Here is a 144,179-nt window from a genome sequence, read left to right on the forward strand (position 1 = left end):
AGATCTTCCAATTAGCCAAGATGGGCAAGGGTCGAGCGGCGTGGTGGTAGAACGGACAGATCCAAGCACCCTGTCCACATCCTCGGGTCTCAACAGTTGAAACTCATCCATTAAAGTTTGACCTAAGTACGGCACACTGGACACATCTTCCGATTTTGCAGTAACAGTGGAGTCCAGCCCACTGCGAATCTGAGCGATTTTTTCCTCAAAATGAATAGCAAACTCATCACAGCGAGCTGATGAGCAGTCCGGGACCTCCACCGGGTTTCCCGGTTGAAGAAGATCCCGGACCACCCGAAACAGCTCTGCTGGACGACATTCTGAGGAAGCAATACGGCTGGAGAAATATTGCCGTTTCGCCAGCCGTATTGCCACGAAATAGGCCCGATAATGGGCTCTAAGTCGTGTTCGATCGGATTCCCAGCGGGACTTCCTCCACCTGCGCTCTAGCCGTCTCCCCTCTTGCTTCATCGCCCGCAGTTCAGAAGTATACCAGGGAGCTGTCTGGGCTCGGCGAGCAGGGAGAGGGCGCTTAGGCGCAATCGTGTCAACCGCCCGGGTCATCTCCCTATTCCATAGGGTGACCTGAGCTTCGACAGGAGCGCCGACCATATCAGACGGATACTCCCCCAGAGCATTCAGGAAACCATCCGGATCCATTAGTCTCCGGGGGCGGATCATCTTAATCGATCCCCCACCCTTGCAGAGGGAAGAAGAAGCTAATAGACTGAATTTGACCAGGAAGTGGTCTGACCATGACAATGGGGTCACGACCAGCCCCTCCACATCCAAACCACCACCTTCCAGTCCCGTTGTGAAAACCAGGTCCAAGGTGTGGCCGTTCTCATGTGTCGGGCCGATGACACATTGAGACAGCCCCATGGTTGTCATGGCGGCCATGAAGTCCTGAGCTGCCCCAGTCAAGGCAGCCTCAGCATGGATGTTGAGGTCCCCCAGCACCAGCAGCCTGGGAGTCCTCAACACCAGGTCTGAGACTGCCTCCGTCAGCTCAGGTAGGGAGACTGCTGGTACGCAGCAGGGTGGGCGGTACACCAACAGAATCCCTAATCTGTCTCGTGAGCCCAACACACAATACAGGCCCTCAAGACCTCCTCTCAAAGGGATAGGAAGCCTGGTCAAGGAGATAGAACTCCTATAGACTATAGCAACTCCCCCTCCTCGACCCTCTGAGCGACACTGGTGCTGGACTGAGTACCCAGGAGGACACAGCTGGGAGAGGGGGACACCACCTTCCTCTCCCACCCAGGTCTCAGTAATGCACGCCAGGTCAGCCCCCTCATCCAGAATTACATCATGGATGAGGGCAGCTTTGTTTTGTACTGACCTGGCGTTCATCAACAGCACCGTGTGGCTCGAGGGTTTGCTGATATGGTCGCCTGATACCATCTGGTTGGAGGTAGGACTAGAAGAGGGGATAGATGTAAGATATCTAACCTCTCTTCTCCTACGCGGGCATGTTCTACCCCCACCGCCATTCCTTCCCCTACCCAGCACCACCTCAATGGCTGCCCCCTCCAACGCCCTCCCCCCTTCCTGTTCCATCAGGTCCACTGTGGGTCTCTATGCAACTCAATGATAGTTAAAAACAAACAAAACAAACCCACACACCCTTCTAATGCCCCTTCTCCCCTCCCAGCCAGATGGCTGGTGTTGCAGAAGGGGTGGGGTGGCCCAAAGCAGCAGCAGGGTCCTGGTCCTGAAGGGCAGGGGAGTGCAGGCCAGAAATACTCCCAGGCACTGTCTCTCACCCAGTGCCTGGGGACGGCAGATGTTACCAGCAACTCCCCCAACGACAGGAACGTTGCTCTCAGAGGGCCCTGGCACCGGCTTCTTGCTTTTATAGCTTCCCTCCCCTCCCAGCCAGGTGGCTGGTGTTGAGGAAGGGGTGGGGTTGCCCAAAGCAGCAGCAGCAGCAGCAGCAGCAGGGTCCTGGTCCTGAAGGGTAGGGGAGTGCAGGCCAGAAATACTCCCAGGCACTGTCTCTCACCCAGTGCCTGGGGACGGCAGATGTTACCAGCGACTCCCCCAACGACAGGAACGTTGCTCTCAGAGGGCCCTGGCACCGGCTTCTTGCTTTTACAGCTTCCCTCCCCTCCCAGCCAGGTGGCTGGTGTTGAGGAAGGGGTGGGGTTGCCCAAAGCAGCAGCAGCAGCAGCAGCAGGGTCCTGGTCCTGAAGGGCAGGGGAGTGCAGGCCAGAAATACTCCCAGGCACTGTCTCTCACCCAGTGCCTGGGGACGGCAGATGTTACCAGCGACTCCCCCAACGACAGGAACGTTGCTCTCAGAGGGCCCTGGCACCGGCTTCTTGCTTTTACAGCTTCCCTCCCCTCCCAGCCAGGTGGCTGGTGTTGAGGAAGGGGTGGGGTTGCCCAAAGCAGCAGCAGCAGCAGCAGCAGCAGGGTCCCGGTCCTGAAGGGCAGGGGAGTGCAGGCCAGAAATACTCCCAGGCACTGTCTCTCACCCAGTGCCTGGGGACGGCAGATGTTACCAGCGACTCCCCCAACGACAGGAACGTTGCTCTCAGAGGGCCCTGGCACCGGCTTCTTGCTTTTATAGCATGTATTTCCTTTTGAAATCTGTTCTCCTGTCACAAATTTAATGAATTTTCAAAATGAAAAGTAAGAAAAGGGCTTCAATATGTTCAGTGAGTGAGGTATCTGGCCGCAGAGCCAGAGGCTGTGAGTTAAATTCCCCACTGTGCCTCCTAGGAGTACAGCCAGCCAGCCTTTGTAGCCTTGGGCAAGCTGAACAGTGCCAAAATGCCCCCAGAAGAAGGGAATGGTAAACCAATTCTGAATACTCTCTGCACCTAGAAAACCAGAAAAGGATTGCCATAAGCCAGAATTGACTTGATGGCATATAAATAAAAACAACAATAAATTATGTTAAGCAAAGCAAAGGAAAGGCAATTTTTAGTCAGGTATTTTGCCGTAGCACATGCTGAATTATTCTGCAACATGTCTCTGAACCTAGTGGGAATTACAGAAGCTTGGAAACTTAGAATACAAAACATGAACTGTATAATAAACAAAAAGACATGGCATCTTTAAAGCTAACCAGTTTATCTCAGTGTGACCCTTTCATGGATTATAATCCATTTAGCCGGACACAGATGGCACGAGGTGCCACATCTAGTTTCATAAAAGATTTGTTTGCAAAAGCTTAAATCAACGCTGATCTGCTTCGGCAGAGGGCTGGACTTGATGGCCTTTGAAGGCCCCTTCTAACTTAGTTATTCTATGATTCTATTTAGAAATCTTTTGCTGGGCTCTTTCCTAACTTGTTCTGGTAGGAAGAAATGAAAACCCATAAACACGTCCATGATAATAATAATGATTTTATTCTGGAAAAAAGCACCATCTTATTTTTATATGAAGTATGAAATCCAATGCTGCTACGGAAAACTGATATTGCAACCTGAACGATACAAATAGCGTCATTTCAGACAGTATTTCAGTTAAAGCAGATTTTTGTGCTACTTACAGCAAGGACAAAGAGAACAAGTCAAGAAAGTCATGATGTACAACAGACATTAGTTGAAAATGAATAGATAACTTTTATACCCTGTGGGTCCACAGACCTTCTACAAAGGAACATCTCCAATGATTGACAGAAAGATGACAGCATTACAAGCTGTCACCTATTTTTATTGACATGTATCATTCAAGCTGCAAACACTACCAGGCTTTTTGATATGAATGACTATTCTGACATCAATATTTCATAAAGACATTTTAGAAAAGAATCCACACTACACAAATACCATGATTTGAGTTTTGAATTTTTTTTTACCTACTCCTTGAAAACATGTTGCAAGTCTCAGTCTTGCTTTTGTTGCAACGACTAGAGACAAGCTAGAGCCTATTCTCTTGCAATGAACAGAAACCTATCTTTCCACGTCACAAATGCAAATTAGGGTGTCTATATGCAACATACCACAATTCATTTCCTGCAAACAAGTATATGCAGGGTCCACTACCTCTGCAGAAAGCATGCTACCAGAAACCAGACAGCACTGCCCCTTGCTTTCAGAGCTTATTCTTGGTACAACTTTCCTTCATTATATTATGTTTAATCATATAGTATGACCACATAATTTCCAAAGGACACAACAGCATACTTCAATTAACATATTTTTTTCACACAGCAAACAAAGTAGTTAAAACAATGTACTTCATTGCCTTGTTCAGGTCCCAGACACAGCTCCACTATCACTTCATTATCTGAAAACCAGCTAGCTACTCATTTACAGAAATATCATGCAGTGCTATCATGTATCTCTTGGATTGGAAACACCATAAACGAAACATGGATTTTGTAGTTGTGCCTCAGTATTTTACATAGAATACCATGTTTTGCAGAGACAAAGAAAATCTGATCTGCTTTGGCCTTGAGATCCATGCAGCAATCAGAACAGTCACTGTTGCTATGTCAAGCATCACAATGTGAACAGGCCTGCAGCATTTATTGCCGTAAGGTGTGAACTAAGGATGTGCATTGAAGGGATTCAATATTTTCAAACTTTTGCTTCCAGCATTAGAAGAGCTGATGCCTTTGGAACATTCTGAGCACGACCTTCTCTCTATGCAAAACAGCCGAGTGTGTGATTAAATATTCAAGTAATGAACTCAACAGGGTTAGAGATACATTTGCTGTGCAAAATTAAGATGATAGTATTCAGCGCAATGCAAGAGCCACACTCTTGAATGTTCTGCTTAAGCATTTCTTCATCTGGCAGACGCACAGGTCATTATCAGAAGGCGGCTTCTGAAATTAATTGGCTTACTCTTAAGATCCAGAATCTGGGCTGAATATATTTACCACCAAGCCTGCCAGATAACTTTCCATAACTTAGTGCTGTCAGATTAGTTTATGCAAGTGGACCTGTTAAGCATTAGTGCATAGCTTCTATCTTTAGGGTGGATATAAGATGTGCAATAAACTTTTTAAAGCCCATAGGTATGGAAGCTGTAAAGATGTGCAGAGAATAAAAGAGCTCTTTCCTAACCTGGGGACTATATATGTTGTTTGCAAAGTACAGTATTATGCTAGCAAGCCATTAAATAAGAATGGCTTTACCTGAACTGTTAAAAGGTAAAGGTTTTCCTTGACATTTAGTCCAGTCGTGTCCAACTCTAGGGGGCAGTGCTCATCCTCGTTTCCAAGCCACAGAGGCAGCATTTGTCCGAAGACAATTTCAGTGATCATGTGGCCAGCGGGAATAGACACGGAACACTGTTACCTTCCCACCGTGGTGGTACCTATTTATCTACTTGCATTTGCACACTTTCGAACTGCTAGGTTGGCAGGAGCTGGGACAAGCAATGGGAGCTCACTCCGTTGCGTGGATTTGATCTTACGACTGCTGGTCTTCCGACCTTGCAGCACAGAGGCTTCTGTGGTTTAGTGAAGGCCATTTTCTCTGAGGACTCTAGGGGACAGCAGTAAGATGTCAGAAAACAGGCTACTAGAGTTCTAGGGTAAGATCTACTGTTCCTGCAATGATGTCTTGATGCCTAGAGGATTTACAGGAATATAACATGTCTGGGGCAATGCTAGCAATCCTTGTGTGAAGAGTTCTTAAGCAATATGTAATCTCTCTCTCTCTACCATCTTTGTTTTGCTTTAGACTTCTTAATGGAAAGAAATTCAAGCTCAATATTATCACTTCGTTGTCGTTTAGTCGTGTCCGACTCTTCGTGACCCCACTTAAATATTGCTTACTCAGATTATCTGTTACACACTGGGGGGGGGCTACTGCAAAAGGACACAGTCTTTCAGATATTATTACTGTTATTGTCTGTTGTTCTCTTCTACTGTCACAAATGTAGTATTAGATCCTCTTGAAAATGATGGTTATTTTCCTTCAGCAACTGCTAGTTCAAGGTTCTTGTTGGCAAGTTTTTACAGCACTGGCCATATATAGTTTAAACTGAATGATAAGCCAATCACAAAAAAATACCTTTAAAGGGGAAAAATAGCACCAGGATGAAAGCAGTATCTGCTTTGACTTCCTGTGTTTCTTGGGAATAATGAACAGCCAGTAAAGACACACTCATGTCATAGAATTAGGCTTACAGTGTCCCGGTCTTTGACCAAGTGAAAGGAAAAGGTTCCTGGACTAAGCAGACAGATAGCTACATTCTGCTAGGAAGGAAGGAAAGAAAGAAACCATGTGTTAATTTTATCGTCTACTAGTTATTCCATCATTTTCCAATTTCACATAAGTTAGTGTAAATAATAATACAGGGGAACAGCTACCAGACACAGTTACTCTTCCCCTATTATGATTACTAACAGATGCAGCTACATAGGGACAGACCTGCACACTGCTGCGTACTAATTACATGCCGATTAAACACACAACCATACTGAAAGATTCTTGTGCACATCTTCTGCATATGGATTAGCAACTCTGGTCCTAGACCAACAGTGAGCAAAGCACTACCCTCGAGATATTTCTGGACCACAACTCCTATCAGCCCTTGCCTGAATAGCCAATGGTGAAGAATGCTGGGAACTGGAGTTCAATATCTGGAGGGCCAAACTTTGGCCACTCCTGCCCTAGACAGGAGTTTTTTCCCCTCACTTATTAATATTGTTAGAAACAAACTGCTTGAGAAAGCAAACTTTTCTCTTTCTTTCTTTTTAATGTGTGAGGTCACAGTGAATTCTTCAGGAGCAGAACTGTTAAACTGCTCTTGTGGTTGTCATGCAAGATTCCTGATGGCACCAGAGTACTTGGACTTTGGCAGGTCAACACTGTAATTCAAGAGAAAACAGAAGACTTGTAATACTAGTATTTTAATCCTTTGTCTGAAATGCAGAGAAAAAGAACTTCTTGAACTGCTTAGCAATTGGTAGCCTACTGTATTTAAATGACTAAATAACCAGCCATCAGCTGAAGCAAACATTTCAGATGTTAAACTTTGGACCCGTGATTCTAGTTCAAGTATTGCTTTTGAGTACAACAAGATGAAACTGATTATTTCTAGTTATTTCATAACTTACTAACATACATTTTAAAATGCCACCATCCCTTAACATTATTGTAGCCTCTATTACAACATACCATGTTTGTTAGTGTATAAGATGCCCCCATGTATAAGACACCCCCACCACTTTTCTAACCCAAAATTAAGAAATCTAAGGAGGGCTTAGCAAGTGGAGAGGGAAAGCAGGGATCAAAGTGCTGAAAGCAGGGATCAAAGCACTTAGCATGTGAAGGGGGAAAGAGGGATCAAAGTGCTGCGCAATCACTTTGATCCCTACTTTGCACCTCCAATTTCTGCCAAGAAAGTGGAGGCAAGAAAGTAGAGGGGAAAGCAGGGATCAAAGCGCTGAAAGAACTTTGATCCCTGCCATTCCCTTCCACTTTCTTGCCTCCAATTTCTTGCCAAGAAAGTGGAGGGGGAAAGCAGGTATCAAAACAATCATGCAGCACTTTGATCTCTCTTTCTCCCTCCACTCGCTAAGCAGTCTTCGAAAGTGAAGGGGGAAAAGCAGGGATCAAAGCACCACATGATCGCTTTGATCCATGTTTTCCCTTTTCTTGCTAAGCTCCAAGAAAGGGGAAGAAAGGGGAAAACAGGGATCAAAGCGATCGTGCAGCGCTTTGATCCCTTTCCCCCTTCCTTACTTCCATGTATAAGACAACCCTCAATTTTTAGTCTAAAGATTTTAGACAAAACTATCATCTTATATACATAAAAATACAGTAACATGCATCTTACAAGCTCAAAGACACCATCACACAGTATGGACTTGTCACTTAGGACATTCAGGAATTTCAGTTTCCTTGTAATCATGACAAATATCATTCAAGTCGGTGTATTCTTTCTCTGTTGTTACAACAGCTGGAAATCACTAACAACCAAAGGAGTATTCTTTTACAGAGTAAAATATTCCTAATGGTATTTGTCATAAAATTCTTGTGAAGAATTTTAAAACAGTTGCATCTAACATGATTTTTGACCCTTAAAAGATACATGAGAGAAGGAAAGTCTACATTTGTTTTGGCACATTACATCATCTAGAGCAATTTAAAAATGAAACAGGAGTTTGTGTCTTTGTGACTACGGTTGTCATTTTGCTGTTCCGATTCTCTTGAAGATTTCACAAAGTTAGATGCGGCTTTTATTCTGCCTTTGCTCCTCTACTTAGATTCAGCACATGTATCATCCTCTGAAGGCACAGAGGGGACGCTATCATGGGACATGGTGTCAATGCTCTGCACTTCTGACTGAAGGTGGACAGAGACCTCAACAGCTATTTCTTTGCCGTGGTCATTCACAGAGCCATCATCCGAATCTCCAGCTGGCGAATTGCTGCGCTTGATTTCTGGGTTTAAGGGATAGAGCCCTGCTTGAGTACCTATGGCCTGGCTTGCTTTCACACCATCTCCCACTTCATCAGGGTCATCCATGTGGACTGCTTCAAATATCTCTTCCATAAAGGCCCTGCAGTTAAGGATTAGCGGTGGAAGAGGAATACTTCTGGCAAGCTCTTCAATGTATCGAGCAAATTCCATGGTCTTAAACTGGGTGACCTTGGCCAGCTCTAGTGTTTTAGCGGAAGTAATGATGGGAATGCGTTTGGCAATTTCAAAGGCCTTCTGCAATTTCTCAGCCCCTTCTGTTCTGAAGAACTCATTTATGGCCTTCTCTGTCTTGCGGAGATGGCTGCTCATCATGCACAGGCGGGTTATATTTAAGATCATAATGATTGTAAAGGCAACCAGGCAGACAATCATGTAGTAAATGCCCATGTCCCCAGACGTGGAGACAACCCTGAGAGTAACTGAGTAATAAAAGGTGCCATTTCCATTCATAGCTACACATGTGTATCGCCCCCGGTCATCAAAGGTTACATGAGTGATATTCAGAGCACTCTCAGAAGTCAACCATCTTCCATCTAAAGAACAGAATACAAAAGAGACTTCAATGTCACTGTTTCAGATTTTACTATGCCTTTACTACACAACCAGTGGGCATAAGAGATAAAGGCTGTTTTTCTGGTAGCTCCTTCTTTATTGGCCTCCTTAGCAGGTTGTAAAGGACCTTTAAAGAGCTTTTTATTCCAATAAGTTTTTAACTGTTACTGATGAACTACAGTTTTAAAGCTTGTATCTTGTATCTGCCAGACTGGACTGGGAAATTTTAAATGTTGCTGTCTTTAATTTAATGTAATTCATTTGTTTATCATAAATTACTCTTGGGGGAATATTTACCTGGAATATCTGCTAGCTCAATGTAAATAATTCATTTTCTTGTATTAAACCTAAATCTGAGCTTGCTGAAGCAAACACGGGCTCATGGAAAAATTCATGCAACCAGCACATGAGATTTAAGTATCAAGTGTCCTTAAAAGTATGTCAATGAACACGAACAGTCTACTGCAACAGGATTATGCAAAACTGATTAGACTGCCACTTTTTTAAACAGCAGCATGTGTTACTACAGCTTCTTGCACTAATGAATGGATAAATAGGATTCCCCACTGAGATACAATGCTCAGGATGAAATCACAATTCGTATACTAATTTAAAATATTGTGTATACTACATTTTGATGGGGATATTTTTGAACAGAGGGATAGCATATCTACTTTTCTAACTGTGGCTCTGATAAAGCACAATACAAATATAGCACCAGTCCTCACTATCCAGTGGGCCAGCTATGTTGTAGTGGTAGTCAAACATGTCTCTCTTACCTGCTCCCTCTTGTGCCAGCCGATGCCCTTTTGAGTTGTACCAAAGGATGGAGTCATGTTGGCTGATGTTCAGCTTACATTCAAGGAAAGCACAGTTGCCCTCCTTCACAATGACATCTTGAGGTACTGCTGATTTTGTCAAGGTTTGTAAGACAGGTATAAGTGACTTTTTCAGAGGCAGGGTCCTTGACCCAGATGCAATTGTCAAGTTGGAGGCCACATCTTCAAGAGCCCAAATGCTCGTATTGAAAAACAGAATCAACAGGTAGCAACAGAGCTTCATGGAAGCTTAGAACAAAGTGATTTTCTCATTCAATTTCAGATGATGTGAACTGTTGAAAAGGAAACCAATTGCATTACGCTGGCCACCACCAAAGAAGGTCTTCATAGAATCATCAAAAAGAGGACTTGAAAGACTTTTTAAATCAAACGAATGGAAAAAACTGAAACAGGAAAAAAAATCAATATTATTAAAAATACAAAAATTATGGTTTTCAAACTAAAACACCAGATTTCAGGATGAAATGGCATAAAACGGTATTTCTCTGGACTTGGAACAAACTTAAACAAACAGCTATCAGAGCCAGTGTAATGTTGTAAAGGGGAAATAAAATACAAATACTTTGTGTTTCTTGCACTGCACAAAGTGGAAGATTTGCTGACTCTCTCTTCCTTCTGCAGCCACATCTCACATTGAGGTTCCTCTAGCTCTTTCATGACCTGTCCAGGGGGTAGTGGGGGAAATAGGAATTGACAAAAATCAGTCCCCTCCCTTCAGTGACCCTACCCTGCAAGTATAGGAATGTTGCACAGGAACCCTGGACCTAAGTCACAGTGCTGGAAGGAAAAACAGCAGCACAAATCATTTCTTTCCTGACTTCTCTAACACAAATGAACCTATGAATTTGTCTCTATGTGCTTATGTTTTTTGCAACAGGTCCAAGCCATGCCAGATTTAACTAAGGACAGATGAGGATTGGTAGCTTTGTGGGTAGTGTAGATAAGGCTATGCTGAAAGCAGTAACTTGGGAACAAGGAAACCTGCCCAGGGGGAGAGGTCTTCTAAGTGAAATTATTAAAACAAGTGTTTGTTCACTACTGGGTTATAATTTTAAAAGGCAGACTAATTAAGCATTTGAAACAAGTGAAAAAAATTAAAAAGAATTATCTCAGAGGGGGGGGGATATCTGTTCCTGTGGTTCTTCCCCTTAGCACAACAATACACCCACAACAATACACACTAATCACCCATCTACAGAAAAAGACAAAAGCTTATCTCACAGCCATAAATACTGGCACTCCCAAGCCAACTACACCAGAGCACAGGTTGCTGTGCTCTGAAGATGCCGGCCACAGAGACTGGCAAAACATCAGGAAGAACAACCTTCAGAACATGGCCAAAGAGCCCGAAAAACCCAGAACAACCATTAGATCCCGGCTGTGAAAGCCTTCGCAAATATTTTGGATTTGTTTGTTTTTTTATTTTTTTATTTTTTGCAGTTCCAGTGTGGGACTTGCTGTGTTTATTTTCAATTTTTTTTTTGTTTTTTTTCCCCTTCGGCCAGAACGGATTAATCGGTTTTCAATGCATTCCTATGGGAAATGGAGCTTCTACTTATGAATATTTCAACTAATGAACATCTTCTGGGACGGATGAAGTTCGTAAGTAGATGTTATACTGTATTCAAATATACACCCAATTTATTTGCACGTATAAAACTGCACTTCCAAACATTTTCAGCCACAATGTGACAGACTAAGCTCTTAATGCATTTATATCTTTCTGCAGTTTGGTTCCTTCTGACCCAATCCCATTTCTGCATTTCCCTCAGCAGCTCTGAATATGAAATACTGCTCTTCATGTTGCTATTATACAAAAAGTTTCATCTACAAAGCCTCTTAAAACTCCTTGTCACATTCCCGCCTGTCCCTTGGTTGTTTCCCCAATCCTAGGGCACAAACTATGTGTCATTTCGCTGCCACAAGTTGATAACATCAACATTCTTTATTATTAATCACCAAGGTCCAGGAAATGTGTCATTTTAAAACCAAGCAGAAATTGTTTATTGTTACAAGAAATGAAAGTTCTGTGTTATTAACCTTCAACTAAACAAGTTTCCTTTCTATTCTCTGCCGTATTCCCAAACTCTCTCTCAGTTCCAAACTTCAAATCTAAAACTCCCCATCTCCAATCCCTAGTCTAACTCTCTCCTCCCCCTGCAGAGACTCTTATATCTCGTGACTCCGCCTCTCCAGCACTCTCATTGGTCCATGCAGATAGCACATTAATATTCATGACCTGGGCGGATGCCACACTCCTAATGAACTATTTCTTTCCTGAAATGCATATGAGCCAACTACATTAAAATACTTTTATTTCAAAGCAAACAAACAAACAAACAAACAAACAAAAACAAAAAACCTTCCTACTATGATTTAAATAAATAACCTTTCAATAATAGTCATATTTCCAACCATTTTTTACCTTTCTGGATCCTGCACTTTTTCTAAAGCATCTTGAACTTTAAAAACAGAATGGCAGATACAAAACAAACAATTTTTATAAATATCTTGGAAACACAATTGAAATCAATACGACTTGTAAGATTATACTAGAAGTTTCCTATGGTAAATAAAATATATGTATACCCACTAACATTGTAGCATTTCCCCAAGAATGTTACATAAGAGCCTTTAAACATTATGGTCCTAATTATGAGTGAAAAGCTTGTCCTAAGAACATAAAAAGAGCCATACTGGTATTGCTAGGGAAGTACATTTGCCCTTAGTCTGGCATACTGATTTTCCATCCAATGGGAACAAAAGTTGAAACATTCTTTTGTTGCTGTCATGTTTTGTTAAAAGCAAAGAACACAAGAAACCACACACTCTTTTTTCTGTCATGTTAGCTAGAATAGCTTGAGATTTGGCAGCTTGTCTGCCATGGCTTCATTGTGTCCTATACAGTAGTTTTGTTCTGCCGGTATACCAACCAAACAGGGTGGATAAAAATCAACAATATTTAAAAATCAAATTGGTTTAAATCATGATTTATATCACAAATTAAATGTAAAAAAAATCAAGTTTTTATTTTTAAATCATCAAAAAATCTAATTTTTTATATTTAAATCATGGTTTACGTAATGAATTAAATCAGTTCAATTTTAAAAATCAATCTGATGTGATTTAAATCAATTTGAAATCCACCTTGCAACTAGCAACTTCACTTCCAACTATATTTAAAATTTTACATATTGTCTGAAATCTTGTAGTGCAGTTACATGAAAGGCATAAATTTTCACATTTCAAGTTAAGAAATCTCCGTGAGCATTATTCGTTACAGAACTTAGCATGCAAGCTCATGTCCACAGAGATGTCTTAATTTGCAGCAAAGTGCATCTAAAAGTTACGTCTTTTGATTAACTGAACAACAGGATTTCAGCCATTGTTTTTCTTCATTTCTCTCGCCTATCAGCTATAAAACTACTTATTAAACCATCTCTCTCATAAATCCAATTCTCTGTACTTTCTCTCCTGTAGCATTTTATAATATTTACCTTACCCTCTGGATACTGACCAAGCCTCTTTTTTTTGCCTTTTCCTCACATAAACCCTTAAACATATTTTCTCTCACTCTGCCATCTATATGATGCCATCTTCTCTTATTTTAGGCCAAAGTGTATAAACATTTACTGTAACTCAGGGTGGATTAGATTTAAATCAAGTGAATTTAAATCACTAGCAGGGTGGATAAAATCAATATTTAAAAAATATTTTTTAAATCCCATTTTTAAAAATTAAAATCAGATTTTTAAAATTTACATCATTTTTAAAAAAGCATTATTTTTGGTCCACCCTGCTAGTGATTTAAATCATTTTGATTTAAATCAAATCCACCCTGCTAGTAAGATTTCTTTTCTGCATCACTCACAAAGCCCTTCTACTTCTCTTGCCTCATTTTTATCAAGATTATGACTCTGTAGTCAGGTATCAGTCAAACTTAATTTACATGCTGCACCTATTTTAGCTGCTTTTAAAAATGATAATAGTAATACCGCTCATTAAAATGCAATACCTGTTTAGATGGGAGAATCTTGTAACTCTTTTCTTATGAAATTAATTCATGCAACTTTATTTATTGCATTTCTAGGAGGTCACAAACATCTAACTGCTCCTCACAACTGGAAAACATCTGGGTTTGCTGTCTTTCAAAAACCTGGGATTATTACAGACAACAATTGTATATTCTCTGAAGAATATATTATATCATACATCTTGCCATCAAAGCTTTTTATGCTTGATCTATAAAACCGTTTATTCGTGGCGCAGTGGTTAAAACGCTGTACTGCAGCTAAAAACCGTGCTCACGACCTGGGGTTCAAATCCCAGGTAGCCGGCTCAAGGTTGACTCAGCCTTCCATCCTTCCGAGGTCGGTAAAATGAGTACCCAGCTTGCTGGGGGGGCAATGTGTAGCCTGTATAATTAAAAATTGTAAACCGCCCGGAGAGTGCTTGTAGCGCTATGGGGCGGTATATAAGTCCAATAAATAAATAAATAAATAAATAAATAAATAAATAAATAAATAAATAAATAAATAAATAAATAAATAAATAATTTTTTATAGAAAAATTGCAAACATCTACTATTGAGCTTTTGGGAGGAAAGAATTAGGGTTATTATATTAGTTTCACAACAACTATTTAAAACAGCAACCCACAAAACACAAGGAGGATACAATTACATCATGTCCTATATTCACAAATAGAGATCAGCATGAAATTAATCACGAACCAAAAAATCCAGTGAACTGGGTTGGTTCATGGTTTGTTTCATGACCCAATTCTTGGATTCCGTTTTGCTGAAGCAAAACAAAACACTGAACTTTTTTCTCTTCGCCATTTCACTTGATTTGGGATGGCTGTCCCCTTCCCACTGGCCCTGTTGCCTCTGCCTACCAGCTTTTGCCACCTCCGCCGGGACAGGTGCTATCCTCAGAGGCAGCAGGCCTGGCTTCCCTGCCAGGAGCTGGCTGTTCTCTCTGAACATGTGCCTGTAGCGGCAGCAGAGACGGCAGGAGCAGGTGCCCCACCCTGGGCACAAACAGGAAAAAGGAACTCTAAACCAGTTCACTTTTGGGGGGTTCATGCCCATCTCCACCACAAACCACCAGTTTTCTGGCTCATCAGTATCTCTATTCACAAACACTAAAGTCATGGACATCACACAGTAACTGCTATGACTGACACCGACTCAACACATTTAATTTTCACCATACAATGCATCTTGCATATGATCATGCACACAATCTGGAGTGCATGTATGCAGAAGCAGAACATGTCCTGCTCATAGTGCTCTTAATGCTTATTAACATCATTGTATGCAATATTATGCAATTTTATGCAGTGCAAAATCATCACAACTATCAGAGTAAAAGAGCACTTACACAAGATTTCACAGTCTCATCAATGTTTTTGTAAACAATATTACTGCATAAGGAGATTAGGAAGCAAAATCCAAGCATAGAGCATATGAGTGTCTGGTCTTGAGATAGCAGAAGGTAAGTATTTTCTATATTAATTGAATGGTGACATTTGATTGAATGTTGTTTTTCGACTGTAAATACTTTCACTTCTTTATCTCCAGCAGACACAAATTTCAAGAGCTTGTGTTTAACTCAAATACAGGAAACTTGCTTGACACAAATTTCCTGCCACTGAAGAAATCTGCTCCTAATGTGCCAATGAACAGCAAAATAGCTGTTTGCATGGGAGGAGACTGTATGTATATGGAAATATACAAACCAGGATACAAACCATATATCCTGCTAACTGCCATATCTTTAATCATTTCAAATATTTATTTTTACTATGCATCATATTCTGAAAATACAGAATATTGTCTACCCCTTTGAGCTCCCAATTCTGTGAATAATATGCATGCCTTAGTTCACTGCACAGCACTGAATGAGAAGGGGGCAAACACATTATTTAAAAATGGGAAACAGGGAACATATGTTCTTGGGATTTAATTTTTCAGAAGGTATAATATCAGGTTTCCAAACTACTTTGTAAACTTAGGACAGATTCTTGGGAGGCACTCCCAAAAGTCTTGACAGTAGGATCACACCCAATTTGTTCTCCTTATCTTTGTTCATACAGTATTTTAACTTGTCAAAACATTTTAGATATAAATAAAGAGAACCAGGATGCTGATCAGTTGATGTCACAGTAAGCCTATCGTTGTGATGCTCAAGGTAATCTTCCTTGGAAATTCCTTTCTTTCACGAAACTAGGAAGTCGTCATTCTACAACCTGAACTATCATCCTCCACTGCTATTTTTATTTCAAAAATGCCTCTGACCACCACATGGTGAGGGAATCAAAATTTGTGGACTCTTAGTACAATGCAAGCTTCTCTGCATTGTGGCTCATGCTTTGGTAACTGAAAGTCAAGCATAACACGATGCCCGTTTCAAGCATCAGAAAGAGAATCATTGGCGTAATATTAAATTGACCTGACATCAAAACGAAAAAAGCTTTATCAAACAGGGTTGCATGTGCAGCACCACTGTCTCTTTGTGGCACCAGGCATTTAAAATAAGATTCAGAATACCTTAAAACACGTGGTATATTTAACAGATTTAAACTGAAGAGATTTCATTGGTTTGATAAATCATACAAGTTCCACAAACAAAGGTCTACATACTGTACTTACTTGTTTTATTTGTTTTATCTGAATGGTGGACCAAAAAATGGAGGATCAAAAGGATTCCCAAAACAATTTATGACTGGCACTCAAAATGTGCTGTTAAACATGCATGCACATAATTTTTTCAGTTGCATACAGCACAAATAAATTAAATGTGCAATGATTATAGCTGCTAATTTTAATTTTTTTTCAAGAACTGACCTTACTCTTCAAGACAGAAACACATGTATGTGAAAAACACTTAGTTGCATGCCCCTACACCATGGCTGAAGTTTTGTTTAAAACAAGTGTTTAATATTCTCCTAATTTTGTATTCCTTCCACATGCACCAGGAAAAACATGAAGCCAGGAGAGGAAAAAGATAGAATGTCATTTGCATATTGTTTTGCTTTTCTCAAGAAACTCCAAAAGATGAGCATATAAAGGACTATTTACGGCAGATGGCGATTGCTGCCAATGCTAGACCTGTCCAAGCAGGCATGTTAATATTACAACTTGGGAAAAAGAAAAGGGGCAAGCTTTACGGGTGTCTGGCCCAAAGCTCTCTCATTCCTAATAAGGAGTAAATTCATTCCAAAGACTCCAAGAGAAGAAATTTGAGGGTAGTGCTTCTTCATCTTTTCTAGGTAAAGGGCCCCTTTGAAAATCCGAGTAATTCTATGGACCCCTTCCTAAGAGTGGAACAATATCTTAATAACATTATTTTACCTTTTTGAAAGATTTTTCAAAGACTATACTTCAAGTACTAGAAAAGGAAGGAGTCAAAATGTTTTCAAAACAAGAAATTCTAGTCATTCCACCCTGAACGAGCAGGTTTTAACCTCAGCCACGGGCAGATGCGACCAAGCTCTGCTCCAACCCAACGAAATATCAGAACCTCTTCCTTATCTTGCAAAACATGTCGATTTAGAAGAGAAAACAAACATGTCAGGCAAAACCCAAAGTTGGGTAGGTGGGTAGATAAATTATAGATAGACAGAAAGACAGACAAAAACGCTGTGGCACCTTAAAGACTTTGCTGCCCCCCTACCCTCCCGGCCGCGCTGAGGCGCACAAGCAACGAGCCCACGGGCCCCCTTCCACATCCCACGGTCCAGTAAATCCCGCCACCTTGCTTGTGGGACCTCTAAGGTCACTCTCGGCTGAGCGAAAAAACAGGCCCTTCTTCCACAACCGATCGTCTTGCAGGAAACAGCTTCAACGAGTACCCGTGACGTCAAAATCGTGCGCCGTGACTTCACTCTCCCCTTTCAAAAGGTCAAACCGCTGATGATTAATCGTGACTCCATTATGCCCACAACACAACGGAGATCTTCCTTCTTGGGTCCCCAACACAGAAAGGAGGAGATCCACACCTGCTATTTTTTTTTTCCTGGCATAAACCACCACTTCAGCCGGCCCTCTGTTTCTTTACTGCGCAGGCGCAATTCTCAAATGGAGGCGGGGAAACGAGGCGATGACGCAAGTTCCGCTACCTGCAGGATTCTTCGGTGTGGAAGCCGTTCTTTCCCCTCGTCTCTACGGTGTGGAGGAACGATCGCCGAATGCTTTCTCTGCGCGCATGTTGACGCCTTGCTGAGACGTGGCCGTGACTCCCCTTGGCGGAAAGCAGAAGAAGGAGGCTCGGCCGGAGCCTGCCCTGTAGGTAAGGAGAAGTCGGCCCCTGGCTCTCTCAGTCTCTCCTCCCCCCTTCCCGGTGTTTGCATGGTCTACGATTCAGGCCTTTCCCCCCCAATCCCATCAGAGCTCTGGCAGAACCGATCCTGGGCGCCTCTTGTTCCCAGGAAAGAGAGCTTCACGGCGGCCCACTTGCAGCCAGAGCTGTTTTGGCCTGCAGCCTCTATTCAACCGAGCCAGTGGGGGCACGCCCGTCGGGGCAAGTGGGACGGCTTATCCGAGGTAGAAAGCTCTCTCTCTCTCTCTCTCTGTGTGTGTGTGTGTGTGTGTGTGTGTGTGTGTGTGTGTGTGTGTGTGTGTGTGTGTGTGTGTGTGTGTGTGTGTGTGTGTGTGTGTGTGTGTGTGTGTGTGTGTGTGTGTGTGTGTGTGTGTGTGTGTGTGTAAAAGTTGCAACTAGAGTTGTATAGTCGTTTAGTCCTGTCCAGCTCTTCGTGACCCCATGGACCAGAGCACGCCAGGCCCTCCTGTCTTCCACTGCCTCCCGGGAGTCTAGTCAAATTCATGTTGGTTGCTTCGATGACACTGTCCAACCATCTCATCCTCTGTCGTCCCCTTCTCCTCTTGCTTTCACATTTTCCCAACATCAGGGTCTTTTCCAAGGAGTCTTTTCTTCTCATGAGATGGCCAAAGTACTGGAGCCTCAGCTTCAGGATCTGTCCTTCCAGTGAGCACTCAGGGTTGATTTCCTACAAAATGGATAGGTTTGTTCTCCTTGCAGTCCAGGGGACTCTCAAGAGTCTCTTCCACCACCACAACTAGAGTAGACCCACTTGAATCAATGGAACATATGGAAGAGTTGACTCAGTACATACATCCCCATTGATTCATTAGGACTACTCTTCTGCAATTTACTGTGCTAAGCAGGAATCCAGGTGCCTGCCACTCCAGTGTTCTGAATTAAGATTGTTGCCTGCCTTCTTTCTCATACTCACGGCTTGTACTTCTGAATAAACTATACTAGTGTTCATATATAGTCCTTATTGCAAGCATCTTTAAAATTCATATATGAATATAGTTTTCCAAAGCAGCTAACTTCCCCTACCCCACAATTCCATTTGTTTTTTGCACTTGTCTTCTGTATATTCTCTGAGCAGAGACTTTGTCTTTCCAGCTTAGTTCATTCTAATAAAAGTGGGTTTTTTTTTACTCCATTCTATTGTTCACCCAGAAAGGTTCTGAAAGTATCTCACAGCAAATATTGGCTATAAGACATGCAGAAGGAGAAGGAGTTGAGAGGAAGAAGAAAAATATCAAACAGGAGCACTAGATCTTGATATAAAGTTCAGCAGGTTATACAGCTGGATTTAATCATAAAAAAGAGTTGCTCCCCCTCTGTCTCCCTTAGATCACTGGTTCTTAACCTTGGGTTACTCAGGGGTTTTGGACTGCAACTCCCAGAAGCCTTCACCACCAACTGTGCTGGCTGGGGTTTCTGGGAGTTGCAGTTCAAAAACATCCGAGTAACAAAGGTTAAGAACCACTGCCTTAGATGACCAGTAGTTGGAGGGAGAAAGGTTTTCAGCTGCATCTCCATCCAGGTTTATACTTCTCTATTTGACAGTGTCAAAGCAGTGTAGAGGAGAAGAGAAGACTCCTTGGGAAAGACCTTGATGTTGGGAAGGTGTGAAGGTAAGAGGAGAAGGGGATGACAGAGGATGAGATGGTTGGACTGTCATCGAAGCAACCAACATGAATCTGACACAACTCCGGGAGGCAGTGGAAGATAGGAGGGCCTTGCATGCGCTGGTCCATGGGGTCATGAAGAGTCAGACACGACTAAACGACGATTTGACAGTGTGTTCTCTTCGGTGGATAGCACCCACTGATGTCATTTTATAATGTGTAACACTAATGGTTGGCTGAAAGGTCAATATGATAATGTATATCACACCAGATGTGTGTAAGAAGAATTGAAATTTGACAAATCGGATACTTGAATCATAGAATCATAGAAAAGTGAAGTTGGAAGGGGCCTACAAGGCCATCAAGTCCAACCCCCTGCTCAGTGCAGGAATACAATCAAAGTATATCTGCCAGGTGATTAGCTAAGTTTTTCTTGAATGCCTCCAGTGTTGGGACACTCACCAACTCCCCATTGTTGTGTGCCCTGCACTCTGGGATGATCAAGAACAGATCTTGCTCCTCCTCTGTATGACAGCCTTTCAAATATTTGCAATTTGTCACGCCACGTATAACTAATTATATTTTTAGCTGTATTTATCTTTCAAACATTTTGTAGGCAGCCTTGAGTCCTCTTAATAGAGAGAAATGGGGGATATAAATTAAAGGAACGAATAGGATTTCTGGAAGGAAAGATGAACCAAGCTGAAGGATACTTGAGGGGCATCCATTTAATTTGGCATCCTTAGCATGGTTTGGTGGTTAGAGTGTTCAGACCTGGACTTGGGAGGTCTAGATCATAGGTCGAGAAACAGGGGCAAATTACCCCAAATTGGGTAAAAGTGAAAATCCTGGGGGTAATGAGCAGAGTGATTAAAGTGGTAGGGAAAGCCCCCCCCCTTCTGCGTTGGCTGTCTCTAGCACGCATGTCATTGCTAGCACCACTCTGGCAGCCACTAATGATGATTAAATCCTGTGCGAGCTAGCAAAAATTTAATGCAACTTGCTAGGCACGTTGGACACCTTACTACTCCCTATACCACACCAGCAAAAAATAGTGCACATCTTTATCAAATTTGGTGCATCCTGCTAGTTCGGTACATCCTGTGTAGATTCCATAATAGTTTTAATTCGAATAATGTATGATTTCCTTCCTTTCGAATCAAGGGGGTAATGTCAGCGTAAAAAAGTTCCCTGACCCCTGGTCTAGATTCAGATCCCATCTGAATTGTAAAACTCATTGGATGACTTTGAGCCTGTCATCCTCTCTCTGCCTGTCCTGCCTCACAGGGCTATTATGGGGATGAAATGAGAAATACAAAAATGATGTCGGCTGCCCTGAATTCTGATGAGTATGATAGGATAGAGATGTAAGTAATGACTTACTCTAAACTAATCTCTATATGCAAAGGATGCTGTGAGGTCAAAAATGTACAAAAGATTGTGTGAATAATATTAGCATATCAAAATAGCAGCTACTTATGATTCCTTTTTCCTACTTAAAAATATATTTGCCCTGAAACAGAAACTTATTTCTGGATCAGCTTAGAAAAGTGCTGTGATACAGTATATCAAAGTTATTTGAGACTTCCATTCTCTTTGAGATGCAAGGTTTTTCTGGATTAAAATTGTGGGACACCTCATTCTTACACCAAAGACGACGTAAACATAGTGTCTTGGTCAGTTCTTAGAATAACTGACATTGCATTCTTTGCAATGTCAGTACATCCCAGTTAACATTGCTTATCAGTGTCTTGCCGTCCACTTTGCTTTGATGATGGTTGGGTGGTGCTGAGGATCCTGGCATTCTGCAGTGCTTATGTGTAATTGATGTGGGAGAAAGGACTTATTAGGCTTCTTTGGTGTGATTTTGTCACTGCTCTCAGACTGAGTAGGAAAAGAAGAATGAAACATGCAGAGGGTCTCAATTTCTTCAAGACTGTAGGCTAATAAATGTATTATTTAAACATTTATTTATTTATTTATTTATCTATTTATCTATTTATCTATCTATCTATCTATTTATTTATTTAATCTAGACTGAAGTCTACTCTGGGTGGCTAACTACAATACATAAAAGTAAAAGCAATTTAAAATAAAAACAACAGTATTAATATCATTCAAGGCGGCAAAAAATAGATTAGGTAACAGGAGGGAAGGCCTGCCTAAAGTGCCAGGTCTTAAGTTTGCTCTTAAAAACACCCAGCGCGGGATCCTGGCAGATTTCTAAGGGTAGACTGTTCCAGAGGTGAGAGGCCACCGCTGAGAAGGCCGGGTTTCTTGTTCTTTCTGTCCGGCCCTCCCTTCTTTCTATTAGGCCCCTCAGCTACCCCTCCTGGCTAGAACAAGTGATTTGGGTAGATCTAGGTGGGAAGAGGCGTTGCACTAGATACTTATGCTCTTAAAATTAAATATACTTATACAGTACTCTTAAAAATACTTATACTCTTTTTCTTCTCTTGTTCAAGACTGCTAAGAAAAAGAATGAAAATAAAGTCAGAATGAACCACAATAAATAACAAGATTAAAATAAAGTAAAGCCCATGGAAAACAGCAAGGAGGAAGTGGATAGGTCAATTCCCAGTACATGGGACCCTCGACTTACAGACGGCTCGACTTACAGACTTTTCGAGTTACAGACTTCTCTGGCTGCAAAATTTAGATTCGACTTGCAGCCAGAGAACCGACTTGCAGACCAGAAAAAAAAACAAAATGGAATAAAAATAGAATAAAAACCACTGGTTATGGGATTAATCGGTTTTCAGTGCATTGTAGGTCAATGGAGATTCGACTTACAGACTTTTCGACTTGCAGCCACCATTCCAATACGGATTAATTCCTTAAGTAGAGGGTCCACTGTATATTCTCTGTAAGGATGTCCAGAGTTTGGATATGGCAAAAGATAAGGCGTTGTCCCAACCAACCGTAGACTAGGAACTGACAAGAACACTTCTGTAAATGATCCAAATAATTGACAGTGGTCCAATAATGTTGTAACTTGGGCATATGTCACCATGGACGCACCAGAAATGGGTGTTCCTGGTGCAGCAGCCTAAAGTGGGCACACACATTTGTGCCACTGCTGTACATGTATGCCCAGTGTCAGATTTGAATGCAGAAGATGCATACAAGATGGCTTTACTTTTCATGATATTTTTCAGCTTTCACCACATAGACTTTAGGAATTTTAGCTATATGGATGATGTAATCGGTGGTATTGAGTACTTCTCTGTAATGGAAAGATAGACTAAAATGGTAATAAATAAAAATAAAATATTGTGTAAGTTTTCTTTGAGGTTGTTTGTTATTGTGATTAAAAACACATCTGCTGCAACTGCATAATTTATGGTGGAATGTTATTCCTTATTGTTTTTAAGCTGGGTTTAGAAGTATCGTTAAATTATTAATATTAGAATATATGCAGAATATTGTAAAGGTTATATTAAAATTGCTTTTAATGTTTTAATTTACTGGCTGATATCCTGTTCCCATAAGTTATGAGGATGATGACATCAGCATGGATGATTTCTTTCAGAAAAAAAGCATTTTAAGTTTCTCTCCTTGAAGGTCCTGAGGTTTCTGTGGAATCTCTTTCATTGTATAGGCCAAGGGATGGGGGGGGGATATTTAATTAGCAAAAAATAGCCTCCACAAGTACAACAGTGGCCGGTTTTGGTTGTTAAAGACTTTCCTCTCCTGTCCTATGACCCCAAACAGCTTCTGGACAGTGAAATTGATTCCACAAGGAGCCACAGGACCTTCAGGGAACAACAATTAAACATGTTTTCTTTCCAAAAATTTTCCACATTTCCTGCTGATATAACTTCTACAACAGGATTTCAATCATTGTGGGTTTTTTCATATTTTTTAATTGTTTGTGAGACATTTTGGATCCTTATAATAAGAGAAAGGAAGCATAGATCTAAAATAAATTATAGAATCATAGAATAACTGGGTTGGAAAGGGCCTATAAAAGCCATTGAATCCAACACCCTGCTCAATGCAGGAATCCAAATCAAAGCAGATCAGACAGATGGTTGTTCATTTTTTTTCTTGAATGCCTCCGACATTTCTATATAAATAAATAAAATTATTGATACACTTTTTCTTCATCTAATTGTTTTACAGTCAGTTTCAAACCACTCTAATTATTAACATGTGTATACAGTGGACCCTCTACTTACTGAATTAATCCATATTGGAACGGTGGCTGCAGGTCGAAAAGTCTGTAGGTCGAGTCTCCATTGACCTACAATGGATTGAAAACCCATTAATCCCCTAACCGGCCGTTTCTGTTCCATTTTTGTTCCATTTTTGTTTTTTTCTGGTCTGTAGGTCGATTCTCCGGCTGCAAGTCGAACCTAAATTTTGCAGCCAGAGAAGTCTGTAACTTGAAAAGTCTGTAAGTCGAGGGTCCACTGTACACTAAATGTAAGCTATATGTCTGTTATCTGCCCCCTCCCTGACATGCTAGTTGGATGTGGACATGAGTCTGTCTTGATACTGTAATTAAAATAATGTGTAGGTTCTAAAATGCCTAATGTTTAAGCCTCCAAGTGCATTTACAACAAATACATTTACAATTTACAGCAAACCCCATTTTGCTTGAAAGCGTAGGCTGCCGTACTTCGCAGAAATAAGAGTGAAAGGTATTGATCTCAGAGGTTTGCTTTTGAGTTGAATGTCTTGCACCAAGGGCCATAACATATAGCATTGTTGTTCAGATGGTTTAAGTGATCCAGTGCAAGTTACAGGCTATAGAATCTGAAAATGATTGCTAAGGGTGATGATGGGAGTTTTCAGCAAAAAAAAAAAAAAAGAGTAAACTGTAAATTTTCTACTGCAAATAAACAGAGTTCTGATTTAGTATAGGTGTTTGTTTAGCTGGGTGGCCATTTGTGGTAAGTGGATTGGCTAGCTGTGCATGGTGGGTCCAAAGGGCCCGGCTTCCTATGGTGGAGAGGAATACAAACAGTCCATCTCTAGTGGAGGCAGATTTGAAAAAAAATGCATTTATTTATTTATTTATTCAGGACATTTATAATCTGCCCTATATCCTAAGAGCATAGAGTGAAGTACAACAATAAAAACACTAAAATAATTCAGTATTTTAAAACTATTTAAAACACATTTAAAACATTAGAAACTACATACAGATGAAAAACAATGAAGAAGCTTCTTCAGCCTGTTAAAGCCATGATCCTTTATCCTTTAAGGCAGGACATAGATGTCAAGTTCAAAGGCAATGTTATATGAAAACTAGTTTTATTGCACCATTTGTTCTTATTTTAAAACATGTCAGGTCAAAAGCTTTACATTATTTATATTTTAAAAACACTATCATATCCATGTTTACTCACAATTGCCCATTTAAATTGTGCTGATTGATTGATTTTACAAAAAAAAGTGTTTCTAAGAGTAAAAAAGGCTATGGAAAAATACGTAATTAGTGGAAAAGGGCCAATTTGGGGGGGGGGGGACCCTCTGATTTAACTGTGAGTAGCATAAAGAGATGCCCATAGAGGGCCTTCCTTTCTTTTAGTCTAGTTTTTTTTTGAACAAAACTAAAGATGTTAACGAGAAGTATTGGCAGAGAAGGAGAGGCAGAGTTTACAGTTCATTTCCCTGTGCAGAGTACTCACTGCAGCAACTGTACTGCAAAATTTTTATTGGCAGTATAATATAGTCTGTGCATGGTTACTGTAGTGGTTACTGAGGTGAAAAAGGACTGCTGATACTTGCAAATAAAGGTGTGCAAATTCAGAGAAGGTCAACAAGGATGATCAGGGGACTGGAAACTAAGCCCAGTGAGGAGAGACTGAAAGAGCTGGGCACCTTTAGCCTTGAGAAAAGAGGACTGAGGAGAAATATGGGAGCACTCTTTAAATACTTGAAAGGAGGAGGGCAGGATCTGTGCGTCTAGAGTGCAGGATCCCTGGCTGTGGAGCTGGAGGTTGAAAGTTCAATTCCCCACTCTGCCTCCTTGACATGGGCTGGACTTAATGATCCATAGGGTCCCTTCCAGCTCTGCAGTTCTAAGATGATGGTACATCAGGGCATAATAATGTTTCAAGTTACAGGAAGATGACTTTTGGTTGAATATCAGGAAAAACCTCCCAGTTTTATCTCCATGTAAGTGGAGCAGTAGCAGTTTCCTAATATTCAAAGGCTCACTGAAAAAAATTCTACCTTTGGTCCAGTTGTTTCCAGAAAAACCTCATTGTTCTGACCTAATTCATAAGACATTTGTGCATCGTGTGAAATTTTCCTAAATTGTAACAAAAATCATTTATACACTTAGGGTATGGTGTGGTCATGTCCCAAAAGGAGAACGAACCTTTGAGAGAAGATTCTTGTGAGCCTGTTGAAAATGATGAGAAGGCAGAGAAGGCTGAGCCTACTGAGCCTGATGGTGTGGAAGCCGAGCCTGTGTCTATGACACGGAAAAGACCTGAAGCTAAATCTTCTGAGAATGCTTCTTCACCAGAGCCCCCGAGCCCCCGAGAAAAGGTATCTGCGTCAAACATTCTATTGGTGGGTTTTCGCTTCCTGTATAATGTTGATTTTCTTTATATTCTATGATCATTACAAGTCTAGGAAGATGAGAAACCAACTTTGAATTTGGTGATATGGAACTATAAGAAGCAAATACTTATTTTAGGGGTGTTCTGTGTATGACGTTGTAGATGGCACCACTAATAGAATGCTGGTCATTCTTATAGAAAAGTGTTTAATGGCTAATTGATACATTTAATTTTCCCCCACAATTTGTCATGCTTTTGACTTTTCTACATGCAAATGAGATACAAGTGGTGAAGAGCAGGGTTGCAAGGTTTGATCGTTTCTGTCATGCAAGAAAACCGAGAAAGCTAGCCTTAGTGGAATTGTAAGTCTGTAAGGGTTATTATAAATGGTTTACTTTGAGGCATTTGAACTCATTGAAAAGAACAGTGGGGTCTCGACTTACGAACTTAATCCGTATTGGAAGGTGGTTCTTAGGTCAAAAAGTTCGTAGGTCGAATCTGCATTTCCCATAGAAATGCATTGAAAACCATTTAATCCATATCTGCTCTTTTCCGTCCATAGAAACTAATGGGAAGCTGCTATTTTGCCTTCTGCCACTAGAGGGGGATATTTTTTCTTTTTTCCCCCTTAGGTTCAGGAAACGAGGAGGAAGGCAGGGAACAGTTTGCAAAGCACTTTAGAAATCTCTTTTTTTGAATGAAGCCAATTTTAAATCATGTTTTAAAGCATGTTGTGCTGATTTTTTCAGCACAAAGACACACAGGCAGGCTTTTTAGGTGCTGAGGAAGCCTCCCCAAGCCTCTTCAGAGCCAGCCAGTCAGCTGATAGGCGGGGAGAGGAGGGTGCAGGAGGGGGGGGAAGCACAAAATGGCTGCCAGGCTCCCTTCTGGGTGTCGTCTCTTAGCTTTTTCCTGCTGTTTGGGGGCTACCAAGGCCTGGTAAGTGACTTTCTTTTATTTATTTTTAAGTTTCTGACCCTTTTTTCCCCTCCAGAAGCCTCTAAGGGGAGGGAGGGGGCACTTTTTTTCCTGTTCGTAACTCGAGGGACGTTCGTATGTCGAGTCCTTATTTCCCCTATAGAGCGGGTTCATAAGTTGAATTGTTCGTAAGTAGGGTCGTTCGTAAGTCGAGACCCCACTATACTGCAAAGGCTGGTGTTTGTTCCTTCCTTTGATGTTTGACTACATGTGTTTGTACATGAAATATTAGTCTTGTCTTCCAGAGAAAAACCATAACAACGATTGTACGGTTTTGTTTGCCACCAGTTCTGTACATTTTTAAAAATTATTTTATTAGATTTATACCCCGCCCATCTAGACAGATAGTCTGGACGGCATAACAAAATTTAAAAACAATAAAACCAATAACATGTAAAAATCCAAGATGTAAAAATATAGATAATAAAATACAGCAGGAGGGAAAGCCTGCCTAAATAGCCATGTCTAAAGACACCCAGAGAGGGAGCCAAGCAGATCTCTAAGGGCAAGTTGTTCCAGAGTCGAGGCCACTGCCGAGAAGGCCCGGTTCCTCGTTCTTTCCTTCTGGGCCTCCCTTGGCGTTAGGCCGCTCAATCGCCCCGCCTGGCTAGGATGAGTGTCTCTGGTAGATGTAGAAAACGTTTTATCCAACCTAGAACCTTGACATACAACAGGTTATTGCTTTATCGTTTATATTTCTAACATTTCCCAAGTAAACAGGGTATTATTTAATTTTTTTAACTTGTATTCAGCATTTGCATCCAAACATTTAAGGCAGCAACCATCAAGCATACATAATGTGGCAGTATGAACAGGAATACAGTACTGTATTTCTAATCCTCCTAGAATGTTTTGTGATAATCTAGATTAAGACTGCCATAAAAAATTCTTGGAGGATTAAAAACACAGTATTTCTGTTTTCTTTATAGTTTTTCCTGGCTAGGAGTCAGTTTCAGTAAATAAGGGCATTGAATTTCAAAGTTACAGTCATGAGATTGGTCACCTACTTTTCTTTTCCACTTAAAGGACACTACTTTCTCAGATGGATCACGAACAGGATGGGAATACTGGGGGAACTGGGGAAAATCCTTGCTTTCCACTGCTTCGGCTACAGTGGCTACAGTAGGTAAGGCTTATGAAAATGTGAGGATGTACTCTGGATCTTGAAATTAAAATCAAATGGTCTTGACTCAGGATTGCTTCTTCTCTGTTTTTTATTTTTTTTTTAGCTAACCATAGTAAATACAAAGTGTTTTGTTGAAAATACAGAAGAAAAATAAGCAGAGATAGTGTCACTATCAGAGATAGTGTCACATGTAGAGTGTATACGAATTCTTACCAAATCTTTCTCTCAAAATGTATGGGACAAAAGAGGTTATCACAAGAATTTTAATTTAAGCTTATAGCTCGATCAAATCGTGCCTTGTAGGGTGTTGTTGTTTTTTTCCAAGTGCAGCATACTGACCAGAACAGTTCTATCTTATTGACTGACCTTTGCTTCTTTGGTGAACTAATTTCTTTTCTCCTTAGGAATAAACTAATATTCTCTGTTTTATCTAGGTTATGGAATCTCAAACGTCATTGAAAAGGCAGAGACATCCCTTGGGATCCCTAGCCCTACTGAATTTTCTTCTGAGGCCAAAGATTCTGCAGAAGGTCAGATCTTATTAAACCTATTTTATTAACAATAAAATCTGCTGGAAGGTTGCCACCTGTGTTACTATGGATGATGGTGCTATTACGTATTTCTCACTTGTGGAATCCTGTCACACACTGCTAGAGAAACGAGCCATCTCACTGACATTGCTTAATTTGTGAGCTGTAAGGCCCTCCAAAATGTTGCTGCTGCCCTCTTCTCCTGCCAGGCTCTCCCAAGAAGAATGACAACTCCAAGCTAATTCATCAAAGAGGCTCAGACATTGTTGTAAACTTGTACAGGATCCTGTGGTATAGTTGCCTCAGAAAGGTTTCTCCTTATGCTCAGTCTCTGCTGTGTGTGCCATTACTGATTCTAACCCAGGGAAAAATGCATGTCTTGTATCGTAAGATTGTATGCGCTCCTACTGGCTGGTAGCCAGATCATGTTCCCCAAGGGGCTTTGGGCTTGTTTGGGAATAGCACCTCCCAAATGGTGCACACTCTTGCAAAAGTAGAGTCCTAAACCACATATTTTGAACCATGTGACCCCCAGATTCTGTTTTTGTTTGGACAACTGCAGTTTGTAATTCTTAAACCCCATTATCTTTTTTTAAAAGAAAATCAAAATTCTGAAGAAAGCAGCAATGACAAAGGAGAGACTGAAAATTCTTCACCTGTTAGTGGTGCATTTGGAATGTTTTCTACCATCTCTGCTGCTGTTCAGACCACAGTGAGTGAGATTAAAACGGGAATATAGTAATACTGTCTTAGCTTATTATCTGGTAGCCTTTATTCTGTTGTTTCTTCATGCTGAAGTTGCTTCACAACTGGTCATTAAGTGTTTAATCATTTACATAGTGCCGTGTATTATTTATGACAATTAATAAGTAATCTGTTGTTTATTGGTAAGAAGTCTGGAGCCTGTTTATGTTAGGAAAAATATCAAATCAAAGGATCTGAATAGTAATAGACATTTTAGCCTTCAGATACAAGATATGGTAAAGGTATTACGGTACTTACTAAAGAAGGATTTCCCGTTACATTTTAAATACTTCAATGCCAATGTGATTTCTTTAATCTCTGTTTGATGTTTAAATATGTTTAGTTGTCAAAGAGCTAAAGGAAAACACATAAGCAGTAGCAAAAGATGTGCCATTTGATACTTTGTGGAATGTGCTAACAATTCATTAGATACTAATGTTCAGGCGGTAGGACTGGCCAAAATTTTATATCATTTTCAGAATAAAAACCCTAATGAAGTCCACTTCAACTCATATACTGTATAATCAAACCCTTAAAAAATTCAACATGTAAGCTGCTAAAATAAAAAATAAGATATAAATAGACAAAGATTAGCTAAAAGCACATTACACTTTAATTAGCCAAATACATGCTAGAATAAATAAAAATGTATAGATTGTCCCACTGCCAAGGGAGGCTAAGCTCTTTCTTGTATTCTTCACCTATCTCTTACCTCCTGCTCATAGTGATAAACAAAATCTATCCTGAACTTTGAGTATTTGCTTCCCAGAACTTTCAGTAAGTCACTGTGTTTCATGATAAGCTTATGCTTCCTTTAAGTTTAATTTTGATTTTTTGTTTTTATAGGGGAAAACAGTTATTAGTGGAAGTTTAGATGCATTAGAATTCATTGGCAAGAAGACCATGGATGTGATTGCAGAAGGTGACCCTGGGTTTAAGAGAACAAAAGGTTTAATGAACCGAAATTCCACACTTTCTCAGGTACTGGCTTCATATAAACTCCAATACAACAACAAATGCTTTCCCCCCTCATTTCCCCCAGTTAAAAATGTTTAAACCATGCAACTGTGCAGAATGGAGCATCAAATATTCATGTCTTGACCTTTTCCTTTTTTTAATTCATTTTTTTTCTTTCAACAGTTTTAATGCTTCAGTTTTTCTGTTTGTAGATCTTGCGAGAAGCAAAGGAGAGAGAAGAACAGCAGACATTAACCGAGGTTTCCATGGCTACAGAGAAGAAAGCCCATTATGGGCTACTCTTTGATGAGTTTCAGGGTCTTTCTCATCTGGAAGCCTTAGAGATGCTTTCCAGGGAGAGTGAATCAAAGGTAACGGCCTTCAGCAATTTACTTTTTTCTTTTTTACAGCTGTAGAGGAATAAGGATCAGTATCTGTATAAAATTTGAGAGATTGCAAGCACCAATAAATGTAAAAGCAGAGGAAATGGTCTTCTGCTCTCCCCTGTTCTTCCTTTCCTCTTTGTCTAGTGTACTATCAAATAAAAGCTTTCTCGATCTTTGTTGCCCTGACTTGTTCCTCAACTTGGCAATCGAGAGTAAGAAAAAAAAAATCAGTGGAATTGTGAGATATGATGGGTTTGATCCTTCTGTTTCCTTGTGGAGTGGAGACTGTATGCAAACGCTATGCACCCCTTCTCAAAAAGAAAATTCCTTTTGCTAGGCAGTCTGTCATAAGTGCTATTGCCTCAAATTTAACATCAAGTATAAAGCTAGAGGTTGCTTCTGTGGCTTTCTTCCCTTCATTTAGGTGAAGTCAGTTACGAGCACACTCTCTGGAGAGGAGCTAGATATGTTAAAGGCAGAATTGGAACAACTCAAAGAAGCATTTTCCTTAGCTGAATTTTGTGATGATGAAGAGGAAGAAAAAAAAGGTAATTTTGAAAATCCCGTTGTTCAAAAGTACAAAAGGCAGACCTTGAAAAAAACTGAATGGCAAACTAATCTCTTTGTTGATATATGTGCTGTACTGACACATAAAAGGAAGAAAAATGATAATAAGAGCAGGCCTAGTGAGTTGTGTTAGTTGTGCACCTAGCCTTCTGTGTCTGACAGTTGCCAATTCTCTGGAATCTTTGGAAGAATAATTGATTGGCAGAGTCAGGAACTGAGTGATATCTGCACGTGTAATTTTTCTAGGTGAATGCCCTTGCCAAGATTATGAATGCTCATTGACCTCTTGATTAATCATGAGTACTGTTCATTGCTTTTACATTTGTGTCCTCCCGCTTCCTCCAGTAAGTTCTTGATTGAGCACACCGAATTATCTTATTTTTTCCTTCAGAACAAACAACCCTGCAAGGTAGGTTAGGATTCAGTGAGTAGTTAGTTCAAAGTGAATCACTGAACAAAGTGACTCAGTGGACATTTGAGTCCAGTCCTCTCTGCTCCACACCTAAATATGTGCCCATTGTGTGATTTTAGTGCCATCGGGGTTGTATTTGGTGTATGAATTCCTCTAGTTGGATATTGCTTGAGACTCTGGACATAAGTATTCTTGAGTCTGTGATTGTATGCTTAAATGAATAATATTGCAAACTGAGGACACTGCGTTAGAAACTAAGAGGCAAAGGGGACATTTGGACCTCCAGGTGTTGTTCCAGTGAGCACTCAGAGTTGATTTCCTTTAGAATTGATAGGTTTGTTCTCCTTGCAGTCCAGGGGACTCTCAAGAGCCTCCTCCAGCACCACAATTCAAAAGCATCAATTCTTCGGCGGTCTGCTTTCTTTATGGTCCAGCTCTCACTTCCATACATCACTACAGGGAAAACCATAGCTTTGACTATGCGGACCTTTGTCGGCAAAGTGATCTCTGCTTTTTAGGATGCTGTCTTGGTTTCTCATCACTTTCCTCCCAAGAAGCAGGCGTCTTTTAATTTCGTGGCTGCTGTCTCCAGCTGCAGTGATCATGGAGCCCAAGAAAGTAAAATCTGTCACTGCCTCCATATCTTCCCCTTCTATTTCCCAGGAGGTGATGGGACCAGTGGCCATGAGCTTCGTTTTTTTTTATGTTCAGCTTCAGACTGTTTTTTGCACTCTCCTCTTTCACCCTCATTACAAGGTTCCTTAATCCCCCCTCACTTTCTGCCATCAGAGTGGTATCATCTGCATATCGGAGGTCGTTGATATTTCTTCCGGCAATCTTAATTCCGGTTTGGGATTCCTCCAGTCCAGCCTTCTGCATGATGTATTCTGCATATAAGTTGAATAAGCAGGGGACAACTTACAGCCTTGTCGTGCTCCTTTCCCAATTTTGAACCAATCAGTTGTTCCATATCCTGTCCCACATATAGGTTTCTCAGGAGATAGATAAGGTGGTGAGGCACTCCCATTTCTTTAAGGACTTGCCATAGTTTGTTGTGGTCCACACAGTCAAAGGCTTTTGCATAGTCAATGAAGCAGAAGTAGATGTTTTTCTGGAATTCTCTGGCTTTCTCTATAATCCAGCGCATGTTTGCAATTTGGTCTCTAGTTCCTCTGCCCCTTCGGAATCCAGCTTGTACTTCTGGGAGTTCACGGTCCACATACTGCTGAAGCCTACCTTGTAGGATTTTGAGCATAACCTTGCTAGCTTGTGAAATGAGTGCAATTGTACGGTAGTTGGAGCATTCTTTGGCACTGCCTTTCTTTGGGATTGGGATGTAGACTGATCTTTTCCAGTCCTCTGGCCACTGTTGAGTTTTCCAAACTTGCTGGCATATTGAATGTAGCACCTTAACAGCATCATATTTTAAGATTTTAAATAGTTCTACTGGAATACCATCACCTCCACTGGCCTTGTTGTTAGCCAAGCTTTCTAAGGCCCACTTGACTTCACTCTCCAGGATGTCTGACTTACCATTCATACTTTGTGTTCTTTTGCTTTCAGAAGAGGGAGACTTCACAAAAGAAATATCTGACATTTTTTCTCAACTACGTGTCTCTACAAAGCCAGCCAAACTGACCCAAGTGAGTGAGCTTTTTGTCCTTTCTTGGCTTGTTAGTGTTTTCTTTGGAATTGTTGCAACATGGAGGGTAGCATTTCCTAAGCTTTATTCCTCATTAACAGGAACTGGAAGTATTAAGGGGAACTTCGAAAGTTCAAATGTCTGGTACAGTACTGCGAATCTTCTGCTCTTAACAAGATAAACCCCTCAGGTGGTTTCTGTACTTGAATTAGTACACTTTCAAAAGGCCATGAGGGACGTGGTGGTGCTGCGGGCTAAACCACAGAAGCCTGTGCTGCAGGGTCAGAAGACCAGCAGTCGTAAGATCGAATCCACGCGACGGAGTGAGCTGTCACTTGTCCCAGCTCCCGCCAACCTAGTGGTTCGAAAGCATGCAAATGCAAGTAGATAAATAGGGACCACCTCGGTGGGAAGGTAACAGCGTTCCGTGTCTAAGTCGCACTGGCCATGTGACCACGGAAGATTGTCTTCGGACAAAACGCTGGCTCTACGGCTTGGAAAAGGGGATGAGCACTGTCCCCTAGAGTCGAACACGACTGGACAAAAATTGTCAAGGGGAACCTTTACCTTTACCTTACCAAAAGGCCATGGCCTTTTGTTTCCTGAATTTCATTTTTGACATATTGGCTTATTTCTTAGATTTCATGTGGTAAAAGTTTAAAGAGCTGTGAGCTTGAGTAGGCAGATTGAGTTCGTTCTTCAGTGAAATGTGATTACTTTTGCTTTGGATCAACCGTGTTCTCTTTTTCTCTTGCAGTAATTTGCAGAGCCAGTGAGTGGCACTGCATTCCAAAATCAGATTTAAGTTCTTGCTCATCATGAGCCACCTTCTATTTTAATACATTTGGTATTCAGTATGGAGGAGAAATACTTGTTTTAAAAGATGTACTTATAGAATCTTAATCGACCACGTGATTCTAAGAATTCAGATAACCCTTTTTCGAAACTTGTGTCTTCACACGTTTGTTTCTGTATTTATTTTTAAATTATATAAGTGGCCCTAGGATATGCCTCATTAAAGCAAAATAGTTACTAAAAATGAAAGATCAGGAATTTACATTTAGAACTAAATAACATATTCACAACAGTCTCAGACTAAAAACTCAACCACTGATCAGCTGACATCTGGCCAATTAATATAAGTTATTTTCTAACATTTAATTCTCTGTTTTTGATGTTCAGTTTGTGAGTGCTGAGAAGAAAGCACCACCCATTTGTAAGGGATATATGACTGAGCTTGTAGAAGTATGGAAAAACTGTGAGGGGGAAAATCCTAAGGACAGGGGGAGATGCCGCAAAGTGGTACAGTGAGGACTGAACAAGGTGTGGGTTTCAGTAGTAAAGGGGAAATGAAATGGCAGAATCACTGCAACATATTGTTAAAGTCCCATGGGCAAGCTAGTTCCTGACACTTGCTGGAGCATGTTCAAGAAATGGAATCTTGGATGGGGTCATACAGGTAAAAGCAGGCTTCATTCTTGATGACTGAAATCATTGAAGTAATGAGAAGGCTGGTGCCTAAAAAGCACACCTTTATTTCCTCAAGTACTGTAGTTGAATAGTGGGTATTTATTCATGTGAGGAAAAGGGACACTTTTGTTGGAGGGACACATTTACCATTTTCTCTTTCCTTATGAGTGTTTTTTTCCCCTTCTGGAAATAGTCTTAGTGCTTCTCAAAGATTTCCATTCTAGCTTCACTCAGATCTCTAGGGAAGAGAATTACTTTTGCAAAAATATGAGCTTCTTAGTGGTTCATTGAGAAGCTCAGTAGGCCTCTAACTTCTCATTGTCATCTTAAAGGAATGGAAACCATGATTGTTCACTTCACATGTGTGGATGCATTCCATCTGCAGCTTGAATAGAATCATGCTTCCTCTCATTTCATGTAACATGCTGATGTGCCTCTATTTCCTTTTGGACAGGCAAGGAACTCTGCTTGTGACTTGGTTAAAAATCTCAATGTGCAGACTGTACAACCAGGAAGGCAAAAGGAAGGAGACCAGCAGCTGAGTTCAGGGGATTATGAACCAGAGGATAAAAAATCAGTAGAGGTAATAATTTCAACCTGAAGAATATTGCTATGAAATCTAGCAATAGATGGACAGATTATGTTTTCTGTGCATGGCACGTTTGGGTATGGTTGGATGGGAAACTGATATAAAGGTGATCCTCCTCCTCCTCCTCTTCCCATGATGATGATGATGATGATGAAACACCAGGCACCATCAAAATTATAAAAACATTGACTGATATAACAGAAACAAGTTTTAACTAAAAATCTAAGTATCTGTTAAATATCGGCGCATTATGTATGCTCTTCCTGATATTGCCATTTTTTGTAGCTCTGATGATGTGATTTCTGATTCAGTTCTGCAACTGCTTATAGTACTGTGTGAAATTTCTTGATATTGTTCCCAAAGCCCAAGTGACTATGGGGACCACTGAAGTGTGTTTCTTCCAGAGGCGAGATGTTTCGATTGTTAGGTCTCTGTACTCTGTACCTCTGGAATTGCAATGTCAGTGATCCAGACATTTCTTTGTTCTATGACTACTATGTCTGTGTGTTATGACTGTGTATTATGTTTAAGGTGTCTATCCACTTGGATGTGGAAATCCCACAAGATCTTGGCTTCCTCGTTTTCTGAAACCTTCTCTACTTGATCTTCCCATGGTTTTCTGATACTGTTTCCAACCTTTGCAGGATATTCACGCATTTGCTATCAGAAGTCTGGCTGAATTGACAGCTTATTCCATTGAAGTGTTCCATAAAACTGCTGCATTGATTCTTCATGGTCAGAAAGAAGATGTGTTGGCCATAGACCGAGCCAAAGCCCTTTCACAGTAAGACTGATGACTCTTGTCCACATGGTCGTGTAGGGTTCAAATTACAGCATGCTGTGTATTGCCTTTGGTAGGATCTGTTCATGGTTCTCATAATAACACGATTTTAGACCAAACTGTAGTTGGTGCTTAGACCAGGATGTTTTTTTTTCACTGCCCACATCCCAATCAAATGTACTGACATATGCCATATTGTTGAACGAAAGACTGGGCTGCAGTGGACACAGGCTACTTAATACATCTGTAGAGTTTGTCATTGAAAATCATGTCACTGCACCCCACCCCTTGTGCTGATTTTTGAGTTGCATAAACCCAGCACTACTAGCTTTCTGATCCAAATTATTCATCCTCAACAAGATTTTCAAATCCTACTCCCTCCCCTCCAGGGGCGGGGGGGATTTCAAATATATAGCTGAAACCATACAAAGGTAAAAGTTGTTTACATGGGAGGAATTTTTGAAGCAGAGAGAGGGGGGGGCTTGGGAATAGAATAAGAACCCATTTCCATTTTTCAGATCCAAAGTGCCCTTTTCAAAGTGAAACAAAAAGTATTTTCCTGCTATGAAAAGGCCATCAGGGTAGTTTTATCTGTAACAGTCTAATTTGGCCCCGAGTTTGCAGGTAGTGATGGAGAAGTCTAATAGATGAGTCAATACCATGCAAATTCAAGCTGTGACCTTTGAAGTGAATGGGCCTCCTTGACCCTATTTCAGAAGCCATCTGGAAGCAGTCAGTAAAGATCTCTGGGAAAGCAGAACTGTCTCATCTCAGGCAGCAGGATGGAAAGTGGAGAGAGAGAGAGAGAGAGAGAGAGAGAGAGAGAGGAGAAAGGGGCTGAAAGAGAGGAAAGTGGTGGTCCCAAATACTTTTGCTTACGCCCTGTTCACTTCACCTGCTTGTGTCTTGCCTGCTGTCCATGTGCAACCTCGTGCTGCGACAAGCATAAACTTCTGAGGCTTCCGGTATTCCTGCAATTGAAATCATACCCATATGGCCATAGTAATTAGGCCTTCTTGTGATTCCACAGGATCTCAAAGCTGCTTAAAGGGTATCTTTTATGTTTGAGAATAAGGGCTTTAATTTTTCTCCCCACTCAAAAGAGTAATTGGTGGCACATACAGATTTGCCTCCTGAGGAGATAAGAGGTCGGATCTTGGGGATAGTGTATACAAGTTATTTCTGTTCTTTCAGTCATGTGTTGTGAATTTTCTGGGTTGTAAAATCTCAGATGACTGGCATACACTATTTTTACAGAAAGAAACTGGCTAAAATCCAATTACATACACTGGCATAAGTGCAATGGTGTAAATTCCAGTGGTGATTAACTGATAGTTAAGAGTTGTTGCTTCTGTTCCTCTTCATGCTTCAGTTTACCTGACTTGGCACATGATGAGGAATGCAAACACTGATTCTTGAAATAGTAACAGTTCTCTGCTATGATTTACACTGCTGCTCTGATGCCAACGTATGTAAGTAATAAGATTTTGGACATTATACCTAAGCAAAGTTATGGATTGGATAGATCACCTGGTTTATAGCTTGGTAATAATCTGATAAACATAATACTGACAACTTGGTTCTTGTGGGTAGTTCCTATTCTATTTATATGGAAATCCCCTTTTGTTTGTTTATGAATATTTATTGAAAAGTAATACCGTATTTGCCGGTGTATAAGGCGACTGGGTGTATAAGACGGCGCCCCAACATTCCCACTCAGAATGTAGAGTTTGTTATATACTTGCTGTATAAGACTACGCCCCCTTCCGCATGCGTGATTCTGCTTTGGCTGCATCATGGGGAGAGTTCCTTTTGCCCCTTTTGGTTCCTTTTTGGAGGCAGCAGCCATTTTGGAGAGGCGGCAGCCATTTTGGAGAGGCGGCAGCCATGTGGTCGCATCTCAAAATAGCTGCTGTCTCTCTGCTGTTCCGACAGTCAGCTGTTCGGCGCTAGAGTCAGGCTGTTCCCAGGCTAGGAGCTGGGCTCTACTGGGTCTTACTACCAGGTAAGTGACTTCGCTGGGAGATAGGGAGGGTTTGCTAGACATGCACCCGGTGTACAAGACAACCCCCCCCACTTGGAGGCATGTTTTTCAGGGCCAAAAAGTAGTCTTGTACGCCAGCAAATACGGTATATGGAATAAAGTTAAATAAGTTTTATTTACTTGCATGGGTGGCTATTGTTCTTTTGTAGGATGACCATGATGCTGTGTAAAGAACTGTCATCTCTTTCTAAAGACTTTGCTACCTGCTTAACAGCTGCTGGGGTAAGATGTCAAAGTTGAAAGACTTAATAAGAATGATGTAACTACAGTGAACTGCAGGATCTGAAAAAGTGGCCTTCCTTTTATACTGTTTAGAACAGGGGTTTAAAACTTAATTTACCTGGGGGCCGCTAGAGACAGAGTCTGGGTGAGGCTGGGCCGCATCAGATTTTCCGCCAAGCGGAGCAAGAGCCCGAGGAAACCGCCCAGGAGTTTCCTTAGCCGACAGACAGGTGGGCTGGCTGGCAGGCTGCAGTTCTGGATGGAGGGTGCAAGAGGTGCTGTCTTGGGAGAGAGCCGGTGAGCGAGGCAAGGCTTTTTTTTACTCTTGACAGCAGAGGATGTGTGGGCGCTTTGGGGGGCAGGCAAGGCGAGGGCCACAAACTATCATCTGGGGGCCCGCAAATGGCCCCCGGGCCGCATGTTTGAGACCCCTGGTTTAGAATATTGCTGAGTGTGTTTTGTTTTGGTAAAGGAGGAAAACCTATTATCCCTTGTTACTACAGCAGTCTCTCTTCATTTTTTTAAAAAGATGGATGGACGGAAAATCCTCCTTTTGTGAAGTGATGTTTGGCAATGTCAGAAGAATGTGTTCACTATCTTTTTGTATTTCATACTGCCTACTGAAATAGGAGTACTTTTGGTCCTATGTGCTGTATCTGAAGGCTGCAACATTGTTGTTATGTGCCATTGAGTTGCCCCAGCTCATGGCGACTCCATAAATGAGTGCTGTCCAGTTGTCTTCAACTGCCCTGCTCAGCTCTTGCAAACTCAAGCCTATGGCTTCCTTTAGGGAGCCAGTCCATTTTGTGTTTTGTCTTACTCTTTCCTGCTGTCTTCTACCTTTCCCAGCATTATAGTTTTTTTTTCTGAGAATTCTCCCTTCTCATAATATACCTGAGGTAGCACAGCCTCAATTTCAAAATTTTTGCATCCAGGGATAATTTATGCTTGAAATGATCTATTTTTAAATAAGTTTTTCCTGTCAGCTTTTTAACTGCCCAGCTTTCACACCCCATACATGGTGATCGGAAATACAAGAGCATGGATGATCTTGGTCTCCACTGAAACCGCCTTATATTTTATGATCTTTTCCAATTCTTTCACTACTGCCCTTCCAAGTATTAGTCTTCTTCTGATTTCTTGGCTGAAGTCTCCATTTGGATTGATGGTTGAACCAAGGTATACAAAATCTCTGACTTCTTTCAATTTCTTCATTGCCAGTGTTGAAGTTGTGTAGTTCTTCTGTAGTTGTGATTTAATGTTCAACTAGAGTCCTGCTTTCGCACTTTCTTCTTTCACTTCCATCAAAAGTAATTTTAAGTTGTTGCTGCTTTCTGCTGGTAAGATGGTGGCATCTGCATATCTTAAATTATTGATGCTTCTTCCACCAGTTTTCACTCCTCTTTCACTGGAGTCTAGGCTGGCTTTCCATATGATAAGTTCTGCATACAGATTGAAAAAATACGGAGATAAAATGCACCTTTGTCTAACACTTTTGCCTATAGGAAACCACTCTGTCTCTCCATATTCTGTCATAACAATAGCTTCTTGTTCACAGTAGAGATTGCACATCTGGACAATCAAGTGCTGAGGCACACATTTCTTTCAGAACAACCCATAGTTTCTCAGTTCTACACAGTCAAAGGTTTTACTGTAGTCTTTAAAGCATAGACTGATCTTCTGAAATTCTTTGGTACTGTCCAGTAGCCAGCAGATATTTGCAACCTAAAGCGCCTCTTCCTTTCAGAATTAAGCTTGAACATCAGGCATTTTTCAATTCGTATAAGGTAAAAATCTTTGATGCAACACATTGAACCTCACTTTGCTTGCATGGGATATTAAAGTAATGGTCCTATAGTTACCACATTCCTACACATCTCTTTTCTTAGGGATTAGAATGTATTTTGAGCATTTCCAGGCTACTGTTGCAAAAATGCTGATCTTGGAAACAGGATTGCAGGGGGTCAAGAAGGACTTTTATATTCTCTTCTCCAACAGTTTCAAAAGCCAGGAAACAACATTTCGCCCTCTGTAGCTCCAGCTAGCTAGTTGAATTGCAGGGAAGGTGGGCCAAGTCCTGTTGACATTTGTGGGCCACACAAGGAATGATTGAGTGCTGCATGTGGTGGTGGAGAAACAGTGTGTGTGCTCCTGTGGAATTGCTGCCCCTCCTCCATTTTCCTTCCTTCCTCTGAAGCTTGTGGTGACTGAATGTTATGGATCTCCTGTTTTCAGGAACAATTTTTCCTCTAGTTAGCCCTCTTAATAAATGTGGTTTATGCTGACACACTCTCTTTCTCTAACAGCTCAGCTGGGGGACTGTGATCCTGCTGTGTATGTAGCATGCTCTTTATAGGCAGTGCTTCTTCAGAACTGCATGCTCAGACCGTATCAGATGAATTATGATTTAAAAATGAATGGGATAAATTCTGATATAAATCAGTGGAACTGTCCTGAATTACTTTTAAGACTAAAAGTCAAATTTTATTCAGTCTTCTTTCTTTTTTTGTTATCAGCTTTTAAATGCAACCTAAAATATATGACTTTTTCAGGTGGAAGAGAAGGCAGATGTCCTTAACCCTTTAATCACTGGAGTATTTTTGGAGGTAAGTTGTAATACACTTGCAAGTGTAGATTTTTACTGAATATGGTTCTGTCTGAAATGACCAACTGATTATTTATTATGAGTGAAAGGAGAAATACAAGTTGAAGGATTCGGTATGGCTGTTATACTGAGCCTCTGGTTCATGTTACACAACTGATAGCATGTTTCTAGACCCTCATTCCTCAGTGAGTCATTTGATGTGATGCCCTTACAAAGTAGATTAGGTGTAGAGTGGAGGAAGTAATTAAAAAAAATCTGGAGATAACATAACAGGTTGTCCTATAAAACTTTAACTTGGATTAAAAAATAAATCTGTGACTTCCACATCATCCTTAGTCTCTAGATTCTGTTGTAACTTTGATAGACTTCATGAATAAGGTATAAAGTATATACATGGTTTGTCAAAAAGAAATATGGATAGGTGTGGCTTTCAATCAGTGTGCATACAGTAGGCCCATGTTCCCTACGCACCTATTGCTACATAAGCTCCCACTAACCTGTTCAGGTGTTCAGTTTGGGGAGAGATGTTGAGACGGTGTGAAATCTATCTGATGCCAACCCCTGGGGTTACTTAAGTATTCTGCATTCAAAGGGAAGCTCTCACATGACTGTCCTCTTTGTCCTTGTTTATAGGCTTCAAACAGCACTTCTTATATCCAAGATGCATTCCAACTGCTGCTGCCAGTTCTACAGATCTCACATATCCAGACTCAGACAGAACTAACACAGCAATAAATGACTTCAACAGTACCACAGTCTTCCTAAATGATATTCTCTGGTTCCACGAAACAATAGGAGCATGTTAAAGAGATACAAACTTTGATTTGTAGCTTTTCATTGACTGGTAATGTTGCTCAATGGCCATGAATTAACTGCCCGAGTTTGTGAAGAGGGGAAAAAATCTAGATAACACAGCAAGTTTAAAATATGGGGTGGCTTTTTCACTGTGCCAAATAACATTCTGTCTATTGTTGCTGCATACGCTGCAGTATGAAAATATGCTACTATATTCTTTCACAGGAAGATAAATGAATAAAGGACTGAGAGGGCTGTATGACTGTAATGATGGCATCAGACCGTAGATGAATAATTGGAGTTAGTAACTGTAGTAAGGGGTACTATATAAACTCTGAATGGTTGCCTCAGGTTAAATATGAATTGGTTTAGGATGATGTTACTGCAAAAAGAAGATATTTAGCAGTCTCAGGACAATAATTTTTCTGTCATGTTAATTTCTCAATGACCTGAGGATTCAAAAGAAGAAACTCAAGAAGACTTTTAGAGTTGCCATCCTGCGCATAGTTATATGGGAATAAGCTTTGTTAAACACAGTATGACCTCCCAAGTAAACATGCATAAAGTTATGCTTCTGCCTGTTTAAACATTTGGTTAAAAGCCTGGTTGACCTCCTATTGTCCTAATGTTGTCTTTCTCTGTTAATGAAAACATGGAGATAAATGAGGAATTCTAAAATCTCTTTTGGATGATACTATATCCAAGATGAAAGGAATCCTGTGGGCACACTTTTGTGGATAGAGCAGAAGCTCAAACCTGAGCTGTCTGACACATTTTCAGTGTTCTAGCTGTCAGGAATAAATAAACAGTAGCTCAGAGAGAATTGCCTCAATTTAAAGATTTAATTCAGGACTATTTTGGTTATAGAAAGGTAAGATAGGAAGAGTTGATGCAGTGTTTTATCCATGTTAGCCTTGCTCCAAGTGTTTGAAAATTCCTGCTGAGAAGAGAATGATACAGAACTGGACTCCCTGATGCAGACTTGCTTCTTCAAGCAACTTTTAGAACACTATTATTTGTCCTCTTTGATAGAATTGTTACTTTGCACTTTTAATAATTTTTGTACCACTGTGAATGGGCTGTGTTCCCCTGCCCCTTGTGCATGTTATCCTTCAAAACGAGTTCCAGTCTCTGTGATTCCATTTCCTTTCTGCTTTTTTTCCAGGTAGAGTAAGGCTGGGGAACAAGTGGCACTCCAGATGTTGTTGGACTCCAATTCCCATCAGCCTCAGTTAGCCCTAACCAAAGATCAGGTGGAATGCGAGTAGTAGTTCATCAGCATCTGGAGAGCTGTAAGTTCTCTCCCTGAACTGAGGTGTGAAATAGTGCTTGAACAGTAGGGACAAAAGAGTTGGGATAGAGATGAATTCCATGTTTCTTGTCATTTTAAAACAATGACTGAACTCGCTGTTCAGGTGTGTTGTAATACTTCAGCTATTACAAACTTTTTAAAACCTTCATACTCTACTTTTTAAAAAAGTATATACCTGCTAAATTTGTTCAATAGCATACTCTTATTAAGAAAATGTTGTCAGATTAACACACTTAAGAGTGACAACAGACATGTTCAGTTTTGTATATCAGGGCAAAAATCTTTTCTTTGGCTTTAGATATATGATCTATTATTTTACATAGGTTCTTTTTCTAGTGAGGAATCTATTTTGCATATGTGTGATATTTTTGAAATGTGCACTATATTACAGAATTTCAGCAATGTAATAAAGAAAAACATTCTCTTTAACAAATAAGCTGTCTATTCTCTGTCTATAGGCTGAAATGCAGCTATTCCAGACCCTATTACTAAAGGATGCATTAATCTTCTCAAGCATTGCTCTAAAACAGAATTCCTTTTGTCTTTGAGCTGTCTAGCTACTAAGCCTTCCTACGAGATTTGTGGTTTGATGCCCACTGGGAAAGCCAAGGGCACTGCCTGCCATCTCAGTAACGGGGCTGCAGCTTTAGAATGGTTCTATAGCCTGGTACAAACAGATAATACCGTTCTGTATTGGCCAAGACTTCTGTAGTACAAAGACTTAAGGAGAAGGAACTGGGTAAAATGGATTAGATACGCTCCTGCTCCTCAGTGTAGCAATTAGCAGATGTGGCAGGGGCTTTGGAAAAATAACAGAAACTAGGAGACAGGTAAATGTGCTGCATTGCCTTTGTAAGTTTATAACTTTATACAGTGGTGTCTCGCTTAACGATTTTAATTGGTTCTGGAAAAAACATCGCTATGGGAAAACATCGCTAAGCGAAACGCGTTTTCCCATAGAGATGCATTGAAAACCGGATAATCCGTTCCAATGGGAACGGATTGCCATCCTTAAGCAAAAATCGCCATAGGAAACATCGCTAAGCAAAACGCGGTTCCCCCATTGGAATGCATTGAAACCTTTTCAGTGCATTTCAATGGGGGAGAAAAAAAATCACCAAAAATTCAAAAAGAGTCAGAACAAAGCCAAATTTGGTTAACAAAGGGTTTATTAAGTGCACTAATGATTTCAAGCACTCTAAACCCTTTTTAAACAATTTAACACCTTTTAAAAATAGTGAAAACGGAGCTGTCAAAAACATCGCTAAGCGAAACAGGGGAACCTAAACTGTCATTGCTAAGCGAAGCAAGGTCCGGAACATCGCTATGCGAAATTTCCCCATTGGAAACATTGCTAAACGGAACGCAAGATCACTCCTAAAACCTCATCGCTAAGCGAATACATCGTTAAACGAGGCAATCGCTAAGCGAGGCACCACTGTAGTTGGTTTATAAAGTCCACAACAAGGTTCCTGTGTGAATTTTAAAACAAAAACTTCTCAAAAATTTTGCAGATTTCTTCATAAATGTCATAGAATGTGAGATTGAGAGAAAGCTGAATGGAAGCAGAGACAAGGCTTACAGGCTTATTCATGCAGGCAAAGGGATTTGAGTACCTTCTGCATAAAAATTAAGGTTTTAATCCCTATGTAGTCGTCTTGTGTTTGTGATGCTATGGTAGCGTTGTTAAGCTGTTTTGCCAGCTCTTTACCTTAAACAGCTATGTGGTAAGCAGATACAGCATGGCCTTCCCCATATGGGGAATACCCATATGTTGGCCAGTTCGAATGGTTGGGGCTTTGTTAATTCTGGCATTGCTGAGGGGGTGAGGGACTGGCAAGCTTAAATTTGTGTAACTGAATTCATGCTTATACTTGTCCTGCCTCCATTTCCTTCCCTTGCCTCTGCTGTTTCCCTGCATACAAAGCATAGACTTGTACTTTTGTACTCTTGCGAAACATAATTACACACACTGGTGGGACTATACAACAAAAGTCAGTCATTATGACCAAGATTCAGAGTTCCTCTGAGACAGAATCTGCTTTCCTACTGGGCGGACGTTGGGCATGTTTTTTTTATCACTGAAACTTCCTTCTTCCTGCAGCTTTCTGTGCCACTTTAAAAGCTGTAGGAACAGATATGTCTAGAACAGTATGGAAAGTAGCACTGAGGCGTAAAGGGGGAATTAGTGTAAAAGTGCCTTCCCTCATCTTCCACCAAGAGCCTCACTAGCTATGATTCTGATTCCAGCTAACAGACGAGGTAATGCACCCTTCAGAGAAGAAGGCTGTGTATTTCAATGTGAGTTTGCCTCAGTCAACCTTTGTCAAATTAGCTTGCTTGTTATATGTAATTGGTCATCCTGGGAGATGGTCCAGTTTTGTTTGCATATCTTAATGTCTCAGACAAGGAGCACTGAAAGATTTGCATTTGCATGTCTGAAGATATATTAATAGAAGAAATACACATTTGATTTCAGGTGTGATCCGACTCCCAAATTTCTTTCACAAATGAGAGTATTACTTCTGTTTTTGGAAGGGGCAGTCTGTCTCCTCATATGGATGATGATAATCTGCAGCATGGTTTAACATCACAGTTTTAAACGCTGGTTTTATTATTTCCAATTTATGAAGCTCTGAGTGTCAAGATTGATGGGCCAGTGGAACACAAAACCCTAGCATGAGGAGCAGCTACAAAAGAAAATGTCATTCCACCTGTGACATGCCACCTGAGGAATTCCTGGCACCTACAAGATGCCCTTTCCAATGCCAGATGAAAACCTTTTAAAGAATTTATTTCATGTTACTTCTGTTTGGCTTATTTCAGCTTGAGTTTATTCAACTTGCCTTTTCTTTGTTTTCTGATCTGTTTTATATTTTATTTATGTTTTTCATTTTTATGCCACTGAGAGGATGCAGTTTACTGGTTAACTTGAAAAATGTACCAAATAAAGTAAAAAATTAAAAAATAAAGTAGCATAGCAGTAATAATAGCAGGTGACATACCCAGACCTCTGGGTAAGGGGAAATTGCAGGAATGGGAGTGCATATACATGATTATGGAGACAAGTATTTACATTATGTCTGCATATTTTGTGTAAGCTAATTTCTGTTTCAGAGGTGGGATAAAAATCAAATATACAAGTGCTTAAGTCTAAACTCTATGTTTCACTAATAATTTCAGCAAGACATCCCTCCCTTCTCCTCCCCAACCCCTCTCATCACCTGAGAACTGGAGGGTTATCAGGTCCTATACGTATGTTTTTGAGGGTGCACAGAGAGGTTGCAGTGGGGAGTGTTATTTCCACGCAGTTGTGCTATAAACTGCTGGTGGGATCCACTGCTCATAAATATTAAGAAACAAAACAGAACAACACCAAAAAATTTTTTTAAAAAAAAGACATTGTGGTACCTTAAAGTCTAACTACTGTATTTTAATGTAAACTTTTGTGGAACTAACCCATTTCATCAGACAGGAATGAAAAATATAGAGACTACATGGTAAAGTGTTTGTGCAAGGCTCTAAAAGGGGCAGTGGCGTTTGGTTGCATTTCACACCTAATCATGATTTAAGGACCCCTATGTGGTATTTTTGACCAAACTCCGGGAGGCAGTGGAAGACAGGAGGGCCTAGCGTGCTCTGGTCCAGGGGGTCACGAAGAGTCGGACACGACTAAACGACTAAACAACAGCAACAATGTGGTAATTTAGTTCTTTTGAAGGTTAATTTTGTAAACAGCCATAATGATTAAAAGAAACAACAGCAAAAGCAACGTGGTAATACAGTACAGAGAATTTTAACTTTAACTTTGAGCCTTGTTCTGAAAAAGTGGGTTTGCTTAGTTGTGAAGGAAAATAACTTTACATAACAACATAATACAGTATCACATGTGTTAGCGGCTTAAGAAACCTTGGATAATGTTTAATCCATAATATTGAATCCATAAATACATAAGGGCATAGGAAGCTGTTACATGCAGATCAGACAGTTGGCTTCATCTAATCTAGCATTATTGACGCAGACAGGCAGGAGCCGTTCAGTGTTTCAGGCGGAATTCCTTCCTAGACCCGCCTAACCAGTCTTGGTGCATAGGTGGGTCTTATTGATGGATGGGTGTGCGTGCCCGCTATACAAAGAAAAGGAAAAGGGAGTTGTGCATGCCTGATGGGATTTTGTGCTTTGCCACCTTTGCAACCGTGGGCAAGCTGCACAATCCCAGAGCACCACCAGAAATGAGGAGTGGCAAACCACTTCTGAGTACTTCATGCCTAGAAACATCTGAATTGTGGATTGCCATAGGCTGCAATAGTCTTGATGCAATGCAAAATTAATTAACTCATTAATTAGGACCATTTAAAGGAATGGGTATTACGGTATATTAGCATGAACATACAAGTCCCCACTCGTTTGAGTGGGTCTCTAGTTGAGATGAAAACTGCAATACTCCCAACCCATGTTTCCATTCCATCAGTGGCAGGCAGGGTATTCCACTGGCCAGAAAGGACGGGTGAGCATTTCTTCTGCCTTCCCCCAACCGCAATAGAGCCAAATTCAGCCATTTCTTTTTCTAAACAAAACCAAACCACCATTTCTTGTTTTGTTTTGTTTAAGGAGACATTGCTGAATTTTGGATATATTGAGGGGGTGATGGTGAGGAAGAGGTTTATAAACATCCTTTGTGGCTGGTGGTGTATACACCCTGCCACTGATGAGATCCAAGACTTGGTTATTTTGTTCGTTTGCATACAGAAAAACACAAAGCGACCACCCTTCATTCTCCCTGTTGGTTACAACGGAGAGGGCAAGAGGTCTCTGCTGGGACACAGTTTGGCTGAACTGGCCCGAACTAGAAGTTTCTGGCAGAGATAGCCAGGATTTAGGAAGGAGGTTGCCTCAGTAAGGCCTGTAGATATGGAAGTATACTCTCTGACAGCATGCTATGCCTGCGCCCGGGGCGGGGTGAGGTGGGCAGGGTGGAACCAGTTTTTCTTCTTTTCCAAGACACAAGCGGGGAGGAGACACAGCACAAATGACAAGGCAGGAACCGGGAGCTGCATTTCCATCAAGTAAGAGAGCACCTGGGAGGCTGCCTGTCTTTCTTCCCCATCAAGTGAGGTTGGTTTTCTTGTTCATTTTCTCACTAGAAAAGAACTCCACTGACGACTCAGTCTGTAGTTAACAAGAATGTGACCTTTGTTGGACATGCAGATCTAGAATTCTGGACTGTTTGTATTAAGGATGATTTATGGGATGGGGGTCTGGATGTTTATGTTACTATTTATTTCTCAGCTTTGTAGAGGAAAGAAGACTGACCAAGCAAGGCTTCCACCGTGGCAAGTTGGTAGGAAGAGTAAATGTTAGGGATTGCCAAATGTATGGAGGGAAAATAATTGCATTCAGGATTGTATTACATGTTTGATTTGCCTTGCTGCAGTTTGTTTGGTTCCCCCACTCCTCAGATCCATTGGCATCTTGCCTTTTAGCGAGCCCAAGTGTCCCCTCCCCCTACCATCCAATTCATTGTCACAGCAACAAACCTGTGAGGTAGGTCAGTCTGAGCATGCTTGGCTCAAGGTTACAGGGTAACTTTCATGGCTTACGAGGGGCAGAAGTCCCCAAAGTCCTGATCTAACAACTGTACCAAATTGGTCTTGTTGACAGCCTTCTTGTTTTGCTTAACTTTAACATAGTGAGGAGGAAGCTGGAGTGTCTTCTATTCAGGTAGCCATGTCAATCACAGCCTCACACATAATTGTGCCATTTGCTTGCCCAGAGCTGTGTATCCTGCCTGTGTAATTCATGATAATGCTGAAGGGGTGTGTGTGGCTGTGTGGCTATGTGTGGGTGTTTAGAAACCAAGTCCCATGAAAGCTGTTCTTTCCAAAGACACAGAATCAGTCCAGTGCAGGGAATCTTCAATATTTCCATCTTCTATACACTGAAAAAATAATAGGCACTCCCTTTTGCACATGTTCTGCCCCAGGCATCTACCAGTCCTGCTCAGACACAGCGAACCTGCTTTGCCTTGGCCTGAGAATTTTCAACTGAAAGCTGAACATATTCAAAGCTTCCTGACGAGAGCTGCATCGTAACTGAAAGATGTCATCCATTCTTAAAGGTGAGCGGCTTTTCCAAAAGTCAACCTAATGTTGTTTTCTTTATGTAAAAGGGTGTGTGTGTGTGTGTGTGTGTGTGTGTCTAATTAAGAGGCTGGCCATGAATGATGGGAGTTGTAGTCCAAGGGCAACATGCTGAAGGGCTAAAGTGTTTCTTTGTTGACCTTTCATCCCACCCTGCTTTCTGTTTTGAGAACTGGGACCTGCATGAAAATGATTCAGTGCATCCCCATCTCCAAAGGAAAGGTCTTGTGCCCAGGGCTTCAGTTGACTTGGGCCTTGATTCTCAAACCCTTGTTCAGATCAAGTAAGGAAAAGTGGCACAAGAAACTTCAGGCAGGCAGCTGCTCTGATCCACATTGCATATCAGAACAGGAAAAGGTAGATGAGCAACTACTCTGAAGCTTTTCCTTGTTGTGATATACAGAGGCTTAGGTCAAGAACAATATTTTCAGGGTGGAGAAATAACTTTTTAAAATTGTAGAATATCTTCCTACGATTCAGATTGGAATTGGTTGGCAAATACTTAAACTGATCCAAATCCTTTCCCTCCAGAACACTTAAAACTGTTCCGTTGCCTCTTTCTCCCACTTGCCTCTCTGCCCACCTCTGCTTATTGCCATGTGTATCTACTCAATGATCTCTTAATATTTCTGCACATCTAGGAGGCCTGCAGCTTCTTGTCAGGCTGTGTATCATTTTGCCTTGGCCATAACATACCATTGTTTCCTTAATTTTGATTGCTGGTCTCTACTGGCTGAAAGGAACTCATTCTCAACATTCAGTGCCATTCATCAACCAAACAAGGTGCTGGAGGGCCTCATGTGACTGAACCAGTCTATCCACTTCCCCTTGAAGCCAAGAGCCAAAGTTTGCCATTTCTTCATCCATATTCCCTATCTTTTCACTTGTTTGAGAGCTGTTGTGGGGAGTCATCTACTTAGTAAGAGAGCAAACCAGGTAGTTTTCTATGGTAAGAGCTTGCTGTTTCTGCTGCCAGGTTAGCTATTCAATTGAGGATGAGTGGGAAACACTCTGTGGGCTACATGTACTCCTCAGGTGCTTCAGGGCCCCTTCTGGATCACTCTGGATTTCCTGCCCCAAAATGGATAATCAACACTCTGGGAAGCCTCGGTTCCTTCTCTCAGTGTGGGGATAGCTTTGGTGCGTTTTCAAAAGGGAACTTCCAGTCACAGTGTTTTTTTAAAAAAGTAGATAAGGGAGTTTGGGACTTCCAATAGCACAGAATAAGGTCCAATTTCTGTATGCCTCTCCTTTTCTAATTTCAGGACCAGCCTACCTGTAACAGAGTGAGGGGGCCTCCTCTGAAGGGATGTGTGGGAAGCAGCAGCAAACGGCTGAAAAGATAGGGTTCTGGGCCTCACATATCCTGCATGGTGCTGCCTACACCTGTTGCTATCAGCTGTGGTGTGAAAGCAAATTGCAGTTGCCTGTCCAGTTGCCTTTTGTCCATGGAACAGGGTAGAACGAATGCCATATTTCCCTTAGCCTTAAGCGGCAAAAAATCTCGGAGCTGTACTTATGTGACGTAATAGTACTTGCTCCTTGGTTTGATAAATGGAATGAAATGACACCAAATCATGAGGGCTGGCACTGCATATGCATCTAAGGGATCCAGTCTTTTACTCTCCATAAGTGCAAAGTAAGACAACTGTATACTTTGCTCTTGACAACCAAAGACTGAAAATTCCCTTATTTCGGGGAAGTCGAACAATCTTACATCCTGCTTTGTAAACACCACCATACCCATATTTCCTATTTCTGTATTCTTTGTCTTCTTAGTGTTTGGGAGAGAGGAAAAAGACAAGGACAAGGATAAAGACAAGGACAAAGACAAAGACAAGAAAGATGGAAACAAAAAAGATAAGAAAAAGAAAAAGGAGAAAAAGGTAAGAAAAAGGTGGAGAATTAGGGGTAGCCTTTCTAGAAGGTAACATGGTTTCTTCAGACAGCACATTCTCAATAATATACAGTAAATAGCCCTCTAAAACCTGTACTGTCAGATCACGACATGGGCATTGCAGTTTTGTATACATATATGTGAGGCATCTGTGCAATGTCTCAATTAAAAATCTGCAAAACCAGCTGAAAAGCCCCAAAGCATGGCTAGCCGGTTTTGCCTAGGTCATGAGCTTCCAAAGATCAGTACAAGGTGTGCAAGTCCATGAAGAGGTATAGACATCTTTCATCATGAATTCATTTTCTTGCTTTGGCAAATCATTGCAATAAATCTTCCTTGATACGAGTTATTTCTCACTCTAAAGCAACTGCTTTAAGTTGAAACATAATGGCTTGAGATTGTTGTTTCTAAGAACTTGTGCTTTATTGTAAATTTAAATTCTAGGCTCTGTCCTAGACTCTGAAGGTTTGAGATCCACCATTACTAAATCTGTGTGTGTCATAATAGTGTTTCAGTATTTCATGACAATTGTAAGTGGATAATGCAGTTTTCTGTTTCCAAGGCAAGTCTAGCAATATATTAGATAGTAGTGTGTAAAAGATGGCAAGGACAGTATTGGAAGAATGTGCCCAAGCATACATGCACAATGAGTTAGTGGGCAATCATATTTTTATGGCGGACCTATACACATTTACTGGGAATTGACAACTTTTTATGTATTAACTAGGATTTATTAATCAGAATGTGGAAATGTTACTGTTTTGACCGATAACTCAAGTGGCCATGCTGCTGGTTGCAAGATTCTGGGAATGTAGTCTGATAAAGTAACTTTCTCAAGCCCTGATATTTGTAAAGCTATGTGTGGAATATCTCTGAGCCATCCACATTACCTAACTTCAACTGGTGTTTATCCACAAAAGGAAGCAAAGCACAGACATTCACTCTTTATTCACATTTTCTGTGCATTCACATGATGTGCATGGTCACTACTATTTACACATGCTTGTCAGTCATGAAGAGAACAAGCAAGACAATACACAAAAATACAATTTTAATGTATTTATTTATATTTTGGACATATTCATGCTAGATACAGCATTGTGTGAGTGGAAATACATTCACATAATGGAATTCTGTCAGTTGTGGTTTTTTTAATCTCAACCATTATTAAAATCTCCACTGAAGCATCTCATATATCCCTGAAGCAGATTTTGGATTTGGGGGTAAATCCCAGGTTCTACAGGGTGCCAGGACTCAGGACAACAGTAGATGCCTGATCATCAGTAGATGGACACAACAAGGTGTCAGTCATATTAACATTTGAAGGGGCATCAAAACATGCCAGTGGCACTAGGAAATGTAAAACACGGGTATCACAAAAGAATCTTTAAAAGTATCCAGGTCCTGAAGCACTACATAAGCCGCCTAGAGTGGTCCTGAGTTGACTAGACAGGCGGGATAGAAATAAAATAAAATAAAATAAAATAAAATAAAATAAATAAATAAATAAATAAATAAATAAATAAGCAATTGTCAGAATCCAACTGCTGAATTATAGTTCCCATTAACTCTTAGTAGACAACTGCCATTCATTAACAGAGCCCTGGCTGCATTCATTCCAGTGCGTTCAGTTGTGTAATAGGTTGCGAATGGAGGAAGGCAACTGACATCTTGTTAATGAATGGCAATTGGCTGTAAGAGTTAATGAGGGTGTAGAATACCAATAGGATTTTGGACACTGAAAGTACATGGCTATAGACCCTTTTTGGAACTGTGGAATGCTCTTCACAGGAGAGGTGTGTATTTCAAACAACCTTCTAAACTGGTACAGAAGCTGAAAAAGAAGGGGAATGGCTTGCCTGATGGTGGTAAGCTTAGTCGTTTATCTAACTGGGAGTCCAGTTTTTACTTTTAGCTCTTATCTCACATGGGTCAATGAGTCATTACATACCGCAACCACTATTCTAATATGACTCATGCAACGTGTGGGTTGTTCTTAAGACCTTTCATAAACAGGTTTGTTGGCTGCATCCTCCTTATATGAGTCAATCTTGGCCCAAATTGGTTAACTAAAGCAAAAAGTTTGCTCAGGGCTGGGTGTGTAACAAGGAGACAGAAAGATTCCCCTGGGCAATGTAAGAAAGCAGTTTGGTGGGTGTGTAATATCCTTCAAAAGGCACTTTATATATAAGCCTCCAAACAAGAATGTGGTAGTGAAATGGGCAACTATCTCTCAGGTTCACATTCCCACTTTCATGTTGCCATATAACACATTACTGGCACAAAGTGTGTTGGTGTGTACTGATAGTGGGGAAAGCAAAGGTAGCGTTTTTGGCCATAAGAAAAATGCTGAGGTCTGTGGACTTTGAAGGTGTGGCTGGCTGTGCTCAATTACTTTCTTCTGTAAGTGGGCCATCTCTGTTCATTTATGTAAACATAGGTGAATATTGAAGATTTAAAATGAGATTCTTATCCTTCAGTTTAGCCCATGAAACAATAATATAATCACAAGGACCACAACAGAACCATATCTTTGGGCCAGTCACTTGTCTCAACCTGGCTTACCTCACAGGGCTGTTGTGAGGATAAAGGAAGGAGAATGGAAGCCATGTAGGCCATCTAAAGCCCACGGAAGGAAACATGGGACATACAGTAAACATAACAAATAACAACAGTAAACAACAACACAGCTCCTGCACAGCTGGGTCTGGTTATTTTGATACAGTGGATTAAAAAGTCGTAAATCAGGATGTGAGAACTTCTCTCCCTCCCAAAGTTTTTGACCTGCAACTACCTGCATATGGCACTCATCAGGTATGCCAGTTAGGGCTGATGGCAACTACAGCCTTACAGCACCCAGAAGACCAGGGCTTCTCAACCCTGTTCTAAAAACAAGCAAACGATCACTTGTTGAAGTAATTCTCTCTTTACAACTAGTCTACACTCTGCTCTTTCATAGTTTCCCAGTTCTAGGAAGGTCATCGCTTTTGTTATTTCCTACCCTGCACATTTCAGAAACTCCTTTCTGCAGTCTTTCATCAGTCAACATCTACAAGGTCTTGCCAAAAAAGCACTTTTCCTGTCCAAAGTAAACAGAGCAGGCTGCAAACACGACTGGCCCACAGAATGAACTTCCCCTTTGACCTCTTTGCAATCTGCTTCCTAAAAGCCTGCTGAAGAATCTGGTGCTCATATGATTGGGAGGATCCCCTACATTTTCTTTGTGGTTGTGGAGAAATGGATGACCACACATCCAGGAGTAGGATGTGTTAAAAAGGCAGCCATGAAAAATGGAGTTGCCACATTCATAATAATAAATGCATTTGTATATTGTGTTTTCCAGAATACAGTATAGTGCACTCAAAGTGGTTTGCAGATAAAAGTATAGAATTACCACAACTGCAACATGAAACATAAACTGTTTATATTCAAATTATTTAAAATGTATCAGGTAGAATCTCTGTTGCTTTATGTAATCATATAAGGTCAATTCTGTAAGCAACATCACTTATTTCCTGAGATTGGCCATGTGCTTGGGACGTATGACCTGCAGTCTGGGGAATGAGAACTCCACTTGCATGATTTTTCACAACAGAATGTTGCTCATCAAGTTCCAATGGGCATAAGACATACCAACAGGTCAGTTAACAACATCTAATGCCAATAACTCATATTCACATTAAGCGATTTAATAAACACGACAAGATATGAGAACTAACATAATCTTGCCCACATTAACATTAGAGAAAAGGGGAAAAAGGGGGGAAGTATATATAGACTTTCCAGGAGACACTTTGTGTACCCCACTCTCCAGCAACAGAAACAGACTCTTCTGTCACAAGGATTCTAAGTTTTGAGGCAAGTAAGAAACCCTCAACTTTATGCAACGATCTTTCTGGCTGTGTCTAAGGAACAACATATTAGGAGAAAATAAATGGAAAAAGGCCCTCATTAAGTAGATGTCCTGATGAAAGGTCATCCCTAGTCCTGTTATTTCATATATTTATACTTCCACATTTCCACTATGAAGTCATGATCAGGGCACGTTAGAATCTAAAAAAACAAAACAAAAACCCAACAAAAACATGTAAAACCAAATCTAACCTCAAAATCAGCAAAGTGAAACAAAACCAACCCCATCATAAATGCCATTATAATCAACCAAATGCATAGTTTTAAAAAATGTGGCAGATTAAGCTTTATGTGCTGGTTTAAAAATATGTTTTCACACCTTTTTAAAAAAGCAGTTAGAGTGCAACTCTGATGATAGTACACTCTACATTCTGGGAGCCACACTCTGGAGTAAGTCCTCAACTCTGTGCCTCTTAGGCAGGTCTCTACAATTGTTGGCATTCTTAAGAAGGCCTCTCCTGAAGGCAACAGTGATAGCAGCTCCTTTCTGAAGACCCTCAAGTCTGGAGATAGGTTCAAGGCAGAAGGAAACAGGAAGCCCCTCATGGCACAGACATCTCTCCCCTGTCTGTCAGTCCTGTACAGCTGTACAGTGGTGCCTTGCTTGACGAGGATAATTTGTTCCGTTCAAATCGCTGTTAAGCGAAATCCTCATCAAGCGAAATGAAAAAGCCCATTGAAATGCACTGAAAACCAGTTCAATGCGTTCTAATGGGCTAAATACCTCATCGTAAAGCAAAGATCCTCCATAGGGCGGCCATTTTCCAGTGCCTGTATAGTGAGGAATCTGTCCTAAAGCAAAGCGGGGAGCCATTTTGCACAGCGGGCAGCTATTTTAGAGCCGCCAATCAGCTGTTCTAAAATCATCGTCTAGTGAAAAATCGGTTCCCGAAGCAGGGAACCGATAATCGTGAAGCAAATTTTTCCTATTAGAACATTGTTTTGCGATCGCAAAAGCAATCACAATAATTTCATTGTCAAGCGGTTTCATCGTTTAACGAGGTAATCGTTAAGCGAGGCACCACTGTACTGGTGATGATGGCTTATTTATTGTGCTATAGTTTTTAACAAAATACTGCACAAAGAACAAAGCATGCTGTTTTCTATGGGGATAAGTTATAATCAAATATACATAGAAAGGGAAGGAGAAACTGAGGTGCAAGAAAAGTAGATTATAAGCAAAGTTCAGATTCCCATACTTTGTTCCATGGGTTGGCCTCAGATGGAGTCTGGTCTGGAGGAGGAGACTAGTACAGTTGTTCAAATTGCATCTATCTAAGTCAATGGCTTTGTGTTTATTCTCCCTACATCCTCCTTGCCAAGCAAAGGGGCTGTAAAGCCTTCTAGAAAGAGAAGCATCTCTAAAGATAAAGGGGCAGTTCTGGGTTAAGATCCACGAACACAGATCTCTCTCAATGATCCCTGAACTAACTGGCAACGTCTCGTTAGGCTTTCAGACAGGACTATGGCCAGGCCCTACATAGCAATAACAGGGACTGTGAGTCAAGATTATTTTGCATGTAAACTATGTGCTGTACTACTGAGCTATGGCCCTTCCCAAGGCTGTGTTAACTGGCACCTCAGTATCATGTGTCATCCATGGAATAATCTCTTGCCTGTTGCTTCCCAGCATGACGGACAACATGAAGACAACAGTAGCAGCAGCTCTGACAGTGATTCTGACAAGGTAATATGTTTCATGAGTGCTTGGTAGATCAAACGGGAAAATGTTTTTTGTTTTGGTTTTTTTTTCTTCTTCTTAGCATTGCTTGATACTTTGCTAAACAGAGACTGTGGCGCTTCAGCAGGTTATGCTTTCTTCTCCCCATTATCTGAATGCAAAGGAAAGATTCACCTGGTGAACATTTGCCTTCTGTAATCAGTGGAAAGCATGTTTTCACGGACTATGAGATAAGACAGGTTGCTGCACATCCATTATTGACTGTACTGACATTACAGTTCTCTTCAAGATGAAGTGTATACACTTTGAGAGAACAACTGGCCTTTTTACAAGATGCCTTTCACTCCCTGGGAAAGAATATAATAAAAGAGGTTCAAGATTAGACGAAATGCTTATCTGGTCCAATATTCTGTTCCCAGATGACCCACTAGATACATATGAGAAGCCCACAAGCAGGATTTAGGTGCAATAACACTAACCTATTCACTTATTACCACTTGGTTGTCATCAACAGGTTTAGCAATGAATGCCTGTCCCTTTTGTCTCTATTGTGTAGTAATCCAGACAGAGATTTAACATGTTTCTGAGAACTGAGTGGTTGAATAATATCTACTCCATGGGTGGCCAATGTTTGGCAAACCATTCACAATTTCTAGCTCACCAGTCTCAGAATGGCTCCATGACTCACAAGAACTGTCCTGGCCACATAGCTGTTCAAAGTTTTATTTCACTGTTGTCACTTGTCATCTGCAGTAAGGCCTTTCAGGGAAGTAGAATGAAATTTTGACATCTAGCTTAGGAGTCATCTATCTTTATTGATTGGGGATTTTGGCTGCTTTGATCAAAGTAGCTGATGTACAAATTCCTCTCCTCTCTTTGTTAATTACCAGGTTAAATTCAATGTAAGATATTTACGTCAAAGCCTTGAATTTTCAGTAAACCTAATTAAGATCAAAACGATCTTCCATAAATATGCATTGCATGGAAACTGAGGAATATATATTGTGGAAACTGAGGAAGTAGATAGCACTAGTGGCCACCCAAGTGGGATGGTGGAAGGGCTTATTCTCTCATTGTGAGACTTATTTCCTCATGGTCTCCAGGTCCAGATCATGGGTCACTGGTAGTAGATGCTAGTTACAAAATAATATGGGGAACAGATCTCAATAAAGTGGCTGACTGCAACAACTGATTCAGATAAATAATCAGGCATAACAATGTAAATTGGATAGTGACGCAAAAATGTGTATTAGAAGTTTATTAAGAATATTCCAGTTAGGATTTATAAAACTGTATGAGAAGCAGATATAGGATACCTCCGCCTGAAAATGCAAGAATATGAGAATACCCAAGCAGATGGAGACCTTTCTCTTCAGGCAGCCTCCCCCTTAACTCTCTGAGAAGAGTTTTAAAATGGATTGTTGTGTCTTACTGCTTTTAAATGTGCTTTTAGTATTGATTTTATTTATCATTTTTAATATAATATTCGTTCATTTCTTTTAAAATATTTGTATACTTACTTTTTTTAGCTTTTAAATATTGTCTTTTAATGAAGTAAGCCACCTTTGGCCCTTTTAAAGGAAGAAGGTGGTGGTGATGAATATTTTAAATAAATAAATAAATAAATGCTGGGAGTATAAACAGTCTAACAGGATTTTTCCCCACATTTAGTGGTAATTTGAGTTTGTTTTAAAATATTGGCAATATATTCACCATATACCCGTTATATAATTTGGTGTAAAATTCCATCAATGCCTCTTAACTCTTTAGATATGTGAATTGCTATTTTAGAAGGGAGGAATAGCAGTCAGGAACTGGAAAACAATGTTCAAAAATTGGGAAGTAGGCAATACAAATAAAATTCATTTTGGTTTTGTGCTATGTCATAGGATAGGTGTAGGATTTAATTTTTGGCCCAAGGGCAGGACTATGACCACTATACCTCTGGAGAGGGGGCTGCATGTCCACAAGTGCTTCTCTTATCTCTGGCGGAAGATACAATAACTTTCCTCCTCCACAGCACTCAGACAGGCTTGAGTTGCAAGGGAAACCCTCCCAGTCAGCCTTTTCCCATGGCAATCATGGGGAAATGTGTATTTTGAAATATCCTTAGTTTGCATAGGTCTGAATGAGGCTGTATATATTATGTATATTGTATATGTATTAATTATTGTGTGTATTAATTATTGTTTGTCCTTCTATTTTTAACTTCCCTCTTCTTTCTTTGTTTATAGTCTAATCAAATTCATTTTCCTGTCTATAGTGCAGGGGTGGTCAAAGTATGCATTTGCCATTCCATGGGCATTTTTGTGGCCCTCAAGCGTCCCCAAGAGTCTACCCCATAGGGGGACAAAGTATTTAAAAATAGCATGTTTCTCCCCCCCTAGTCCTGGAGGCCTCCTAAAACTTTTCCGAGCTTGCCTAGCCTGACACTGTATCAAAAAGCTTTTGTGGACAAAAGTGGTGACCTAATTTTATTACTTTTGCTAAAATATTGTGGACTTGAAAGTCACCCTTATGATATTCAAGTTGCACCAAACCATAGGGCAATATTGGATGGGCAAGGTTTAGCAGGAGAAGGTTTGTCTATACAGATGAGGGTTCTCAAACCAAATTCCCTCCTGATATGTTGGAGCAGAACCTCCATCATTCCTAGCCAGCACAGTTGGAGAAGGCTGATGCAGATACAGAGGGAAAGTGAATGACTACTGCAAAAGGGCCTTCGGTCTGTGAGGAAAGCAGATGTGGTTCAGTGACCATGAAAGCTACACCTGATCGATTTTACCTAATGAAAAAGGACAGAAACAGTTCTGGGGTTGTGAATGTAATTATTATCATACTGAGGGGAGACACTTTTCTTCAGCTTCATTGTATGCTTTCTTTTTTCATCACACAGGATCACAGGGGAGACAAGAAAAAGGAAAAGGATTAATTACAGGGTGGCCTACAGTGGATCCTCAGGGAATTTGGAAGTGAAGGATGATATGTCTGCATTTTGTTTATCCAAAATAAATATGTGTTTATTTTGTCTCTGTTAAAACGTCACATACTATTTATATCTGAGCGTTCAGCCTGGAGGCAGGCGGTGCAGCATGGCCTCTCCCAATTTGAAGAGACACTTGTCCAGCAGGCCGAGGCAAAGAGGCAGTCCCGAAAGCAGCAAAATCAGGGAGCTGGACAGGGGACAGATTGGATTTCTCTTCAGTGTGGAAGGGATTGTCACTCTTGAATTGGCCTTCTCAGCCACACGAGACGCTGTTCCAAGTCCTCCATACAGAGCATGTTACCATAGTCTCTTGAGACTGAAGGATACCTATTTATATCTTTTTATTATTATTATTATCAAGTAGCTGCCAGCTATCATTCCCCGATACTTCTTGTTCATAATTAGCAACAAAAAGTGGAACCTGCAATCAGTGCTGTAGCATGGCTTAATTTCCTAACAAGTGCTCCTGTTCAAGATGCCAGCCAGCCATCAATATCTGTAGGGTACTCCTCTTGCATTTTCTAAGGTTGTTTTTGTCTGATATTTTTTGGCTGAAATCCTGTTAGGCAGCTTACCCCCACATGAAGTTGCTGATACCATCCACAGTTGTTGTTGTTGTTTTTTTTTTTTGAAAAATAAATGTGTCTGATTCTCCCGAAGGTCCTGAGGCTGTCTTCGGATCCCTTTCATCATGGGGAAACCTCAGTTTAGTTTCCATACTTTTTTTTTTAAAAAAAATCACCTTCTGATTAAGATGATTTTTTTAATGCCTTACATCAGGGGTCATCAACCCCCAGTCCGTGGCCCAGTGCCAGTTCGTGGGCTTGCCAGAACTGGGTTGTGGATACAGATCTCTGCCCCCCGCACACGTGGGGGGGCATGTCACGCCCACGGTGGGCATATTACACTCCCTCAGGGGCCTTGCTGTGCCTGCAGTGGGCATGTCATGTGAGTGCGGGGGTATTGCACTTACATGAGTGCGACATGCCCTGCACAAACGTGACATGCCCCCCACGCATAGAACTCGCTCCCCCCAGCCGGTCTGCAGCCCCAAAAAGGTTGGGGACTGCTGCCTTACATGACATAAGGTAAAGCAACAGGATTTCAGCCAATATCATGTGATTACAGAGTATGCTCAGTTTCTAGGGCACCATGCAGTGGCATAGCTTGTTGTTTTTGTCCCCCCCCTTATGAGTACAGTGGTGCCTTGCACAACGGGTGCCTCACACAACGATGAATTCACACAACGATGGCTTTTTCTGATAAATTTGCCGCCTCACACAACAATGTTTCCTATGGGGGATTTTCACACAACGAAGAGCTTCAAAAGCAGGGAAACGGAGATCAAAGAGCCCTTTCCGATGTGCCTTTTCGCTCCTGTAAAAGTGTCTTAAACTGTTTGAAGCCTGTTTTAAATGCTTGCAATCGTTAGCCCACCTCCTGAACCCTATGCAAACTTAATTTGGTGTTGTTCTGAGTCTTCGTTAATTTTTGGTGATTTTTTGTTTTCTCTCTCATTGAAATGTATTGGACGGACAGTTCAATAGAGTTCAATGAGGGAAAAACAAAAAATCACCAAAAATTAATGACTCAGAACAACACCAAATTAAGTTTGCATAGGTTTCAGGAGGTGGGCTAACGATTGCAAGCATTTAAAACAGGCTTCAAACAGTTTAAGACACTTTTACAGGAGTGAAAAGGGGCATCGGAAAGAGCTTTAAAAGGGAAACGGAGATCAAAGAGCCCTTTCCGATGTGCCTTTTCGCTCCTGTAAAAGTGTCTTAAACTGTTTGAAGCCTGTTTTAAATGCTTGCAATCGTTAGCCCACCTCCTGAACCCTATGCAAACTTAATTTGGTGTTGTTCTGAGTCTTCGTTAATTTTTGGTGATTTTTTGTTTTCTCCATTGAAAGCCATTGAATGGTCTGTCTAATGGCTTTCAATGGAGAAAACAAAAAATCACCAAAAATTAATGACAACTCAGAACAACACCAAATTAAGTTTGCATACGTTTCACAAGCTGGACTATCGATGCCAAGCATTTAAAACAGGTTTCAAACAGTTTAAGGCATTTTAAATGAGGGAAAAGAGACATCGGAATGCTATTCAAATGCATTGAGTCGGCTTCAATACATTTGCATGGAGGAAACATTGTTTCACTCAACGATGTTTCCTATGGGGATTTTCGCTCAAGGACGGCAATCCGTTCCAATTGGAACGGATTAACCGGTTTTCAATGCATTCCTATGGGAAATGGTGTTTCACAGAACGATGTTTCACACAACGTTGATTTTTTTGGAACCAATTAACATCGTTGTGTGAGGCACCACTGTATACCTTGTCTGCACCATTAGAGAACTGCCACAGCTGTAGGAATCTTGGCCATGGCTACTGTGTCTCAGTGGATTGTGATGTAGACTCCAGAGGGGTCTAATATTGAGAAAGTACCATCACCAGCTTGCTGTACAGATGGACTTATCTTTCTTTTTTTGCTGTGAAAAAATACCGGGACTTCGGCGGGAGAACAAATAAGAAAAGGCATGGCATTCTGAAGAAGCCACCATCTGTCTGTAAGAGTTTACACCCTCATAAATGTGTTAGATTTTCAGGTGCCACAAGACTGTGTGTCAATTTTGCTGCAACTAAGCCTCTCCGGAGGCAAACTGAACTTTTGTAACAGTTGGGACCAAAGAATGGTAGGCATACTTATGATGAGTCATAATCAGGAATGTTTTACCTGGTTTCATTCATTTGCTTTGCCCCATTCTCATCTTTTTTTAAAAAAAGGCAAAGGAATGCTAATGGATGCAGAGGAGAGGAAGCTTGAAGGAGAAGATGGCAATTTGTGCTACTAAGCTCTCCTGCCCTTTTGCCACTGACAGCTTTACTGCCCCCTTGTTTTTCTACTGTCTGTGGAACATGGCCCATTTCTTTAAGCCATCTTGTTTTCAGGATAGCTCGTGTACAACATCTTATTTGTTCACTTCATGGAAGCCTGCAGGCTGGATTGTGCCTATTCACTTCATTATCATTACCACGTGTATCTAGTTTTTCTGCCTGATGACAAAAGACCACTGAGGATACATTTGAAGATATTTTAAAAAGCAGTGTAAGAAGAAAAAAATGACTTATGTAGACTTGTTGGGGAGAAGGAAGGATGGTGAAAATGTCTGCTTACGGTTGAAGTTACTGGTGGTATTAAGTGAAGGCAAACAAAGACTTCATCAGTCGCAGTCAGAAAGAAAAACCTGGTCCTGCTTTATATGCAATGCTGTGATTTTAGAGGTGGCAGCAAGTACTGCTCAAAGCAGTCAAGCAGATGCCAATGGGAAGAACACAATCTGCCTTCAGCCGAGTCAAAACTTTGACTCCCCAAGCTCAGTACCCAGGCCTTTCAAACAGTCTGAGCTAGTGATGCCGGGGATGGAACCTGATGCGTTTTGTATGCAAACCCCTATTCTCTCCTAATGAGGTAAAGACCTAACATTTCCCATTTGAGCCCTGGGGACTCTTAATGACCAACCTTACAGTGTCACAGTAAAAATTAATATGATAATATTGCTGTGCTTTAGCAGGTTAGCATAATCAAACTAACAGTGTGGAAGGTATGGTCGTGTGAAGGATTTTTTTTTTCTGGAATAGTCCTTTAGCAATAATAACAATAACAATGATAAAATCTCAGCCACAGGACCACTAGGCAAAGACTGAGGTAGTGAGGCCATCTGCTGGTACCACTTATATGATGCAGTTATCTAAACAGTCTTACCTCATTCCTGTTTTGTAATGATTTCTTTAGCCAACACATGATTGGACAGCAAAAATTAATTTAACAGAAAGGCTATGCTTCTTGTTAAGTAATTTTTTTGCCCTGAATGCAGTAATTGTATTAGCTGAGGGAAAACAATGGCTGACTACATGTTTGCCATTCCTTTCTCCACACCGTGTGTGTATGCTACACAAACTTCTCTGTATCTCTTTGGAAGGGTGGCATAACTGACAGACAAGGCCCATGTTAAGTGTCACCAAGGAGGAGCTGTCCTGGTTCTTAGAGGCTCTGAGGCACAATTTTGCCAGGAACTAAAACTGGCAGCTTCGCTGAGTATCTGCCCACACAGCACATACATGCTTTTATGTATGCGCACACAGCTACAATTCATTCCTATGTGGGGAAAAGTAAATCCTGTATTTGTGGAGTGGTATGGGAACCTGACCACTACACCTATCTCAGACCCCATGGAGTAGGAAAGCCCAGCCCTCCTGTTATGCTTCCAATATTTCCCCCCTGCTTGGATTTTGCTTTGTTCAGAGGGTAAGGGGAGCAGGCAATGTGAACGCCTGTTTAAGGGTTTCACACCAGCTGCCTGGTTTTCAGAGTATGTAGGAGGGAACTGTAGATCTCTGTTTCCCCCAAGTACATGCACTGGCCATGCTGGTTGCATATTAAAATGTGTGATGACACAAAACCTCACATGGATTTTTTTGCTGCTCGAAAGGATGATACATCAAAAGACCTCTCTTTTTCTGTACAGAAACCCTGTATCTTAATATTCAAGTGGGGTGTGTATGTCTGCACTATTAGATTTGCCAATTATGCAGCCTCTCTTCCTTGAGGTTTTTTTTTGCAGCTACTGATTAATAATGACCTGTAGAGATTTATTTTTTTTCTTTGCAAATGTGAGGATCCTGTAACTCCCCTGTGTTGAGGAGTTATAAATTAGAAACTGCTGTCATTAATCATAAATGTTGAACCAGTGTTCAGAGGTAATAGTCTGATCCAGTACAAAGCAGAAATCATGTATTGGTCTCAGAGCTCATCCAAAATTCATTGGGGGGGAGGGACGGAAAAAAAGAGCAGGAAATATTTGAAATAAATGGGAACACACCAAAGGCTTATCATGTATAGGAGGCTGCAGATTTCTCTCACTCCAGCTATGGATACTGATGTACAGTATTTTGACTAAAGACATTCCTGCTGATGCATGGGCATAGCCTTGTCATTCCCCACTTGGAAAATGGGACTGTTATATAACAAAACCCATACAGAATGTGTAGAGGCATGCTTTTATGTTATTTGAGAATGCACTGTGAGATTATAAATCTGAAAGTTCACATTAAGTTAGAGGCCAATCAAAAAGGCAAAACAACAGCAACAACAAACAAAAACTCTGCATTCATCTGGTCAGAGCCCGAAGGATCCTTGGTTCCTGTCCTTCTAGCTATGCCAAATTTCATCTAGCAAACAATGTTTCATACAATCATGAAGTTAGAAGGGGACTATAAATCCATCGAGCCCAACCCCCTGCTCAGTCTAGGAATACAAGTCAAAGGATATCTACCAGGTGGTTGTCTACATTTCTCTTGAATGCCTCTTTAGGTAATTGGTTCCATTGCCATACTGCTCTAACAGGAGGTTTTTCCTGATGTTCAGCCTAAATCTAGCTTCCTGTAACTTGAGCCCATTGTTGAATGTCCTGCAGTCTGGGATGATTGAGAAGAGATTCTGCCCCTCCTCTGTATGACAGCCTTTCAAGCATTTGAAAAGTGCTGTCATATCTCTCCCCCCCCTCCTCCGGTCTTCTTTTCTAAAGGCTAAACATGCCCTGTTCTTTCAGTCTTTCCTTGTAACACTTGGTTTCCAGCCCCAAATCATCCTTGTTGCCCTCCTCTGAACTACAGTGGTGCATTATGATTGCTTCGTTTAATGACGAAATCGCATTATGATGAACTTTTTGCGATCGCAAAATGATGTTTCCTATGGGGGAATTTCGCTTTGCGATGATCGGTTCCCTGCTTCGGGAACCAATTCTTTGCAAAACAACAATTTTCTGACAGCTGATCGGCAGTTTCACAATGGCCACCGAGTAAATAAAATGGCTCCCCGCTGTGTTTAGGGACGGATTCCTCGCAAGACAGGCAGCAAAAATGGCTGCCCTATGGAGGATCTTCGCTGGACAGTGAGTTTTAAGCCCATCGGAACACATTAAACAGGTTTTAATGCGTTTCTATGGGCTTTTTAATTTCGCTTTACGATGTTTTCATTCTACAGCAATTTCGCTGGAACGAATTAACATCATAATGCGAGGCACCACTGTAGTTTATCAGCATCATTATTGAAGTGTAGTGTCCATAACTGGACATAGTATTCACTAGTACTGTGCACTAACCAGTGCCAAATAGAGGGAAACAAGTACATTGAGGGATTTGAAGACTATACTTCTATTAATGCAGTCTAAAAGAGCATTTGCCTTTTTGTAGCCACATTGTCACGTTCCCGGGGGTTACAACAGCAGAGTCCGATAAGCCAGTCCTATGTCAGGAATTCAGGGAATGCAGAGCCGATATCCAAATACTAAAGCTAACTCATACAAGGTTGGCTTTGGTAGGGTCAGAGTCCAAAGCCAAGGGTGCAGAGAACAAGGTTCAAGGTTGTCAGGAGCGTGGATGCAAGCCAGAAGTTTGACTTGTTACTTCCACGGACTTTCAGCCATCTGAGAGCTGTTTATATAGTAAAAACAGTCGAACTGCTGGAAGCCTTTTCATCCTGTCAGAACTCAGGGCTAGTTGATCAGATATTTCTACGGGCAGCCTTCAAACGATCCTCTGACCTTTTCATCATAAGTCTTCCCCAAAGCCCGGCCCTCAGTCTGTCTACTGGGGGAGGAGAATCTGAAGACGATTCAGGTGTTTGTATTTTTAATCGCTCAGCATTCTCCTCAGCTACAGTTAACCCTTCAGGTTCCGGATCTTCGGCTGCATTCATGACACACATCACAATTCCTGCTCATGTGACCCACCAATACATATATAATGACATCACATACATAACGCTGTGCTTTTAGCCACGATTTATAACAAAGTACATCTGAATCTGCTGTGAACAAACTTCAAAATACTTCCCTTGTAAAGTGTGTGTGTGTGTGTGTGTGTGTGTGTGTGTGTGTGTGTGTGAGAGAGAGAGAGAGAGAGAGAGAGAGAGAGAAAGAAACCACAGGAAGAGAGTCGGAGTCTTTCACTATCAGTATGACTGAGTATTCGGATGGACTTTATGATTGTCTTTCTTCAATTTCTGCTAATAAAACTGGTACTGTTGAGTAAAGAGACTTCTCAACATTATCAAAATGAATTTCATAATAATACATTTTGGCTGAGGCTCAGAATGGATCACTGACCGAATCTGAAATGTAAATGAACTGATGCTATTGATGAGGTGCATTAAAGCAAAGTGAAGCTTTTTCCAGTTGTCTTAAAAATCGGTGCTGTTATAGCAAGGAATGTCTGTCAATAAGATCCTTCATGAGAAACTTTAATATTTGATGCACTTCATGGTTTTAAATCTTGAGTTAAGCCATTGTTGTTTTTCTCTGCTTTTTTTGTTCTGGTTATAGTTTGGTGTTCAAAAATTTTAATAAAACAATTTAATCATTAAGAAAACAAAGCATGTGAAGCAGGAACTCATGTATTTCCTTATTCTGCTCATGCATGGGTTGGCTTTTCCTTTGTTTGGTAGTGACAGCAACTGATAACTGACATTCCAGATTTCTAGTACACATAAAGGTAAAGGTTCCCCTTGACCATTTTTGTCCAGTCGTGTTCGACTCTAGGGGGCGGTGCTCATCCCCGTTTCCAAGCCATAGAGCCAGCGTTTCGTCCGAAGACAATCTTCCGTGGTCACATGGCCAGTGCGACTTAGACACAGAACGCTGTTACCTTCCCACCTAGGTGGTCCCTATTTATCTACTCACATTTGCATGCTTTCGAACCGCTAGATTGGCGGGAGCAAGTACCACACAGAAAGACCATTTTTGGATACTTTTATTATGTGTCTGTCTGTCTGGGACTACATAAACCTATACAGTAATATAGTGTGCTAAAGTGAGGGCTGGAACTGTGGAGGGAATTTGAGGTCTGCACACAAATCCTGGCTGTCAATGCCCCTGTACCCTTTCTCTTGGACCTTTCTACAATGAGCAGGGAAATTTGAGGAGAGCTTCTGTTCATTCGAATGGGGGTAGAAGTCTCCGCATGACTGAGAATGTTAGGCTTAGGGTTACAAGATTTTTTTGGTGTTCATACAAATGCAAATAGGGACATTGTTGGGGACCCAGTTTCAGGGAAGGAGACACAAAGGCCGGTCTTGAGAATGTCCTCACATCCCCTCTTAGTCCTCTTCTAAACTGGCCGAATGCTTGCATGGGGCCACAAGGTACCAAATTTCTATATGAAACACTATGTGTATGTGTTCAAAGGATGCCTGTGTCCACAACCGAGCCAACAAATGATGCTCTCTGGCATGATTTCCCCACCCATCCAAGTGGATGTACGTAGCCAACCAAATTATTTTTTCCTAAGAGGCAGAAAATCTCACAAGAGCTTCTTCTGATCTCTACCTGTCAAAAATGTAACAATAACAATTTGAATAATCAACTCTTTGCTGCCCTTTCATAAAACCCCACATCTACTCCTTGAGGCAGCTGAGTTACTAATGTGTGGTACAGGCACAGTGCAGGCAAGCAAACTCTGTCCTCAACCATCACAGGACATGCCAGCTTTGTCCATAGTTTTCTAAGTGCATTTCTGCAGCAAGCTAAGAATCTTCCCTTTGCCCTCACCTGACTGCAGGAGTAAGTCACAATGCATTCAGCTTGAATGCACGGATGGCTTCCAGGTTTGTATTTTCATGGGGCTGAGGACAGGGTTGGTGGATGGGACCTCACACTTTATGTTCTTTGAAATGCTAAATTGGCTGCATCCACAACAAACATTTATTCACTGTACTCTGCACCTGTGATACCAGTACTGCATCTCAGTGTCCAATATGAAGCAAGGCTGAAACTAGTGATGACAAAGTGGGACCCAAACCCTTCCTTTCTGGGTTTTTCTCACACTACTGCCAGGTGGTGATGTATTCTTTTTCCTGCTTTGCTCCACTGCATGATTTGGACCTTAGTACCCTATGAATGCATGGATTTTGTGGCTGTGTGTCACTAGATGATGTTTTCTCCTGGGTGCATTTCTCCTGGTTAGTCTCCACTCCTCCATGGCTTACTGTGGCTCCTGTTTATTTTTCTTGGGATATGATCTCTTTTTTTTTTTGCATTTTTTAAAAATGTAACTTTTGCGCTATAGCAAAAGTTATAGCTAAAGTGAAGACTGCAAAAAATTAAAATTAAAATTAGAAAGTGTTGCAGTGGAAATTTGAAGGTTTTTATTTTATTAAGAATAGTGGGTGGATAAAATAAAGGAAAAGAGAGTGAAGTACGTTGTGAACAATAACAACAAATGCCATAAAGACCACTGAGCAACCTCAGAAAGACCAGGGATACTACCACATTGTGGATGAGTCCTATGGCTTATCCTCTCTTCAGTAGGTTCTAAGTACAGTGGTGCCTCGCTTAGCGATCGCTCCGTTGAGTGACGAAATTGCTTAGCGATGGGGTTTTGGCCATCGCAAGAGTGATCGCTTAGCGATGGTCCCTATGGGGGAAAATAGCTTTGCGATGATCACGGGGAAGCGATCACCGCAAAGCCCTATTTTCGGCCAGCTGATCGGCGGTTCAAAAATGGCTGCCAGAAAAAAAATGGCCGCCCACTGTATTGCCTCACTTTAGAGGCATGAAAATGGCCACCCCTATGGAGGATCTTCACATAAGGTTAGTTTTTAAGCCCATAGGAACACATTAATGGTGTTTTAATGCGTTTCTATGGGCTTTTTTATTCCGTTTAGTGATGAGATCGCTTAGCAACGTTTTTCCGGGAATGGATTAATGTAGCTAAGCGAGGCACCACTGTACTTTTGACACTTTGATGAGAATCCCAGATTACATATAAAAAACCCTGTAATGTCACTACTTGTTTCTAAAATAAAACCCTCGTTCATTCGTTTAGTCGTGTCCGACTCTTCGTGACCCCATGGACCAGAGCACGGAGTTGGTTGCTTCGATGACACTGTCCAGCCATCTCATCCTCTGTTGTCCCCTTCTCCTCTTGCCTTCACACTTTCCTAACATCAAGGTCTTTTCCAGGGAGTCTTCTCTTCTCATGAGATGGCCAAAGTACTGGAGCCTCAGCTTCAGGATCTGTCCTTCCAGTGAGCACGCAGGGTTGATTTCCTTTAGAATTGATAGGTTTGTTCTCCTTGCAGTCCAGGGGACTCTCAAGAGCCTCCTCCAGCACCACAATTCAAAGGCATTAATTCTTTGGCAGTCTGCTTTCTTTATGGTCCAGCTCTCACTTCCATACATCATGACAGGAAAAACCATAGCTTTGACTATTCGGAATTTTGTTGGCAAGGTGATGTCTCTGCTTTACTTCTAGGTTTTTAGAAACAACACTCTCTGTGGCTACTGATTATGTTCAGTCCTCATGGAATGGTTTGACACAGTTCTTTCTTCTTTAGGTTTTCCTTTTCTTTCTCCCCCCCCCCCCCCCTTTGTAAACCTTACAGTTATCTTTTGTGTGGATGGTGCTGCTTTGGCTACATAAGCATTGATCCTAGAATACTGTAATAAGTTCATAGTTAGCCCAAAGGGTTAATATTACTGCCAATAAACAAGACACATTCCTTTCAGGAATAAAACACAGCTGCTTAATATGTTGACATGAAGGACCCATGGGTCCAGGGAGGCCCACACTAACCAGACACCTTACTCTAGCTTTCCTGGTGAGGGTGAAATGAGGAGGCCCAAATATACTGACGGTTGGGGGAATCTTCCTGCCCTGCAACTCCCCAACAATTCAGTTTAACCGGACTAAGCAGGGTTTCTAGAATTCCCAAAACTCCACAAGTTGACGTGTTTTGACTTACACCAACCCTGCAAGGTAGAAATACCACCATTCCACAAAACCTACAAGCTCCCAGCAGACGGCCAAAGCAAGGCCTTGAAGGTGAAACAATTGTATGAAGAAATGTTATATTTTATATAAAGATGGTAAAAAAGGGTAAAAAAGTTTCAAAAGCAATCAAAGACGTTTTGGAGCAAATAATCAATTAAGAGTTTGAGACAAGAGCAATACAAGGCAAAGTACAACAATACTTACATTTTAGCAACGTTTCAGCATATCCTCAGAGCAAACACAAAGTGTAGAACAGCAAATGAGCAATCTCTCCTGAAGGATACTAAGCCAACTAAAGAACTCCTGAACCCATTTTTATTCCTAAAGCTTCTACTTCTGGACCCTTCCAATCAGGCATGGAGTTACCTCAAACTTTCAGGAAGGCAAGAACAGTTTCTGACCCCTCCCCTCACTCAGCTGAAAACCACCTTCTCAGTTAGCTCAGTTCCAAAGAATGAGCCAGCCTAGCCTTGGGGGCAGCTCTCACACCAATAAGCTGCAAGTGTTATTCCCTTTCAATCAGTGGTGGACATTACCCTGCTTCTCTCAGTCTGTTGGTTCCAGGCACTGACAACAACCACAAATTTTCCAAAGGAGCATCAGAGTCCATGATCCCTCAGTTTTTCAGTTTCTTTACAGCTAACAAAGTTAAATAACACTCAAACATATTGCATCCTTCCAAGATACCCTAAAGATAACATGCAACTTTGGAGAAAAGAATTAGCATAATAAACCACATGCTGAAGTTATATAAGACACTAAATGGTGAATTAGAAAAGAAGGAAAGAGAGCAAGAGTGAGAGAATCATTATTACTTAAGAGATACCTTGTTGACACATGTCCACTCATATTTATATAACTGTACTATCATACATGGATTTTCTCTAGGAGTAATGCCACAGCACAGACTATGTACAGAGGATCCCATGGGAACACAAATTACATTTGGATTAATTCACTCTACATTGCATTTTAAGAGTTTGTTGTATAAACACTATGCAAAGTATTAATGTCATATGACACAACCAAGCTATTTGTGTGTGCATTACGGGTAGATATATATGGCTTTTGCATGTAAAAATCAGATATACAATCATGTAAACATCACAATCATACATAGTCATGAGTACCTGAACAGACAGTCTAATTTGTTGCAGGGAATCTTTAACCCTTGGCTGTTCCAGACTCTAATACCCACAATAATTTATTGTTGGCCATGCCAGCTTGGGCTTTGCAAGCTGAAGGCCAAAACAACTGAGGGGCCAAAGGTTTTCCACTCTGGTCTAACCCTTACCGCCCAGAGAGACAGTCATGCTAAGTCATGAAGGAAAACAGGGCTAACTGGGGCTCATGTTCAATCTGCAGCTTTAAAAGCTTCTAATGTGGAAACACTACTGCTCAGGAAATCTAGAAATTGTTTTCTTGTCTGAAAAATGTAAAACCCCCCCCACAAAACCCACTCTCCTGCTAGAATTTCTCGGAGAGAGAGAAAGTTTGGAAGCTTCCCATTCTGGTGCTTTGATTGTGGACATGAGCTGGGAAGTGCCATAGCGCTAAACTCTTTCTGCCACCAAACAAAGCAAGAACAAAGGAAAAACTAGGAGGGACAAAAAGCAGGGAAGATGATGGAAACTGTTGTATACTAGGAGAGGGGAGATGTTTCATGGATGGAGAAAAAAATATTGACAACAACAGTCCAAAATCAGACACTTTGGGGTGTGGTGTGGAGTTCCATACAGAATGCTCTGTAACTGTTTAGGCCTTCCTGCTTCTCTGTAGCAGCACAAGCTATCTGAAAGTGGAAGGACAAAATGCCACTGCCTCCTCACTGCTTCTGCCATGGAAACCAGGACTAGCAGCAACAGCTCTCCCACAGAACCAGACAGGCCTTTGGGTCTGTAGGGATGGCTAAAGCTCTCCTACTACTTGAGGCAAGAAGCAAAACACTGTCTCCCACAGGTGTGTAACAGCATCCACTCCCACACAATGTGGCAATTGGACCTCTGTACACATTGCACAGAGAAGCATGAAACAAGACCGTAACTATAAGCATGAAGGTTTAGAAAGCAAATAGCATGCTGGACAGGCTGTTGCCTGCGTGTGTGTCTTTGTCTCTACGATAAAAGTCAAATACGGTAATGAAAGTTAAGTTAAGGTATTCTCTGGTTATAATAAAATATTTAAAATCGACATCTGCAAAGGAAATCACACCTTGTATTTTCTTCTGAATTCTACAACTTCTGATCACTTTATGTGATTGTTTATATCCCACCTTTCTCCTTAAAAAGGACCCAAGGCATCTTAAAACATTAAAAAGACTGCATTTAAAAGTTAAAGGTATACAGATTTTTTAAAAGAATTATATTAAAAACAGTAAATAAAGTACTAAAATATATTTAATACAACAGAGCACAACAGTTCATTTTAAAAACCTTCTCATCCCACCAGGGATGAGAAGGAAAAGCCTACCTGCTTGCAGAAGGACGACAATGGGAAGCCACCCTAGTTTCCCATGGGAGGGAGTGCCAGAGTCTGGGAGCAGCAACAGAGAAGGCCCTCTCTCGTGTTCCCACCAAATACACCTGCAAAGGTGGTGGGACTGAGAGAAAGGTTTCTTCTGATTAAACCCAGGCAGGCTCATAGAGGGAGATGTAGATAGCTTGGAACCAAGCCGTTTAGAGCTTTATAGGTTAAAAACAGCACTTTGAATTGTGCCCAGAAATGGACTGACAACCAGTGAAGCAGCTGTAGCAGGGAAGTTGTAATTTCCCTGTAACCAGCCCCAGTTAGCAATCTGGCTGCTGCATTTTGGACCCTCTGGAGTTTCTGAACACTTTCCAAAGGCAGCCCCACATAGAGCATGTTACAGTAATCCAGCTGAGATGTAACTAGGGTATGTGTCACCATGGCCAAGTCGGATCTCTCAAGAAACAGGTGCAGCTGGTGCACTAGACTTACTGGTACAAAGGCAATTTTGGCAACTGCTGAAACCTGGGGATCCAGGCTCAGAGATTAATTCAGGACCACCCCCAAACTGTGCACCTGTGTTTTCAAGGGGAGTGTAACCCCATTCAGCACAGGCTTTTTGACTGACCAGGAGCACCTCTGTCTTGTCTGGTTTAAGTTTCAGTTTATTCAGCTAACACTTCCCCTCTTGCAAATCAGATGCAGACAGCATGCCCGTTTTGGGCGATTTCTGTGGTATTCCCAGGGATCTTTGGGTTTTTGCTCTCTCTTATTTTTACATCAGATTTTACTTATGGCAAAACATCACAGATGTGTCATGAGAACATCATGTGACAGAACAACATTATTTAACTATATCACCGTTTCCTAACCTGGGGATCATGACGCCCAAGGGAGTCATGGAATATCTTCTTGGGGGGGGTGTCACAGGTCACCTTATACACGTTGTAGCTCTTGTTAAATAGTTCCTTCCTTGAGTTTTTGGGTAGTATAATAAATTAGCAAGAATGTCTGCCTACGAGAAACAGGCCCTTTGGGGGAGAAAGAACCCTCTACTTTCTGAGAAGGGATGACTTTATTAAAAATGCTTTTTTATTCAAACATGGTGGTGTGTGTGTTGCAGGTTCCTTGGTTATTGTAGCAGCGGGTCACAACTTGAAAAAGCTTGGGAACCACTGAATTACATACACTAGCAATATCCATTGCTGCTATACAGTGGTGCCTCGCATAACGGGCGCCCCGTTTAATGACGAATTTGCATAGTGATGAAGAATTTGCGATCGCTTTTGCAATCGCATAACGATGTATCCTATGGGGGGAAATCGCTTTGCGACGATCGGTACCCTGTTTCACTTACCGATCATCACATAGTGATGATTTTTCCCCAGCTGATCGGTGGTTCCAAAATGGCTGCCGGGTAAAACAGGGACGGATTCCTCGCTTACCAGGCAGAGAAAATGGCTGCCGTATGGAGGATTATAAAATTTAAAAAACCTAATTATAAAATTTAATAAACCTTTCCTTCATGAATTTTGACAGCAGCCACACAAAATTTTGCCACATTAAACAGCATACTAATATGCTGCCCCAAAAGCAATAAGAGTGTAATGCACCTCTAAATGTCCAGGAAATAACTTTAAACAAGGTTGAATAAAAGTTTTTCAAATATCAAGATTAAAAGGGCAATGCAATAAACACGAGTTATTGTTTCTATTTCCTCAAGAATTACAAGGACATTTGTGTTGGCAGTATGGAATTTTTTTAAAACTGCCCCTCCTGGCTAGTGATAGTAGAGCACTGAGCCGGTTGAGAGTGAAAGCTATATGGTACTTTTGTACTGATGTGATGTACATCTGTAAAGTATGCAAATTGGATGGTCTAATAGCATGCAAATTAGGCAACCCATGTTTGGTTGGGTAAATCTTACCCATGCTGAATCTTATAAAATAATGGAACTGTTACTCTGTGCTGGAAGCCTATAGGAGTGGCAATTTCCCTTTAGAACAAGACATAGACACTCCATGCCTTATTTTTCCCAACCCCAACCCCTCTCCAATGTAGATCATTTCTAGGGTTTTGTTTGTTTAGGCTGGTATAGCCAATAGTCCAGGCGAATACTGTTGTCTAAATCCCAGAACTTGCCCTAAATTGAAACTAACCAGCAAATGGAGGAGAATTCTGCTCCTTCTCATGCCCTCTAGTGACGTATAGATCAGGAACAGCAGCAGCAGCAGCAAAAACAACCATGACAAAAGGATACATGATCTGAATTAGCAAAGGGAAAATATTGGCCCATCAGATGCTTTGGACTTCAACTCCCAGAAGCCCAACCAGTACAGCCACTGGCAAAAGGTTATGGGAACCATTGTTCAAAAACACTTGGAAGGCCAGATTCCTTGTTTGTCAGTAAAGATGGACACGGACCCCCCAAACTGGCAGTTTGTGCCAATTTGTTTTTTGGCCAAAGAGGTGTTCAGCCTACCCAGTCCCGCCTCCTCCGGAAGGTGCCCACTCAGAGGCAAGTGTTCAGCTGCCTCCGAGCATGCGCTTGCCGGAATAGGTAGGGCTGGGAAACACCGAACACCCGTCTGGCTGAAAAAATGAATCAGCACAAACTGCTAATTCGGTGGTTTGTGCCCATCTCTACATGAGCCGAACAGATAGTTTGGTGAAGACAAGCATGAAAAGGGAATCTGAAAACGAGTCAAGCAACGAGTTGCCAAATGGTGAATGTGGAACATATTTCAGTCTCAGAATCATCAAGAGTTACTACCTTAGAAGAAGAAATTGCAAAAGCAGTGATGAAAAGTCAACTACAAAATGCAAGGTCAAAATACAAGCTCAATTCTAATTAGGGATTTCTACTGGATTTACAGCGGTTCCTAGTCTGGTGTCATGAGCAGACTGACAGACCTAGGACTCTGGTTTGAAACCCTGCCCAGCCATAGAAAATGGGGAGTGGAATTGCTAAAACCACTCTTTAAATATCTCACCTTGAAAACCCTATTAGAGTCACTGTATGTCGGTTCCAACTTGATGGTACAGAACCACACACACATGCTGAGGCTCCAATACTTTGGCCATCTCATGAGAAGAGAGGAATCCCTGGAAAAGACCTTAATGTTGGGAAAGTACGAAGGCAAGAGGAGAAGGGGAAGGCAGAGGATGAGATGGTTGGACAGTGTCACCGAAGCAACCAACATGAATTTGACACAACTACGGGAAGCAGTGGAAGATAGGAGGGACTGGCGTGCTCTGGTCCATGGAGTCACGAAGAGCCGGACACGACTAAACGAAACGAATTGGTACATAAATATATGTAAATCTGGAGCTCACTCATAATTTTCTTTTTTTATGCTGTAGCTGCACACTGTATGGTGAGATGAGAGGAATGACACATTGTTGTAGTAAGTTAAACAAGACCACTGCCATTTTTCAAGGTACTGAAGAATCAACAGGCAGAGAGGCAAGGTTCTGAAAGCAAAGGAAGTAGTGAGCAGAAGAACAATTACCAAGTGACCAAGACTACTGAAAAAAAAAACATGAGAGATCAGTTTTGCAGTTAGGAGGTGATAAAAACATATTCTGACCAGCTGCAGCATTTTCGCAATTAATATGCTAACACAGCCTCTTGACATTGTTTCCTCCAGATGATTTGATCTCCAAAACAAAAGCAAATTAATTTGCATATTCTGAAACTGCAAGGGACATCAGAGAACAACCACACTTCCTTTAGTGCTCGAGTCAGCTCCACATCTTATTGCAGAGCTTTCTGTTTCATTTAAAAGAAATAAATGTCAGCTGGAGAAAAGGTGGTTCCATAAATAGCTTCCCAGCAACCAGGTCAGACTGACCTGGGATATCATCTCACTAGTGCTGCTGTTTAATCAACCTGTATTTGGTTATTGTGCACAGTGATTAGAAATTATGATCGTGATTTCACTACCAGAAGGGAATGCCAGGAAAGCAAAGCAAAGCATGTTGCTTATACACCACCCCATCACAATTAAAGCATTCTCTGGTGGTTTACAATTTAATTCTGCAGGTTACACATCGCCCCTCCCTCCTGGAAGCTGGATACTCAATCTACCAATCTTGGAAGAAAGGAAGTCTGATTCAACCCTGAGGCAGTTACATGAATCCAATGGGAGTGAACACAGGTCATGAGCAGAGTTTTGACTGCAGTACTGAAGTTTAACCACTGTCTCCTAGGAACCCACGTCCAATAGTTTAAACACTGTGCCACAAAGCTCCTAGATCTTCAAAAAGGAACACATGAAGAATAGATTTCTCACTTTGGGAAAACTATAGGGTACAATCAAGAATGTAAGCCTCAGCCTGGCAAAACCTCTTTCCTTCTACACCCCTAAATACTTCCACAGCTTAGAGCCGCAAAATTAGCTTTCTTGCCCTCCATTTGTTTGTTTGTTTACTTAAAACTACTGTTTCTATTTTATTTTTGTTTTATCACACACAGATCTAACTTATACAGGTCAGAATCCTCCACAGAAAAGCTGAAGGGAGGTGCGCAAGTGTCCACACACAGCCCCTGGCATGCTGCCCTTCACATGCTCACACAATTGCTGTTGCACATGGGTGTTTTCTCAGTAGGGTTCTGCCCATAATTCTTAGCTGCAGAAGGAGAATGAGACAGGCACTTTACCTTATCTCTCACCAGTTTGCTAACTGAAAACATTTCGAAATAGCCTCCAGGAAGCTGACACCTAACAAACTAGTTCACTTCCAGTGCCATCTTTTGAATATCCAGAGTTACTATAGGTTCTTTTTTCAAGTCCAAGATTCTGACCAAGTATTGCCTTAATTCAAATAACAAGAATAATGCATTTGCTGGGAGGTTTAATACATGTTGCATGTGTAAACTGAATGGCCGGTTAGACATGGGTAATAAGCACAGCACAAGCTGAACCATCTTTTAAGACTGTAAAGCAACAAATCAGTTTCCTCAGTGATTATACAACAAAATAAAATAAAAACTAAAATACTGCAGCACCTTTAAGACAGGTAGATTTGTTTCACTGTGAGCTGTTGTAGATTCCTTCAGACTCATGGATTATGATATTTAGGCCACAAGTTTAAATGCACATACATTGCAACTGGTTTTTGAGCTGGGGACCAAGTGAAATGGAATAAAGACAGGAGTAATGAACTTCCAAAGTGACAATAGCACAAGTAATTAATTCTTCATAGTGTTCATTACATAAGCGTCTTGGCAATAGATAGACTAGTTAGGTAGTATAAATAGCCTGTGGGCTGGTGCCCGGTGGTTAGGCTGTGGGTGAAATTCTAATACTGAGGTAGTGCTGAGAGCAGATCTTTTCCACAGAAAACAACTTCTTCTTTTTTCACTATACCCAAAACTGTAGGGGGAGAAAAGCTTATTAACATATATAATTCACAAAATTTCAATTTCTATTCCAAAATATCCCATTACAGCCAGATACAAAAAAAGTAAAAGGCGAAAGATTTATACGATCTGAAGAGAAACCAGATACAAAAAAAGTAAAACGATGGCAAGGAAAGCTAGAAAATTTTATTGCAGGAAAGGGAAAGAAGATAAGATTTATAAATAGCATCAAATATAGACAGGGTCAAAAGGGGGGGATTAGGAATACCACAGCTCCTAAAATACTATGAAGCTTTGCAAATAAACCAAATTATTAAATTTATACAAATTGACGAGACTTGTAAAAATTCAGACTGGGTTAAAATGGAAAGTGAAATGAAAATGGACATAGTAAACAAGTATATTTATACTACAAAAACAATTGGAAAAGGAGAACAAATACAGAACCCATTCATTTCTGAAACATTAAGGATATGGAGAAAACATAGTAAAACATTGCCCCCCCCAGTATCCCCTTTATGTCCCCTCATGGATCACCCAGATTTTAAGTCTAAAGAAAAATATGCACAATTTAAGGAATGGAAGCAAATTGGAATATATAGAATTATTGACTTATTCGAGTCAGGGGAACCACTCACTATCAGACAAATAGAGGAGAAAACAAAGCAAATAAAAAGCAATTGGCTACAAATAAAACAAATAAGAAGTTTCGCTACTCACTTAAAACAAAAAACTGGCCTTCTAAGAACATTAACCGAATTCAAACAATATTGTATACAAAAAGATAAAAATAAAAAGAAAGGATTAACCTCACTAATATATAAAAGTATTATTGAAAAAGAATATGGAAAAGGTGGAGGATCTAAAACAGTGTGGGAAACAAATTTAAATATTAATATACCTGAAGAAACTTGGACAGGAATCTGGAAAAAATATCCATATAAATCTATTTCAGCAAGTGCAAAAGAAACGGTCCTAAAGGTAGTGCACCGATGGCATCTATGCCCTACAAAACTACACAGAATTAATAAAGATATATCTGATAAATGTTGGAGGAACTGCGGACAAAAGGAACTCTGGAACATATGTGGATCTCTTGCCCCAAAATAGAAACTTTTTGGCTGGAGGTAATTAAATGGATAGAAACACTGACTAATCAAAAAATAGAGATTAATGAAACATTATTGTTATTTTCATTATTCACGGGGGGAAATGAGAAACTACAATATAAAGAATTAATTGCAAATCTCATAGGCACCGCAAGATCTGAAATAGCTAAAAATTGGAAAAAAGCCCAAGTTCTCTCACTGCAAGCATTCACAAGTAAAATATGGCATACATTGTTGATGGAAAAAATGACGAATAAAGTTAGAGTACATAGAGGCGAAATAAGCCATAGTAAATTCACGGAAAACTGGAAGCTGTTATTAAAATATGCCGATAAAATGGAGACATGTGGTTTGAAAAGAGACTTAGATTGTTGGTCAATTTTTTTTTAAAGGTGATGGGTAAAGGTATATATATGTGATTTGGAGAAAAGTGGGGAATAGTTTTGTATTTAATATTTGTAAAATATTCGATTGTCTTTTCATTCTTTAGAAAGAAAGAAAGAAAGAAAGAAAGAAAGAAAGAAATAAATAAATAAATAAATAAATAAATAAATAAATAAATAAATAAATAAAACATATATAATTCACTAAATGGCTCCCTTCCTTATTTATTATTTTAATCTGCCTACTTAATCTACCTATAACTCACTAGCAGAATTGATGGGTATAACCCACTGATATAAGCCACTCACTTGAAATCTAATTAGACTGAAATGGGCTAACACAGCTACATCTTTGAAAATTGTTCATTTAGAGTTGGGTTATGGTAGGTCGGCCAGACAAGTCATTCATTTAAGCAGTGAGAATTCATTTTGCACAGTGCTTTGTACCTTGGTTTTGTTCTTCAGTATATAAAGTGACACCAACCCTGCTTTACAATTTGAGTAGATATAAATGCAAAATAAATATGCTGATGGAAGCAAAAGGTATTAATATGCTTAAAATGCTTCTTGGAAAACATGTTTTCACTGAGTGAGGTGAATGATAAAACAGGTATGAAATGAAGCACCCGCACTTATTCATCTGATGATTTTTTTAGTTGGGAAAAGAATGTTGAGGCTCAGTCAATGCATGTTTTAAAAAAAACAACAGCAACATCATACTGGCCTAAATCCAGTTGTAGATCCAAGCCAGACCTATTTAATTAACTGCTGAATTGGAAGTCAACACTTCTATTAATTTACCTAATATAACAGGTCTACTCTAACTGGACTAACAACCAGACAGCCATAGGTTACTAATTCACAGGGTTGCCATTAAATCAGAAGCACATTAACGACACATGACAACAGAGACAGTAAGTTCTGGATGCAGTTGTGGGTTTGGTAGTAAGTGATCAAGGGCAACCAATCCAAACTCACCCAGCATGTTTCATAGTTTATAAATAATTAGAACTAGAGTTTCCTAAGTCCTAGTTCAACACTATAATCGCTATACCACACTAGATCCTATCGATGTAAATATGTTATCATATGAGCAGAAATCTACCAGGAGGGTGGGGCTTTCTTCCCCTTCCTTCTTCTCTTTTCTCCCTCCCCACTGCAGCTCTCTGTGCCACCTACAAACCAATTCCAAAAGTGGTTGTTGTGGGTTTTTCGGGCTTCTTGGCTGTGTTCTGAAAGTGGTTCTTCCTAATGTTTCGCCAGTCTCTGTGGCCGGCATCTTCAGAGGACAGCACAGGTTGCTGTCCTCTGAAGATGCCAGCCACAGAGACTGGCGAAACGTTAGGAAGAACCACTTTCAGAACATGGCCAAGAAGCCCGAAAAACCCACAACAACCATTAGATCCCGGCCGTGAAAGCCTTCGCGAATACAATTCCAAAAGGTTTTCCAGAAATCCAGAGCAGATTTTGAGTGGGTGTGTGGGGAATTTAAGGAGACAGGGAGTTGCCCCTCACCCAGTTCCACTGACCCAAACATTTCCACTAGCATTGATAGACTGTAGGTGATTCCCTCTTTTCTTTTCTTTCAAGAAAAGCAAAGCAAAAAGCAAAGGCATATATTCTTTCATATATTTGAGAACTACATATAAATTTTTTTTGCCAAAGGCCAGAAGACAAAGCTTTGCAACAAGTAGCTATTATATAAAAGAAGGTTGGTATACATTGAATAAAACAACAGCAAATTATAAGTATGAAAAGCATAATTGCATACATTAATACAGTGCAAAGCCATCCATAAACTGTCCCACCAGGAAGGATGTCTTGTCCTATGTTATTAGTGAGTTGTCTCAGCTGAGCAAGATGATTGTTCACTGCATGACTATTATCAGATAAATTAAAGCAACAGAGATCATTAAAAGACTCACAACCAATGTGATTATGCAACATGAGATAATCCAATGCTGCGCGGTTGTCTAAAATAGCATCATGTAGTTGTCACTGTTCCTGATTCAGCAGGGCAATAGCAGTGGAAGTGCGGTTAATGGCTTTAGCTAAGGTGCACGCAATGTTGGCAAGAATGTGAGAATTATGAACAGCAAGGCCAGGAACGCCAACAAGCAATGCAACTCAAGGAGTTCTGCAAAGCAAAAGGTTGCATTAAGTTGATTGCTAATCTACTAAGGCAGCATTGTGTTTCTGACGGATTGGCTGGAATATAGCTAAAAGTATGTTGAACACATGTAAAAAACCACTCTGGAGGTAAGACGATATGTACCCAATTATAAGAAATGTTAACAGCATGTGTACAATTACATGTGGCTTTGGTTGTAGAAATGCATGTATCAGAGGATGTGTTTGTGTGTGTTTAGTCGTTTAGTCGTGTCCGACTCTTCGTGACCCCATGGACCAGAGCACGCCAGGCCCTCCTGTCTTCTACTGCCTCCCGGAGTTGTGTCAGGTTCATGTTGGTTGCTTCGCAGACACTGTCCAGCCATCTCATCCTCGGTCGTCCCCTTCTCCTCTTGCCATCACACTTTCCCAACATCAGGGTCTTTTCCAGGGAGTCTTTTCTTCTCATTAGATGGCCAAAGTACTGGAGCCTCAGCTTCAGGATCTGTCCTTCCAGTGAGCACTCAGGGTTGATTTCCTTTAGAACTGATAGGTTTGTTCTCCTTGCAGTCCAGGGGATTCTCAAGAGCCTCCTCCAGCACCACAATTCAAAGGCATCAATTCTTCGGCGGTCTGCTTTCTTTATGGTCCAGCTCTCACTTCCATACATCACGACAGGAAAAACCATAGCTTTGACTATTCGGACTTTTGTTGGCAAGGTGATGTCTCTGCTTTTCAAGATGCTGTCCAGATTTGTCATCGCTTTCCTCCCAAGAAGAAGGCGCCTTTTAATTTCAGGGCTGCTGTCTCCATCTGCAGTGATCATGGAGCCCAGGAAGACAGTTGACTATTCTGGCACATTAGGTGTTTTCATTAGTTGCTACAAAAGGGGTGTAAAAGGAAAAAGCATCAATGGGTACCATTTTTGTTATTCACCACCAGTCATGAGAATTAGTGTATTCAATGGCAGTGGCATTAAACCATTGACCTAACAAAGTGTCATTAGCAATGTCGCAGGGTTCTTTACAGACAGGAATTAAGCAAATTCCCAGTAGTCCATGCATAACATATGCCTCCTGCAGGCAGAAGTGAGAGACGTTCACAATTTCCACCAGCCTTTAAACAGGCATGCAAATCTTCTCGAGCCTCTGCGACACCTATTGGAACAGTTCCAAGAATGAAAATACAGCTCAACAGCATCAGGGAGTTAGCATTCAGCTGTGAGATAACAGCTGCTAGAAAAGTTTCAGGAGTTTCTGGAATGTGTTGCTGATTTAGAGTTCTTTTTGCATCAGCACTCAGCATCTTTAACATCCCCCAGGTAACTTTGGGCTCAGTGCCTTCAAGTCGGGTTGGGCGCTTCTGATGATGCAGAGTCATGTGGCCCCACCCCAGGGTCATGGCTGGATTGAATTCCGGAATAGGGTCCTGCAGGTTGCAATGCCAACTCATTCTTTCCACGATATGGCCTCACACACCGAGCTGGGATCCACAAAGGACATGTGGGAGTAATCACAGAAGCATAGCCGCAACCCCATGCTAGTAGGCATGTGACAGGTGAGTGAGGAGGTTAAATATGTATTGTGTGTCTACAATGAGATTTAAAGGTTGATCTTGAAACATTTGAAAGGTAAGAACAATTGCTGCCAGCTCTGCACGTTGGCTAGAGATTTGAGTACTAGTGAAAAAGGTTTTCCAGGTTCCTGGAGGTTGCTGAAAAGTAATGACGCCTCTAGTAGGCGCACCATTGGTAAAAACAGAGCATTATGGAGAGGAGTAGCAGAAAAAAGAGGGGGCAAACGAAAGGGTACTTGCTGAATGAAAGTTAAGCGAGGGTCTTTAGGAGGGTTGAAACGTATGTCAGCAACATAGTCTGAAAAAGCAATCTGATAAGTTAATGAGGTGGAAAAGAAATGATAATAGTCAGCCTTGGAAATAGTTAAGTAACAATACAGAAGATCCCAGCCTGTGAGTTGTTTAGCACAATGATATCCTTTGATTGCAAGGTCTGTAATCACACTTAGAGTAAACATTTCTCAGAGAAGTATTAGGTAAATAAAGCCATTCTGCTATAGCAATAGCCTTGACAGATTTCGGGCTGCACAACAATCCAGTAGGCAGCTAGGGAGAGGTCAAGACAACCAGCTGCAAGGGACCAAAAGAAGGAATGTGATCAACCATGGTACATCGCAAGGCTGCATTAATTTGATATATGGCATGTTTCATAGCCTTGGTGATAGGTATGGTGTCAGCAGGAGACCAATGTCCCCAGAGTGCATTAAACAAAGGTTGTAATCTATGAGTAGAGGCACAAAAATAGACGAGCCCAATTTAAGTGCTTGAGGAACTGTTGCAACTGCACTAATGTAAATTGTGATGAAGTTTTTAGTTCTGGTAAGAACAGAGAAGATGTAGTTTGCAGCAGTTTGTGTCCTAGATAAGAAAAAGGAGGTTTGTATCTTTTCTGGAGTTATGTGAAGACCTTTTTTCTCTAAGCAGTTAGCTAGAGAATCACAGACAGTCATGGGGAGGGATTGCTCTGCCACCAAAATGTCATCCATGTAATGATATACAAGCAATTCAGGGTGTTCTAAACGAAATTGCTGTAGGGCTAGACCCACAAAATATTGACATAAAATAGGAGAATTCAACATTCCCTGAGGTAAGACCTTGTACTGGTATCTTTGAGTAGGTTGGGAATTGTTGTACACAGGGACTGTAAAAGCAATTTTTCCCTGTCTTGTGGTGCCAAAGGAATGGTGAAAAAACAATCCTTGAGATCCACTATAATCAACTCATAGTGCTCAGGAATCAAATTTGAGTTAGGTAAGCCACACTGCAAAGGGCTCATAGGTTGAATGCGCTTGTTAACTTCCTGAAGGTCGTGTAACAAATGCCATTTGCCAGATTTCTTTTTGATGGTGAAAATGGGAGCATTCCATGGACTGGTAGAATACTCTATATGTCCTTGATCTAATTGCTCCTGAACTAAGGCCTCCACTACGTGGAGCTTTTCTTTAGACAATGGCCATTGATCGACTCAGGCACGTGGTCCAGGGAGTCACGTTAATGGCAAAGCTGTGTCAGATTGCATAGAGGCCTGTATTATAAATTTGTCTGCAGTTGTGCATCAATCTTTTTCAAGAGATCCTTACCCCAGATGGAAAAGGGAATATGCAAAATATAAGGAGTGACTGTGATTTGTCTAGGAGAGCCACCTAGGCTTTCCAGAACAATGGGCTGAAGGCTTTTCTGGGCTTGCTCATAGTCTCCAACTCCCCAAATGTTGTGTACTGGCTGGGTAGGACAACTTTCTGGCCAGTCTTTCTTTGCAATGATGCTAACGTCCCATATCAATTAGTCCGTTTAGGACCAGCAATCCCATTTTAAGAGGGAGCTGGGGCTGCAAGTGCTCAATGGTAGTTAAAGCAGCAACTAGAGTAGAACCAAAACCTCCAGTACGAGGGTTGGCAGGACCCATCTGTGTTAATGGAAGGAACAATACTTGAGCAATAGATTCACCTGCAGGAAGGACCTGTGATATATTAGACCAAATCTGAATAATTAGAGTTCCTTCAAAATCACCATCAGTGACACCTGGTACAACAAATAAACCCCGTGCAGAGATGCTAGAGCGGGGGAGAATGAGACCTACAGTATCTTTAGGTATTGGTCCATGATGTGCTCTTTTGACTTTGTAGACAGCAAGAGGGAATGGATAGTTGACCTCTTCAGCTGTTATCAAATCATGATCAGCACTTTTAACAGTAGGATGGATTTCATGAACTGGGGTACTATTCACTGAGTTCTCCTCATTTGACCTGGAGCTGGAGGACCACCTGACTTGGAGTTTCCTGGCAGTGGAGCAGACCGGCATTGATTGCCCCAGTGGTCACCCTTTTGACACCATGGGCACTTTTTAGAAGACTTAACAGAGGGTTTGCAATCTTTAAAATTGCACCCCAACAAAGATGCCATGTGTGAAGGATTTTTACTGAACTCACAGGGTCTTTGTGAAGTTTATCTCCAATTTCATCCCCATCGGAAAGCTTATAGCTTCCCTCCTCCTTATACCATGGACAATAAGTATTTATTTCTTTTAATAAATCCTCTACCAGATCAGAAACACCATGATGAACCTCTCTGCGAAGCAGATAAATCAATTCCTATTCGTGTCTTTTTTGAAGTGGTGAAAGGGAGTTTCCCATTGTGTTTATTTTTTCACTGAATACTCACCGGGATCCTAGAATGGATGAAGAGGCGTCTGAAACCCGAGCCGGGCGTGGTGAACTGTTGATGGTCCTACTCTAACTGCATTCTCTGTTAGACATACTTAACTAGCAACTAATACTTGTCAGGCAGAATTGGAAGAGATCTTTGAATATTTTCTAAGTACAGTATAAGCCAGAAACAGGATAATTATTTTATACTTTGTTCTATTCCTTGTTGACAGCTCTGGCAGGACAACTTGTTGCTCTATCATTTCAAGCATCTTCAAGGTGACACCTTGTGCTGCTTTTAAAATATCACCTCTGTGTGTCTGAAGAAATGGATTATAATGCAAAAAACCTCACACTGAAATAAATTAGTTTTAAAAGCATCACAATACTTTTTCTTTTGATTGTTACTATGATATTATCTGGGAAGATAGGACTGTTCTAGAGATGGGGGTATTCGTTTACGTACCTTAAACAGGCAAGGTAGTCAGACTATTACTTATTAATTAATGTATTTTTTATTTACAAACCAAACTCCCATGTCAAACAGAACAGCACAGGGCCCTATTCTTCCTGACTGATTACTATAGTGATGCTACATGTCAGACACTATAGGAGGGCTCTTCAGCTTTATAAAACTTCTTAGGCTGTGTGACCTACTTTGCAAAGAACAGTCCTTTATTTGAAGCCATTCCCTATTTGATAAGACCCAGGGTGGATCTGTTTCAAATCCCAAATTAAATCACAATTTAAATTTTCAAAAAAATCAGATTTTTAATAAATGGATTTTGACAAATTTAAATCATGATTTAAAAATCATTTTGAAAAAAATCATTGCTTTTTATGCATCCTCATAAGACCTCTTCTGGACTACTTTATTCAGTTCAGGGCACCACGCTCTAAGAAAGATATTGAAAAGCTGGAATCTGTCCAGAGGAGGGTGACCAAGATGGTAAAATGTGGTGACCAAGCCCTATAAGGAATGGTTGAGGGAATTACAGTCACTCTGAGTACAGAAGATTGAGGGATAATATGATAGCCATACTCCATGATGTGTAGTGGAGAGTAAAAGACTAGGATCCAAGAAACCTAGATTCATATACTTGCTCTGCCATAAAAACTCACTGGGTAAAACCACTACTCTGGTATCACATTTGCAGTTGTGCTTCGCTTAACGATTACCCTGTATAACGATGAATCTGTTTCACGATCGCAAAACGATGTTTTAAATGGAGTTTTTTCGCTTTGCAAAGATTGGTTTCCTGCTTCGGGAACCGATTTTTCACATTACAGCGATCAAAACAGCTGATCATCGGGTTTTCAAAATGGCCACCGGGTGCTCAAAATGGCTCCCTGCTGTTTTTGGACAGATTCCTCGCTCTACAGGCAGCAAAAATGGCTGCCCCTATGGAGGATCTTCGCTGGATGGTGAGTTTTTCAGCCCATTGGAACGCATTGAACGCCAAGAAATCAGAAGGAGACTGAGGCAGGAAGGACAGCAATGAAGGAAGTAGGAAATACCATCAGATCTAAGAATGTGTCACTGGATACCAAGACCAAGATTATCCATGCTCTTGTATTTCTAATCATCATGTATATGTGTGAAATCTGGAAGTTAAGAAAACTGACAAGAACAGAAAATGATTCACTGTGCTGGAAGAGAGCTTTGCACATACCTTGGATTGCCAGAACGACAAGCCTGGGTTTGTAAGAGCTGAGCTGGGCAGTTGAAGACTGGACCTGGAGATTATTCATTAATAGGGCTGCCATGAGTCGGAGGCAACCTGATGGAACAAAACAACTGAAGTAATACATCTTAAGAGTCTAAAGAGCATCTCTTCCTTATAAGAACAACTCCAAAATCTAAGATTACCTAACCATACTACTACAAGCCATGAATGGGCTTGCTTTTAATGGGAAGCCACCAGATCTCCAGTGTACAGTAATAGAAAAAAAACATTCAAAGATCTGTTTGCATTAAAGGCTGGCATGGTCAATCACAGTGTCTTCTTCTGAATTCAGATGGTTTAGTCAAGCATAATTCATCAACAACACCAATGGCTAAAAGCACACTGAGACAAAAAATTACTCTTTAACAAGCTCCACTTAAAATGAAATCCAGCAACTCAGAGATGCTGTAGTGTTCAAATTGGATGCTTCAAAAGAGAATGACCCAACTCAGTCCCTATTTAGACATTATAACTTGAAACCTTGTAGGGCAGTAAGTGTGGTGGAGGACAGTGTACAAATGTCACACACCCAATGTTCTATCCCATCTGGAAGTCCCTCAGACCTTCACAACTTTGCACCGATGGCACACAGGTCTAAGTGACTTACAGGTGGGGAGGCACAAGAAGTTAAACTTTCTTACATTCCTGTACATCCTATTCTTAAAGCACTGCACTGCTGCAGGTAATAATACCTGAACAAAGTTTTAATTTTTTCAACTAAGTGTTGTTTTCTGTCTTTTTAATAGCAGTGGTTTGATCTATAACAATAAGCAGGAAATAATACTAAACACTGCACAATTTAAAAAATATAGTTTTCTGTGGTATAAAAACTCATGAAACTATGGTTGCAACATTTAGTGGAACAATGTGATTTCTGATCCCAATTTCTTCTCAAACTACAGTCTAACTCATTATCTGTAGTTCTCCAGATGTCACTCGTCTGCAACACACACACAATTGTTCCAATCCAGCACAGTTAATGGCGATGAATGATGGGAGTGGCACTTTAACAAGGTATGAAGAGTTCCCATCCTGCCCTTCCTGATTTAAAACAAGAAAAAGAGCATTCCAACCTCTGTTTGCATGCAAATAAGTAGTATAATGGGGATGAGAACCTGTTAACTCAAGCAGGATTGTTCAGATTTCGGAAAGCCATGATTTCTCATCAACTGTAATGGCCCTTTGTATCAATCAATCAATCAATCAAAGCTCAAATTTGGACAAAAGCAATTGGTGAATGTGCTGAATACAGAATTGCTACAGGGCAGTAGTTCCCAACCTTGGGTCCCTATATGTTCATGGGCAACAATTCCCAGAAATCCTGGCCTGCACAGCTAGTGTGGAAGGCTTCTAGAAGTTTTAGTCCAAGAACATATGGCGATTCAAGATTGGGAAGCACTGTACAGTATAGGGGACCTACATTATCAGAGATAACTGCATGTTCCTAGCCTTGCTGATATGCTTGAAAATAATCAGTTACTGTAACTATTGCAGCTATACCATAACTCTTGACTGCTCTATTATTAAAAGGGAAGCAACCAATTTTTTGAATGTTTTCGCCATTAATATGTGAAAGCTTCCCCTTTGTAACACTTTGGGAAATTAAGACTGTTTATGAACTTTTGTTGATGTTGACAAACACAAAATGCAAGCAGTAATATTATTGCTTATTCATTTCTTCAATATATTATTACGCCCAGTAGGAGTGTAATATGATATGCAAATCATATGTTAAAGGAAAACCTTATTTCCTGCTATTATGTTTTCCCTGCAGGCACAAAATTATTTCAAGCATAATCAGACTTGTAAATGAAGTCCATGTTTATCTCCCTATTACTAGGCACAAAATGAAAGGAAACTAATTTGCAAAATGGAGGCTGAGGCAAGCTCATCCTAGGACAATCTGACATGTTTCATTACTTCAAGTTGTTTAGCTAAATTACATGCTACCTGTATAATCTAATTTGAGCCCAAGTCAAAATGACAGACTCAAAAAACTCAAAACCAAAACAGATCTTCAATACCATAAGATTAACATAAAAATGACAAGTGACAAATTAAGAAGCACTTCTACAGTATCTTTTAGAAAACCGGCAGGTGTCAATCTTTCTTACAGGTGGATTCCATAACTGGAGTTTTGCAAAAATAATACTTTACAAAACAAACAAATCCAACCAATTAACACCCTAGGATCTGACAGTCAGTGTAATACCTGGAGAAAGATATAATAGCCCATTAGTGGCCTTTCATGTTTTTTAAATGCCTTAATCCTCTGAGCTGTATGAAGATATATTGTGTAAATGTTTGTTGCCACAGCAACCAACCATTTGAGTGGTAGTCTTTGAAATCCTAGTTGACAATTCCTTTGTGACCTAAAAAGGCTGTGTAGTACTTCAGCTTCTAAAAGGGAAGATCTTTGGTATTCTTTATAATAAACAATTCATTTGCATGAAAGCACACTGCTGAGCTCTTGGAAGCAAACATTACATTCAATGGTGCAGAAAAGATAAACCTTGATTTCTAAACAGAAGACTGTTTTGAAAAAAAACACACAACTTGGTTATCTTTTTCTAGGAAAGAATTGCTTAGGAAGCTTTTGCCTCACTATGTAAACCAGGCCTAAGCATAACAATGAATGAGTATGACATGCTCCCCTCCCCCCTGCCCCTGCAAGACTGCCATATGTAACAAGTCCACCCGTTCCCACTTGTCATGACAGTCTAAAACAGGGACCAAAATCTTGTTGCATAGCTCTACTTGGGCAACAGGAATGATGTCACCAACAACAGGCCACTAATTAAAGAGTTTCTCCTTCGACTTCAGGGCACATGCAGTGAGATGAAGTTGTGCTCACTTGAAACTGAAGCAGCAGTCGGTTCATTGTGCAAACAGTACTTTGCAGCAGGATACAGTACTGGCTACTGTTCAAGGAAGCCTGGCAATCTCTGGTGGCTATCCTGGCTACAACCCCTTACCAAATACGTGACTGAGTGCTTGATGTTCTTTACTAGTCAGTGAGAGTCTCTTTGTGGAAGCTGATTTATTGATGCCCAGACCTCTCCACAAATTTCTAAGCAGTATGTACGGAACCATCACAAGTTTAAGGGTGTAGTGTAAATGTTGTAAGGCTTCTGTCCTGCTCTCCCCATCCCCATTTTGTCACTGAAAAGAGACACTGAGAGGACCAAGCCATACAAGCAGAGAAATGCATCCTTCCTGCTTTTATGTTTTCTCACCAGCAAGTGATTTCTTAAGCTCTTTTGTTATATATGGTTTCAGAATTAGAAATGGAAGCTGTTGCTTACATTTTTGACACAGTTCTGACAACACATACACAAAGAGTCTATGTTTCCATAACTGTCCCACTTTTTAAACATGGCATCTCACCCCATCTTATCACAAATAGCTTTGAGAACAGGACTTGGTCAATCTGCTTTTTTGGGACTGCAACTCTCTAAATGTGCCAATCAGTATGATGACCACACCATAGTTGTAGCTCCAGAGCCTGTAAATGTTTTGACTAAAACTCCCAGTATCTCTAGCTAGAATGGCCGATAACTATCATAGCCTGAAGGATTCTGGGAGTGGTATGCAAAAATCAAAACAAAACAAAAAACCCTCTACAATTTCGAGCAGTTTTGAAGCCCATCTCAACATTAAAAGGGTAAATTGCAAGACTTGGAAGCAGAGTTCAACCTAGGCAGGGTTACCCTCCACTGCACCTGCACAGCACCTTCTCCCTGATTCCTCCGAGGCTGTCCAACATGGTTGCGTAAGAGCACCTTACCCGGCCCACACACAGTTTGTGGAGATGCACACAAAAGCCAGGATTCCTTTCTGGGCAAACCTGCACAGGATGGAGCCATTGACTGTTGTTGTTTTGGTTTTTTTAATCTGCAACTCTTTGACATCTGGCACATCCTGTACTCTGTGGACAAACGAATCCGGAGGCGCGCGTGATTCTTACCCAACCACAATACCACCCCGCAACGCCAAGCTACGGGGAGTTGCGGGCTCAGGAAACTAGGGCGAGAAGCGGAGGCCGAGGGCAATAAAAGGACATTCTCGGAGCGGACTCGGCAGCCCACGAGCTTCTCCCTGCTAGCAAGGGAGCCGCCTTCGCCCGAGACCTCTCGGGGGACGGGGGGCGGGGGGGGGAAGACGACTCCAGGCGCACCCGAGAATCCATTCCCTCCGTCCTCCCTTGTTTTCCCTCTCGCAGCACCGGCGCCACCCTAGACTCAACCCCCTTCACAACAAACGCCCAACTCCAGGTTCCGGAGGTTATGAAACGCGCTCCGCAACGTGGGTTTCACAACAGAGGCGGGCCTACGGCGGCAACCAATGAAGCCACGCTCCGGCTCCGTCACATGGGCCCCACTCCGAATTTTATGTAATATTCGGAGCGCTGCGCTCTCTCTCTCTCTCCCCCCCCCCTTACAAAACCTAGTACTTATCCACTGTTTATATATGATCGAAGGTGAACAGAAGGGGGTCGGTGGGCGGAAAGCTGTCCGGAGAGAATGTCATCCTCCGGCGCCGCCCAGTTCTGGCTTAGGGGGTTTCTCTGCCTCCTTTTCCCACGCTGCCGGACCGTCACCTTCATTTTTCTTCCCTTCCAGCCCTCCCTCCCGCTTGGTAACCGGGGAAAGAAAACTGCCTTCCTTCCTTCCGCGGTCCCCCAAAGTTTTCCCGACAGAAAGAGAGGCAACTGGTGCGAAGCGACCTAACCTAGAAGCGGGGAAGGAACCCCAGGGGCTTCCCGTCCATCCTTGCCTCTTCCTCCAAGCCTTTGGGAACGGACCGATTGCGGGTCCTGGTGAGGTGATCCCGGAAACAGGCGAGACAAGAAGGGGCAGGGAAACGAGAGAGAGAGAGAAGGAGACAAACAAACAGAGAGAGAGAGAGAGAGAGGATTTAAGCGAACCCTCCAACAGAACCACTGCTCCAGGAACTGACCTCTCCAAAAAAAGTAATCTGTTCGCCCAAGTTTCCGCACAGAAGCTACAAAACAAGAGTGAAACGAGCTCCCACGTTTTTAAGTTTAGGAGACCCTGGTAGGGGGATATCAGAGCCAATTCTAATTCTTGCGCGCGCGTGTGTTTTAATAAGTTAAACGTCCGGATGGGTTTTAGAACAAAAGGGTCCCGGGTGACGAATTAAATAATATTGATGGTAGGTAGCAAGCGAGCGGAACCGATCGTTGTTGGTGAAGTAAATGAAAGTGATCACAGTCACAGCTTGGGATCCAGCTCTGTTGGAAGGCAAAGGGGAAGAGGGGATTTATTTATTTTTTTAAAAGCAACAACAAACCCCTGAAAAGTTGCCGGCCAGTGGGAGCCTGCGCCTTTAAGAGCGAACGAGCCGGTCGGGCTCCCGGTCTCGTCGAAAGCACCACAAGAAGGTGGGTTCCCCTCTGCCGCTTATAAAGTCTTCCCCGGAGCCCTGCAAGGAGGAGAGAGAGAAAGAGGGAGAGAGAGCGAGCAGCCCGGAGGCGCTGCCTTGGCTGCTCCCGGGACCTCCTCGATGCGGTCCCCTTTCGGGCCAGTTTGCCCTTTGCCCGTTGCCCCGGGAGGCTCGCCTTAGCCACCTTCGCCTGCCTGCCTGCTTCGGCCTCTCTCTCTCTCTCTCTCTCCCCCCCCCGCCGCCGCCTCCTTGCCGGCGGCAGCAGCCGAAGCCATGGAGGTTTTCCTCTGCCCGGCTTGCCGCTTGGTGCTGTGGGACCCGGTGACCGTGTCGTGCGGCCATTCTTTCTGCCGGCGATGCTTGGGCGAAGCCCTGCCGGCCAAGTGCCGCCTGTGCGGCGAGAAGCTGGCCCTGCTGGGCTCCCGGACGGTGGCGGGCAACGTCCTGCTGTGCAACTTGTTGGAGAAGTGCTTGCCGAAGGAGACCAAGCTGGCCCGGCTGAAGATCGACGTGGGGGACCTGCTGAGGGAGCGGGACTACCGCGGAGCGCTCAAGACCCTCCAGAAAGGGGTCGACCTGGGTAAGGCCCGCCGGGAATGGGGCGGGATGGAGGGTGGGGTGGGGTGGGGTGGGGGCGCCCCGAGATCGGCGGGTCCTCTGGGCTCCTGCCTTTCAGACACACACCCAACGGCGGCGGGTTATGCAACTTGTCACCATCTCGCGGGCTGCCTTGTATAAGAGGCGAGGGACACGTCTGGATGACAGCTTCTCGCCCAGCCAAGCCTTCTCTTCCTGCTCCTTACAGCCGCCGACATGTAAACTTTCATGCCACGGAGTTGAGCTTGTTTGTTTGTTTGTTTTGTGGGCGGGCGGGGGGCATCTGTTGTCTTTCTTACTCGTTGGGGGCCAAATTATTATTTGCATATATTTGGCATATGCACGCACACACACCCCTCAAGTTTCCTTTTGTCGCCCAAGATGAGAGATGGAATCGGGGAGCTAATGGTGGCAGGGACGACATGGGAAAATAGCTTATACAACCGTGTTGTGTGTGGTCTTTATTATTATTATAATTATTATTTTGGAGAGTCTTTTTCTATTTGGGAGTCACTGCCACTGATGAAATACTTATTTGGGGCCCTTGAAAAGTTGTGTCACACAGTTTGTAGCATCAAAATTTCTTCTGGGGCAGAAGGGCATGGGTGACCGCTTCCAGTGTGCCCATATAAGCACATAAGAAAAAAAGTTAAGCAAATCTTCATCACAGTTTCACAATTTACGTTCCTTTTCCCTGAGAGGGTTTTAGAAGTATGTAAAATGTTCAAGGAGTGGTTTACCATTATAGTAGTTAGTGGTTACTTACTGCTTCCATTCTTTTACTTACTAAGCATCCTTCAACAACAAAGAATGGGACATTGCAGCAAACTCAAGACGATGTGAGGATTTGAATCCAGCACACTGTGAGCTTCACTAAAGCACAGAGTGCTTAGTCACAGTGACTCCCCAGAGAAGAGCCTCTTTGTGCTGTTGGCTGATTACCCCCCTTCCCAATTCTGACTCAAAGTTACAATTTTTCCTTTCATAATGGGAGGTGACTTTTAAAAAAACTGCTTATTAGGCAGAACTTCAATAGATATTATTTTTCCACTGTGGATAATATGCAGTGACCTGGGAAGTTGCAGCTACTGAATTTGGATCACATAAAGGTACAGTGCCTCTGTTAGGGGTGTAGCGTAGGACAGGAGGCCAAAACAAAAGACAATGGTAGTCTGTTGATAATTAGGGAACAATCTGTATCTGTCACCTTATTCCCTTCTTAATAGTCCCAAACTGCAATCTAGGATCAGGCTTGAGGTTAGTAAAGTCAGAGATTCACCTAGCCGTGGTAAGGTTTAAGACTGACCTATGGCATTGACTCATTCAGACTTTGTTCCCGATGCAAAGCTCTTGCATTATTCCTATTCATCACTTGTAGACAGCCTGTTATAAAACCCCAGCTCTGAGTTTGCAGTGACTCAGATAGAGAGCACAGGTGTTCTAGAAAAAAAAATGCAAACAAAATGAGCCAGACGAAACTTGCAGGTGAAAATATTGTTATCAGACTGGTTTCCAGTTCTGTTATTTCCTTTTCATGTGGGGCTTTTGTCAATGGGCGGGGGAGAGGCTTTTCAACCTTACCCACACACTGTTAATTGCAAAATTAACAAGAGTAAACCTAGGACATGGTCTTTCTAGGACCTTGTCAGCTGCACAGGAATAATGTGCCTGGATTTTAGGTACTTCCTATGTACAGCTCTCGCATGATAAATGAGAAACACTCAGGGCAAAAAGTGAAAATAACGATAAAGACTAGGTCCCAACTGAGTCTTGTCTGGGCTGTTTTTAGCTCATCCAATGTGATGAGTTAAGCTTAAAAAAAAATCTAAAACAACAACAAAAACCCCAAACCTTAACCACAGAAGGAGTTGTCTTTGTGAAAACTATTCTCCTTGAAAGGACTAAAGAGTCTGGGGTGCCAAAACAAACAAACATAGATAGAACCTAACACAATAATTCACCCAAGAAATGTACTGCTGGTTTTCTTTTGTTTTTGTTTTGTTTTGTTTTGTTTTGGAGTTGCAGTGTGCTTTTTTTTTTTTTACCCGGACTGTGGAAAAGTTTAAGACTTTTTTTTAAAAAAAGGCTCCACTTAAGGATTCTTCTTCTGTAACCACAGACATAGTTTTGGACTGTATCCAACACTGGATTTCCACTAGTGGAAGAAAGGAATCCAGGACAACAGTATATGTGATTTTCCCTTCCTATTGCAACCTTTCCCCTGTACACCCCCAAAACCTGCTCTGAAGGACTGGGATCCCTGCCCACTGGTTTTCAGCAAGCTTCTAAGCTGTAGCAGGGAGAGGAAGGAAGGGAAGCAGTCTTTCAGTTGTGTACATATATCATGCTGGATTAAAGCCATAGCTTTTGCAATATTTTAGTACCCTGTGATAAATCTGGATGCAGTTTGGAGCCCTAGAATGGTCCAAAAATGTCCCTGTAGATTTCTGTTTTGCTTATGGAAGATTAATCTATACACTGTTTACTTTGACCTAAGTCCCAGGAAACCTAGATCTGTCTAAGTGGACACCGCAAGTACTGAGGTCTAGCACATGGAGCAGGTATGGTGAAGCTGTGGTCTTGCAAGTGGTGCTGAGCTGCACCTCATCCCATCACTTAAAAGCCATTGGCCACAGTAGCTAGGACTGATGGGAGCTAAAGTCCAGCAACATCCTCAGGGCAACAAATCCCCCACTCCTAACTAAAAGAGCAGGTGCAAAACACAACAAAATGATTTTACTGCGATCATTGGCCACCATGAAACATACACTGCTAATTGGGAAATAAATCTGTTGTCTGAACTTGGTGATAAAACATTTTCTGCTATTCAGTGTTATCTTTTCAACTAAATTATTCTCATTTAGGAATTAGTAAATGTCTAGTAAATATTTCATTCTAGAGATAACCGTTTTCTTTTTAGCACATGTGCAACCAGTTTTTATTGCTCTGATGGTAGAAAGATCTGAAACCCATACTGTTGAAACCCATTAATTTTGCAATAAATCACGGGTAGGAGTGGAGAATCTGCCAGTCTCCATCCAGCCCACATCATTCTTGACTGTTAGTTATGCTGACTCCAGTTGATGGGAGCTGGAGTCTCATGACATCTGGAAGGTCATAACCACAACTGTGGGTATGTAGCCTAAACTGTTCTCCAAAGCACTTAGCAGCTTGTCCATCATGGCATTCCTTATTCCCTCCCCCCCCCCCGTGTAAACACATAAGCAAATGTGTGCACTATACACAAGCTGAAAAACTCTAATCTGGAACAGCAGATCTTTGCTCAGAGAGTCTACCACCTTCTTGGCTGAGCTGCGAATTGCGCACTTCGCCTGGGTAGTTTCGGTCACCACCACATCCGGACAGTGGCCTTGTACCTTCATTAGCCGTGAGGTGACAAGGAACAATCCAACAAGGGCAGTTTCCCCCACCACTTTACATTTCTTCCAGGAGGAACTCTAACTCTCTCTCTCTCTCTCTCTCTCTCTCTCTCTCTCTCTCTCTCTCTCTCTCTCTCTCTCTCTCTCTCTCTCTCTCTCTCTCTCTGTGTGTGTGTGTGTGTGTGTGTGTGTGTGTGTGTGTGTGTGTGTGTGTGTGTAATGCATCTCTGTGACAGTAAAGGTGCTTCCTCGGGGGGAGAAGAAGTTACATGTGCTTTGCAATATTGCCTGTTTGATAATGTGGTCTCTTACCAGCATACAGTTTCAACAGTGACATTACAGTACATAGATTACCATAGCATTTTCATAAAAGCTCACCAAACTAGACATTGGTCCTTTTAACTGTTGCATTTATTGTTTTATTTTTCTTCAGTTCATAACTTCCTTGTACAGTATGACTCTCCTGCCTAGTAACTAGGCATCTCAGACCTCCTTATACTCAGTAGGCATCTTAAAAAAATATTTCAAGAAATACATCTTAATTAACCGAAGAACAGAAGACAGTCTACTCCCCCCCACACCTGATCCCTGGTTGCACCTGCTGTAATAACTTTGGGAAGAATCTTTCGACTGCATTAAGCTTTTATAGGTCCCACTGAACTCAGCGGGTTCGTCCTGGGGTTAGATGCACCCAGAACATGCTGCTAAATTTTCTTCTGGTGGAGGTGATGAGGAATGGGTGTGAATATCATTTGATTCAGCTTTTAATAAGAACTGATAAGCTTCATGTTCCTGTGGAAGTGGAACAGAAATCCTGCAATTCATAATAGAGAAGACCAGACAGACACCTTTGAAAGGTGGGAGAAAATGACGCTGCCAGATTGGTACACCCCTCGGATTAGAAATCAAAACCTATCTACCAATCTCTCGGTGCTTAGCGGTTCAAAAAAAGTCAACAAGCGTATGCCTGTGTAATCCTTTCCAAAGTCTTAATCTGATTTCAAACAGTTTAACATGCAATAGAGGCAATTCACTAAGTCGGTATAGCTCTTGCGATCCTTCTGAAATCCATTGGACCCATGCGCGGGCATTAAGGGATTGTTTCCAGTTCTCTCTCTCTTTCTTTCACTCTTACTCTCTCTCGCACACACTGTTGGTAATGATTATGCAGATGATGTGGGGATGATAAACTTTATCTTCCTGCCTGTGGTAGTATGGGATCTGGGTGAGGAGACAGAGAAATGCAAGTACAGGGGACACTTTTATTATTAGGGATTCATGTCTAACATCCATAAATAGCTTTATCTAACGTTTCACATTTTTAAAAAGACATTAAAAATCTGCTGAAGTTAATGCATATCCAAACTGAGCTGTTGTGGATACAACTATTTATCTCATGTGCAGGAACACAAGGTTTCTTTTCAGGAATTCAATAAGACTCTTCTGTAAATGCTTTTGGACAGCTAGTGATGCATCAAATGAGATCCGTTAGTTTCTGTACTTTTCCAAGTGGCAAACATGAGCAAGGACCGGATGACTCAGGACTCCTTGATTTGAGCTCAGCATGGCAACACTTGTTCTTGTCTAATGATTTGATGGACAGTACAGAGAGAACTATTTATGACATAAACTCGGAGTTGCAACTTTATATAAAAAAGGCTCTTCACACCAAGACAATGAGATGTGGAGCTCCACAATTAGCTGGCTTGAGCAGCAAAGATCACGAACGTACTTTTAGAGTCCAGTGCCTAGATGAGAGATCTCGGGCCCTCCAGATGTTTGTGGGCTGCTGCTATCTGGCCATTAGCATCTTGGCAGAAGTTGAAGTCCAGAAGCATCTGGAGGGCCACAAGTTCACCATACCTGTCTGAGAGGCTGGAAAATTGTTTTGAAATATTATCATATTCCTTCACTATGCACCAGATAACCACAATATGTACATCTAGGAACAGAAAACTTTTTCTCCTTTATTCTTTGTATTATTAAGCATTTCTGTATCAATAGATTAAACCATCATGAAGATATTTAGAAAAAAATGTTCATGTGAAGTTGTACCTAGTGTGCAGCAAATGTGGGAACTGAAGTGTTATAAATTGAGTCCAGCGATGGACAAAGAATGAGTGCATTAAAATGCTATTCAGTGCCACATGCTGACATGTTAATTAAAGAACCCATAGTTGTTAATGAAGCTAACAGTGGAACATTTCTTCCCAATCATTTCTAGTGCTTATAAAGGACAAAGTATTAGGCGAAAGGCAGCATTTGTCAGATTCCTGTTACTTGCCCCCACAATAATTATTTAAACCCAGGTTCTGGAATCATGATTCATTCTTTCTCTTCATCTGCTGCGTAATGAAGGAGCATATGTTACACTTCAGTTGGAATGTAGGGTAACTTGAGAGGCAGATTATGGGAGAGAGGATGTATTTGACACAGGGCTGCTATTTTCAGCCATCACCTTGTGTCTTGCCACCGTTACATGCAGGGACCAGAATGCTGTTCCCCTGTATTATTTATTTATTAGATTTATACCCCGCACCATCTGGCAACCAGGCCACTCTAACACCAGTATAAACAGCAATATTAAAACATTATAAAAAACAATTTAATACATAGCCAACAGGATAAATTAAAACAGATGGCAATGAAGGTGGTAAAAAAGGTGATGAAAAGGATGGCAAAAAGGATGGTAAAAAGGGAGGCTGAGATCTTAATGCTCGGGGAAAGCCTGGCGGAAGAGCCAAGTCTTCAGTGCTCGTTTGAACCCATCCAGCGAGGCTGCCAGGCAGATCTCAGTGGGCAGGTTGTTCCACAGGTGGTGGGCAACCACCGAAAAAGCCCAGTTTCCTGTTCTTTCCCTCCAGGCCTCCTTTGGGGTCAAGGCCCTCAATGCTCTGCCTGTGAAGAATGGGTATCATGTACAGATCAGGCTCAGAGCAGGTGTTTTGATGGGTACAAAGGACCTAAACCATTTAGGGCTTTAAATGTTATGATCATAACCTTGAGGTCAATGCGGAAACGAACTGGTAGCCAATGAAGGGTGGCCAGAGTGGGGGAGATGTGCTTGAATTTCTCCAACTCAGTTATTAATCTGGCCGGCAAATTCTGGACCAGTTGAAGTCTCCACATGAGCCTCAAGGGTAGCTTCCCATAGAGAGCACTGCAGTAGTCTATTCTTGAGATTACGAGGGCATGAATCAGCGTTGTGAGTGCCCCCATGTCTAGATAGGGACGCAGCTGGGCAATCCTCCGAAGATGGAAATGTGCCGTCCATACCACAGATGCCACCTGAGTTTCCATGGTGAGATCCGGGTCCAGGCAAATGCCCAAGCTGCGACCTCACTCTTTGTGAGAAGAGTCACTCCCCCAAGGGAGTGGGAGTTTCCCAATCCACTGATGCCAGGGCCACCCACACCCACAAGATTTCAGTCTTGTCCAGATTCAGCCTCAGTCCATTTGCCCTCATCTACTCCAGAATGGTCCCCAAGCAGCGTTCAAGGGTTGGAACAGCATTCACTGTAGTTGGAAAAAAGGAGAGGTAGAGCTGGTTGTCATCAACGTACTGATGATACCAGGCCCCACAACTCCAGATGACCTCACTCATTGGCCTCATATAGATATCAAATAGCATTGTCAAGATGATCGACCCTTGCAGAACCCCACAATTGAGGATCCACAGGGTGGAAATCATCTCGCCGAGCTGCACTCTCTGGGGATGGTCCTCCAGGAAGGAATGGAGCCACACCAAAGTGAGGCTACCAATCCCCAACTTGGAGTGCCACCTCAGGGGATACCATGGTTGACAGTATCAAAGGCCACTGAGATATTGAGGAGGACCCTTTATTCTTCTATGGTCTTTCAATGTGGCTCACAGCTGAACTTTTCTAAGGTTCACATCACTAGGCTAAATGAATGAATCTTTATGGTCCAGCCTTCCTAAACCTTTGTCAGAACTGAGACCTTAGTTTTCATCTGAAGGCTCTCCACCCCCACCCCCCGGACTTTTTCCTCTGTTTCAGAAAACCCACAAACATCTTTCTTTTGGTAGGGCAGTGCTTGTTGCCTCTGGAATCCCTACATAGTTCTGCTTTTGACCACCCAGCCCTTTCCTGCTCGGAATAATATAGGGTAGGGCAGATTCCCCAACACATGGGTCCTCCAGAAATTTGGACTCTGACTCCTGTCATTTGCAGCCAGTATGGCTAGTAAGTAGGAACCCTGGGGGCTGTCCAAAATTTCTGGGGGGTCACCAGGAAAGTCAATATGGAGAGTAGAGTATATAGAATAGAGAGATGGAGAGGAATAGGGAGGTGAGACTGTCTTTAGGGAACTCCAACAACATATCAGAAGTCCTTTGTGTGTTTGTCCTCTGCTATGTATAACTGCTAAATGGGCTGTGCAGAGCAATCCATATGTGATACCATGCCATTGCAGATCTTCTGTCTCTCTCACTAGAAGCTGGGTATCGTCATGGCTGCTGCCAATCAGTAGAACACATTTTGGCCTTCAACTGCATATCTGCACAACAGGCAGCTCAGGGTAGCTGACGGTATCAAACTGCATGTGCAGCATTTTACTAAGAACGTAGAAGACATGCATCTAATATGTCTAGGCATACCTGAGACACCAATGGTTTGCCTTCCTAAGCTTATTAATTCCAGCACAATACAGTGTTTCTTTTTTCAAAACTAGTTTTTAAATAGAACCTTTTTAAATACAGCCTGTTGTAGACTGAACTCAGAACCTTCTTTGATGTTGTATAGGGATATATGCCCATTGGTTTTGCTAGACCTAAAGCCTAGCAATAGATCTGGAAAATGTCACAATCTCAAACTCTGTAGATCAGCTCTTGATATAGAGAAAATCAACACTGTAGCCCCAGCCATCAAAGAACTTGGATAGCCTCAGATATGCTTGAAATTTGAGAGTTAAATTTATGCAGAGTCAACATGGTGTAGTCGCTAGAGTGTAAAATGGAAACCTCCACCACTTAACAGAGCCCACATAGTCCAGGACAGTAATGGTTGAGTCAGGAATGGCAAAACAATTTGAACATCTCATGTAAGTTTGGCAATGGATTGTGGTCAGAAGTCTTAATAGATTCTGGGCGCACCCTTCCTTGCAATCTACTAGCTTCCCAGAGAGACAAAAGGTAAGGGGATGAGGCTTGTTGCCTGTAAAATCTAGGATTCTCCCTTTCTCACTGAAAAGTCCTGTTGCAGTGGCATATTCTTAAATTCCATATCTGAAGAGGAAATGTGTTAGTTGCTAAAGCTGGGAAAGTGCCCCATGTTTTGTTTGGCATCCACTCTACCAATCCTTTATTTAAATAAATATTTGGTAACTGAGATCCAAGTCATGCACATTACCAGAAAACCTCTAAATAGCAAATACAGTACCATTAGAAGGTATTTTGAATGGTCAAAACCCATGGGTGGTTGAAAAATTAATGAACAATTGACTTTTGAGTGCTGCATATATCTTGGCAGATGGACAAAGTAGTTTTGAGGCAAAGCTACTTGTGTTTCTCTGATGTTCTTTTCCTTCACCCTTCATTATCTACCAAACTCTCTCCTTCCTCATTTGGGCCATGCTTGTGCTTTCTCTCAGAGAATGTTCATTATAGGCATGGGAGGGGACAGGGAGAGAGAATAAGGTATGTTTTCTCAGTTTCCAGCTTTCTTGTGTTTATCTGAAGGTTCGAAGAGAGGTATGTGCTGGCTGAAATCTAGCCGCTTAGTGTCATAAATTGCACTAGAGTAGGCCCATTGAATCAATAGGGCTTTGGTGAGTCAACTCTAAGTTTTGTTGACTCAAATACATCTACTTTAATTGTGATTTACTTTAACATAGTACAGTAAGTTACAGTTAGAGCAGGCCCATTTGACTCAGTGGAAGTGACAGAGGAGTTGACTCATTGTAGACCCCTGAATTCAGTGGGTGCATTCTAGTGCGATTTATTACACTGAGCAACAGGATTTGGCCTGCTGTCAGAGATCCTGCCTTATGGAGAATACTTAAGTGTGCAAGGAGAGAGGCTGTATGTGGACAAACTTCAGATGTGGGGATAGAAGATGGGACAGCATTTGAACTTGTGTCCATCCTCCATCAACAGTTGTTGAACCTATGAGCAGAATTTTCTTCCTCTCATGACTATTCACAGTGGGAATACTGTAACCCTCCCTGCCCCCTCCCTTTGCATTTCTAGTGGGTTAAGGGTTGTGTTACCTTTTCCTCAGTGTAGTTTGATCATAATAGGCTCACACCGATGTTTGCACGTATTTGTCTTTCTTCCTTAATTACGGTAATTTTTTTTTCTGGTGAGAAGAAAGATGAAAGAACTGATGAGAAAACTAGGGAGACTTAAAAGTGGGAGAGAATTGAAATGTGGTCTTGCCCTTGGTGGCCCTTTTTATTTCCCTGGGATCCTATGCACCAGTGATTCTCCTTGCATCCAACCCCCCACCCACGCTAATGAAAAGGAATGAGATTGTGTATTCCAGGTTTTGCATTAGGATGATAGGAATCTACAGATCCCCAAACCAAACAGACTTAGACAGGCTTAAACTGAAAATAAAAGTGGTCACTTTACTCACAAGGTTGGAACTAGTTAATAAACCATACTAAGTTAGCTATTGGTCAAACCTTCAGTTACATCTGCATCACACTTTCCTTGAACTCTGTCCCAACTCCCTTCATGTTGACACCACGCCTCAGTTCTTGGCTCTCAAGAAATGAAATACAGTAATTTCCCCATAACTGCTCTCAAACTTTCTCAAACCACCATTTTCTGCCTCTAGCAACGCTCAAGCTGATTCTCAGGCGCTGTGATATTTTTGAGAAAACCCTAACCCCACCATGAAATGCCGTTAGACAGGGAGTGTGTTTGTACAACAAAACCTCTTCCTTTTGTCTGAACAACACTTTAATCTCAACTATATAAAATAAACATAACATCATTTAGTATACATTGGTTTTGCATGTGGGGCATCACAGGAAGTGATGTAAAGTACAGTATACATTAGGAGCTTGTTGATATTCTGAGGAGAGGGCATATTGCTCCAAGTTCTTGCTAAGCACTTTATGACGAGAGATTTTTCTTATCTCAGAACTGCTAGATTGTACCATGGTTATGAGGAATTTTACTTTAAAGATCACGCTCTAAGTATATCTAAATGATTGAATTTTTTAAATTGTTTTTTTTCAAAGAGAACTGGCTCTTGGATGACTTTTTCCAAAGTTTCCACATTTAAAGATAGATACAAGGGTCAGGCGTCCGCTGATTTATTTCAGTGGAGAATGTAACTCACACCGCCCGCATAGAGGCTCCCTCTGTTCCATGTTCCTCATTGTCTTGACATCTCTGCAATGGAAACTCTTGTTGTATAATCACTTTCTGCAGTGCTGGTAGGTGAATCACTACTGCAGTACTGATAGGTGAATCACCACAGCAAATACAGCCATGTGCCTTTGGTTTTGATTTTTAAGTTGTGGAAGCTCACAGGACAAGATAGGATAAGGGCTCTGTTTTCAAGCTTAGACAACATGGAAACGAATAGTTTTAACCCATCTCCCCATGGTATAAGAGCAGGACTACATGTCTCCAGCTGCAAGCCTAGTCGATCCTGTCCTTAAGCATGCAGGACTGATAGACAAGTGTGTGTGTGTGTGTGTGTGTGTGTGTGTGTGTGTGTGTGTGTGTGTGTGTGTGTGTGTGTGTGTGTGTGTGTGTGTGTGTGAGAGAGAGAGAGAGAGAGAGAGAGAGAGAGAGAGAGAGAGAAGAATATTGCCAATAATCTCAACAAAAGGAAAAATAGTTGAGATCTGGTGAATATTGTATTCTAAATAAAGTTTCATGGAGGGGCCAAAGAAACTGCTCCAGGTCACAAGCTTTCCCTTTGCTGTTTTGAAACATAATATTTTAGTATGATGGTGTGGCCGCAGTATAAGATACTAACAGCAGTCAAAGCTGCCTGAGTAACATTCTTTCTTAACGAAAACAGCAAACCCTCCCCATGCAGAAGAGAACTATCAGTAGCCTCAGTTAGGACGGCAGCCCAGACGTAAAAGTCCCTATGGGAAATCTTATTCTGCAAATAAGGACTGAGCACACTTACTGGGTGCAGGATGTTGATGGACTGATGGCGAGGAAGCAGGGGGAAGAAAATTAAAGTGGAAAAAAAGAGGACTTGGAATGGAGTAGCAGAAGTCTTGAACAGGCAGCATTCTGTTTTGTTTTGCAAGGCCCGTTCGTTATTAAAAGATAACCACTTTGATAGATTGTTGATATCCAGAGCACCTCTGGAAAAAAGCACAGATTCTGCTAGCTGGTTTCTGTCTTCGTCCCTTTGTTTTTATGTTGTGATGGAATTACACAAGCTGCAGTCCTTAATTATTATTTTATTATTATTTACTTTATTTATATACCACCCATCTGGCAGCCAAGGCCATTTAATTTTTCTACTTCTGCATAGGGATTGCACTGTTCATTTGGCTATGGGACATTGGGCCATGTGCAAGTAATCACCAAAAATGAACAGAAGAATCCCATATACAGTACTGGCTATCTTTAATTTCAAATGCATTTATATCCCACCTTTGAAGAAGAACTTTCAGGAGGCAACAGCAAATGCTAAATTATTATATGAAAAATTGTGAAAAGAGCTAGCAAAGTTAAAAAACAATAACTTTGGCAACCATGTTTGGCAGCCATTCCTGTCAGTGTGACTCCTTTTTTGGTTTTATTCTGGTCAATTATCCCTAGAGATTTATGCTCTCTTGTGCTAAACTGATGACTTTTGCTTAAAAATGTCAGCCATGCATTACTGCTTCATTTGCAACGGAGATGTTCTGCTTCTGCCTGTAGCGCCAGATGATGTTACACTGAGGCTGTGCCGATCAGAGGTGTATGTGGCTTTACAGCGATACCCAGAAGCTCTGGAGGATTTGGAGGTGCTGTGCAGACAAGAGCCAGGAGAATGTGAGGTGAGTTTAATGTCCCTTTTTAAATTGTGCTCCAGGGCAAGTATCTGACCTTTCTAACATAAGCTGTGAGAGGGAGCAGGATTTTGTAGAAGATGGAACCTGTGCTGAGGTATTGTTGCAACACACTCCCCTGATCCAAATAGATGGAAAGTGAACCATTCCATTTTGAGGCACTCCTTTTTTTAATGGGTGGAGAGATCTTCTGTGAATCTCCAAATGACAGGGTTCAAATTATGAAGCCAATTAGATTGATTTTTAAATCACTCTCCTTCCTTGGCTACCCAAAGCCAACAGCATAAAAAAACCCTGTACTTGTTCTAGAGGATTCTTGGGCCTCAGTGAAACTCATTGACAGATTTGGTTAGTGTGGGCAATGAGGCATGCACCAAATAGGGGATTCATCCATCCACAGTTGCTCATAGTGCTCTTGCTGTCTGAACTTTATGGGTGAATCATTAACTGCAGAAAGTGTCCATGGAAAATCTTGCACTACTTGATTTCTAGGATGGGAAAGATAGTGAAGTCCTTTTGGCCAATTGCACAAGTCCATGTGTCTATAGCCAGCTGTTTGCTGATAGTCGTAAAGCGAAAAATCGGTCCCCGAAACAGGGAACCCATCAACGTGAAGTGAAAAAACCCAATCTGAACATCATTTTGCAATCACTTTTGTGATCACAAAAACTTCAATATTAAGCGGATTTATCATTAAATGGGGTAATTGTCCAGCTGGGCATGACTGTAATTGTAGTTCAAGTTGTACACTGCATATCTTAAACCAAGAGGGGAACATTTGATTCTCCATATATATTGAACTCCATCCCCCATCTGCCCCATTCAGAATAGTTCCTAGTACTATATGGGAATATGGTAACTGTAGCCCAAAACATACAAAGGTCCAAAGTTTCCCTACCCTGTACTCAACACACATTTTCTGGAAGGAGCACATAGATCATTATGTGAGTCATCCTTTCAGTTCTTCCAAATTGGTTTGTGAAAACCGAGAGCAAGTGTCTGATGCTGAAGGGCAGCATAGAACATGTTCACTTGTTACTGTAAATCTAGTTCTTGAATACCAGCCTGTGGCACTGGGATAGCTGGAACAGTTTTGCTGGGTGGATCTTATTCAGAAACACACTAACCAAATCTGTCAATGAACCATTAGGTTTCAAGACGAGAATGCAAACACAGCATTCTGTTAATTCGATCAACTGCCAAATCTCATTACATTTACTGGCCCTCAACAATTCAGCTAGCCCACACCTGAGAGCTGCTTGGCTTTCTGTCAAATGCAGTCTGTATTCAGTCTGTCTCATTGCCCAAATATCACTAAGTCAGTGGAACAGAAATTGTAAAGGGACGGAAGGGAGTTCCAACCAACTCCTGCAGTGAGCGCATGTGGAGTTGAGCTAGTCTGATGATTTTAACCTAGTGAAAGCCTTTGGTTTTTTTAAATTAAATTAATTATTAGAAACATAAAAATGAAAACTTATGAGGTTGCTTTCAAATGCTTGTAGCAATGATCAACCACACCATGGAATTATAATAAAATCATTATTTTTGTAGAGAAAAGTAGTCTTTGTCAACAATATGAGAAGAGTGAATTTGACACTAGAAAGCAAAGTTTTTTTATTTTCTCCATTGAATATGAGGCTGAAGACAGAGACAGCCTGAGGGTTGGGAGGAGGAGGAATTTCACTGCTCCTGATATTATTTCTCTCCAAATCTGGCCGTTTTAACCTGACAATGTGGCCTTCTACTGTTGAGCCTCTTGAGAAATCTCTGTTCTGAAACAAGACTGAGATACCAAAGCCTTTTTCCTCTGCTGGAGGAGGAAAAATGTGTACATATTATAAATGCAAAATTCCTGATTGCTAATACTAAGAATAAGGCACTTTTGTAGAAGCTTATGTTGGTTTTTTTCTATAGGATGGCCCCAAGACATGGTGTAAGGAAAATACAGCTGATGATGTCTAATTCTTAGGGCCGACAAAACATCAATCATCATATTTTCCAATATTCCTTTCATGAAATCTGCCCCCAAAAATGAAGTGTGAAATTTTTCTGAGTTTCCCCCCAAAACCTCTCCAAATGTTCTTGTCTTTTGTCAAGGACAACTTTTTTAAAAAGTTTCATGTAAACGGTGTGAGGACTAATCTAATCAGGATTTATGTGTTTGCTAACTGAGCCTCGTGCAGCCAAAACTGTGCTCATGACCTGGGGTTCAATCCTACATAGCCGGCTCAAGGTTGACTCAGCCTTCTATCCTTCCGAGGTCAGTAAAATGAGTACCCAGCTTGCTAGGGGGGCAATGTGTAGCCTGCATAATTAACTTGTAAACCGCCCAGAGAGTGCTTGAAGCACTATGGGGCGGTATATAAGCAGCACGCTTTTGCTTTTCCCCCCCTCAGAACTATTTACAGTCACTCCTGCCAATCTAGCAGTTTGAAAGCATGTAAAATGCAAGCAGATATATAGGTACCACCTCGGTGGGAAGGTAACGGCGTTCTGTGTCTAGTCGCGCTGGCCATGTGACCACGGAAATCGTCATCGGACAAATGCTGGCTCTATGACTTGGAAATGGATATGAGCACCGCAACCTAGAGTCAGACATGACTGGACATTTGTCAAGGGGAACCTTTACCTATTTACAGTACCAGTAAATTTGAAAAATCCATTTAAATTTCATCTGCTAACAAAGAATGTGTATAACATGAAGGCACAACATGCAAGAAGTCACAAGAAAATAATGTACTGTAGACAAATATATAATTATAAGAGCAACTTGGATATAAGCAAGATATGAAGTGACAACATGCAAAAATAGCTTCAAAATTAGCCATTAACACAACACAGCATTTGCCCTTAATCTTCTAACAGCCTACTAGTCAGATACTGTATAGCAGTTTGGGTTAAAGATCGAGGGAGAAAGACTTACTCCTACCTTTCCCAAGAGGCTGTTTTTGAAGTCTCAGGTGAAAGATGAGGAACATTGGTCCAGATTCCAAAATATCCATGTGGTCTGTGGGAATTTATATGGAAAAAGTCCAGGACAAAATAGAAAAAACAAAATAAAAAATAAGACAGTGAACCTCAGCAGGAGATAGAATAAAAGGAAGAGAAATGCATGTTGATTCGAAGCTTTTTACAAGGAAAAATCTAGCTCTGTATAAAATCACAAGGAACAATTTTGATTAGAGAAGAATTTTCTAAAAAGCAATAATGAAGGTTACACAGAACGGTGCAAAGTTCTGTGGATCCCTCAGCATTGGAAACACTTAACTCATTAGAAGAATTTTTTAAAGTTTTTGTCTCAGTTCCAGCAAAAGAGAGACATTTTAGCGCACAAACATCACATGGTCTAAAAATGCTGGCTGCTGTTGTATATCACGGTGCTGCCTTGTCCATGCTCTGGCAATGACAAGATGAAAAGGAGGAAAAAGTATTTTGTAACAGGCCAATGCTTTCTAGCATGACATTTTTTTTTAAAAAAAAAACTAAAAGTTACTGTTCTGATTAATTTGGAGTAATAAAGCATGAGTTACTGTTTAAAAAAATTGCAACTAGAATGTAAGCATTTGGGTGGAGCAGAATTATAACTGTAATTATTTTTTAACTTTCCAGGCTGTCAATATAGTCTGTACAGTATAAGAGCAGGCAACTTCAATGGGTCTGGTTTTGTCCTACTGAGACATCTGCTACAACCTTCCTCCAACAATGCAATTTTCCCTCCATTTTTCCCCAAACTGGAAGCAACTGGAAGTTCATATTCAGTTCATGTGCAGACAAACACACACCCTCATCTCCTGCCACAACCAAGTGTTTCTGGAGCAATTATAATCTTTACTAGACACCTATATCTACATACACATGCTCCCCCCACACACCCATCTCTACAGGGCCGGAGGTCAAGTTATGATAATAGCAGCTGCATGTGGTTCTGTGTAATTCCTATCCAAGGCTTAGCTGAAATGCGGTCGATCAACCCTGGGCCCTGGGCATTATGTAATGCAGTAAATTGTCAAACCACTGAGTGGGGTGACGTCTGAAATATTCTGCTAAAACAATATGCTTGCTTCTTTGCAGGGCTTCTTTAGGAAAGGGAAGATGCTCCTGGAAATGGGAAAACAATCAGAGGCCCTGCAGCAGTTCCAGCATTGTCTTACATTGAATTCCAGTTTCTGTGCTGCTCAATATGAGGCGGAAAGGGTAAATGCAGAATTGCAGTTTGGTTCATAAATAAAGTAGGGAAAATGAATGGGCAATGCTTTCCAGGATTACAGGATATATCCTTGAGATTCTTTTTCTGTATAAAGAGGTGGAACGCTCACGTGGCCGTACCGTAGACCTGATCCTCTTGGTTTTAAAATTTGGCCTTTTGATACAGATACTGGGGAGATAGAACTTATTCTGAAGTGATTACAGTGGTGCCTCGCTTAGCGATTGCTTCGTTTAACGATGTATTCACTTTGCGATGGGTTTCTTTGAGGAATTTTCAGCATCGTTTAACAATGTTCTCTATGGGGGAATTTCACTTAACAATGTCCATGTTTGCTCATTTTTAAGTGTCTTACAATGTTTGGAACATGTTTTAAATGGTTGGAATAGTTAGTCCACCTTGTGAAACCTATGCACACTTAGTTTGGCTTTCTTCTGAGTCTTTGTTAATTTTTGGTGATTTTTTGTTTTTTCCCTCATTGAAATCCAATGGACTGTCCGTCCAATGGATTTCAATGAGGGAAAAAACAAAAAATCACCAAAAATTAACGAAGACTCAGAAGAAAGCCAAACTAAGTGTGCATAGGTTTCACAAGGTGGACTAACTATTCCAACCATTTAAAACATGTTCCAAACATTGTAAGACACTTAAAAATGAGCAAACACGGACATCGGAAAGCCATTCAAAAGCACTGAAGCCGGCTTCAGTGCTTTTGAATGGCTTTCCGTTGGGGAAACATTGTTTCACTTAGCGATGTTTCCTATGGGGATTTTTGCTTAAGGATGTTAATCCGTTCCCATTGGAACGGATTAACCGGTTTTCAGTGCATTCCTATGGGAAATGGTGTTTCACTTAACGATGTTTCCCATAGTGATGGGTTTTTTGGAACCAATTAACATCGTTAAGCGAGGCACCACTGTATTAAAAAACACAAAACTGCATAGTCCAGTCAAGAAAAATGATACAGGCATTTTGGTAAGTGGCTAGTAAGTCCCTACTGTTGCCTTCTGGCTGCTTTGCGTATATATTTTGTTATATATTTTGCTTATACATATTTTGATGAATGGTGAAAATGGTGGCCAGAAACAGATGGCCTGTTCAACAAGAAGGAAGAGACTTTTATAAAACAATATTGTCTCAAAGTGTTTATTTTACTTGTTCCATCACAGACCTCTGATATGAATGTTTGATTGCTTGAGGGGAAAGAGAAATGTGCCTCTGCAGCAGCAGTGAAAGCAGGAAGGAAGCCTTTTGGGGCATTTTTCAGCATTCACGGCCTCTCAGCACCCTCCCCTCACCAGTGTACAAATTCTGTCTGTCTGTCTGTCTGTCTGTCTGTCTGTCTGTCTGTCTGTCTCTCTGTCTCTCTCTAGCTGCTTCTTTCAGGAGCAGTCATTCTCAATTAGGGGGCTGACGAGTCCTCTAGATGTCCCCAAACAAAGCAACAAACAAACAATCTGGAACTGCTCTTGTCTTGATAATTCCTAGTTTCATTTTTTAAATGGCTGAAAACAGCCGTTTTCAGACTTGGTAGAGCCTCATAGTGGGAGCTGGAGTAAAAAAAATGTGCCCTCTACCAAGTGCCCTGATATCAGTCACCCCTCCATTAGTGTCATGATCTCCCTTCCTCATATTCTTCAAGAACCAAATTCTACTTTATAGTCTCGCTCTTTCCAAAAATGATGTGGTGTTTTCTTGTTCCCAGATTCTCACAAATGATGCCTCCCCTCTTCCAGGCACTGTTGTGGAGCTAAAGAGTGATCTCAGTCAAAACTTGAAAGGGTCAAACTCAGGGAAAGAACAAGCTTTATTTGTATCTTTGGAAGAAAAACCTTTGCAGGTAAGCAATCTGGGTTGATGAATATACGCACTGCAAGGCTCAAGGTGGCATGAAGTGAGGTATGCAATGATACAGTACATCACTGTGTGGATCTTTTCAAGAACTCCTCTTGCGTTCATTGAGCAGTTTATGGGCTAGACCCGACCATCAACAGAATCATCCTTCCCTTGTCACTTCCTTGCATGTAAGGGTTCACCACAGGTGCATGTGTTGTTCCCACAGATGTTCATCAAGGAGTGGAGAGGTGGTGTGTGTGACCCTAACCTGTATGCCTCGATCACTGAACATGTGCAAGGGTTTGTGTAAACCCACCTTAAACTTGTGCAATACTTTGGAATGTGACTTTTCAAAAATAACTTATGCCAATTGCTCTTTAATCACTCTAACAATCATTGTAGGAGGTGAATTTGGTATTGCTGCCATTAATTTGTTATTGCTAATGAAAATAAGGTATGTTGGACAGTGTATGTGTTGTGTTCTATTTGTTTTTTAAAAATGCGACCTTCACTCAAGCATTGTAGGGAGGCTGCTTTTCTAACCTTACTGGAAATTTGAGGGACTTGCTGCAAGTGGGGGTAAGTTGAAAATTGTCTCTAGCAAAGGTTTTATATTAAACAAGGTTTAATATTCAACAAGGTTGAAAACATGGTTCATATGGCAAAGTGTGTGTGGCTGCATTTGCAAAAAAATATGGTGACATTTAAACATTTGAATATTTCAGGTCTCTAGTCTTTGTAAAATCTCTCTCTCTCTCTCTCTCTCTCTCTCTCTCTCTCTTTCTCTCTCTGCACATAGACATATAGGCTCGTCTCTCTTTTCTTCTCTTGTTCCCCCACCTATATTTTACTGTTCAACTGTTATGTAAAAGGAGTGTTTAACATGTTGCTTTTCTTTATTAAATAGGATGTGAGGAAAAAAAGGGAATTTTGTCTGGGAGAAATTGGGTCTGAGTACAACCAGGCAGCACTTTCTATGCCAGAGTGGCTGAGGAAAAAGTCAAATTTGGATGTTTCTGTAGAGAAAGAAGGAGGTAAGAATTTCCACATTGTCTTTAGGCCCGTGCTATTCTTCACTGCAATTCTTGCCTCTTTGCCTTGGAGAAATAACAGAAGGCCCTTTGCTTCCTTAACTAATTGTCACCAAAATGAATTCAGTGTGGCACCTTGATACCTCCAGTACTGCTGTCTAAAGTATGCCGGTCGACTTTTATAGCCTCTGTTAGGTATAAGATTTTACCGGACAAGCAGAGGTGTCATCTACAGAGTATGAGGGATCAGTTCAGCAATCTTTATATTGTTGCAAGGCTAATAGTAATATTATGAACCTACCCTTATAGTACAGTTATATTGGTATGGAAATAATTTTTGGAGACGGGAAAACCTGCTTTCCTACCTGATTATGTTAATAAATGCCTAGTTATTTTCAGAAAGGGAAATGTGGATCAAACTGAAAACCTATCTCACCTACCATTCTGTTCCCAGAGTGGTGAACCAGGTCCCTTTGGGGAGGGTCACAAACAAGACATCAGTAAGCTACCAACTTGCTCTTGATGTTCCCCAACAATGCACTGATATGGGATGACTATTACCTGTCAATAACCATATTCTCCACTGTGCTTGGGTGCCGGATTAACTAGTGACTCTTCCTAATCTCAGATGGCTATTTTATCCATTGGGCTGAGGCAGGTCTGGATTTGCCACTGATTCCACAGTGAGCTGTGATCCCTGTTTTCTTGGGTCGTGTACACAGTTACCTTTCACCTCTATACTGAAAACCTCTAATGAACATCTAAAAAGATGTAAAGTGGTCTTTATTAAAAGAAATGTACTTGCTAGCTGTGTGCAACATGAAACCAGTATAATATTTGTAATCTATACGGATCTCAAAAGCATGCCAGAACTGTGGCTTTGTATACTGAATCTGTTTGCACTTCAGACGATCATTTGCAAACCAACAATTGATGCAATTAACCTAGTGAGGCTTAAGGCTGGATGGGAAGTTCAACATTTTTCTCTTTCTTTTGCGTAACTAGATTTGGAAGAGGGCACATCAGCAGATGCAAGAGGACAAAAGTCTACCCAAGACTATCAACCAGATTTTGAGAGCCTCCTGAGTACATCAGACCTGGAATGTTCTCTTTGCATACGGTCAGTTTGTACTAGGACCAAGATAAAGGCTGCCTGATTTAAATAATGGCTCACCTTTGTGTGATATGGAAACTTTGTATGAGTTGCCTGATTAACATTCCAGTAAATTATGGCACACCACTGGAGGTGTAAATTAAAAAAATATGGAAGTTCAGAAGTCAAGATGAGAAACTTTTCCCCCAGATATTTTTAGGAGGGAAAAGAGAGAGAAATTCAAAGTACATAAAATATTTACTTATCAAACTTAAAGCTTACTTAGCTATTTTAAATGATAGCTGTTTCATATAATAAATTGAATGACATATTTGAAAGTGTAAGTGCATCAGAAATGGGAAAAGGTGCTGTTTTTGGCGGGGAAAGGGTTAGAGGTTTTGAAACAATTTGCTGAATTCTTTTTCATGTGATTTTTCCCCTTAATATTCTATGTACATTTTTAGGCTTTAATCATGTGGAGACTCATATTCTGTGTTGTATAAAGGTCTTGCCACCGTTTCACTGGAGTATAGTAGGGCCCCCTTATCCACAGGATTAGTATCCATTGATTCACTTATCCCCAGTCAGAAAAAATTAAACATATTCAAAGAAAAATCCTAGAAATATATATTTCTAAAATGAAGTTACCAGAGTTGGCCACTACAGGGAGCCAGAGATAATTTTATGGTCAGCCTTGGAAGAGTGAAAATTACGAATACAGTGGTGCCTCGCTTGATGAGGATAATCCGTTCCGGCGAAATCCTCAAGCGAAATAAAAAAGCCCATTGAAATGCATTGAAAACCGCTCAATGCGTTGCAATGTGCTAAATACCTCAGCGTCCAGGGAAGATCCTCCATGGGGGGGCCATTTTCCGATGCCTGTGCAGCGAAAAATCCATCCTAAAGCACAGCAGGGAGCCATTTTACACAGCAGGTGGCCATTTTGAAACCCGACGATCAGCTGTTTTGATCGTCGTAATACGAAGAATAGGTTCCCGAAGCAGGGAACCTATCGTCGGGAAATGAATTTTGCCCATTGAAACATAGTTTTGCGATCGCAAAAACCTCATTGTCAAGTGGATTTGTCATTTAACGAGGTAATCGTTAAGCGAGGCACCACTGTACTCCTTTTTTCAGACAGCCCCCTGAAAAATCCAGGTGACCATGGCTGTAGGTGGCCATATGATGTTAAATATACACACTTTCTTGTCCAAGTAGCAATAAAGGGAAGGAAGCAGTTTATTCTCCAAGACATGACAGGACAGGCTTGGTGATATAAAGCATAGTAAATGTATATGATGTATGATGGAGCAATGAGTCAAAGTAGAACTCCACCAGAGGGCATGTTTGCAAATTCAGATCGTTATTCAGTTCGGTATGCCAGGACCTAGAACAGTTATACAACTGTTCTGTTCTCCGAATAGATTATAATTTGTTGTTTATTTCACTTGAAGATTTGTCCTTCACAGAAGGGAAGCAGAGATCCTGTGAGTTCAGCCCTCATGGCATTCCTGCTTCTTGTCTAGCGTGCGTGTGTGTGCGTGTGTGTGTATTGTATATATATATATATATACAATATATATGTAGTGTGTGTGTGTGTGTGTGTGTGTGTGTGTGTGGTCCATTTTCCATTAATTTTTCCTAGTTGTAATTTTTAATCTATTTATTTTATTTGTTTATTAAACTTGTATCCCGCCCATCTAGACAGTGTCTACTCTGGGCGACTCACAACACAATAGAATCTGGTTTGTTGATCTACAGCCATTCTACACAATGAACTAAAATGCAACTTAGCCTTTCAGTATGGCAGTTGTTTCTGGAGCAGTTTCATTTATTGTTCACCTGTAACCCTTTTTCTCTGAAGGGAGATTATTTATTTTATTTTAAATTTTATTTATTTAAAATATTTTCATCCCACCTTTCTCAAAAAGAATCCAAGATTAAACAATATTTCTAAGCCAGTTATGGTACCTGTGTGGAGAGGCGTCCTGCTTGCTTCCCAATTTCCCACTCCATGCCCGTATCTCTCTAAAAGGTGGTGGTGGTGAAATCTTCCAAGAAAATAGTTAAGAATGCTGGGGCATTACATTACAATTGAAACATGAGATTTTGAATTTAGTTGGTCAATTCACAGTTATTCCAGGCAACTGACTGAAACACATCTCAGGCTTTCATACTGCTGAACATACCAGCACTATGAAACATAGTGCTGGTATGTTCAGGGTTGTTATGTGTATATTACAAATGAGCTCTCGTTCTGTGAAGTAGAGCAAATTTTAGTACTTGCACAAGAGTTGGCTTCTTCCCTTTGTTTCTGTGCATAGTCCTAGCATTCTCTCCCCCCCCCCCCCCAATTTTCTTCTAATTAAAAGTCAAGTAAAGCTTTCTGCACATGATAAGCTTAAGCTCTTGTCTCTTGTTCCTTTTGGTGAATTGAATGGAAGGATGAGGTTGGGTTTGATGTGAGAGCTGTAGAGGACTAGACCATAAGGGTTCCCCTAAATGTCCAACTGAAGTTCAAGACGAACTCTTCTGGCTTATCTTTTCACCGTTAATCAAGGAAGTGATGTGGAGAAATGGAAGTTAATGATGTCTGGATACTTTGGGACTGATCTCTGTCTCTCTTCTTCCTTCTCTCTGTCAGGATTTAAAAGCTTAACTCTCAACTCTTGCCAACAGTCTGATGATTGGGGGATTTATGCCTGTAATTAGGAGTATCTTTATTGAATTACCAGCTTGGTAATTAAGGCTCATCCACATAAACATTAATTAAGGAAAACTATGTGACCATGTGCTTTTGAGGTCAAAGTAAGGCTACGGTGAATGGACTTCAGAATAACAGAAGGTCTAAGGAAGTGGGTGGCGTATTACAAGCTGATGGTCTCTATGACTGGCAGAGACAATTGCATTTGTCTGGAAGTAAGTCTTATTGAACAAAATAGGGCTTACATTTGAGAAGAAATGTCTATGACTGTGTTTATTTATTTATTTATTTTATTTATTCATTCGATTTCTACCCCCCCCCCGACAGCATGTACTGTCTATATATCTGTATAGGATTATATGACTCCCCCAGCCTCCCCATAACAAAACTGTTCATAAAGATGAGTGCATAGGCCTTTTGAAAACTGAAAAATGGTAAAAATACAGCTATACCTGCATCAGGTTGTAGGTAGCAAGGTTTCCTATTAAGGTGCCCCAGCCTTGCAAAATTCTGGAGTGTCGTACTGTGGTGTTTAGTATATCAACAAGAAATACAAAACAGAACAAAAGAAAAAAAGAAAAAAAGAGGAAGACTAAGGCATTGTTTTGTTTTGTGTTTCTTGTTGTTATGCTTGCACAGACTAATATGGTGCGGAGTGTAAGAGACCAAGTGTGTGACCTGCTGGATGCATGATTGGCTCTGGCAGTCTATGTTAGCAAGCAAACAGTGACAAAGTCTGACAAAAGAAATGATTATATAGAACTTACATAATCATGGTTGAACAGAACTTATACAGTAAAGTGGCACACCTGCATTATGTTAATGCATCTGCTATGCCCAGCCAGAAAAATACTGGTGATTGTTTGAGATGCTAAAGTGCACATAAAAAGGTATAAGCAGAATTCTCTGCTAAAAAGCAAAAGAGACAACCATGGGTGACTGTGAAGATGAGAAGCCAATAGATATAAATACTTCACAATTTGTCGCAGGCAGCTCTCTGTTTTCCCTTTTAGATGGAGAGAGGTTTCTTCATGATGGACATGAATTAGCTTGCAGCTCCATGGTCAAGTACTGCAGGATTTGCTCTGCTTTTAAAACGGGTGAATTCAAAGTATTTTTTTTACTGATTGCATGATGCAAAAGCTGATTCAAATCAGGCCAACCCTTTTTGCTCCCAAACCAGCATTTTTCTCTGCTGCCAGGGGGCATCTACTTTTTCAAGCTAGAATAATTTGAACGGGCTTCTTCCTATGTAGTTAATTGAATATGGTCTTGTAAAGATTGGGGGGGGGAGGAGAGTGTCTGTAGGTGGTATTTCGGAGATGTAGGCAGTTCAGGACCAGAGAACATGTCCTTGCATTCTTTTCTCTCCCCCAATCACCCTGCAAATTTGTAATTGTTTTTTAAAAAATTCTTACATGTATGAGATTAGCACTAGATCATCTTATCACTGGGTCATCATTGTTATTTCCCATATTTACATCTGGTAAAAGGATTGGCAGAGGTGAGATCAAAGGAAGGAAGCAGGCCTGTGGGCTGGAATGCATATTGCATTGCGTCCAATATGAATGGGGAATTCCTAAATCAATCCACAGCTGCCATGTGAGCACTGATTACAATTTTACACATAAATCAAATTGCAGCAAAGTGTTTTCAGTGTTTTAGCACCCTTACTTGGTTTTCTGGGGCTAATAACTTTCATAGATTGGGTGTTATATAGGGTGCCTGTTTTCTCTCTTTGCCTGGGCAACCCTACACCAAAGAAAGATTTTGTAGGAAACGAGACATTACCTGGATGCCTATTGTGCATCTGTACTTCTGTTTCTGTAATGTTGGCCCTATGACTGCAACTGTTTTTCTGTGGACTGTTGGTTCATTTGTCCTTGTAGCCTTTCTCTCATTAGCAGTCTGTGTAATGCTACAGAAAAACTGAACACCTGGGGACGGTAGCATTCCTTGCACAAGAGGGCTGTCTCCATGGTCTTGAAGAACACTTGGTGTGGGCAGTCTTTAAAAATCACTCCCTGGATCTTGACGTGCTTGAGAAGTTCAGTGAAATGAGTCACCTTTCTCTTCTAGGGAGACTTTGTGAGGTAGTTCAGGTGAAGACACTTCAGCCTCACCCATTCCTGTCTGGATTTGGAATGGAATGTGATGTATGGTCCTCTCTAGGAGAAGAAAGCTGAAGAAGGCTTGTCCACTCACTTAGCATGCATTGCGGTCCCCATTTACCTGAGGAAAGAAGGTTGGGGTGCCTTTCTTGAGTTTAGTCCCCTCTTAGTTTGCTCTTCAGTTCCTCTCTCAATCTTTCTTTAAGCAAGTAAGGGAAAAGCCTCTTGCTCCTCATGACAATGCTAATGAATTACACTAGGAAGGCTTGATTACAAGCTTCCTCATCATGTTAGGTAGTTGCCTTGTAACTCCGCCACCTGCTGGTCTGTTGAAAAAAGCCCTCCTTTCTCTCTCCCTCTGTGGCCAGATAATGGGGAGAAATCTGGGAAACCCTGAATTCCTGGGTGTGACTTCACAGGGGCTGAATGTGAATGAGATCACATTTCCCTCACTGATGTCTAGTTGCTGCCTCGGTCTCTTATTAGCTTTTGATACCACTGAACATGGCATCCTCTTGCACTGAGTCGGGAGTCAGAGGAATTATTTTACAATGGTTGTGCTTGTATCTGTGAGAGAATTGCCATGTAGAATAATAGCACCAGGCAATGATGTATCGGTGCCTTAGCAATTATTTTGTGACACCCCTTAGGATGCCGTTTTGTCCCTAATGCTATTTAGCTGCTACATCAAATCATTTTAGCAACCATTCAGAGAAGTGGGACCCGGCGTTCTCAGTGTGCCTATGATGTTCCATTGTGTCCCCTGCAACACATCTGTGTTAAAAGGGGCAATAAAGGTATTGAATGGATGTCTTGATGCAAACATGGACTGCATGAGTTGTAATGAACCAAATCCTGGAAAAATGGATGTTGAAGAGTGAATGGTTCCAGGGATTGGATTTCATGATTTTACCTCTTAAGGATAGGGATTCACGTCCTTTGAAATAATGAATATTAACTTTGGAGGTCTTCCGGATCCATCATTGCCTGCAGAGGCTCAAGTCAATTCTGTGACAAACAGTGCCTGTTATCAGCTTTAGTTGGTGCAAGAAGGAGCACCCTTTCTGAGACAGAGGGTAGCTTAGTTTCTCCGGCTCAGGTGTGGCTAATCTCATGTGTGGACTACTGTGGCTTGCTTTGCATGGGACTTCCACTGAATATGGCAAGCTTTAGCTACTGCAGAATGCAGCTTCTAGGGTTACCATATCAGGTTTATATCATGCCCAGACCATGAAAAAGTTATTATTATTTTCACTATAATTCTCAGAATTTCCCTATCCATGGAATTTGGGGAGTTCTAATCCTTTCACCAAAGTAAATGTGCCAAATTGTGATTATGCTGGCACGTCATGAATTGTTCTGGGCGCCTATTAGCTATCTTTAAGGTTATATTATAAAGATGCATATCCCTGAAGAACTCTAGACCAGATTTCCTGAAAGACCTTTGTAGGTCTGCAAAGGCATTGAGCTTGCTCATGGTGCTTCATCCATTTGGTTATCATGTGGCAGTGATCTAGAATCATTTCCCCCCTCCTCTTCTAATACCTGTACTGTGGAATTGCCCTCCTTGTTCTTATCCAGAAGGGAGATGTGTTTTAGATGCCTCCCGAGCATATATTTCTTTGCTCAGAATTTTCTGACGTTCTTTTGAATTTCATACTTTTTAGATGTTGAATGCTGTTTTATCATTTTAAGTCAACTTGTTATTCTCTTGTGGTGCACTGCTGAGACACTGCTTTATGATCAGCAGTCTAGAAATTATGCTAAACAAAATGAATGAGTTAATAAATTTTAAAAGTGTCATATTGTTAATGTGTGTGACCGTATGTGTGCAGGAAGTTGTGGATGCTGATGTGTGACTAGTGCTAGAGTCTTTTTTTAAATTATTTCTCCTTCATCCGGTATGTTATTTCATAGAATAATTCATTGCATGTCAGCACTGGGGGGGGGGGGGGACACACAACTGTTTTAGATACAGTCTCAACACTTCATTTCCTGGTCTTCCTCAATATTGACCATCTAAAAAACCTGCCCAATCTCCTCCACTCTTGCCTGAAAATTAGTCTTGTCTTTGTTCATATTAAGAAGTATTTTTTTTAAAAAAAGGATATACATGCCTCATGTACCTTATATTTATGTGAGTCAGAATTCTGTCTATACTGCATGTACAATGGCCTGTCTTGCAGACCGTTCCCTCTTCCTACTTTGCATAGCAAGGTTTTCACTTGTGCACAAGAAAGCCCCACAGATTTAAACAGAGCTTATACAACTGCAAGCGAGGGAGCTTGTGGACTGTTCCCTCCTTGGAGCATGATGCTGCTGTAGAGATGCATGAGAGTTGTGCCACTGATCTTGTGCTGGTGGAGCAAATCAACGTTTTATAAAAATTGTAAATGTGGGAACAACCCCCCCCCCAAAAAAAAAATTATAACTGTAAACAATTTTTTATAACTTCCAATGAATTCTCTAGGTATCTGTTGCTTGGAAAATATGGATGACTACCAAATGCTGTGATGAAACCTTTGCTTTGGGTGGACAAGGGATAAGAGCTTATTCATCCAGATGACCAGTCACACTCACTAGTGAACTAGCCCTTGAATTGACATGAATTTAAGTTTGCACATTTAATCAGAAATACACATTTTTCCTAGGTGTTTTGATTACTCCCCCCTGCCCACACAATACATACCTAGAAAACTTGTTGAAAAACAGCTCTGCTTTGTGTTTATGTGAGAAGTGGTTAACCAATGGAAAAAGGAGTCAGCTTCTGGGATTTTCCTTTGCTTGTGTCACTTTGTGAATGGTAGTGAGCAAACAGGGTATCCTGTAGACCAGTGGGTCCCAACCTTTTTGACACCAGGAAACGGTTTAGATGAGGACCATTCTCCCAAGGACCGGGTGGTAGTGGTGGTGGTGGGCATCCATCTCTGCATGCGTGCAAGGGCATGCGTGCATGCATCTCTGTCTGTGTGGGGGGGCAGGTGTGTGTGTGCGTGTGCAGGGACGTGTGGGAGTCTGTGTACATGCGGCGGTTGGGCAGGGGTTGGGTGTGCATGCAGGAGGCAGGTGGGCATCCGTACATGTGTGTGGGTTCGGGCGGGTTTGCGTTCATGCGGGAGTGTGTGTGTGTGTGTGTGTGTGTGTGTGTGTGTGTGAGAGAGAGAGAGAGAGAGAGAGAGAGCAGGAGTGTGCACAAGTATGTTCCACTGGGGTCTCTGCAGTCCCGTCCTTCCAAAGCCACAGACTGGGACCAGTCTGTGGCCTGGGGGTTGGGAACCCCTGCTGTAGACCATCTTGACTGCTGGCATAGATGTCATCAACATCCAGGCTGTCTTTTGCTAGGTAAAGATTGGCAGCCTTTTTCTTGCTGACAATATGGGAACAATATTATGCAGCAATATTGGGCTATTTCTTGGTATATAAAATCGTGGATACAGAAGCCCTATATCCAACATTCAGAAACTGGATTTTTTTTTTTTTTTTGAAAAATTGAATGTTTACTTTACAGAACTCTGCCTTGTTCTCTGGGGCGACATGCACAAAATAGAAAGGCCTGTGTTACGGCTGAGCAATGGGTAGACTGCATATTCTGCTTAAATACAGATGATTCCCATGGTCCATCTAGCCCTTACTTGTCTACCTGATGAACATAATTGTGGGATAATCATGGTCTGCTCATCCTGTGCAACTGACTTGTTCCATCCAGTCTGGTGACAGCATCCTAGAGGAAAATTCCAGGGCAGTAGCTGTGCTCGCCTGCAGTCTTCTTGCTGCATGGACAAGAGTCTTGTGGCATCATTAGATCAAAAACTTTAATGGACTACAGCCAACTTCTCAGATGCCCCTGAAGATGAATATTGCTGGTTTTTACTGTTTCATAAAATTGTCCTTACAGACCATATAGCCGAGTTTCTTTTGTATTTGCTGGAAAAAGCTTGCTAGTTTTTCATATGCCACAAGGCTTTGCTGTTTTTGCTGGAGGAAGATATTTTCCATGCTCAGAGAATACGACCAAACATAAAGAAGCCAGATTCATGGGTGTCTTTTATGCAGAGTGATGGCCGTAGTTTGCCTGGGGTACTATTGTCAACTGTGACATGGTAAGTTCTCCCTGAACTGTGGTCTTTTTCAATTGTTCCATCCAACATAATTTATCGTGCTGTGCTAGGGGTCAAATTGGGGGACTCATTCATGCAAAGTAAGTTTTGGTTCCTTCCCAAAGAGCTCCTACATGCTGAAATTGGTGAGGTGGGGGACACTATTTTATGAGCTGGGACATTCAGCAAATCATGACTCTCCCACTGAACACTTTTCAGGGGTTGGCGTGTTTTATACATTGTCTTGCTGGGCCAATGCTGTCAGTTGGAAAGAGAATACCAGTTTTAGCCTTGATGCAGTGCAAAACAGCTTGATGGCATACTCTTCACTGTCTGATCATAGCTGTCAAGTACAATTCCAGCTGCAAAACAATATTTCTAAACATTGTTATTCTGGAGCTAGAGTTATGGTGAACTTCCAGGTTGCCATGAGAATTTAACTCAGTTAAAAATAATTAACTTATTTTGCCAGTCCTGTTGACCTCAGAGTGGAACCGGTGTCCTTCCCATGGCATCTTCTCTTAATGTGTATGCATGTTGTGGACCGAGAAGAGTTATAAATGAACATAGTTTGTCTTGCTGATAATTAAAACCTTTGATATTGATGTTATTCATGCTCAAGACAGAGATTTGCATATGTATCATACATAGAATATTGCTCCATTTATTGAACTTGTAGATGGCTGTATTCAGGTACACAGCTAGTATACAAAATGGACTAGCCCTGTTCTTGCCAGCCAACCTGCAGTGCTCCATATGTAAAGCATCAGATTATCCAGATAGTTACAGTTTAGTTTGCCGGTACAGGATCAAAGCAAATCTATTAGCAGTGTTTTGGACAGAAGCAGTTTCTTCTCGATGTATTCTCAAAGGCTTTCATGGCCGGGATCCAATGGTTATTGTAGGTTTTTTGGACTGTTTGGCCGTGTTCTTAAGATTTTTTTCTTCCTAATGTTTTGCCAGTCTCTGTGGCCGACATCTTCAGAGGAGAGGAGTCAGAACTCTGTCTGTGCTCTGAGACGGGCGAAATGTTAGGAAGAAAAAACTTAAGAACACAGTCAAACAGCCCGAAAAACCCATAACAACCACTTTCTTCTCAGCTTACATCCCCCTTTTTCATGCTGTTATTAATAATAATTAACTTACTTGTGACAACCCTCTCATGTGCAAAGTACTTGGAAATGGTATTCTACGGCCTCCTTCTGGTGGTGTTCTGGGATTGTGCGGTTTCCCCAAGGCTGCACCGGTGACAGGGCATGTCACTCCACCAGCCACAAATGCTCGAAGTGATCTCAGCAGGTTCCTCCCCAGGAGGTGTGGTAGGAATTTGAACCTTCAGTGCCTTGACTCGGGACACTCTGGTAGCCTTCTCGGCTGCACCACCTCTCTCCCCCCCTCCCTCCTTGCTTAGATTAGTAAGCGATTAATGAGGCATTGTTTTTTTCATCTGGTTGTTCTGCAGTCTGTTCTTTGAGCCTGTGACTACACCCTGTGGCCACACTTTCTGCAAAGAGTGTGTGGAGCGCTGCCTAGACCATCGGCCCAACTGCCCGCTTTGCAAGCAGAGCCTCAGAGAAGTAAGAGGAATCCCTGCCGAATGTTTAGAGGGTGGATAAAGAGAATGGTCGGAATTATTTGCTCCATGTATCTCTGCTGCCTGGAGTTGTTTCTTTTCATTTCGAGAGGGATGGGGTGCCGAGGGGGATGGTGGGAGAAGGAGCTACTTTACTGGATTGTATCTCTGCACATTGAGAATACTACTCTTTCCCTCTAATTTACTGGGATAGTTATGAGGGCTTGCGGTATATAGCTCAAGTGTCCTTTGTGAGAACAGGCCTTCTGGGCCTCTCCTATCTGTGTGAAAGGGGAACTTCTCGAAGGTGCGATGCTATAGCAGCAACAGTGACTCTCAAAATGTCTATATTACAATGTTGTTTTTAAGTGCTACTGTTTCTGATTTAGAGCAGTCCTAATAGGCTCTTAAAGGTATGTGAGATTATCAATTATTATTGCTGCTACTCTGTGTGTTCCCCAAGCAGGGATTTGAGCACAGGTCTCCTGAGTACTTGTCTGATGGTCCATTTGCCATACCATACTGGATCTGTTGGACCAAATTAAGTATCTTTAGCTTCCAGGATTATCTGATAAAAGTTTTTGATTCCTCTTCAAGTGCTAGGTTGGAATAGATTAATGAAGTGTTATTAGAAATGACTTCACATGGAGAGTCAGTCAGAAAATGTTAAATGTTGAAGGGGACAATTAGTGGGCACATAACATTTTTTATTCAGTAGGAAAACATTAAATAATACTTTTAAGGTAAGAAGATCACCTGACACATAGTGTTATTGCTCAGAAATAGGAATCACATACACCATACCAGGAGTGAGAAGGCTAGATAGTGGATACAAGACCATAGTTCTCCTCTGAATAGGTGGCATTTCTTTCTTGAAACAAAATTAGAAGAAATGTATGCAATCCACGTACAGTATTTATTTCCTCCTTACACTATTTCTCCTTTGTATGAGATGATGTGGGGAAACATCAGTATAATTTGAATATATCCAGACTTCCTGAGCCCTTCATAGAACAGAGCTGAGATTGAAAATAAGCAACCAAGGGCCTGGTTACATTAAAGATACGTTACACAATATTCCTCGGTGTTATTTGATTTATAATCATGTGATGGACAACATCTGGAGGCAATATTTGCACCAGATTGCTAGAAAGAATTATGGGTTTGATGCTAAGAGCATCATTTCTCACTCTTCTTCAGTTGCTTGGAAATTATAGATAATACAGCATTGGCAACTTTTCAGATCAGCAATAGAGAGGTCTGTGAAACCTTGAAGACTGACAAATTATATTTGACATAAACTTTCATGAACTACAGAACACCATCAAATGTGGAAAAAATTGTTAGTCTATAGTGCACAACAAGACTTGTTGCTGGTTTTGCTGCAGCAGGCAAACATCCCCCCCCCCGCTCAACATTCCCTCATGACAAGAAGGTCTCAACTAATGACTTATAGCACATAACATTAAAAGAAGAAAAGCAAGTACTTTACTCCTCTGTATGTTACTATTGAAAAACTGGTGAAGGTTAAAATAAAACATGAAATGTATTTCTTAAAAAAGCAAAGGGCACTGCTTATATACCACCCCATAGTGCTTCAAGCACTCTCTGGGCGGTTTACAAATTAATTATGCAGGCTACACATTGCCCCCTCCCCCCCAGCAAGCTGGGTACTCATTTTAGCGACCTCAGAAGGATAGAAGGCTGAGTCAACCTTGAGCCGGCTACCTGGGATTTGAACCCCAGGTCGTGAGCACAGTTTTGGCTGCAGTACAACAGGTTAACCACTGTGCCATGAGGCTCCTACAGCTGGGTCTCTCATACCAGGATGTATTCTGGTTTGTGTTTTTTGGCTCAAAGCATATGAACTACATTTTGTAAATAAAACTTCTAAAGTTTTATTTTTACATCATTTATTTTTCAGTTCAGTATGGACAAGAGCTTAGCATAGCCTGAAAAGTTTAAATGAAACACCAGCAACTGACTTAGTATGCTTAAAGTCAAGGAAGCAAAAGTCTTCAAGCTGAAATTATTCCTTAGTAGGTCAGGAAACTCTCATAGGGATTGGGAGGGGTTTGGATCTGGAATGTGTGGTCAACATGTTACAAAAGTTGTATCCTGTTGGATGGAAATTTTGAGGTTTTGCACCACTTTCAGCTGCTTTCATGGGGTGGGTGTCCATTAATAAATCATCCCAAAGCTCCTGAATCCAATCTTCACTGACTCCTGAACCTTTCTGAGGGGTTGCAGTTGTGGCACTTGCTGATGCCAAAGAGTGTAAAAGAAGGTGTTTTTGCATTGTAGGCTACCTAGATATATCCAGATTTGCAGGTACTAGGAGGGCTTGTGGTGTTTGTTTTGGTTGTGTCATCAAATTCCTTGAAGATATTGTCCCAAAATGCCTGTACCAGACAATGTGTCTACTTGAAAAAGAAAAGTAAAGCTTTTATGAAGCTTTTATAAACAGGGGATATGAAATGATGCATAATTAAGGTGTGTCATAAATACTTCCCCTTTTTTCTTCTTGTTGTTACAATTTTGAAATGTCTCTTATTTCTTCTAGTACCTGAGAGCTGGAAAATATAATACCACAGTTCTGCTGGAGGAGCTTATGAAAGCAGTTTTCCCCTCACAGCTGGCAGAAAGGAAACTGATCCACCAGACAGAAATGGCAGAACTTTCAAAGTAAACAGATATTTTTGGCTGTGCATGTTTGTGTGTGTGTGTGAGAGAGAGAATGAGAAAGTAAAAGAGAGAAATTGAGATGAGTGAAAAGCTCTGATGGCTCACTGTAGCCTGAAAGAAGTACTTTCCGCAATCCTAAACTTGTCTACTTAAGGTCACTGGACCTTAGTCCCAGATAAGAGCAAGGCTATAGCCCTAACAAAGCACTTACTAACAATTTGATCAGGATCCTCCAAAGAAAAAGGGTTGCCAATGGTGACATCCAAATTATTTGGAAAAAAAATGGTTTGGAGTAAGAAAAGCAGAGCACGTTATCGGACATACTAAGTTCAGAAATGCAGATTCGTGTCACCCACTGATGACTTAACTGACTTCATTTTATCTCTGTTGCTGGTCCTTTATGAAAGAACGGTATTAGGATGCACAAATCTGTTTGGTTCAGAATGGCTTTTGATACATTTTTTGCTCATATATTTAAAATGCTAAAATAAACAGATTCTGTTCCTTAGATGTTGTGAGCCATGGTAGCAGCCTAATGTGAGAAGGGGAACTGGAGGAATATACATATGTTAAAGGGACATGAGAGAGAGAAAAAAAGAGAGAGAAAGAGAGAATCGTATCATGTGTGAAGTAGAAATAACATTGCTAATACGGTAGGAGTTTTCGTGAACTTGAATGTTATGAGTCATTTAAGGGCCAGCTTCAGTAACCCATAATATTTCCATGGCAGAAATATTAATTTTTCTTTCTGTCTTAAAAACAATGCCCCTATATCCTAGTGGGAGGGGGATCTTCTGACTAATCCTTTCTTCCTCCAGGTACCTCATATTATCATCCCTTCTGGCCCATGTCTCTTTTCTCTCAGCCTCTCTATGCCATCACCCCTATCCATTGCCAGTTGGGTCCCCTGGTGGCATTTTTTGCTTCTTACAGTTGGCTCCCATCTCAGAAGAACTGGCACTATTGGATAAGAGTTAGTTAGCTACAGCACCACTAGAGTTCACATGGGGATGGGGATGTAATGCTAGGCAGATCATAGGTGAAGTAGATGTGAGTCTTGATGGGCCCTGGGAAGGTATGTGGGTCCTGGCAGCTCAGTAAATTCACATCTGGAAGGTATGAGCAGCACTTAGGAATGCAGAAGAATAAATGTTCCCCATTCATCCCTTGCCCTTTTGGACTTTCAACACCTCATAGCCAGTTAAGATACATGTAGCACTTCAATTACCTTTAAAGTATATAGTACAAGTGATAGCTTGTGGTATCTCCTCCTACAATGTGTTGCTCCTTATCTGCATTGGGAATGTGTAATTGTGTTTCTCACTTCCTGTTCCTGCAGCCTGACCAAGAGCATCCCAATTTTTGTGTGCACAATGTCGTTTCCAGGCATTGAATGTCCTCTCCATGTGTTTGAGCCTCGTTACCGCCTCATGATGCGAAGATGTCAGGAGACTGGCACAAAGATGTTCGGCATGTGTATGTATGAGAATGGGAAGAGGTGAGTGATAAGGGAAGGATCAGTGTTGACCTTGCTAGTCTAGTTATGCTAGTATTGAGGTATTTTTCCTTGGTTGAACCAATGGGCTCAGCCTAGATAGTGCAGTACTTGAAGTGACCTAGGGTGAAGCTATTAATGTGGTTCTAATCCTGATGTCATACACCCCAACAATCCCCAAATAGAAATCAGTCAGACCTTTGTACATTTGTACATTTGTACTTCTTGTAGGATCTTCAGCTCTTCACATTGGACATTTGAAGGACTCACTGGTTTTAAGGTTGAGAGGGGAGCACAGAAATGGGGTCTATGCATGTCCCGGATCCCTACTCCAATTAGAGGCCCGTTTGCATGTTCAAGCAAATGTCTGAATAGGGTTATAGACTTGGGTTCTCTTCCCATTTCCTGCTTGGCCACATTTATTATTTGAGCGGGGAATGCCCAATTTCAGCCTCTGTTTGTAGTTAAAATACTCAGCTTCTCCTTTTATTTGTGGCCTTTTTCTAATAAAGTGTGGAAGAATGTGCATTTGGGAAGGGAAAACAGTCCATATTTTCATAGCAAATGTGCAGCAGTCTTTGCTAGGTACATCTCAATGGTCAGTAAATACCAAGAATAGAGTGTAGGTTTGGTGATGAAGATTGATTTGCATTTCATTGATGCTCTAGTCACATGGACTTTCCTTACAGAGGGTCAGTGCTGCAGAGAGCCAAGGAACAGCAGGTACAGCATGGTTGTGGCTCCTGACATTGCCTACTGCCAGCCCTATCCTGGCACTTGAGGCTCCGTATAGAGATGGTAGGATAGTGGAGCTTCATCCATGAACCCTGCTCATGGAGGCAGCCTGTGAAATGGTCTTAATGTATTGTTTTGGACCATCTTGTAATCCCAAAGATATCTTATGAATCATTGTCCATCTACTATTAGTGGTTTAAGGGGATAAGTAAAAGATATAGGGAGTTTCTTCTGTGAGACAAAGGTTTAATTGATAACTGAGTGGCAAACAAAGGTGAAACTGCTAGGGAGACCTTTCAGCATCTGACAATGATTGTATTTATTCCTGAGATGCAAAGTTGCTTGTATTAAATAGCTGCACTATCTTTAAAAAAATAAATAAGTCAGTATGGCAGTCCTTCAAGGCAAAGAGGAAGTGAAGTTCTACACAGCTGAAATTTTCTCTTCTGGTGGTGGGTGACCTGCAGCTGATGGGCCACTTTCATCCTCACTCTACTTATATCTGCTATTCATTGGAAACTCAAGAGCTGCCTCCCAAATTTGGTGCCGCTGCCAACAACAACAACAACAATAATAGAAGAAGAATGTATTTTGCTTTCAAATATGGGGCTCTTGGAGGCTCCCAGAAGTGTAATTCTTTATTAAAATATGGCTTGTGTTTTCCAACACACTTTTTTCTGAAGGTAGAAAGCTTTGCCCTTTTAAAAATTATTTGCACATCTAGTGGTCCTACAAGGCCAAATTTCAGTGGCATGGTGGGATGTGCAAACTGTTATGGCTTCTTGGAATATGATTGGTTCCTAGACCTACTGAATTTGCCCACTCCTACTCTACAGAACCAATAACAGACCAGGATTCGAGCCAATAAAAACTGTGAACACTTGTCTTCTGCGTGTTTCCTCTCATTACTCTTTCCCTTCTCTTCAGTTTTGCAGACTATGGCTGCATGCTGGAGATTCAGAAAATAGTATTTCTGCCTGATGGACGATCATTAGTGGACACGATAGGCAAGCGAAGGTTCCGGGTTTTGAGACGGGGGCACAGAGATGGCTATAACACTGCTGACATTGAGTACTTGGAAGATGAGAAGGTGAGGGGTTGCATGTGGAGTATTGCATGCAGAGTCTTGCTGTCGTGTCCTTAATATGGAATAGAGGTTAAAATAAACTCGGCTTTTCAGAATACAATAGGTGCTCAGCTGGTGGTGTCGTTTTGGTGATGGTGTGCATGTGGTGAGCATTCATGTCACCAACCACGAAATAGTCTTGGTTTTGCACTAAGAGCTCTCCTCTTCAGTGCTTGAAAGTTCTCTGGAGGAGAGATGCAAATAGGTGGGGCTGTCAAACAACAAAGTAATTACAAGCCTATTAATTAATATAACTGATCAATTGAATTTAAATACATTTTTTCAGGCTAACCTGAGTTCACTTCTGAGATTGTTGGGAATGAGAGGGAACTTGCGGTTAAACAAACAAAAGGCACTGCTCGTTCTTTGTCGTTTGTTATTAAATTTATATCATGCCTATCTACCAAAATGGCATTTCTTGCTGAAAGAAAATGACATATTTGCATTGTATTTAAAGTGTGGCATTAACTCTTAGTATCAGTAGTGAAAATGGACTATTGGCAGTTAATTAGCTAAAGCTTTAGTTGACTTGTCTGTTGTTGGAGGCTTGTATCCACAAAGATGAGTAAGGTGGTAACTTTTTTCTTCTGTCTTGCTAGATAGCTCAGTGAATTAAGTATGAGCCAGAGGCTGGGAGTTAAATTTGCCCACTGTGCATAAGAGAAGTGACATCCTGTATGGCCTTCAGCAATCTGCACAATCCCAGGGTGTGCCTAGAAGAAGGGTGTGGGAAACCTCTTCTGAGTACTCTTTACTTAAAACGTCCCTGAGAAGGGTTGACATAAGTCAGAATTGACTTGGTGACACACAGTTATTTTGATGGCAACTGTATGAGACTTCTCATCAGGCAACTAATGTAACAAATTATTACTTAACCTATCTTAAGATGCATCTCAAGACCGTTCAGATTCCGGAATACAATGTAGTTTGTTCATTTTATTTATTTAAAGTATTTTAATGTCACCTTTCTCCTTAGAAAAAGACCCAAGGTAACTTACAGCATTTAAAGACAATATTTAAGAATGAAACAATGAGCATACAAAGGTGGTGTACATCCAGTATGGACTGGGAGCATGCATGCACTCACACATCATCAAAGAAAAATGTGATCTAACAGCACTTTGTCTGTTCCTTGTGTCTTGGAGGGGTTTTTTTGGGGGGGAGGCGGGATTCACCATTTAGCTCCATCATGTTCTGCCAAGTCATTGTTCACGCTTGCTTGCTTGCTTGCTTATTTTCTATACTGGCCTTCTGGCTACCTAGGCCACTCTGGGCGGTTTACACAGTATAATAAAAAAGACAAAACAATACAATAACAGGATGGTAGTATAAAATAATGCAATATAGACAAATGGAAATAATATCAGTAAGGCATTAAAATAAAAATACTGTAAGGAGAGCATGGTGGGGTTGCACAGTAGCTGTTGTATCAAAGGACAGTAGTCTGGGAAGGCCTATCTAAATAGAAATGTTTTTAAAAATTGCTTAAAAGTTCCCAACAAAGGCGGGCGTGAATACTTAGCTTTGGTCTCTCTTTACCTCCTTCATTCTTTTCTGCTCTCAATCCTTGCTGATGTGCCTCTGCCTTTCCGCAATCCACTCCCCGCTTTCCACTTGTTTTCAACTCCTTCCATCTTCTGACATCTTTGCATAGGTGGAAGGAGAACAACTTTCTGAACTTCAGTATTTGCATGACTATACATACCAGCTGGCACAGAGATTTTATGAACATGGGGACACCACCTTCAGACAACTTTTGATGCACCATGGATCCCTTCCTGAGAAGGAGGAAGACATACAGGTACTGTTCATTCCAGATATGGTTGATGCCAGTGTTCTGAAAAAGAGTGGGATCTTGGAAGCCAAGTTGGGACCACTGGGATTCCCAGTCTGGATCAAAGAGTTTCTGTGGCACCCTTTCTTGAAACCCTGACACCTCTAGCAGCAAAACAAAAACTCAGGGGCCTTCCATGCCTAGAAGCTTGGTTTGTTACTTCCCTACACAGGGAAGGTGAATGGTAAGGCTCATGAAATTAAGTTTCAGGAGTCTAATCCAGAGGTCGGCTCCCATGGGTTATGTTAGGGCTCTTCTTGTAGGAAACATGTCTACCTCTAGTCTAAATCATAATGTTCCAGGACAAACAGAATTAGAAACCAGAGGATGTTAGAAGTTACTGCTAATTCGCACATATAGGTCCTGTTCCATCTTTGCTCTTTTGAAAATCAGAAGAAATCTATTTTGTTGGTATCCGTAGCTGCAGCACTGGGCACAGTATTTTATACTGGCATGCCTTTGGTAGCATCCTGTTGTCCACAGTTGTATCCCAAAACTAACTGAGTATATCAGATGCTCACAGAATTACACATTGGAGCCATGCTAAGCCATTTATTCTATAGATAGTGCTTGAGGCACCAGTATTAATGTTCTTGATAATAGCTGTTGCTATTGCAATAGCATTGACTCACATTCAAAGCAAAGAGGAACTGGCATTCTACAGAACTTATATGTTCTACAGCAGTGGTGTGTAATAGTTCAGTATACAGTTTTACAGAGTATGTGATGTACACTATGGAGGAGCTGTTAATACAACTGGAAAATCTGATCATGACAGTTCAGGAATTCTTGCACTTCTCTGTTTCACTGGTTGATTTAGCTCACTGATTCATAGCTCTGTGTTTCAGCCAAATTGAACCACTCTCTTGTTAACTTCTTGCTTTCTACATAAAATGGTACCAGCTATTCAAGACATGGTGCAAATGTCAAGCTTTCAGTATGGCATTAGTCTTGGTTTTCAAAGAACGCAAGTACAATATTGCATCCCGCACTTAATCTATTCTGTGTAGCTGTGGATTCAGTGAAACACAAGAAGTTAAGGGCAGCCCCACTAAGACTGCATTCTTATGTTCAGTTCTGGGGAGTGCACTACTGAGTTAAAAATGCTTAGCAGACATACACAGTATTGAACTTTTTTGAACAATTAAAATATTTACCACTATTTGCGGTTACAGACTAATGTAGCCAGCCCGCTAAAAATTTTAGTAACATTGGTCATCTCTATAATCCCATGATTCCTAACCTGGGAGTTCAGGTGTTCTTGGACTACAACTCCCAGAAGCCTTCGCCATTAGATGTGGGAGTTGTAGTCCAAGAACTCTGGGGACTCAAGAAGAGACATGATTCAGCATTACCGATTTTTCAACTTCCCCTTAGTTATCAAAACAAGTTTTGGATAGTAAACCATCCAAAGCACTGTTTAGCTGCCACCATTGATTTAAAATGTTTTCAGAGAAGCTCTTCATGAAGTATAAGTAAATGTTGTAGTCTTTCATAGAAGTGTCATCTGTGGACGCTGGAAAAAGCACTCCATTTGTTGATTGCCACATTGAGCCATTAAAACATCCTTCTGGCCAGAGTTGTGAAGCTTTAACTACCGCATTTAATCCTCAAGTACAAGTACAAAATAATTTTTAGAAAAGCTAAAGCTAATGTGTGTTAGTCTCAGAGGACAAACCACATTTCTGTTCAGTTTGTAGTTTTTATGTTCTTAGAGGTTATTTTAAACCTCTTTTTTTTGGTATTTAAAATATGTGTGGAAGTTATTTATTCAAAACCTCCTTTTCCAAAAACTAAATGCTGCATTTCTTCCAGCTTCCCTAGGGGCTGTTCGTAAATTATTGCCTCAGAACTATGTTGTCTAAGTTGCTAAAAAAGAAAGATGTTTCTCGTGTCTTTTATTAGTTTTATGGTATGTGGTTCATTGTTTTGTCAGACAATCTTTTGCTTCCTAAGCCACAAAAATCAAATGAATCCATTAAAAATAAGGAAATTTTGAGTACTTTTAATATATGCCCCCTTAAATAAAGATTGCACTTAGAATACTGTCTAGATGGGAGGTATTGCTTATTCAGTCCATGAACTCTAGTTTTAGGATTGCTGTACATAAATCCAAGTAGGATGGCCATGTGTGCTACTTTACAGAAGACAAATCCTTATTTTTAAATTGAAAATTTACAGTTTAATAATAAGAAATCACATACAGGAAGAACAGTTGTAACTGGTCAACAGTAGTTATCTTATAGCTCGAAGTCCCACCTGGTATGGTGATATGCTTTGTATTTCTATGTCAATTATAGTTACTGCTTATAAATTTGGACATATATGGGCACATGCATGTAAACATGCATGTAAACTGGCACATACTAAATTTGTGCAGGATTATGTTATCCTTTTCCCTACTGATGAATTTCCCCTTTTGAGCAATGCCTAGATGGTCACTTTACAAACAAATCATTTCTCAGTTGTTAAAATCAGTGTAGAGAGCAGTGCCTTTTGGGGCCATTGTCTTTTCCTTGAGATGCTTCATCTTCTGTTTCGAATGTATAATAGCAAAGATAAACCAAGACTGGTAAGCATTTACGCGTTGTCTGGGGACAAATCTCAGAATGCCAATGTGAGCATGTTTTCAACACACTTCACACTGCTCTGTAATTTAGATGATTTTTAATCAGCTAATGCATTTTAATTATTATTATTCAATTGTTTTTTAATTGTATAATTTATTGTTTTTAGTTTTACATGTTTTAATGCTGTGAGTCACCTTGAGTCTCCTAATGAGGAGAAAGGCAGTCTACAAATGACGCTAATTAATTAATATACTTTTAAAAATCCCTCTATTTTATCTTCTATATCCTAAGGAAGGCCGTGTAGTTTATAAAAGACCAAAAATGCATTGGCTTAATAGAATAAAGAGCATTTACTGTGGCATGCTGAGATATCTCTACCCAGACTTTTTCTGTGTGTATGTTTTGCTTCTTCTGCCATAATAACAGAGCTACAAGAAATAGCCCTTAGAAGGATTGATAGTTACCTCTAATTTCTTCTTCTTCTTCTTCTTCTTCTTCTTCTTCTTCTTCTTCTTCTTCTTCTTCTTCTTCTTCTTCTTCTTCTTCTTCTTCTTCTTCTTCTTCTTCTTCTTCTTCTACTACTACTACTACTACTACTACTACTACTACTACTACTATTACTACTACTACTACTACTACTACTACTAAAGGAGAAAGAATGTTCTCCAGGAGCATAAATACTAGAGATGGGGATGACTCGCCATTTTGGTGAGTCGTCCTGCTTTGTGATCCATCAAAGTTGATGAATCATAAAGCTCCCCCCCCCAATGAACTGACAAAGCAGAAATTTATTTGTAGATTCTACCCCTTGCCATGCCGCCGTGCCACTGCTTCCCCGCCGCTGCGCCCCCACTGCCCCCACCGTAGTCGCTGTGGTCTCCAGCTGGCCTCTGCAGCCATGGCCTGCAGTAAGGGACACTGGATGCCCTTTGCAAAGATGGTGGCTGCGGCTTCATTTAGGGTAGGGAAGCTGCAGCCTCCAACTTTGCAAAGGGCAGCCAGTATCCCTTACTGCAGGCTATGGCTGCGGAGGCCAGCTGGAAACTGCGGCAGTGGCGGCGGCGGCGGCGCTGGATGGTGGCAGCAGCTAAGGTAGGGAGAGTGAGTGGGTGGGGGATAGGCTGTGGGGGTGGGTGGCTATGGGGTGGGTGGCTGCCTGTCGGCTAGCCTTCCCTCTCTTCCTATGGGGGATAAATAAAAAATGGGGAAATAGTCATCCCTTTGTATCCATCAGGGTCTCTGAAACTGACAAATATGAAGGGATGAATATTTAACGAATCAGCAATTTTTCACAAATATCGCAATCCGTTTTTTTAGTCATCCCCATGTCTAATCATTACAATATATTGTTAACTGGCAAACTACATTGCCCCCTTAGTCCTATTGCTCTATCCATATCCTTGGTTATACTTAACCAAAAACAGTGCTGATTTCTCATGAAGACCAGTCTTGTGTAATCTTTTAGGTATTGTTCTGGCTCTGTTCCTTAATAATTTATTTTGATAGCAATTAACCACTCAGCCTATTCAGTTTAAAATGCTTATTAATGTTAATGGTATTGAAGATAATTAGTCATTTGCTTTGTATTAAAGAGTATATGATGATGGATGTTAAGTACTCAACTGGTGAAGGTATTCTCCCTCATACTACTGTACTCGGTATAATCTTGGCGTTGTCAAATTTGTTGCCCTCCCTTTGTCCCATTAAAACAGGTCTTTCCTCATATGGTGAGTTTATATCTTTTTCATGTTTTCCCACTAGGCATCTCCAGATGGGCCAGTTTGGTGTTGGTGGCTGATATCCGTCTTGCCTCTTGACCTGACCCGCAAATTGACACTCTTCTCTGATGTCTCTCTGAAGTCTCGCCTCACCCAGCTGAAACATATTTTGAATGTGATTCTGGAAAGTCGTGACTACAATAGCTAACTCTCTGACCTCCTTCCAAGAAAAATCACAGAAGGAACAAAGTGGATTTGTGCTGCATCGCCCACCACTTTTCTTTGTTGATCGGAGTTAAAGCCTTTACCTCTTCTGGTTCTTCTCTATTACTTCTCTGTGTTCCAGTTGTTTTGTTTTACAGACTTGACCTCAGCAATAGGCCACAAACCAGTAAACTGAAGCTAGTGTGCAGTGGTAGAAATATTCACTAGCAGTGGTGTACCGTCCACAGGAGATTTTTTTTCTTAACAGTCTTTATTTGGCCTTGAGAATGCGGTTTGTTTAAATGTGAAATCTGTCCCAGAAACCTGACTAATAATGCCCATCTTATCCTATGCGAGGAAATATCTCAGGAACTTAAAACCCCTCCCAGGGGGAAAAAATCTACAAATGCTAGAATGTTATCTTTTATTCTCATTTATCAGGACTTGTTTGGGATGATCTGAAACTGCAAAATACCTATTGTTCCGTTTTCATAACTTAAAACATTCTCCTGCAGCTGTTATTGTGGAATGGGGAAATATGCTGAAGTATGTCAGCAGCCAGCCACACACACACTTCTCAGTAGATAATAGGAACTTCACAGGAAATTATTTTGGATCAGGTGAGGGTTAATTGGCCTCCAGGTGCAAAAGACTTAATCCCAGTCACCCCTCCAAACAAGAGGAGGAGTTGTTGTTTGGGAGATCGGGCCATATGAGTCATGTAGTTTGGTCCATAGGTATTGTGAAGAAAATTGCTGGAGAATGAAGATGTAGATAGAATTACAACTATGTGACTATAAGGGACTAATGAACAACATTGCCAGAATGTTGGCCACACATCTCCCATGTAGCTAGGACCAGATCGTTCATGGTTAGAAAATGTGTAGCCTCCACAGAACTACAGAGAGAACAAAGTTGTGTAATTCTCTGTTGTGGGATAGAGTAAAGAGCTAAAAGATGAACTATGGTTTCAAATGGTGGAGTTATCTCATCTCTCTGCTCACAGTTGTTAAGTATCCCACCCTATTGATCTGCCCAGTTTTCTGAAGAAATTACATAAAGTACAAAAACATCTGAAAATACTATGAATCTTCTTGTGAAAGTCTTTGTACAAGGGAGATAGACATATACACGCATAGATGCAGTACAGGATCCTGCCTTACAAGGGCATGCAAGTCTGTACACATCTTCAGAATGTCATGGGACTCCATTCTTGCTGCAGAAGTTTAGTCCTACTGCTATTCTGGCGAGTATTAGAGAGTTCTTGACTCCTGACACCAAGAATATCACCTTGAGAGAACAACAATGCATTATGTCCTTTTATTGTGACTTTTGGCCCTGATTTCAAAGTTCTTTAGGAATCCGGCTCTGTTGTCATTGAGTGGTTCTTAAATGTTCCCCTAATACCGAGCATTGGCTTCATTTCCTGTTGGCCTTGTCCATGTTCACTTTCTTAAAAAGAAAAATTAAAACTTTTGTTGTAGGCTGATGAACCTTGTATTAAAAAAATACTGGGAGATTATCAACTGGAGCATAACTAGAGAAAATAATCTTTCTTTAGAGACAATGACAAAGGCGGGGGGGAGGGGAAGTGACTCACTTGCAGTTCAGTGAAAGCTACCTAGAAATTCAGCACTCTGAGAAAACATCTAGTAATGATTGCTTATTGTATTGTTGTACCAATACAATCAAATATTTGCTGTGCAATAGTTGATACACTGTTTTTCTAATATTGTAGATATGCTCACGAGACAGGTTTTGGGGTGGGTTTTTTTAATTTTAAATTTTGCCCTATGGGTTACCTAGAAGTCTTTTCTAGACTTGCCTTGAGATGTAACATGAAGGATTATGGACTGTGTAGTTGTCTTTAAACAGATAGAGGTTAATGCCTGTGAATTTTTGTGGTACTGCAAAGAGGCAGTACTCTGCCTTCAAGAGCACTAGAGACTCATGAGTTTTCCTTGGCCACATTTTTTTTATCTCTTCTTGCCAAGGTTTACAACTGTAAACAAACTCACATTTGTGATCAATAATTTCAGTTCATTGATGTCCCTTTTAGCTGAATTCATCAATGGCTATTCTCGTGACGTTTGGGCTGGGGATTGAGTTTTTGGTTTTTTAAATTTTCCCCTTCAGTTGTCGAAGCTCCACTTCGAAGCAGTGCAAGTCTCGGTGAATGGTAGCCCAGCAAATTTTTAAGATAACATTTGCTCTAAATGTAGAAGGGGTATTAAATATATGAATTTGAAATTTTGTTCTTCTTACTTCTGTACCATAATATAGTTTGGATAAGATTTTGAAAATCTTATCCAAGGGAGAGGGAAGTAATCAATGCTGCCGATGTTCCTGATCCTTTCTCGTGTGTTGCAGTAGAACAAATGATGTCAGCCTTGCCTCTTGGCACAGGAGATGGGTCCTAGGCTGGCGTATTCTGTTCATGCACTTTTTCTTATTCCTTTTCCATCCCCTATTTATTTGTAAACTTCTCAGGACAGATAGTTACACTAACATTGCATTAACTGCTTTGCAGGATTTTGGCACAGACTCTTATTAATCTTGGCCTCTTTCCCATTATCTTAAGCCCTTTTGTCAGCAGAAGATGATGTTATAAACATCTGTGCTTTTTAGTACAGACTACAGCTGGGATTCAGGGATCCCTGGAAAAGACCCTGATGTTGAGAAGGTGTGAAGGCAAGAGGAGAAGGGGACGACAGAGCACGAGATGGTTGGACAATGTCATCAAAGCTACCAACATGACTTTGACCCAACTCTGGGAGGCAGTGGAAGACAGGAGGGCCTGGCGTGCTCTGGTCCATGGGATTACGAAGAGTCTGACCTGAATTAACGACTAAGCAACAAATAGCTCAGATTCAGCAGTCTCTCTGCCTGTTTTGCTACCAGCTGTTCTTCAGTTTACTTACAAAATGGCATATTCTAAGGCACTTAAATCAAGCGATTCTTCTGCATAATGTGCATCATTAAGGGGAATAAGGAGCTTTAGAAACCAAAGATATTGAATGGTGGTTCAAAAGGATGGGACAAAGTTGGTTTATTCAGATGTGCACTTCCTTTTTATGTATTTAGTTTAGGGTTTGTTTTTTTAATTACTGGTTGGAATTAAATACTCGGGCAACTACATGGTGACTCCTTCAAATATGGTTGCTTGGCCATTGCAATCCAACTTTGCATCTCATGAAAGGAACTCTGGTTACCAGGACAATGAACATGACATCTTATGGGTATTTTGGTCTATTTGCATGGCCTCTAAACGATGGGTAAGGAGAAGACTGCCCACCCAGCAATTAGGCTGGGGTGGCGAGTGCTTCTGTGAATAAGGATGGAAGGGATTTTTTCTATTATGGAAGGGATTTACTGCTGCTGTTCCTTGCTTTGTGTGCTGTAGGGAATGGAAATATGAAGGGAGTATTTAAAGCCACTGACCATACGCACAGGTTTCTCTTCATTGGAAAGTGCCTCCCCCCCCCCCCCCAAGAGCTACTTCAGAGTCAGGCCAAGTTGTGGGAGAAGGGATTTAAAAACCTTTCCTTGACTCTCTCTAGTAATTAGCTTTAGTTGAGTTGCATAGTCAAACAGCAAAAAATAAAAAATAAATCCATCCTGCTCTTTTCTCTCTCTCTCTCTTTTTTAAAAAAACCTATAGGGATTCCATTCTCTTCTTTTTGTCAAAGTTATAGATGTGGATAGAGAAATTTGCACTCTGTCAGCTGCATGGTAACTGTTCCCTTTTTTTGTAACTTAGAAATGAGCTTTCTATTTCACCTGTTTAAAATGTGTTGGAGTTGCTCCACTTTGCTTGGAGTTTATTTGGATTTGTATCTTTTTATCCCCTTCTGCTCATTTTCTCCCCTGTCAAACTAATAAACTTTATATTTTTGAACACAGCATTCATGTATCTTTAATTTTCACAAGGTTTATACATATATTTCCTCAGGATTTTCTCAAAGACACTTACATTGAGTTTCAAAGAGTTTCATGTCCTGTACTTTCCTCCCAGTATTGTTTTGTCACAGCATTCAAAAATGTGTACTTATTCTACTTGCACTTTGAGTTACCTTGATGTCTATGTTCTCATGACAGGGAGACAATTTAAAGACACACTGGGAAACAAGAGGCAAGAAATGTTGCAATGAGCCGCAAGTGTTTTCACTGTGTGTGCTCAAAGATGTTAGAAACCTGCTGCATGGCTTGAATATTACATATTATTAAGCTAAACCATGTATTTTGACACTTGAAGTAAACCCTGCTCAGATAAACCCTTCTGATCGTGTCATGAAATCTTTTCCCACTAGGTGTCATTGTAGAATAGAGGACTTCACTGATAAAGGACAAAAAACAAATGTACTGCTGTTTAGTTATCCCAGTACATACGTGTTTTAGAGCCCCCCTCCTCCTTTTTTTAGTTCCCATTCCCATAATATTTATTTGTTTAATTTATATATGCCGCCCACACTACCCAAAGTTCTCTGGGTGGCTTACAACAATTAAAATACAATTAAGAAGATAAAACAAAATACAATTAAAATATATACTTTAAAATTGCCATCAGGACCCACAGTTGGTATTATTTCAATTAAAAGCCTTCTGAAACAGGAAGGTTTTGACCTGGCGCCGAAATGTCATCAGTGTCGGCGCTGATGATAATAGTCACCATAGACTGTAGTCTGAATATTATTGACCTTTTAATACTTACTGTGCTGGAGCCAGACTTAGCTGCGTTTTGCATGCATGTTTACATGCCATTGATTTACAGACCCTCTGAAACTGAACGGACAAGTTTATAACCATGACTAGCTCATCCCACTATGTCCCATTCATCTCACTAGGTCTGTTCTAAGCTCGACTAAGATTGAAATGACACCGTTGCAATAAATGGGGGGAAGTGTGGTTGCTGAAAGTTAGCTGCAATGAGGCGCGACCTCACCTAGAACACTTGCCCATGTTGCAGTCCTTTTTCCCTATGTTTTGATACCACAAATTGATACATGTAGTGGAAAATACTGTAGTGTGAGCGGGATCTGTGTGCACATGGTTGCTGGGGGCATGTTGAGTGCTGGGTGTGATATCACATAATGGCAATGCGATGACCTGCTACTGGTGCCACATCAGTGGTCATGGATCTTCAGATGTGTGATTTTGAATGCAGGTTTTAAAATGTAATTGGTCCTCCTCACATGCGTGAATGGAGGCACAAAGGAGGGGAAAAATTCAAAGACACAACAGTGGGGACAGATATGTAAGGTGGTTAAGGAAGAAGTAACGGGGGTGGGGAATGGCTGGCAGATAACCGGAAGGAAAAAACAGGCTGATCCTGTATGTTCCCAGCCTGGTGTATGTGTAAAAGCAAATTAAATAAACAAACAACAGAAAAGAACTACAGATTACGCATCCTTCAGTCTCAAGAGACTATGGTAACGTGCTCTGTATGGAGAATTTGGAACAGCGTCTAGTGTGGCTGAGGAGGCCAATTCGAAAGTGACAATCCTTTCCACACTGAAGACAAATCCAATCTGTCCCCTGTCCAGCTCCCTGATTTTGCTTGTTTCGGGACTGCCTCTTTGCCTCGGCCTGCTGGACAAGGGTCTCTTCAAATTGGGAGAGGCTGTGATGCAACACCTGCCTCCAGGCTGAATGCTCAGATGTCAAGGTTTCCCATCTGTTGAGGCCCATTCCTAAGGCTTTCGGATCCCGCTTGCAGATATCCTTGTATCGCAGCTATGGTCTCCCTCTGGGGCGATTTCCTTGCACTAATTCTCCATACAGGAGATCTTTTGAAATCTGACCATCAGCCATTCCCACGACATGCCAAAGCCAACATAGACATTGCTGTTTCAATAACGTATACATGCTAAAAATTCCAGCTCGTTCTAGGACTACTCTATTTGGAACTTTGTCCTGCCAGGTGATACCAAAAATGTGTTGGAGACAACGCATACGGAAGGTGTTCAGCTTCCTCTCTTGCTGTGCACAAAGGACCTGTAAGGGCCTCCCTCTACCTCACAAAGGGGGGTCGTTACGTCACTCTAAATCACTCTAAATCACTGCCACCAACCATTCCCTCAAATAAGTAGCTTCAGGCCAAAATATGATTCAAAATAAAAACTCAGGTTTATTGGGTACAAATAAAAGGAATGGTAAATCACTTATAATTAAATAATAATTCATTCACTATAATAAAGACACTAGCATACAAAGACTCTCACAATATATCACAGATCTCCTAACTCCTCTCTAAACCCTATCCAAGCCCTATCAAAGCCCTATCTAAAATCTCTCACACACATTCACTCCCATTTATACAACAGCTCCACCCCTTATGTCCCACCCTCCGTCACACCATTGGTAGATGACTCACAGCTTTAGCAGTGACGGACAGGTGAGGTCATAACTGTATGTAACAGGGCCCAGGACTCACTTCTGTACAGGAGTTTGCTCAGGACACAGGTTCTATAGACCTGGATCTTGGCATATACCATCAGCTTCTTAATAAGCCATAATTTCTTTGTGAGTCTAGA

At 41.2% G+C, this 144,179-nt stretch overlaps 3 protein-coding genes and 2 long non-coding RNA genes across 8 annotated transcripts; 3 read left to right on the forward strand and 2 right to left on the reverse strand.

The window, feature by feature from the left end:
* Positions 1-3,343: 3,343 nt before the first annotated feature.
* Positions 3,344-17,889, reverse strand: MFAP3 (microfibril associated protein 3). Of its 3 annotated transcripts, none has more exons than XM_020796964.3 (3): positions 17,798-17,889; positions 9,734-10,176; positions 3,344-8,935 (listed from the first exon to the last, which is right to left on the reverse strand). In XM_020796964.3, exons 2-3 carry the CDS (start codon positions 10,014-10,016, stop codon positions 8,178-8,180), a joined length of 1,041 nt encoding a protein of 346 aa, XP_020652623.2. In that variant the 5' UTR covers positions 10,017-10,176; positions 17,798-17,889; the 3' UTR covers positions 3,344-8,177. The 3 variants fall into 3 exon arrangements, with proteins under 3 accessions (XP_020652623.2, XP_020652621.2, XP_078241741.1); XM_020796962.3 differs by lacking the exon at positions 17,798-17,889 and adding an exon at positions 17,553-17,690; XM_078385615.1 differs by lacking the exon at positions 17,798-17,889 and adding an exon at positions 16,449-17,607.
* Positions 17,712-43,856, forward strand: FAM114A2 (family with sequence similarity 114 member A2). 2 transcript variants are annotated; one of them, XM_072990033.2, is made up of 14 exons: positions 17,712-18,087; positions 26,041-26,249; positions 28,268-28,367; positions 28,802-28,897; positions 29,497-29,609; positions 30,488-30,622; positions 30,811-30,969; positions 31,409-31,532; positions 33,527-33,606; positions 35,530-35,658; positions 36,309-36,448; positions 38,639-38,711; positions 41,264-41,317; positions 41,950-43,856. In XM_072990033.2, the coding sequence occupies exons 1-14, from the start codon at positions 17,712-17,714 to the stop codon at positions 42,049-42,051; spliced, it is 1,890 nt and encodes a 629-aa protein (XP_072846134.2). In that variant the 3' UTR covers positions 42,052-43,856. The 2 variants fall into 2 exon arrangements, with proteins under 2 accessions (XP_072846134.2, XP_078241740.1); XM_078385614.1 differs by lacking the exon at positions 17,712-18,087 and adding an exon at positions 19,686-19,748.
* A 4,545-nt stretch (positions 43,857-48,401) lies between these two features.
* On the forward strand, positions 48,402-60,093 carry LOC144586803 (uncharacterized). Its single transcript, XR_013541835.1, has 5 exons — positions 48,402-48,538; positions 49,407-49,541; positions 51,343-51,449; positions 57,003-57,059; positions 59,950-60,093. It is a non-coding gene; the product is annotated as an uncharacterized LOC144586803 (long non-coding RNA).
* Positions 60,094-83,048: 22,955 nt separating this feature from the next.
* Positions 83,049-92,312, reverse strand: LOC144586804 (uncharacterized). The gene is made up of 3 exons (XR_013541836.1): positions 92,218-92,312; positions 88,197-88,304; positions 83,049-83,183 (listed from the first exon to the last, which is right to left on the reverse strand). It is a non-coding gene; the product is annotated as an uncharacterized LOC144586804 (long non-coding RNA).
* A 1,573-nt stretch (positions 92,313-93,885) lies between these two features.
* On the forward strand, positions 93,886-141,544 carry LOC110080775 (LON peptidase N-terminal domain and RING finger protein 1). Its single transcript, XM_020796942.3, has 12 exons — positions 93,886-94,236; positions 106,500-106,618; positions 110,702-110,824; positions 112,540-112,674; positions 113,578-113,704; positions 114,707-114,821; positions 125,169-125,283; positions 127,843-127,964; positions 129,304-129,462; positions 131,122-131,284; positions 132,975-133,121; positions 137,486-141,544. Exons 1-12 carry the CDS (start codon positions 93,930-93,932, stop codon positions 137,648-137,650), a joined length of 1,797 nt encoding a protein of 598 aa, XP_020652601.3. The 5' UTR covers positions 93,886-93,929; the 3' UTR covers positions 137,651-141,544.
* The last annotated feature ends 2,635 nt before the right edge of the window (positions 141,545-144,179 follow it).

This window comes from Pogona vitticeps, chromosome 2 (assembly GCF_051106095.1).
Source record: "Pogona vitticeps strain Pit_001003342236 chromosome 2, PviZW2.1, whole genome shotgun sequence".
Lineage (NCBI taxonomy): Eukaryota > Metazoa > Chordata > Lepidosauria > Squamata > Agamidae > Pogona > Pogona vitticeps.

What these genes read in the sequence shown, in the direction of transcription:
- MFAP3 (XM_020796964.3), bottom strand. Translation starts at nt 10,016, where the DNA reads ATGAAGCTCTGTTGCTACCTGTTGATTCTGTTTTTCAATACGAGCATT. An exon ending in GCTGGCACAAGAGGGAGCAG is followed by an intron (nt 8,936 to 9,733) that starts GTAAGAGAGACA and finishes TCTGTTCTTTAG; the next exon opens with ATGGAAGATGGTTGACTTCT.
- FAM114A2 (XM_072990033.2), top strand. Translation starts at nt 17,712, where the DNA reads ATGATTAATCGTGACTCCATTATGCCCACAACACAACGGAGATCTTCC. An exon ending in GGCCGGAGCCTGCCCTGTAG is followed by an intron (nt 18,088 to 26,040) that starts GTAAGGAGAAGT and finishes TTATACACTTAG; the next exon opens with GGTATGGTGTGGTCATGTCC. An exon ending in CGAGCCAAAGCCCTTTCACA is followed by an intron (nt 36,449 to 38,638) that starts GTAAGACTGATG and finishes GTTCTTTTGTAG; the next exon opens with GATGACCATGATGCTGTGTA.
- LOC110080775 (XM_020796942.3), top strand. Translation starts at nt 93,930, where the DNA reads ATGGAGGTTTTCCTCTGCCCGGCTTGCCGCTTGGTGCTGTGGGACCCG. An exon ending in TTCTGTAGAGAAAGAAGGAG is followed by an intron (nt 113,705 to 114,706) that starts GTAAGAATTTCC and finishes TTGCGTAACTAG; the next exon opens with ATTTGGAAGAGGGCACATCA. An exon ending in AGAAGGAGGAAGACATACAG is followed by an intron (nt 133,122 to 137,485) that starts GTACTGTTCATT and finishes TTTTCCCACTAG; the next exon opens with GCATCTCCAGATGGGCCAGT.